Source organism: Ochotona princeps, chromosome 9 (assembly GCF_030435755.1).
Source record: "Ochotona princeps isolate mOchPri1 chromosome 9, mOchPri1.hap1, whole genome shotgun sequence".
NCBI classification, from domain to species: Eukaryota; Metazoa; Chordata; class Mammalia; order Lagomorpha; family Ochotonidae; genus Ochotona; species Ochotona princeps.
Genome location: NC_080840.1, coordinates 45,245,493 through 45,389,671, shown reverse-complemented (window position 1 = coordinate 45,389,671; position 144,179 = coordinate 45,245,493). Strand labels below are relative to the sequence as shown.

General features: G+C 41.7%; 1 protein-coding gene and 1 non-coding gene across 2 annotated transcripts; both read right to left on the bottom strand.

Moving 5' to 3' along the window:
* Positions 1-17,226: 17,226 nt before the first annotated feature.
* LOC118757519 (U6 spliceosomal RNA) lies at positions 17,227-17,333 on the bottom strand. Its single transcript, XR_004995231.2, has one exon. It is a non-coding gene; the product is annotated as a U6 spliceosomal RNA (small nuclear RNA).
* Positions 17,334-57,811: 40,478 nt separating this feature from the next.
* On the bottom strand, positions 57,812-129,203 carry FAM110B (family with sequence similarity 110 member B). Its single transcript, XM_004580578.2, has 2 exons — positions 129,131-129,203; positions 57,812-59,743 (listed from the first exon to the last, which is right to left on the bottom strand). Exon 2 carries the CDS (start codon positions 59,382-59,384, stop codon positions 58,242-58,244), a length of 1,143 nt encoding a protein of 380 aa, XP_004580635.1. The 5' UTR covers positions 59,385-59,743; positions 129,131-129,203; the 3' UTR covers positions 57,812-58,241.
* Between the last annotated feature and the right edge of the window lie 14,976 nt (positions 129,204-144,179).

Below are 144,179 nucleotides of genomic sequence, written 5' to 3'. Positions count from 1 at the left end.
TCTTTTGTTGTTTATTTCTGGGGTGTTTGTCATTAGGCAAGCCCCTCTTTTCACAAGGACACTTCTGCTATTATGAAAACTTCACTCACCTCCAGAGAGAGTAGTTATTATTAATTAGGGAAGGTCATGTTGAATATCAAATCAACCTCCTTAAAAGGAAGGAAGTTGGGGAATCTGTGGAGTTGGGGTAATTGGAACAGAACTGGACGAAAGAAAGTGAAAGACCCTCCCCACCCCCGACTTCGGGAGGTCAGGGTCCAACTGGTTGGAGGGCTTCAACTCTTTGGTAAGTACCTCCCACTTTCTGGAGGGCAGTGCTTTTTTTGACAGTTCACTAACTGAAATGGTGATCTCATCCAAAACACCCCACAAGTTGATATATGAAATTAACCATTACACCTAGTTTCTAACATCAAATGCAAAACAATTCAGGTAGCATAGAGGAAAGTGACTCTGCAGTCTGTTTCAGTGAATAGTTTCAATTCATTTCTTACTCAGCCCAAAGCATCCTTATTCTTCCTGATCTAAATTTTATGAACCTTCACATTTACCTTGCTGCCACATAGAATAAAGGGATTGACATTCTAAAGTTTGAGTATGCTAGCTTGCTCATAGCATCATAGTTGTCTGGTTTTAGAGTCAATCCTTGATAAAAGGCTCTCTTGGATTTCTCACCATTAACCAGTTGTCATCTTTTGACCAACAAATAACTGATTTATTTTTTTTCAGAGAATTTCAGTACATTTTGTGAGGATAGACATTCTTTGATCATTTGATGGCTCTTACATTACCAAGTTTATTTTTTTTATTAATTTATTTATTGATTGATTTCATTGCATTATGTGACACAACATTACCAAGTTTAATAATAAACAGTTTCAACCACTGTGAGCAGTGAGATTTCTCGCTGAAGAATGCCTCATCCTGAACACAGATCTTTTCCACTTTGAATCAGAACAACTGATCTTCAGTGATAGCAAAGCCATCAGTATGGTAGAGATCAATCAGACTCATGAAAAAAATGTGCTGCTGAGTAACCAACACATGGGTGACTAAAAGGAAACACAAAAGTCTTTTGGAAAAAATAATGCCGTCATATAATCCATGAGTCTGTGATGAATTTGACGAGATAAAAGAAATTATTTGTAATAAACCAAACTGAAATAAAAAAAAGTCAAAACACATGGGATACAGCCAAAAAAGCAAACAAACAAAAAACAGTATGGATTGGATTATTGAAGTTACATTTTCCATGTTGCTTTCCTTGTATAAGAGAGAACATATGGTATTTGTTCTTTTGTGATTGACTTATTTGACTGACTCCAATGAGACTGGCCTACATTTAGAATCTAACAACACCTGCTGGCGTGGATGTGAGGAGAAAGGCACCCTCTTTCACTGCTGGTGGGAGTGTAGGCTAGTACAACCATTGCAGAAATCAGTATGGATAGTGCTTGGAGAATTGCAAATAAACATGCCATATGACCCAGCTATCCTTCCCCTAGGAATATACCCAATAGAAGTGAAATCTACATATGAGAGGGAGATCTGTAATCCTACATTTGCAGCAGCACAATCTACAATAGCAAAGGCATGGAAACAATCCAGATGTGCATCCAAAGAAGAGTGGTTAAAGAAATTGTGTTATATCTACTCCATGGAATATTATTCAGCTATTAAGGAGATTGAAATTATTCTACTTACAACCAAGTGGTTCCAAGTAGAGACCATTATGCTCAGTGAAATGAGTCAATCACAAAAGAATAGACCTATATACTTTGAAAGCAGGAACTGAGTCTGACTGATCTCTGCCATACTGATGGCGCTGCTATCACTGAAGGTCATCTGCTTTCTTGAGTAGGGAGCTCCAGAAATCATAACTGGTGTTGATATAAATCCAAGGCCCATCTCCCCCACAAACTCGCCTCACCTCTCCAAGATCTACTGTTCATCTTCCAGCAGTCACGTCACTACAAGCAACTTTGGAAAGGCACCCTGAGAGCCTCCACAGCCCTTAACAGGGCCTCTCTCTCAGGTTTGAAAATTATCAAGTAAAAACTTCTAAACATTTCATTTTTGTATGTGAAGAGATCTATTTTGAAACAAGTAATGCTATTTTCTCCCTCTTGGACATTCTTAACTTTCAAATTTTTAAAATTCTGTGTTTGGCATTGTTAAGCCTAGTTGTTGTTTGATAGATGCTTGTATAATCAGTGAGAATTTAGAGTGAAGTATAAAATCATGGAAAATAATTCACGCTTATGAATCAGAAAAATAAAGTTTTTATTTAAAAAAAAAGAAGTAGTAAACCAGGAGTTAGAATGTGTGTGTGTGTGTGTAAATGTGTGTGTAAATGTGTGTGTCTTGTCATTCCCCTGACTCTGAAATAAATGTCCATTTTTATGCAAAAAACCCATAAAATTCATGCATAGCTTTATCATAATAGACATTTTCTTAAGATACAGAGAGAAAGAGCTTCCATTTGCTGGTTCACTCCCCAAGCGTCCACAACCAGAGCTGAGCCAATCCAAAGCCATAAGCCAGGATCTTCTTTCAGGTCTCCCACATGGGTGCAGCTTCCCAAGGCTTTGGGCTATCCTCGACTGCTTTCCCAGGCCACACGGAGGGAGTCAGGTGGGAAGTGGAACAGCTGGGACATGAATCAGTGCCCCTGTGGAATTTCAATGAGATATCACGCCAGGCCCCATAATATATACTTTCAATGTACTTGTTAAAGGACACTTGTATATACTGGCCTGGAAATCAGTTTTATTGTCACTGGGATGCAAATGATAATTATGATAAGACTTAAAAGAACATTCACATCCTTGATATCACAGCCCAAGAAGTGTAATTAACATTTGTTTCTGTGTGTGTGATGTGTGGGCGCATTGCTTCCTTTATTCATGGAAATAACTTGCTGATCATTTTTACTTTTCAACTTGTAAATATTCAAGTTGTCAATGTTCTATAAGTAAAAAAAAATCACAGGTTTAAGGTATCACTTATACAAAGGGTCCTTAAAAATTCACAGCAAATGTATTATAAAAAGGAACAAGCATGGATTTCAGAATTTCCTGAGAGAGAGACAGATCTTTCACCCACTGGTTCACTATCCAAATGGCCTCAGTTACTCAGGCTGGATAGTTTTGAAGCCAAAGCCTGGAATTTCCACCCTGGTCTTCCACATGGGTGGCAGAGACCTCAAATCTTGGAGTGTCATTTGTTGCTTTATCAGGTACATTAGCAGGAAGCTGAATTAAAAATAGTGCTGCCAGTGCTCGAAACAGCAGTCCAATAAAGATACCAAAATCATATGTAGTGTCTTAACTGGCAGGAAAATTTTTGGATTACCTTCATATTTTAAGACTTCAGAAAAGACCTGTGTTCTATCTATTCTATATTATTAGAGTGAAGTAGTATGTTTAAAACCCTACTAAGAGGAATTCAGCATAATACTGTGTCTTACCCAATGGTTAATGCATTGCTGAAAGCATATCATGACTGTCAAGTTGAACGTATAGGAGAAAATGAAAAATAAATAAAGCCTGCTAAAACATTTCTTTATTTGTACAGTGGATCAGTGTGGTTTCTATTGAAGTAGGTGTATGGGATAAAAGTTCAGAAATCACAGTGCCTGAAGTGTCACTGACTGAGAGCAACAGAAACAGCTGGCTTTCTGTGCACAGCATCAATTTCTATCTTTGCTTTTGACAGCTTTTTAAAGAAAGACCCTAATTTCAGACTTTTCTAATATTACTCCAAAAATCACTTTGATGTTATCCTCATGTATTGTGTGATAAGGAAGTATCTTAGGGAATAAATTACAAGCTGGTTGAAAAACCTACTTTGAAGAACTTAGAATCACATGAAGTTTCATAGTGCGATCATTCTTTATGCCTTAGCTAAGCTGTAGTTTAGAAGTTGGAAAATGTTGTTGTCTCTGCATTGCTTGCTACGAATTCAAGCTATCAGGCACACTGCTAATAGATAGCATTTCTCTCCATTTGTAATTCTGTTGAATATAAACCAGTCAGAACTCTGTCCAGATCAGTAATAGCTGTTGGAGCTGATTCAGTGAGAATTTGTGCTAGCTATACACGAGGTTAAAGAAGGCTTGGTATTCATTCTCAAGACATTACTAAGCTGGTGACGGAGAAAGTGTCATTATGAATATCTGCTACCAGACTCAGCGTGTACAGTGACAAGTGTAAATAAAGGAAATGTCTATTTAGAGGAAGGGACAAAAATTGATAAAAATTGAAATTATACAGGACGTAGGCTCTGAAGTTTCACATTTCAGAATCAATCCATTAGTGGCCATACTATTAACTTAATTGGTCACAATTAGCCTTGTTGGGCCCAGTGTGATGGCTTCGTGGCTAAACCTTGCCTTGCATGCCTTATGGGTGCCAGTTCGTGTTGCAGTTGCTCTACTTCCCTTCCAGCTCTCTGTTTGTGGCCTGGGACAGTATTTGAGGATGGCCCATATCCTTGGGACGCTGCACCCACATGGGAGACCCACTGTTCTGTTCCTGCTGTTCCACTTACAATCCAGCTCTCTGATAATGTGCCTGGGAAAAAGTGGAAGATAGCCACACATGCCATAGACCCAGATGAGACTTGGAGCCTGGCTTCCACGTGGCTCAACCATGATCACTGGGGCCATTTGGAGAGAACAAATGGGTGGGAGAGTTCTCCCTTTCTGACCCTTTCCCTCGCTCTCTGTGACTTTCAAATAATTAAATAAATCTTATGTAACTGTTTAAATTGCTCTTTAATGAAGCCAAATAGTTGATGTGTGAGTTGGATCTTACATTTGGATTCTCCAGAGGGGCAAAACAAATAGACAGAGATTGATAGGCAGAGATGATAGAGATAGGTAGGTAGGTAGATAGACTAATGAAGTGTGGTGCATTACAGGTAACTAGCTCATATCAATTATGGAAGCTGAGAAGTAAAAAGGTTTTCATACTTGTAAGTCTATGGTAGAACTCTGAGGTTGAGGTCAAAGCCCAGACACTTGGTGGAATTATCAGCTTTGACATGTCAGAGAATCAAGAGTTATAATTTAAAAGGACAAACAAAAAAGGGCGTCCCAGCTGAAAAGGAAACAGAACTCACCTTTCCTCTGCAACTTGTTCTATTTGGGCCCTCAAATAATTGTATGATTCTGAGCTACATGGGGTGATGGTCAGTCTTCTTTATTCAGTCTACTGGTTCAAATGTCAGTTTCTTCCAGAAACCTTCAAACAGACACACCCAGAAATAATACTTTACCAGCTATATGGGCATTCCTTAAGCCAGTCACTCAGCCACTGAATATGAACCATCATAGATCTCATTTTTATTAAATTTCCCAATGATTTTGATCACATAATTATCTCCTTTGTTTTCTGTTCCATTTCTTCATTCTTCTCTGTGAGATCATGACCATTAATGAATATTCTGTAATGATTCTCATAAAATGCTTTTCTCAGTCTTAATTCACTTTAACCACAATTTGAGTTCTCTATAGTCTGATAATTGTTCATTTAGAAATCTCCGTCTCTGGCTGGCACCATGGCTTAGCAGGTAAGTTGGTTCTGGCATCTCATATGGGCATTGGGCTGAGTCCTGGCTACTCCACTTCTGATCCAGCTCCCAGCTGAAGTGCCCAGGATAGGAGCAGAACATGGCCTAAGTTCTTGGGCACCTATATCCACATGGGAGACCCAGAAGTTCCTGACTCTTGACTTCAGACTGACGCATATCACACCATTTGAGTCATTTGAGGAGTGAACCAGACGATGGAAGAAGACTTCTTTATCTCTCGCTCTTGCTCTCTATAATTCTGCCTTTCAAATAAATAAGTAAATTTTCAAAAAGCCTTGTCTCTACCATTTTTTTTTTACACATCTTCAAAATGATTTCTTTCCTTGTGTTGCTCTCCAGCTTTATGCAGCTATCCAGACTGAAAATGTAATTATCAAGATCATTGTAGTCAGTACATCCAGACTGTATGTCATGGGGAATCCCTTTTTCCTCCTAAAATGCTTCCTTCCTTCACCATTCAGAACACGTAGTTCTTCTTTACTTCTTATCCCATGTCAGTCTTCATTGCTTGTCCCTCTTCTTTTCAGTTACTAATTGTAGAAGATTTCAGGGCTCAGGGCCTGGTCTGCACACCTCTTTGCACACTGTTATTTGATATAGGAAGTTGCTTGGTTCTGTAGATTTAAATGCCATATATACTCTGATATTTAGCAAATTTACATCCCCAGCCCACATTTTCCTGAATTCTGTGGCTACTTCCCTAACAGGCATTTCAAGCCTCACACAGCCACATGAAGCTCCTTCATGTGTTCTTGCTCTTACCATTCATCTCTTCCAAACAACCACTCCATGAGCAAAGCTTATCAATTCTTCCTTTGAAATACACCCAGGCTGGCTCTTTCTTAGCACCATGGCCTCTTTCTCTTGAGCTTTTCCTCCCCAACATCTCTGGTCTGGTCTGCTTTGCCTCTACTTTTACCCCTTGCCTCTCTTCCCTAACAGTTCTACCAATTCATATTTTAAATGCAAGCTAGTTTATGCCCTTTTCATGCGGTAACTATTCAGTAGGTTCCTACGCAGAGAACAGAATCAAAGGTTTTTCACATGATCGATGCCTATTATGTTCTGATTTTGATCTTTCTGACTTCACCTGAAAGTTAGCTGACCACTGCCTCCTCATCATTTTTACTGCTGTTTTTACATTAAATGTCTTCCCCATTACAATGTTGTATGTATTCTGGCTCCCATGGTTGGCAGTCTTGCAACACTACCAGTCCAATATCATGTCCTCAGAGAAATCTCGTTTACCTCATATCTCTCTTTATCCAAACCATCCTACATCAACTGCTTTGCCTCATTTTTCTCTGTTTTTCACTACTGCCTTGTCATTACTGTTTATTTTTATTCCCTAAATCCTCCTTTGACTAATTCATGCCTGTGCAGTGGGCTAGCACCTAACTTATATCAGAAACTTACAGTAACTATTATTTGAGTGAGTAAATAAAATTGTTATCAAATCTCATGTTACTTGTAATCATTACAAGAACATAAGTAAACTCTTGCAAACTTAGCCATCAACAAAAAAGAGATAGTTGTACTCTATGAAATGTTGCAATGTAGATTTCAATAGTGACTTGGATTATTCTAGTAAATCTCTATGCTTCACTTTCAGGTTGACTTTTCTGTGACGACTTTCTGATGTGGTAAAGATCTCTTGGTCCATTATGTTTGCAGATGCTAGCAGACTTGACCAAGGCTTATGTTGGCGAGTTGAAGATTTAAGTGAACTAGAGCAAATACTTAAGTGTTTAAGATGCTGTGTATATTGGCCACATCCCGCATCAGAGTGCCTGGGCTCAATTTCCAACTCTGCTTCTGACTCCACTTTTTATAGTATGCACTTTAGAAAGGAATAGGTGATGGTCCAAGTACTCAGATCACTGCTACTCATTTCAGAGATCAGAACTGAATCTCTAGCTCTGGGGTTTTGCCAAGCCAACCGCAAGCTGTTGTGAGCATTTGAGGGTTGAATCAGTGGATGAGAATATCTCTCATTCTCTTTCTCTCTTCTTTTCCTCTCTTCTCCTCCTCCTCTCTGATTTATAAATATTTTTAAAGCTAATAAATAAAAATGAAGAAAATGACTAAATTATCTGTCTGCACCGCATATAATAGTGGGAGGAGGGATAAGCTGGTCCTTTGGGGCATGTTTTGCCTCTGTAGAAGATATTTAATTTCATGAATTATCCCAGTTATGCACAGTCACCACATGCATCAACAATCTGTTAGGAAATATTGTATGTTTGCTCTGAGAAATTGTTAAAGGGGAAGAAAACCCTCATGGAAATACTAACTTCTATGAGTTCTTAACTCATGGAGGCAAATTTCCCTTCACTAAAGATCTCTCCAGGTCATACTTTGTCATGTGAAGCTCAGAAACTCTATGTATTCTTTATTTCTGTAGACAAAGTGCATGAAAAAAAGTAAAATCTTGTGATAAAATGATGTTTTAATATTCATTAAGTTACAGTAAAGAAAACTGACATTCAGTTGAGAAAATACTAACCATCTGAAAAAAACACGTGCTAATAATGCATGATTGAGAATTTACTCTCAAAATAGTTTAAGTACCCACATGTGCATTTGATTATCTCCAATTCCTGTACTCTGTGCTGCCTTTGCTTTTTTCCCCATGGAGACATTTTTCATGATCATAATTCTGATATACCAACAATCTCACATCTTCAGTACGTATAGTGTCACAGAGGAAGCTAGCATAAACCTAATAGGAAATGAACTACAGTTCTGATTTTATCCCAACAGGAAAGAAGATATGTTTATAATTTCCTGGTAGGAAATCAGGTCGATTTCTCTGCTTAGCTTGACAAGATGATGGTATATCTTTTCCCTTGCTATTAACTTAGCATCAAAATAATGATAACTCAAATAAACAGCAGCAGACTTTTAATGTCAATCAAAATAGATGCTAATCTCACTTCTCTCAGTTTCATTGAACTCAAGCTCATTACTGGAAGTGTTTATAAGTTTCTTTCTTCATTGTGAAAATCAAACAGAAATAAAATGCTAGGCTACACATTTTATCATATTATTTCATCTGAAGATTTATAACCTCACATTTTTCCCCCAAACTGTCTCTATCCAATCCAGCCCTCCAGTGGTAGCTGGAAGGTTATATATGGAATAAGTGGTGTACTGCTTCTATTTACCGTTAAACATGAGCATAAATCTATGCAAAAATGAAACCTAAAATCAAATTTCCAGGCTCAACCTCATTTAATTTGTGGAGGTAGCCTCAGAATAATTTCCCCCTGGGTTACATTCTGTTGCTTTCCAAGTTAAAAAAAATGAGCTGGATGATGAAATGATTCAGGACTATTTTTTCCTCAGCAACAAAAATGGACTTCAGAAGGGAAGACACCTGATTTACTAACAGCAGCTCTCTCTCTCAGTAAGGCCATTGCCAAGTGCTCCATATGTGCTGCACTAGAGATGCTCCTTCTGGGAGGGTCTCATCAAAACACTGTGAACTACAGTGACTCTTCCTGGAAGAGTTATGGCATGAAGAGGGAACTGCAGCTGGCACCCAAGGCCAGTCTAGGCTTTCCAGAGGACATCCCTGGATTCTTCATTGGAAAACTGTCTTCATCCTGGGTGGGTGGCATAAGATGGGACTAAAATCTAAGATTTAAAAATATTGTATTTGGCTTTTATTAAAAACACAAAGAAAGAATAAATTGACAAACCATACACTCTTAGATCTTACAGGGAATGAGAAAATACACAAGAGAAATGGTATCAATTCTATATTTTTAGGCAATGGTTCTATATCTGTACAAGTATCTACTGTCCATCTATGTATTCATTTATTCCCTATCATCTATCAACTCCAGGGAACACACACTTGTCAGATAAAATGATTTTAGAGTTTTATAGAACACAGTATCTGAAAAAAATTTATCTAACCATCAATTATACTTCTTGAGCAATAGCTGTGCAGCAACTTAGATAATAATGCTACTTAAAGCTTACTGAAACAATTTTATTGAAAACATGTTTGCAAAAGAGGATAATGAGTTAATTTTTCTATAGTTCAAATTATTCTGCTGCTTTCATTGTCTTCTTGTACAAGATCCTTCCAATATTTTCTTAATTTCCTGACCTGCCCAACAGTGAAACCTGAGGAGGTATGAGAGTAGATCTTAAGTTTAACCACGCTGCTGTGACTGCTACAGACAAGAGCTGTAGCTAATAATTAAGTTAAATAGAACAATAAGATATTTTCAAGTCTTCTTTGTAGGTATCCTGTCAATTACAAATAGTGGCTGTTTTTATTTAATTTCACTTTTAAAGTTTTAATTTTTTCAATTTTGAGTTACAGTCTAATGTGTGTGTATATATATATATATATATATAGTATACTGTTTCAGTTAGTGTAAACATGCCTAACTCCGTGGCATTATTTAATGTTTTTACACTAAATTGCATTCTTAAATTGTTTTGCATCTTGAATATCTCACGACTTACAAATTACCTTTTCTTTTGATCTTATGAATATTGACATAGAAAAATCTGTTAGGGTTGATTGATCAAAATGTACCTTTTGTGCTTGCATATCTCATGTATTTCTGCTATTGCAGATAGAAGAGAAAATTAAATTCTAAACCTTCTCAGGTGTTTCAAGATTACTCAGTGTGATAAAGTCCAAGTGAAATCTACACTAACCTGAAGAACTAATAAATCAAATATCATAAAATCATGACCCAAGTCAACTGCTAAGCAATTCGTTAGTTTCCATGTGAAGGAATACAGAAAGCCATGGTTTTACTCTCCTAGGCACAATGTTGCACAGGTTACTACCACTCAAACCTGATCCTCATTACTGGTTAGAAAATTTAGAAAACAAGTTTAGCTATGGGTTCATTACTGTGAGATGACAAAACTACTGGGGTTAGAAACAAGGTAATCTGGTCTTTTGGTTACAGTGGTTTGAGCTGACATTTGTGCATATCATATCTTATATCAGAATACTAATTCAAGTCCTTGCTATTCCACTTGCAATCCAGCTTCTACTTAGTGCACCTGGGAAAACTACAGAAGGCCCAAGTTCTTAGGTCCCTGTTGGCTATGTGGAAGACCCAGATGTTCCAGGATCCTAGCTTTGGCAGGATACTGGCATTGGGAGTCAATTAGCAGATGAAAGATATTTTTCTCTCTTACACTGTCTCATTTTTCTTTTTCAGAGAACCTTATTATTTTAAAAGGGAAACAAAGTAAAATGATTTTCCTAAGTAAGCTTTCTCTGTTAGCATGTTTTATCAGGAAAAAAATTAAGAAAATGGTAAGGTTGTAAACAAACTTAAAAAGTTGTAAAAAGCATTTGAGAATAACCCTCACTATGGGTGCAAAACAAGTAAATCTACTATGGCACAATTAATTTCTGAGGAAGCCAGACTCCAGAAAAATTGAAATTGCATTGCTTATGGTCCAGGACTAAAGAATAAAATTCATATTGCTAATATGGAACAATGTCCAAGCTGAGATTCTAGAATCTATGGTGCGAATTATGTTGACTAAAATAAAAATTTCCCAAAGAAATATTTGTTATAAAAAAATCGTTTTAGTTGGGCCAGCACTGATCCTCTGCTGCTAGCACCAACATCGCATATGGGGGAAGTTTCATTTCCTGGCTGCTCCACTTCTGATCCAGCTCCCTGGTTATGGCCTGGTAATACAGTGGAGGACAGCCTAAATCACTGGGACCCTGAACCCATGGGAGAAATCTGAAGGAAGCTTCTGGCTCCTGGCTTTGGATTGGCTCATCTCTGGGCATTATGGTAATTAAGGCAGTGAACCAGCAGATGGAAGACCTCTCTTTGTCTCTCCTCTCTCTGTAAAAAAACTGCCTTTCTTTTTTTTTTTTTTTTTTTTTTTTTTTTTTTTTTAAATATATATTTTATTACATTATTTATATATCTGAGGTGAAGGGGAATATTGAGGGAGAATCCCCACCCAGTCTCCCACCCGCCCAAGGTCCCAGATGTGGGGCATGCTGAGATACTTGCTCAAGTGGTCTTTATAGTCTTCCAGTTATGGATCGCTGCCAGTCATATCCCTCCCAGCTCGATTAGGTCATTGAAGAAGCCACTGATTGTCACAGTCCATCATGGAGTCTTCGTTTGCCCAGTATTTCGCTGCCCAACGTTTAGCTGAGGTGGTTGATTGACCTGTTCCATCCTCCGTCCTCTCCTAGCCAGGGCTCTGAGTCCAGCAGTTCGATTGGGGAGATCACCAAAGAGACTTAGAGGTATTCCCAGATCAGATTCCCGCATGTTCCAGCTAGCACCGGTTCCAGTACAGTCCATCGCCACAATCAGTTGGTGGTTGCAATCGCTGGGCTGGCTCCGTTCTCAGTCCCGGCTTGCACTGGAACCAAGGGTGTTGCAGTCCAGCCTGGTTCTGCCCAGCATGCACTCTACTCTTTCATCAACCAGTGGGGTCTGCAGCCCAGTCGGGTTGACCCACAATAACCCCCACCAGGCCCACCTCTCACCCTGGTCAATGGGCATTGAAGCTCCAGAACCGGCAGGAATAATCAGCCCAACCTGGCTTTTCCCTGTTCTAGTCCACGTGCGGCGCTCAGGTGTTGCAGCCCTGCCCAGTCTGGTCTGTCCCCATCCCATCCCACACTATCCAATGAGAGTAGCTGTCCAGTGAGGGGACCAGCCCCTCCATCCCCCCGCTGCTCTAGCCTCTCCCTTCCTGGTTCTCACGCGTGTTGGTTGGGTGCTGCATTCCAATCCAGTACAGGTAATCTCTCCCAGGAATTCCGTATCATGCACTAGTTTTAGTCGCGACCGAACTTGGCCCGACCCACACTCTCCTCCGGTGCCCGGGTTTGCCAGTGGATGACATGAACTGATTCAGCCTGGTCCGCCCCTGACCCATGCCAAATGTATGCCAATGGGAAACTTTCCATGGCCCATTCGGGGCTGTTTCCTATCATACTTCTTGCGCTTATTTTGCGCATACCAGGGGGTCCATGAGCCAGCCCTTCTCAGTTCACCTTCTGTCCTAGCAGGAACAGTGGCTTTTCATGGCTGGCTTTCACCCCACTCTGGTTCCTGTTGCTGGATGACTCAGCCCATCCATGGCTCGTCCATACCCATGTATAGCTCACACATGGCTCAGTAGGGGATTGAAACCTAGCCAAGTCAGTCCCACATCCACCCTGGTTCTCCAGGACACCAGATGGTGCTGGGGTCTGGCCCAGCCCGGTGCATCCAATCCCTGTCATACTAGCGTCATGGGAGACCACGACTGTTTCCTAGCTAGAACGCAGCCCCCATCCCAGCACTCGTGACCTTGGTGGGAACCTCAACCCAGTTAGGGTGTCCCCCCCCGCTGACCAAATGGCCCGCTCCATGGCGGCAGATCACGCACCCGACAGTGAATGTTCTGACTCAATTGTCTCAGGGCCTCTCCTGTCTTGGCCTCTACCAGAGACACCATGGCCCAGCATCCCCGATGAAAGTAGACCTGCAGGTGTAAGCGCAAACAGTTACCTGTCCCTATCACTGGCAGTCGCCAGGAGTTCATGTTTCACCTATACTAAAGTTGGCCTAATTCATGAGTGTCCCTGAGCAGCTATTACAAATAATAAAATCCCCAGAGCTCGCCGCTGGGCGGCCAGCAGGCAGAGCCTGGCACCAATTGGTGCACTGGCCGCCCTAAGAGGCAGGATGGAGCTGGATTAGTCCAGCTCCCAAATTGCCCTCATGGTTTGCGAACGTATGGGGGTCCGCTTACCGGAGGGATCGTTGCTCCATGGGCGTGGAGAAGACTAAAGGCTCGCCCACCGCCTTGCGGGGTGGTTTTGGCTCGAACCCTTAGCCGGATCCGCCTTAGCCGAGGCGCCACCCCACAGCCGCCACCCTGCGAAGTGGATCATTCCGTCCCCGGCCCCAAGCATGGGATCCGCCCTAACTCGTCCTGCCTCCATGGCGGCAGGACGGAGCTGGATTAGTCCAGCTCCCAAATTGCCCTCATGGTTTGCGAACGTATGGGGGTCCGCTTACCGGAGGGATCGTTGCTCCATGGGCGTGGAGAAGACTAAAGGCTCGCCCACCGCCTTGCGGGGTGGTTTTGGCTCGAACCCTTAGCCGGATCCGCCTTAGCCGAGGCGCCACCCCACAGCCGCCACCCTGCGAAGTGGATCATTCCGTCCCCGGCCCCAAGCATGGGATCCGCCCTAACTCGTCCTGCCTCCATGGCGGCAGGACGGAGCTGGATTAGTCCAGCTCCCAAATTGCCCTCATGGTTTGCGAACGTATGGGGGTCCGCTTACCGGAGGGATCGTTGCTCCATGGGCGTGGAGAAGACTAAAGGCTCGCCCACCGCCTTGCGGGGTGGTTTTGGCTCGAACCCTTAGCCGGATCCGCCTTAGCCGAGGCGCCACCCCACAGCCGCCACCCTGCGAAGTGGATCATTCCGTCCCCGGCCCCAAGCATGGGATCCGCCCTAACTCGTCCTGCCTCCATGGCGGCAGGACGGAGCTGGATTAGTCCAGCTCCCAAATTGCCCTCATGGTTTGCGAACGTATGGGGGTCCGCTTACCGGAGGGATCGTTGCTCCATGGGCGTGGAGAAGACTAAAGGCTCGCCCACCGCCTTGCGGGGTGGTTTTGGCTCGAACCCTTAGCCGGATCCGCCTTAGCCGAGGCGCCACCCCACAGCCGCCACCCTGCGAAGTGGATCATTCCGTCCCCGGCCCCAAGCATGGGATCCGCCCTAACTCGTCCTGCCTCCATGGCGGCAGGACGGAGCTGGATTAGTCCAGCTCCCAAATTGCCCTCATGGTTTGCGAACGTATGGGGGTCCGCTTACCGGAGGGATCGTTGCTCCATGGGCGTGGAGAAGACTAAAGGCTCGCCCACCGCCTTGCGGGGTGGTTTTGGCTCGAACCCTTAGCCGGATCCGCCTTAGCCGAGGCGCCACCCCACAGCCGCCACCCTGCGAAGTGGATCATTCCGTCCCCGGCCCCAAGCATGGGATCCGCCCTAACTCGTCCTGCCTCCATGGCGGCAGGACGGAGCTGGATTAGTCCAGCTCCCAAATTGCCCTCATGGTTTGCGAACGTATGGGGGTCCGCTTACCGGAGGGATCGTTGCTCCATGGGCGTGGAGAAGACTAAAGGCTCGCCCACCGCCTTGCGGGGTGGTTTTGGCTCGAACCCTTAGCCGGATCCGCCTTAGCCGAGGCGCCACCCCACAGCCGCCACCCTGCGAAGTGGATCATTCCGTCCCCGGCCCCAAGCATGGGATCCGCCCTAACTCGTCCTGCCTCCATGGCGGCAGGACGGAGCTGGATTAGTCCAGCTCCCAAATTGCCCTCATGGTTTGCGAACGTATGGGGGTCCGCTTACCGGAGGGATCGTTGCTCCATGGGCGTGGAGAAGACTAAAGGCTCGCCCACCGCCTTGCGGGGTGGTTTTGGCTCGAACCCTTAGCCGGATCCGCCTTAGCCGAGGCGCCACCCCACAGCCGCCACCCTGCGAAGTGGATCATTCCGTCCCCGGCCCCAAGCATGGGATCCGCCCTAACTCGTCCTGCCTCCATGGCGGCAGGACGGAGCTGGATTAGTCCAGCTCCCAAATTGCCCTCATGGTTTGCAAAAAAACTGCCTTTCAAATAAAAATAAATAAATCTTCTTTAAAAATGCTGTTATTGTCAATGGTCAAGAAGTGCCTCAACAGTTTTTTTGTTGGTTTGTTTGCAATGAATGCTAATGTGATACTGCCACTCTGGGGAGCTTATTCTTTAAAAAGTAGTCCTGGACTGTTGCTGATGATATGTTGGAGCTTCTAATTGATAGAGGTGACGCTCTGCTGGCTCTGCCTTCAAACCTGAGAGGGCCTCCCTAAGAGGCCATTGAACTTGACTGGACAGTGGGATGCTGGACTCTGTATGGTGTGAGCTTGTAATTAGGGAATCCCAAAGGAACCTGAGCTGTGGTTATGCATCATGGTGAAGGAATTCACCATGGGGGAAGGGTTTGGGATGAAGGGGGGAGAATCCCAGTACCTATGAAGTTGTGTCATGTAATACAATGTAATTAATGAATAATAATTAAAAAAAAAAGTAGTCCTGGGCCCAGCGTGGTGGCCTAGCAGCTAAAGTCCTCACTTTGAATGCACTGGGATCCCATGTGGGCACTGGTTCTAATCTCGGCAGCCTCGCTTCCCATCCAGCTCCTTGCCTGTGGCCTGGGAAAGCAGTAGAGAACAGCCCAAAGCCCTGGGACCCTGCACCTGTGTGGGAGACCCTGGAAGAGCTCCTGGCTCCTGGCTTCGGATCGGCACAGCTGTGGCCTTTGTGGTCACTTGGGGAGTGAATCATTGGAAGAAGATCTTCCTCTCTGCCTCTCCTCTTCTCTGTATATCTGCCTTTCCAATAATAAAAAAAAAGTAGTCCTAAGAAACACTTAACAGTCTGTCTATTGTGATCATTACAAAATACACAAGAGGAAGTGATATTTGCTACTGAGTCAAATAAATATATAATGGCTTGATGTGGGAGATTGTCCTGATTTGTTGCATTTATCTTTATCTTTGGTGGAAATAAATTCACCATGGTCAATTATGACATCATAGATGATGGAGTTCGGAAGAGATGCACAGATAGAAGAACTGCTATTCTGTACACTACATGGAAATGTAGTAAAGACGTTAGAAAGTCTTGGGTTATAAATATTTATACCATCTATATATCATAAAGTAATATATCATATAATAACATGTCATATAATTTTTAATAACACAGTGTTTACCAAGATCAAAACATTTGAAAATTTAATAATTGACTAATCGGCATTTTATTATGCACTTGATCTTAAGTCTTTATTTTAAGCCCCCCAAATGGAACGACATAAGTGGCCATCACATCAACATGTACACCAAAAAATGTAAGGTATAGGTAACCAAAATGTGGTGTTTCTTCACAATAAGATAGAGTGAACTATCGGCACATGCAATAGCCTATATGAGTTTCATTAAGCTGGGGTGAAAGAAGCTGAATGCAGAGAACTATAGATGTTTATATGGGCATGATTCTGTTTACATGCAATTCTAGAAAATGCAGACTAATTTAAAGGGATAGCTGGGCCGAGCGTGGGGGAGTAGCTTGTCAGTGTCCAAGTGCTTGGGAAACCACTGTGAGTCACCTGAGTGCTGTATGTATTTACTCGGGGTGTGGTCGGGCACAGGAGTCACAGAAGGGTATCATTTGTATGGAGACAGCTTTCTGTGCACAAGTTATGCTTCAGTAAAATTGACACACATAAGGGAGTAATTCCAGACTTACAAAACTTTATGAATTGCACCTTGTTACCAATTTGTCATCCTCAGAAACTCTCATTATACAGTAAAGATCACGTTGAATAGGGAATGGTGTGTTTACTTTGTGATTGGTTCCTTGTAATCCATCCTGTGGTGCTTGACTGTGATACGAACTTAGTCACTCCTCAGGTGTCATGTTTTGTATATACTTCATCTGACATGTACCTATCTGCAACTGTACAGATAGGTAGAATAGTGATACATACAAGCCTTACATAGGAACCGTGAAACCAGACACCATTTAGGAAAAAACTAAATGTGCAGTGCAGAAATCTGTTTAAAAATATGGAACACTTCATGAATTTGTGTGTCATCCTTGCGCAGGGGCCATGCTAATCTTCTCTGTATCGTTCCAATTTTAGTATATGTGCTGCCGAAGTGAGCACGGATTGGCATTTTTTTACAAGGGTGAAAAGTGAACTTAAAAAAAATCTTTTACCTATTTACTTTCCATTTCTATCAATTTGTTTTTATTTTATTTGAAAGGGCAAAAGACAGAGAGGGAGAGACAAAGACAGATCCCTCATCCAGTGTTTTACTGTATAGTTGCTCATGATAGCTAGATCTGAAACTGGCTAAAGCCAACAGTCTAGTCCTCAATGCATGTTTCTGACATGGATGCTGCTGATTCCCGGGATGTATATTAGCAGGAAATGGGAATTGGAAACAAAACAGGGATTCAAATACTGGCACACCATTATGAGACATGAGCTATCCAAATGGTGGTATAACTGCTGAAAATGTCTCCTCACTGCCATTATCTCACCCATCAAGTTCATCATATGGTTTTGTTAGACCAATGATAGAATAATTCCAATCTCATTGTGTTGCTGGTATGTAGGATGCATCTGGAATACTGTAGTGAAAGATAAATAGGCACATATCACAGTAATCCTGAACATTGTTTATGCTGAAGATCTATTTTTTAAAACAGATATTATTTTTTAAAAGTTTTATTTATTTTTATTTGAAAGGCTGTCTTACACAGATAAGCAGAGACACAGAGAGAAAGGTCTTCCATCCACTGGTTCATTCCCCAAATGTTTGCAACAGCTAGAGCTAAGCTGATACAATGCCAGGAACCAGGAGTTTCTTCTCGGTCTCCCACATGGGTGAAGGGACCCAAGGACCTAAGCCTCTACTGCTTTCCTAGGACATAAGCAGGGAGCTGGATTGAAAGAGAAGCAGCCAGGACACAAACTGATGCCCATTTGGAATGCCAGGCCTGCAAGTTCGGAGGATTAGCATACTGAGCCATTGTTGGGTCCCCCAAAATAAGGATTCTTTCATTGGCTCCCTTTCTGCCTAACAAAGGCCTTCCTTGGCTGCATTGAAGGATTTTGTGTTCTGGTGTTACCTTTTGTTCATTGGATCTGGCCACCTCAGCTCGCAGGCCATGAGCTACTGCTGTACCAAAATGTGCACTCTTTTTGGTTTGTGTTCCATGCTGTTTAACTATGTACTATTACTCCTAAAATTACCTTGATACACATTTGCCTCTTCCTTCCCTAGCTCCTCTTATCCTAATTTCCTAAATTAAGAGAGTAATTTGTGGCAGAATAAAATATTTTATAGACTTTACTGTTTATGCAGATCCTATGATTTGCTGAAGGGATCTTATCTGTTGCTTTACTTTAGGTAATCAGCTGCAAAAAGCAATATTTTTACAAATACTGCACCTCATCTTTCTAAACTAAAACTAAGTTAAAAATAGGATCCACAACAAGGTGATTTGTTATCCAAGAATATCCATTGTGCAGGGGTGTAATACAAACCATTCCACATAACAGATCACATGTAGTTTTAATGATTCAATCACTCCAAGCTTCATAATAGGTACTGTAAAAGGAAAAGTCAGGACCAATAAATAGATTTAAGTATTCAATGATACATCTAACTTCAGGAGACAGGAAAAAGTCAAGATGTCTTTTTTTGTCTTAATTTTGCTGAACCAGGAGCCTTGAGAATTAAAAATTAGGTCAAAACACAAATTATTTTTAGACTTATTTATTTTTATTTATTTGAAAAGCAAAAGGGGTGAGAGAGAGAAAGCTAGTTCGTTCTCAAAATGCCACATTCAGAGCTGAACTAGGTCTGAAACAACCCAGCTTCCACATAAGTGGCCATGACTCAAATACTTGAGCCATCATCTGCCACTTCCCAGGATGCACCTTAGCAGGAATCTGGATCAGAAGAGGAGCAGTGGCTCCATCAGGCACTGTGATGCAGGACGCAGGTGTCTTTAACACTGAGCCAAGCATTTCCCCTTATGAATCGCTTCTCTAAACCAATTGAGTACTAGAAAATCTAACATTACTTTGTGTAACTAAGTAATATCTTTTTAGAGTTACTTAAGGAAATTCAAATCAATTAGCAGGCTTTGGAAGACAATGATTTTGTTCCCCTGTGATTTCATTTACAAAAAAAGAAATTTTAATATTTCAGCAGTAGGAATAAAACTGAACTTTGAAGGGGTCAATTTTAGTTCAGGATTTGAAAGAGAAAATGTTTAAGTGAGTCTGGAGCTTAGTATAACACATGTGCTTCTTCTATCCACTTTTAGAATAACACCTTAGAGCAAATAAAACCAGCTGTGTAAATGAAAAATTAAAATTGGATGTTTAGAACAGTTCTTTATACTAAAGAATCAGTCACAAATTCATTGTATTCCTGCTGTGTCTGAATGTCAACAAATTGGTACCAACACCCCATGAGTATCTATCATCAGAAATGGCGCCCAATTCAGCTCTAAGGGGCTGACTGGGCTGTGAAATCCACCCTGTTCTCGCACTGCCTGTCTGGGATCTGCTGCTCTGTCTCTGCTCCTGGTCAAATCAAACGGACCAGCAGAACCACCCGAGCTCCCAGTGAAAGTCCCTTCCCACCTGGTTGCTGGTGGAGTTCCGGATGCTGGTGGAGTTCAGATCGCCATTAGTTGAATGCTGCTGGAGTATCAGTCACTGCAACACCACACCGTTGTGTCCGCTACTTTCCTGTGTCGGTCAGTCTCCAGGTACCCCTCTGCTGTTGTTCTGTCCCTTCCTATTTCCTGATTTATGTCCTCTCTGCTTCATCCTGATTAAATGTTTTTCCATCCACATATACATGTCCTTACCCTATTCTGCCATCTTGATTCTCCTTGTCTACAAATTCTAACTAAATAATCTGAAAACATCAACCAAAAATACAGATAATTTAAGATTAGCACTTCAATGATGTCATTTCCTATGAAACATAAAATGTTTGAGATCAGTCTATAATCCTACTGTTGAATAAGACTATGCATAATATAAAATAAATGATGTGTCTTGATCATCTACATCATCTTTGTTTCTCACATGGATGCCATCAGAGTCATAATCATCTCTTTTACAGCAGCAGTCTATTCTAGTTCACACAATTATATTAAACCAATATCCCTCAAGCCCCATGTATGAGATAAAAGATGTTGCATTCTCAGAGGCTTTCTCTGGATTCTCTCATCCTTTTCTGGCAGCAACGTATGCAGTTAGCATTTCCACAGAAACAAGGGATCACCCCTGAGCCAGCTCTGTCTTATGATTGATCCTAGCAGCCCATGGTGTCCACTGGCCACATTGTCACCTGGCAGTCTCATTATCCAAGTGTCAAGTGTTCCATCTATCCCAGAACTTTGTGACACAGGGAAACTTTGATTCTTCATGCAAAAGGCAGTTCTCTGTTGTAGGGTATTGAGGATGAGTACTTCAGCTTTTGAGTTCAGGACTGCCACACAACAGATTCTCCAGAACTGTTGGGTCTTCTGAACTATATGGCCCAAGTAACAGGGCAGACCTGGAGCAGATTTCTTCATCTCAAAATAGGCAGATTTTCAAGCCATCATTAGAGCAGTAGCCTCAAGTATATTATACTATTTTCACAGCCATCTGGAAGGAACACAACACTCAGTATCGTGACCTTTATCCTCAGAGTGGTGAGGATAAATGAAGATGACCAGGCTTGCCCAGACTATTGGATCTCTTAATACTCTACAATGAGTACAGAAACTCATCCTATGTTTGTAAAGTTTATTTCACAGTTGTTGTCACCTTGTGTCTTTCTAGGGCACCCTGAGTACTTTCTATTTTTTTATTTACTAGGCCCTCTCTCTGTGCAACATTATCAATCCAGTAGACCAGTTCAGTATCCTCAGAAAGTTGGAGCCACTAGAGGCTGAATTATCCACAACACTGTAAGGGCAAACATGACATCTTCTACTTAATTGTGCATTCATTCCTCATTATTTCAAAAACATTTTTCATGCTATTAAATATTCTTTGAAATACAGATTTTAGGAGTGGATGGTTAGCCTGGTGATTAAGATGCCAGATCTGAGATTGGAGTGCCTGGGTTTGAATTTTGTCTTCAGTTCTTGATTTTGGTTTCTGATCAGCATGCACTCAAAGCCAAAAATGATTGCGCAAGTAGTTGGGTTGCGACCACTGATGTAGGGAGACCTGGATTGTTTGCACTGCCACTGGCTCCAGCTTTGGCCCTGCCCCAGTCATTCAGAGTGCTTCAGACTTGAAATACAAAATGGGAGCTCATTGGCTGTGTCAGTCAGCCTCTTTGTGTCTCTACCTCTTAGGTCTATATATACTTGAACATTTTCATATGTTTATGGGATATACCTTTTTCTAGAGCTCCATGACAAGTTGCCAACAATCTCCAACCACATTATTTCCTGTTTTGTAGACATTAAAATCTTCTCATCTTGAAATTGGCAATATTCTCCAAACAATTTAAGACTCTAACTTCTTATCAGATTTTCATCAGAAATAAGATTTGCTCCTTTTAATTTAACCAGATATTTAAGAAACCCATTTAATAACTACTCTCTGAAGAGTTTAATTATACTAACACTGTAGGGTAAGTCCTTGCACTGTAGGATGATCCCTGCACTATTAGCCTTTCTTCTTATTCTCACACCACCAGCCCAGCAAGACCTGCTTGGCTAAATGTACATAGGTCTAATGCTTACCTCCATTCTTCTAAACTTTCTCCAAGTTTTCACTATATTTCTTTAATCATTACTGGAAACGGGATGAGGGAAGTGGTGTTGTTTTCTTGTAACTGTACCATTGGAATGCATTAATATAATGTGTTAATAATAATGAAATGAAATTTGGATGATGCTATGTGTAACAGCATGGATGAATCTGACATAGTGTTGAGTAAAGGAAGCTGGTCATGTCAGTGTTGTACATGTATTTTTGCGACTAGCTTCCCCCATGCATTATGGATCTCTCTGGTCTTGAACTTCATGTCAGAAGTAAATACGGGTTGCCTCTGTATAGTAGGATTTTGACTGGAAGGAACTTAAAGAAGCCTTTCAGGAGGCTGGAGATATCCTGTTGCTTGATCTAGGGGAAGCTATCATGCAAGATACCCATAGATATTTTCAAGTGAGACTTCTGAACCTTACCATATATGTGACATATCTCAATAAAGTTTAAATAAAACAGAAGAGTGTGTTCTTACACAGCCTTCTATGAGAGGACTACCAAAGAATTAGTAGATTGTTTATATAACTCGGATGTTTCTGAGTGATGATGACATTTCTAATACTGTATAATCTCTTTTGTATAACTTTCATTTTAGGATTACTACACCCTAGTTGAATTTCCAGAAAAATGTGATTTCTAGTTAGAGTCTTCAGAAGTCATGGGCATAAGTTGTCAAGCCAGTATTTTCATAGATTTTTAAATACCAAAAAGCCAATTACATTATAATAAATGTACACTTGTTTTTTTAAGATTAAAAAAATTTTACTGGAAATGGATACTTACAGAGAAAAAGAGATATAGTGGGAAAGAATTTGCATCTGCTGGTTTACTCCACAAATGGCTGCAGTGGCAGGAGCTTAGCTGATTGGAAGCCAAGAGCTTCTTCTGGGTTTCCCACATGGGCTCAAGTTCCCAAGGAATTGGGTCATTCTCCACGCTTTTGCAGGCCATAAGTAGGAAGCTGGATGGGAAGTGGAGCAGCTAGACCATGAACTGGAGACCATATGGGATGGCAACAGTGGCAAGTGAAGTGAAGAGCAAGCCCGTTGTTTTATGCAGCAGCCCATAAATTTCCACCTCTGATATTTCTTTAGCAACAGTAATTCCAAATATGGTATGTCAGAGAACTGTACATTGGTGATGACAGACACTAATACAATTAGCGATATCTATAAGTTTATTAGATAACTTTTGAAATCAGCTCCGATTGGGGAATACAAAAGTAAGACTGAGAAAATCCTCATTTGTCTGAAATTATAAGCATTTGATTTTTGATATTCAAGAGTTCTCTATTTATAAGTATCTTTTTCATCTACTAAATGATATTCTGGGACTGGCATAATGGCCTAACCATCTAATCTTCCACCTATAAGTACTGGCATTCCATATGGGCTCCAGTTCATGTCCCAGTTGCTTCATTTCTGGTCCAGCTTTCTGTTTATGACTGGGAAAACAGTAAAGGATAGCCCAAATCCTTGGGACCCTGCACCCACATGGGATACCTGGAAGTAGCTCCTGGCTCCTGACTTTGGATTGGCTCAGCTCTTGCCATGCCTGCCATTTGGGGAGTGAATCATCGGACAGAAGATCTTTCTCTCTGTCTCTCCTTCTCTCCGTAAATCTGTTTTACAATTAAAATAAATAATTCTTTAAAAATGGATGATACTCTTTTGTGTATATTTTCATTTCTTTGAGAATAAAATGCTGTGTATTAATGTTTTTATTAGAAAAGTAATTCTAGCCAATGTTAATCAGTTGACATGCTGCAAAACCTTGTAAAATGTGAAATATAAAAGCTACTTTAAAGGAACAATTTAGGAAATGATTTTTTTCACTTGAGGGTAATGTTTACACATGATAGAGATACAGGGAAAATGCCTATTGGTACATGAAAAGCTACAAGAAGCATATACTGAAGCAACACCAAGAGAACACATAGCTTAAAGGCAAAGGTTTTATCTCCCATGAAATGCTAGCTGAAAGCAAAGTACTGAGTAATGGGGGAAGTAACAAGTACAGACAATTGCATTTTATCGATTATATATATGCTTTTAAACTATTTTCATTTTCTGTTCCGTCTGTGTGTCTCTCTGTGGATGTTTATATTTATCTATATGATATTCATCAACATATTCATGGAAAATGGAACTAACAAGCATTTATCTTAGTGAAAAGAATTAAAATCCATGTGTATGAGTGTTTCTCAAAAGGTGCATGTGGGACTCAGTGCAGTAGTTCAATAGGCTAACCCTCCACCTTCAAGCACTAGGCTTCCATGTGGGTGCCAGTTAGTGTCCTGGATGCTCCACTTCCCATCTAGCTCCCTGTTTATGGACTGGGAAAGCAGCATTGGAAACCTCAAAGCCTTGGAACACTGTACTCACATGGGAGATCCAGAAGAAGCTCCTGGTTTCCAATTGGCTAAGCGTCTGCCATTACAGCCATTTGGGGAGTTAACCAGCATATGGGAGGTCTGTCTCCTTCTCTCAGTCAGTCTGCTTTCCAGTAAAAATAAATGAATCTTTTAAGAAAAAAAAGGTTCATGTGTGTTAAGAACAAGTTATGCATGGGTTTTTAAATAATTCTGTACCAAAATAAATTTACCATTTAATTCAATTTCCCATGATCAGTTTTAAAATGTTCATTTATTTTTATTTGAAAGGCAGATTTTACAGAGAGAGAGAATAAAACATAGAGGTCTTCCATCTGCTGATTCACTCCCTAAGTGGCCAAAATAGCCAGAGGTGAGCCAATCCGAAGTCAGGAACCAGGAGCCAGGAGCTTCTTCTGGGTCTCTCATGTGGGTGCAGGTCCCAAAGACTTAAGTCATTTTATGTTGCCATCCTAAGCCATAAGCAGAGAGCTGGATTAGAATAGAAGCAGCAGGGACACCAATCAACACCCATGTAGAGTGCCAGCACCACAGGGTGGATGAGTAGCAATCTGTGCCACCTTGCCAGCTCCCATAAACATTTTTAAGTACTCTTCTTTTCTTGAAGTAGTTAATTGTACTGTCTCTTTCATAGGTTATTGAATAAAGTGAAAGGATTATTGCAGAACAAATGAAACAATAGACATAACCTTGAGTTTATGGTTCATGATAGCTGCGGTACCAACTGAGAACACAGGTTGATCACTTTGGGGGAAGTGATAATCACATTTTCTATTAAGATGGTGTTATTATTATTATTTAAATGTTATTTTTTGTGATACAATTCCATAGGCTCTGGGATTCCCTTACCCAATTGTCATAATTGTTATTACATTATTATTACATGGTTTCTACATGCCTGTCTTTAAAAGATCAGCTACAGTGGAAATGAGTCTTTACTGCCATGTCCTGTGTGTGTGTATGTGTTTGTGAGAGAGAGAGAGAGAGAGAGAGAGAGAGAGAGAAAGAAGTACACACACACACAGAGGAAAAAAATATATATATAGAAAATTCCTTATCTTATTGGCTTCAGCTAGGCTTCAACCACAGAAGTGGAAAATGTGAGATGCTTGCAGCTAAAGTTGTGCACATAACAAAAGCCTGTCTGTCATGGATGGAATTGAAAGTTAGTGATGCAAGAACAAAATTCTGTTCTGCTGATGGGTTGTGTGAGAGGCAATTGCTGTATCCACAGTTTTTCATTCTGTGCTATCGTTTCTGGGAGCTATTTGTGGCAGAGGAGTTCCAATTCTGATTCCTCCACTCTCTGGGTGAACCTGAGCTACTCAATACTCTTGGTACAAATTTATTTTCTGTGAATTCAACACTTCCAACAAAAACATTCACTAATAAACTACAGAAAGATGATGACAAGCAATAGGTGAAATTGGGAATTTCCTAAAGATTCAAAACAGCCTAATTATTAAGAGTAGAGAAAGCGAATTTGCACAGTGAAATGACTAAAATACTCAGACTAAAGTTTTGGCAGTGGTGATTTCTGGTTTCTGGGATTATAAGTAGAAATTTAGAAATTCTCTTCTTTCTTCTGTCTCTTCTCTCCCTTCTCATTTTATTTCATCTTTTCAAAACTCCTTTTCTGACATTCTTTTAGCACAAATTAAAGAAGTAACACGTTTTAATGGTTGATGAAATATGAAACAGGATGAGAATTTAAGTATTTGGAAAAATAAGAGAAATAAATGGGAAGCGAGAGATAAGGTTCAAAACAGGCTTACTAACTCGAAGTAACACACAAGGTCAGCTACAATTAGGACTATATTACAGATCTGCATTCACTAAACAATTGAAAAGCTGTGTCAGGCAACTTACAGGTACTAATGACAAATAAAGTGAATAAGGCGTCTCTATTGCAGCCTAAACAAAAAAACAAGTAAAACAACAAATAATTTTAGAAAGCGTTAAATGCCATGAACATTTCAAAATTATTTGGTGTACAGACATGAAGGACAGGAAACATGCTTAGCAGGGTTAACGTTGCAGCTGATAGCTGGCTGATAAGGAGCCAGACTCAGGAGGAGCTGATGAATCAAATTTCCGGCATAACGAACCATGTAAGGCCAAAAGCAGACCTGAGCTTGGTACAGGCAAGGAAAAGAGGCAAACGATGAGAAGACACGCATGATGTGAGATGTAGAAGGGAACATAGTGTGCAATGGCTTTAAAAATTAAAAGCATAGACTGTGGCCCCACGGGACAGTTTTATTTATAAAAACAACATCGTCAAACACAAAATGAAATAAAAAAATGTTAGTCTTCTAAATTGCATCCGAGACACCAGAGAAACCTTTTAAAACACAAGTTGCTGGGCCCCCACCTGCCGAGTTCCTAAACCATAACACCAGAATTGACATGTCTAGCAATTTTCCAGCTGTGGCTGCTGCTGCTGTTGGTCCAGAAACCACATTTTGAGAACTACTGCTCTAGTATGATACTTTTGGTGATTGACAATAATGTGTTAAGTATGCATGGCAGCTATCGAAATGAAGAGAAGTAAGATCTCAGATATATTTTGTAGGTAAAGCTAAGTGATTTGAAGTGGGGAGAATAAAAAGGAAAGTGAATAACTCCAAAATCTGACTTGAATATCTGTGAGGAATGGCAACGCTTGTTACCAAGATAAAGAAGATTGGGGTATTGGATGTAGAGATTGGGGAATTAAATTAAGAATTTGGTGGTGTTTTAATTTATTTCATTTTTTTGTTTGTTTAAAGTTATGCATTCAGTAATAACGAGGGAAAGGCAGGTTTACGAGTGCCATTCAGTGAGATGTTGGAGCTGAATATACAAAGCTCTGGGTAAGTCATCAGCATCTAGAGGGAACTGAATAAGGTGGGAGAAGAATAAAAGCAGGGCAGAATCATGTTTCCAAAGGATTTTTGAAATACTCTGCCATGTTTTAAGTTTTGGTAAAACAGTGTAAAGCAACTTGAGAATGAGTAACTAGAAAAGCAAGAGGGAAACCAGGAGAGGGTCAGGCAATGTCAATAGCAAGCAGCTGGTTATCCTAGTTGCTGTTGTGAATGGAGGAAGATAAGGGCTGAGAAGGCTGAGGGTCATTGTCATCCTCACCAAGACAGCTGTTTTGTTGACCAGAAAGTGCTGTAAGCTTGACTGTAGTGGACTGAGATATGAAAGAGAGAGAGAATAGGATCAGAGATTGTGGGTCATTCATTACAGAAGTTTGGCTCTGGTTGGACAGAGGCAAAGGAGTCAGAGTAGTTGGAAGAGGGTATGGGCCACTCAGAGGTAGAGGGCTTGAATGTTGGATGGATATTTCATATGAGGGATTCCACACCTATCATGGCCATGCACAGGGAACACCAGGGATCCATCACAGGAAGAATCAGTTCGAGAGACAGTGAAAGCAAAAGTTGCCTGAACGTGGAGCTGAGATGCTCCCTTCCTTGTTGCAGAGACTGGTAGCATGTGGTGAGGCACACCTGTCTTACTTCCATTGACAAATACGCTGTTTCTCCTTCTGTATCTGAATACTCCATGAATATAGTTGTTTTTCACTGATGGATAACAGTTTGTCATCAGTCTCTGTGTTTAACAAATTGGGAAGCCACCAGAAGAAATGGACTGGTTAAGAGGTAGAGGAAAGGAAAGGATAGAATACTACAGATAAAAGGAGATGGCCAAAAAATTTTCACATTTCCAATAATTTTAAGAACAATAGACAGAGTTGATTTACTGCACACCAAAATATGCTTAATGTCATAGAGGAATACATGTTCCTTTTATAATGTGTTTATCATGAATAACCAAAATAGAAAGGGTTAGCCAATTTTTTCTTTTTTAAATTTCTTCCATCCCAAGGTGTAAATTATTTTCAAAAGACCCTACCATGCCTCATTTCTGAACTCATCCATAATTTGTGATTTTATTGGTTAACCTGAGTACAGAAATTAAGCATCCAGTCAAAGCTGCAAGAATTATACACTCAAATTTAAATCATCCCAATACTCAATTTGGTTTTCAAGATAAACCAAATGGCCTGTGATTCAAGTGTTTCTAATAAGTTCCATGTTTTTACACTATTAGCCATCTGCTTATGCAGCAGACAAATTGAATATATGTATGTTAAATATTCATGAAAATCAAACAAAAATTATTCTCTAGGGGAAGAAAAAACATATATCTAGACATGCTGCCATATACAAACTTGTAACATTTTGTTGTTAGATGTGTGTTTGTTAAAGGCAAATCAAATGCTTTGTCCTTTGTTTTAGTGAAACCTACATATGCTGATGATTTTGATTGATTTGTTCAAAATACTATCTTTTTTTTTTTTTTTGCAGGAAGCCATGAGGAGCAAAGGTGGCACTTAGAGTTAAATATAATTTTTATTCATGAGTTCTCTTAGTCTTTCTTATTCTCTTCTTTTAGATCTTGTGTGTGACAGGTTCGGGGGTTCAATCTCAATAAGCATGCAGAAGTTTAGATATTTATTTAAAGCTCTTGCATCTGCAAAATTGCAGCCCAGCTCTTTTGAGAGCTGCTTTTCTTGGAAGCTCGCCAGCACCTCTGGCTTGCTTTTGTATTGGCAGTTCTAGGCAAATTGTCTCTCTTATGGCATTTTCTCACTTCTGCTTTGAGGCCTGGCAGCAAACGAGACAAGCAAGTATTGAGTAAACATTCACATTTTGGTAAAGAAAAAGACTGCATTTTCTGCAGTGAGATCAATGGTTTGCACAGACAAAAAAATGGCTATGGCTATTTCCAATTAGAAACATTGAACTGTTAGAAAATTTGAGTTCCACCAATGTTTTTAAGTTGTTAGTTTTAATACTCATAAACAACCCTAGTCCTTTGCTTTAAGAATGTTTCCTTGCTTGGATATATCACATTGCATTATTCTGATTTGGGGGGCATTCTCCATCCAGTTGATCTTCATTGTCTGGTAGAGTGTATTCATGGAAAACTTGTGTAAATTATTAACATCAGAACAGTTCCTCTGGGAGCTTCACTTTTCCTCTTTCTACTGAGTCAAATTTTTGTGTCTGTTCCTGGGGAACTAGATTCATTATTTAATTAATATTTATTGAACATTTTTTTAGTCTGTAAAACAAACCATCACTTGCCTTCAGTGACACAAACAATAGTTATTCATTCATGTACTGATTAGATGGATATTTTCTGACCCAAGCAGGCTTTGATAATCTTGGTCTTCAGCTATGAAATGGATCCAGGTCGGCTTCATTTGTGTTTCTTCTTCCTTAAACCACTGGATCATGTCATGGGTTTGGAGGGTGCACAAGAAAAGCAAGTAGATATATGCAGTGTTCCTCCTGCCAGAGAAGGTGCATTGCCTCTGCTGCCGTCATACTACTAGCCAAGCAACTCACGTAGCCTCTTTTGCCATCAACATCATGGCACACAATCTGCTTCCTTAGCATTTTGTTGCATAGAAAAGAGTATTTGTTGAGTTGTCATCAGCTCTACACAAGCACCTACAATGTAGCAACCGTTTGTATGCTAAATGAAGAAGCATGTAAATAAACCAAATAAACATGCACCAAGGCATTGCGGGTAAGGATTAAGTGTTTGGTCTGTGGTCAGGCAATCAATCAATTCTGTTTTTCACTTATCCAATCTATAATTATGCAACAGTTTTTCATGTCTATAGATTAAATGTGACAATAAAGTACTCATCCTCCAAGGCTTTCATGGGGATTAAACAGATAGCACATCTAAAGTCTTAACTCAGAATCTCATACAAAATGAACAGAAGTACAAACCATCTTCATCACCAGGAATCCTAAACAGGATTGTGGTGAATTCTCTTCTAGGACCTATACATTGGGATGCTTGCACTGGCCAAGCATCTATCTTCCCAACTGAATTTGAGATCTACACCGACAACCATCAGCCTCCCTCCAGAGCTGCAGACACACTGTTCTCACTCGAAGCCTGTTGAGAAAAAAACAATAACACTCAAATCCATTTTCCCTCTTGCTATCTACAGTGCTGCCATTACAACTAGCTGTGGTGAAGGATCTTTTATTTTTTTCCAGTTATTGTTGGTTTATTTCTAGTGTGCTAAAGTCCAGTACTTCTTTACTATCTCTTTTCTGTTCAGTGAAAAAAGTCTGTTGATACCACTCTTAAGTGACACAGTCATGTCACATAGCTGCCAAAATTACTAACCACTTACTGGTTATTTATGAACATATGTCTTTGTGAGCTAGCAGTAATCAGTTTGTAGATCAACACCTGTGCATTGACCCACCTTGACTAACACTGCTGCACATTTTGTGTTTCTTCATTATACCATCAGTGAGAAATCCTTATCAAATAAAGTACAGAGATAAGTGGCATGATCTTTTGAGTCTCCAGATACTCAGAGCCAAAGGAAGTCATACTTTATCATGTCAATGGCTTTTTCTCAGGACATGTGTCTCTCTCTCTCTCTAGTCAAAGTTTACTGTAGGAACAAAACATCCTGTAGGAACATTGTGTTGGGGCCAATGTGATGCCTCAGTTGTCTAATCCTCCCCCTTCAAGCACTGGTATCCCAAATGGGCACTGGTTTGTGTCTCTGCTTCTCCATTTCATTTCCAGCTCCATGTTTATGGCCTGTCTTAGCAGCAGAATGAGGCCCCAAATCCTTGGGACCCTATAGATGCATGGGAGCCCTGGAAGAGCCTCATGGCTCCTGGCTTCAGATGGGCTCATCTCTGGCCATTGCAGCCCTTTGGGGAGTGAACCAGTGGGTGGAATATCTTTCTCTATGCCTCTTGTTCTTTCTGTAAATGTGCCTTTGCAATAGAAACAAATAAATCTTTTCAAAAAGGAAATAAAGAAAGAAAATAGAAGCTGCTATTGGTATAAGGGTATGAGACTCTCAAATTTTCCCAACTCAAAGAAGTATCCAGCACACTGTTGTGGAAGTCCCCAAGAATACTTCAAATCCTAACATGGCTCCAGCATGGGATTACCAAGCACCAGAAAAAGTTTGTGTCCTTTGTTTGAGGTGTTGATGAGGCTTCCAGTAATATTCATAATGTGTACTGTGAACTCAGACAAGAACTATTACCTGCGTATCAAATATCTATAGGTGTCAAGTAGCTCACTGTGGGACCTAAATGCAGTTCTTCTTAATTAGCCCAGGCACATGCTGTGATGTAGGTCCTACAAGGAATGGGAACCACAGGCTTGGGACAGAGATCCATGATCCAAAAGAGTTGGGAATGTGCTGCAATCCTTCAGTTCACCTTATCTGAACAGCCATTCAGTTGCTTATGTTTGTGATGCCATGACCTGGGCTCTCCTTCTCATCCAACAACCTATCTCCTTTGATAGAGAACATCGCAAGTATTCCAATGTTCTTTGGCAGCATCCTGTAAAGGAACAACTTAAATAACTGTTAAAGCATGTATCTAAAGAATTCTTTACACAGAATTCTAAATGGCTCTAAGTCAGAGTTCAAATTCCTTAACCTTATCTACCTTTCCATGACGTTGCATTCCATTGATATACACACACAGAAGCAATGGGACTGAATGACTGGGGGTTCTTTGTATAAGCTTCATAATTTCTTATGTTTGCCTGAAGAGTCCCTGCCTTCATCACTACAGGCACAAAAGCTGTTCAATCCCCAAATCATATATAGTATATGAAATCCTGTTGACATCTCGGAGCATAATACCTTACACAGAGATCTTGGTCATTAAATGTCCACTGAATGAAGACATTTAAACAAAAGCTCTCTTCTCTTAAAGAACAGACAGTGCCCAATTGTTATTTATTTCAGCCAATGAGGACCTAGGTTTAAGGCTGTAGATAAATTCTTACAATAAGTATTTTAAACAAGGTATGGTTTTGGAAATTATGGCTCCAATAAATCATTAAATGAATGGCTACATGATAGATTTTGACCTAATATAAGAGTGGAGGATGGGGCACTTGATGTTTTACTTCAGTTTCTAATACACTTGCGAAGATTTTCCTAGTGGAATGAATGTAAACTTACATTTCATTGTTCATGTGCCAAATTAAAGATATTGTCATTTCACAAAAAAAAAAAAAATTCAAAAGCAAATTTCCAGATCATTCTGTAAACAGATAGTTGCCAGTTGTGGTAGTTCTGAAATGGAAGTCTAGGCAGAATACCTCTTTTCTAGAATCACAGAAGCAGCATAATGCTTGGGGAGCTGTATTACAACTTTCTCCAATCACAGGCAATGCACTAGAGGTTTGAAGGTTCCTCCCTCCAGTCTGAATGTGAGAAGGGAACCAAGACAGGGTTGGAACTTGAGTCTGTAATCTTTGTCCCCGTATGCTCACTGCTAGACTTCCCCATATCTGTAGAGGTTATTCCACATTTGCATTTCTTATGTATTTAAGGGAGACACATTACAGCACTCAGGGAAAACGTGGCTTGCAGCTGAAAGTCTTGGCTGAAGTTTCCGCTTTAATCATTTTCAATATTAACTGGTGACTGAGTCCCTTAATCTTACTAAACCTGCTTCTGCACTTACAATATGGAATATGGGCTTAACCTCATATGCATCACAGGGCTCCTATCATGGGAAAAGCCTCTCTGCCCCTTCCTTTCTAATTCCGTTACTGACTTGCTAATTACTGACCTAAGCTAGTGATACTATCCTTTCTCTTGCTTAATTCCAGGAGTCCCATGCTGTGGGTTTGTTCTAACACAATGGGTCTAACACAATGGTATCTGCTTTATGAACTATGTGGTTGATCTTTATTCTTTTTAAAATTAACTAGTAATTTTTGAGGGGAAGGGATATTGTAAAAATTTCTATTGCTCATCAAAGATGTATTCACAAATTTTAGCATCCATTAATAATGCTTGCCTGAAACAATAATAGGTGGAATATCCCTTGTCAAAAATACTTCAGACCAGAGATGTTTCAAATTTCATTCTTTTTATTTTGTAATATTTTCCTCTATTTAATTAGATATTTTGGGAAAGGGCCTAAAGCTAGACACAAAATTTACATGCATTTCATAAAAATTGCCTGAATGTCATTTACTACAGTATTTTTTTTGATGGCCTGTGGCCCATTGCATGAGAACAGGAGTACAATTTTCCACTTGTTGGAATCATGTTGTAACTCAGCCAGTTTCAGATTTTGTAATATTTTGGATATACAGTTTTTGAGTTAGGAATCTTAAACCAGTACTGCGTTTATGATAAAACAGCAAAATTCTAACTCTGTCATTCCTTGACATTCTTGAGTTGCCTCAACTGAATTCCAATTATAGAGCAATTAATAAAGCAAAGGTTTTGTCTTAAGCAACTTATATAGTTTTACACACACACACTTATTTGAATCACAGAGATACCTAGAGAGAACATGCAAGCTCCCATTCTCTGACTCATTCTCCAAATGCAAAAATTGAGATTAGGCGAAGGGCAAAGCCAGGAGCCAGAAAGTTCATCCAGGCCCTCCATGTGAGTGCCAAGAGCCCAATTACTTGAGCCATCATTACTTCCTCTCACAGTTTGCATTAGCAGGAAGCTGGAGTTGGGAGTTAGATAGAGGCAGTAATTAAATCCGTGCACTACTATGTGGGAGATAAGTATCTTAAATAGTAGGCTAAACACATACTTCCTATAAGGTTTCTTATTTATTCAGTGAATATTTCTTATTAACTCTGAGCCATGTCTTAGGGAGTATCCAGCACAGGGCAAAATGGATAGGAAAACCTAGTCTCCTTCTTCATGGAGCTCAAGTATAAAGTCAAAGATAAGCTACACAGCAGCAAATCAAAAAAGTGTGCAACCACCCAAAGTACTATGGGACCATATGCCTGTGGTGTCAGGGAAGGTGCTTAATGGCCATAAACAGTGATTAATCAGAGACTTGCAGATGCAGCAGGCGTTTCGTAGTGAGAGGGATTGGAAAGGAAAAGCACATTCTAAGCAAAGGGACTCCTAGAGGTAGAAGTCGGGTACTGCAGCCCGTAGGGAGGCTATCAGCACTGTCCCCTTTTTCGGAGTATACTTGCCTAATAGGGCTGCTTTCCAAAACCCCTCCTGCCGTACACCCATCTTCCTTGGCCCCAAAGCAGCCCTGTATGCCCCTGTGAATGAATTCTTTTCACAGTGGAAGGAATGTCATGGGTCAGCTTGGTCTTTACGGAGGAAAGATTGCTTGATATTCAGACTCTCATCCGGAGGTAAGCTGTGTAATAGAAATGTGCTTACATCTTGAAAGAAAAGAAAGACCTGTTAGACCTACAGGTTAAGACCTCAGCATGAATTTTACTGTAGGAACTCAGGCTTGAAGCTTACACACTGGATTGAGGATGTGCAACTCAAAACCCACAAGAGGTTTCCTAGTTGTGATTATATCTGAGGAAATCTCCCTCAGCAGTTTTCATTATTTTAGTATGTAGACATAGGATATATTTTGGAGACTTTTATTACTATGGTATAAAAAGTACCACAGTAATATTATATTATTATGGTATAAATATGGTATATACATTAGTATGGCATAGCTTGTCAGTCATTACAGTAAGATGGGCATCTTCATAAATTCATGAAAATGCATATTGTGAAGTATATATTAATATGTATTTCAAAATTTCTACACCAAAATTAGTTTATTTTTAAATTTCATTGTCCATGAATTGTTTTCAAGCATGCTCATATAGTGTAGGTTTACATGAAATATTACTTTTAGTTGTAATATATAACAGTATTTTTTAATTTTAGTGTGGCATAAAAACGTGACTTCCACATTCAATTTTTCATCACAAATAAAGGGTAAGTGGGGGCTGCCTTTGTAACAACAGAATAAGCCACCGACTTCAGAATGCCAGTTTGAGTCCTGGCTGCTGTTCTCCACTTTAGATCCAGCTTCTTCCTAATGTGCCTGGGAAAACAACAAAAGATGGCCTAATTACCTGGGCCCCTGCCACTCACATCGGAGACCCGGATGGAGTTCAAGACTTCCACCTTTGTTCACTCATAGAGTTGGCTGTTGTGGCTAACCAAGGAGTGAACCAGAGGACGAAATAACTGTGTGCATCTCTCCCTCTTCCAGTCATTTGGCCTTTCCAATAAATAAATAAGTAAATAATTATTCTTGAGGGATATAAAACTATCATGCTTTTTGATTGTGGCTTTATGTTAAAAAAATGTCTTAAAAGCTAGAGCTTATGCTTACATGTAAAGACCAAAAATCATAAAAATTAAAGAATATCTAATTATTCTTCATTGTTAGTGATAGGGCTGCTGGGCTTCTGATAAAAGCAGATAATCCTTTCAAATTGTTCCTCGTAGCTCCTTTAACACCTTATTCTAGTGGGGTCAAGGGCAAAATTAAACAGAATTGTATTAGATATGTGCTTCCAGTGCTTGCTTTGACAATAAATGGATGAGAATGCAAGAGGGATGTAACTCAATACTAACAGTACTTTACATATTCCCAAACCAGGCAAACTGGGTATTTTTGAGATGACTGCAGTTGTATGACATTACTACAGGACATGTGCTTTTCAGAAAGCTTGCCAAAATTCATACATCTCAATGAGGCATACCCTCTGAGTAGTTATTGAATGAGATGAGACACTCATTCCCACAGAGGTGTGATTTCTTAAAATACTTTGGAGCTGAGTTTTCAGAAGGGTTCCAAAAATATATTGGGAAACCTCTATAATTATGTCTTATTATAAAAGAAAAATGACATTTGGCAATTCATCTTCTCATTCTTCTGTTTGATACGATTCTTTAAAAATATTTGTTCATTTTTATTGGAAAGGCAAATATACAGAGAGGAAGATATTCTGTGCACTGGTTCACTCCCCAAGTTGCCACAACTGTCAGAGCTAAGCTGATCAGAAGTCAAGATCCAAGAGCTCTTCTGGGTCTTCCACATGGGTGCAAGTTCTCCAGGCTTTGGGCCATACTCTACTGCTTTCCCAGGCTCCTGCAAAGAGCTGTATGGGAAGTGGAGCAGCCAGGACACAAACCGGCACCCATATGGGATCCTGGCTCACACAAGGCAATTTAGCCAGTAGGCTATCACACAGGACCCTGTGTGATATAATGTTAAAATTTGAGGACACTCCATCCAGAGTAGCATGGATTCCGCTAGAGGTCCATGAGTCCTCCAAATTCAGGCTCACATAATCTGGGGTCCATGCAAGGACCAAGGAAAGTTACCACAAAGCTGAGCTTTGATGGTGAAAAGAAGAATTAAGGTAGAAAATTGCATCTAATATTCATTGGTAAGAATGTAAGACTAACAAACCTGTGAGCCAAGACCAAATACAAGTCTGAATCAAAGCTATCTGCTATTCAGAACAATACTGAGCTTCCTAAAACTGTGTCATAAGTGGGCCCACAGAATGGCAGGGATCTGACATTCAGAGATTTCCCTAACTTTGGGCCACCTGCTGTTTACTGTACCTTTTGATTGCATCCCTTTTTCTTCTGTTTGAATTCACCTGGTGTAGTTTTATTCATCATGGTCCTAGGGCTGTACCACATATATGTATTGAATAGCCTTGGTGAGTAGTAGACCTTTGGTGTGAGCACCCTGTATGATGTCCACACAGTGACAATTTGCCTAATGATGCATTTCTCAGGACATATCTCAATTGTTAAGTAATGTATAACTGCCATTCAGTCACTCATTAATTTTTTCCTTATAATTGCTTATTGTTAGGGAGGCAATGTTCGCTCTTAGAATTATAACAGAAAAAAGGACATAGCCCTGTGTGTAATGTGACTTCATAGTGCAATGGAAAGACACACAAAAATGAGCATTATTTGTGAATTATGGAGAAATCGTACTATTTTATTTTTATCATATCAGTTTTTCTTTAACTACTACATATTGCTGACATGACATAAATGAAGAGGTTAATGTTTCAAAGTGCCCACAGTCTGCCTTGAACAGTTCACCTCTTAATGGAAGGAGAGCTGTGACTTGGAAAGGCTGAGTGGTCTTTTGGCTCCAGCCCGGAGCTTTAAACACCGATCCATCATCTCAATGATGCTGCTGGTCCATTCCCTCTGGCCTGCAGTAGCACTCTAATGAAGTCTTCCTTTGAGTAGAGTTTCCAAGGAGAACAGGAATTTAAGAAACTGCTTCATGCCCTGTGCAATTACTCACTGTCTTTGAACTAACAAACCGCCTGAAAGCCACCACAGGACTTGGGACAGAACAACTCCTTTAGTTAAAGTGACAGAAAACACAACTGAAACTAATGAAAAAATGAGCAAGTTTTTTTTTTTTTTTTTTTCACTAGCCCAGCTGAAAGTTGGACATATAAGATTGAGCTGTCAGCCCCTATTCACCCTTGGCTTTTGTGGAATGGTGGCCCCGGCAACTCTTACTGATCGTTCCCATAGAACTTCTCCCTTTTTCTCTCTGGGAGACATTGGGTAGGGTATAGGGCCCAAAGGTGAGACCCTAAGTCACAGGCACACCCTCAGTTTGTAGGAGAAACAGCTCGTAGGTGAGATGAAGTGGGTAGGTGGGGGAGCTGGAGGAGAAGAGCTGACCGGGCGATCTCAGCACCTCATGAAAAGTAGGAGCATGACTTCCAGGCATGGCAAGTGCTGGGCACTGCACAGGCAAATCCAACAGTGTCCAGAAACTTGGCTTCTGAGAATAGAAAGGCATTTCTGAAATTTACATGATTGAAAATTAGTGGTTACCAAGGCAGAGTTGCTGAAGAAAGACCACCTGCACATGAACCTCTCAAATTTAGCTCACTTTTTAATTTTAATTTTATAATTTCTGATTTAAAATTTATTGAAAGGCAGAGCAACAGAGAGAAAGAGGGAGAAACAGACAGAGAGAGCTAGTAACTAGGCCAAGAACAGGAAACTCTCCCCAGGAATGTCACATAGGTGGCAAGAAGCCACTGTTTGAGCAATCACTCCCATTCCCCAGGGTGCGTATGAGGTGGACGCCAGAATCAGTAGAGTTGCTGAGACTTGAACTCAGGCATTCTAGCATGAGATGTGGACATTCTCATTGGTGTTTTAATGGCTATGTCAAAGTCCACCCCATACATTTCTATCTATGCAGAGCTCTGCAGTGTAAGGAACCAGGTTTGTATCCTCTGCAGGCTGTTGTGTCCATTCTGCAGAGTTTCCACTGAAGTTGTCAGAATCAGAGCCATCAGACCTAGTGAGTGACATTTTTGCTTAAAAAATATTCAAGAAAGAGGCAAAATGGCAGCATAGGGTACACGACATGTTTGGTTTGATGGAGCATCTTTAGATAGGATGAATACAAGAAGCAGACTACAGGGGAAAAATAGGGCTCAGGCAGTAGGCGGGGGTACCTGGAGATTCCCTGGACACAGGAAAGCGGCAGTGACAGCAGAGCAGTGTTGCCTTGAACAGAAAAACCCACCAGCAGCTGGCAGGCAGTGAATCTAGATTCCGGCGATCCAAACTCCAGCACCAGCCAGAAATCCAGCAGGGCCTCAACTCGGATCTCGTGGCAGCAAGGTGGCAGCTTGGGTACTCACGGGGAGCTCAGGAGGAGAATGCAGTCTGAGACCTGCCAATCTTGCTGAATAGTTTGAACCAGCCACAAATGGAGAAAAAGTAGCAGACTCCAGGTCCATCTTGTGTGGAGAAGCAGAGTACAGAGTTGAAGCAATGTCCCAGAAGGGATTTGTTTCTGGCTGATCCCACAAAACTGATCTCTCAGAGAGTGTAGCTCCAGCTTTGCTAACTGCAGGGTCTGTGTGGTCCCCAGAGCTGAAAGTCATCAGCTCCAAATCTCCAGCAGCACTCTGCCAGGCGCCATCTCGTGTAGCAGGGCAGCAAGTGTGGATTTCAAGTGATGGCCCAGAGTGGGCTTGTTTCTAGCTAATTGCACTGAGCTGAACCCACAGAGAAAGCAACGTCAGCCTTGCATCGTGCAGGATCTGTATATCCCTGGAGTTGATGGCCAACAGCCCCAGATATCTGTCGGTACCCCTACAGGCGCCATCTTACACAGATAGGCAAGGGCTCAGAACATTGCTAAACTACAGTAGGAGCAGTAGTAAACTGGACATGTGCTGAATCAATAGCACTCAGATGCCAGTATCACGGGACCAGGCACTGTTAGACTGAAGGGAGGACAGCTGAGCTGCGCAAGAGCTAAGCTGGGAACAAAATCACTTTCATGTTAGAGCACTGCAGAAGTTCCACAGAAAAAACAGTCCAGTTTCAACTCCACCCAAAATAACTCCAAGAGGCATGCATATGTATTGGCCAGCAGGTGTCGACAAGATCAGTGCTACCCACAAAACAGTTATTCAGGACAACTAGCATTTTCCTAATCCAGGGCACTGATTGAACATAAAAATGAACTTATAAACCTGCAAGTAATACATCTTAGAAATCTGCACTAAGGAGAAGAATCCACCAACCAGAATGTCAATGACAAAAGGTAAAAGAAGAGACAGAGGCACTATAACTGTTACTGAAGACTCCAGCAAAGGAGCAAGAGACTCGACCACTCTCAGAGTTAACTGAGGAAGACAGGGAAAAATGGGGGACACAGAATTCAGAAAACTCATTATAAAGCTTCTTATTAACAACAAGAAGCACGTAAAGCAGGTATTCAAGGAATTTAACTAGGATGTTACACAGGAAATGTCAGCAAAGATCAAATGAAAGCTACATATCAGAAAGATATATCAGAAATTAACACAGTGGAGCAAATTAAAAAGTACAGTAGAGTCTCAAAAATACAACGAATGGAGCAGAAGAAAGAATTTCAGAATTGGAAGATATTTCCTGTCACCATGAAGAAACAAACAAAAAACTGGAAGCAGAGCTGGATCAAGCTAAAAAAGTATCCAAGAATTAAAAGATATAATTAAAAGGACAAACATCTGAGTTATGGGAGCTCCAGAAGGCTAAGAAAGCGAAGGTGGTGTATTCAATGAAATAATATATGAAAACTTCCCTAATCTGGAGAAAGAATTGAAAAACAATACAAAGGAGGGCCACAGAACTCCTAACAGAGTTGATGAAAAGTGAACTTTACCATGACACATGACAATCAAGCTCTGTTCAGTTGAACAAAAAGAAAAAAATCCTTAAATGTGCACATGAAAAAATTTGGTGACATATAGAGGAACCCCAATCTAACTAACAGTGGACCTCTCACAGGAAACACTACAGGCCAGAAGAGAATGTAGTTACATATTCAAAATTCTAAAGGAGAAAATTTTCAGCCCAGAATAACATATCCTGCAAAGCTCTTCTTTGTCTTTGAAAAATACACAATAAAATTCTTCCACAATAAAGAAAAAGGCTTCAAGAATGTGCCTCTTCTAAACCTGCCCTACAAATGATACTCAAAAATGTTCTCATGAAAGAAAAATGGAATATCAACTAGCAAAATCAAAAGCAAAGGTGGAGAACATCCCACTAAAAGGCAGACGACATGATTCTTTATATAGTAGAACCAAAAGACTCAGTCAAGAGACTACTGGAACTCATAAGAGACTTCGGCAGAGTAAAAACTAAAAAGCTAAAAAGCTTCTGCATAGCAAAGGAAGTCATTAACAAAGTGAAGAACAGGGCCTGGTGTGGTGGTCAAGTGGCTAAAGTTCTTGCCTTGCATGAGCCAGAATCCCATATGGGTGCCGGTTCTAATCCCAGCATCCCCATCTTATCCAACTCCCTGCTTATGGCCTGGGAAAGCAGTTGAGGACAGCCCAAAGCCTTGGGACCCTGCACCCACGTGGGAGACCTGGAAAAGCTCCCGGCTCCTGGCTTCGGATCGGCACAGGTGTGGCCATTGCTGTCACTTGGGGAGTGAATCAACGGATGGAAGATCTTCCTCTCTGTCTCTCCTCCTCTCTGTATATCTGACTTTGCAATAAAAATAATAGAATAAATCTTTTAAAAGAAAAGTGAAGAAGCAACCAAGAGAATGGGAGAAAATTTCTGCACACTACACAAGTGATAGTGAACTAATATCCAGGATTTACCAAGAGCTTCAGAAACCCAAGGACAGAAAAAAAAAACCTGTAAAAAAATTGGGCAATGGAAATGAACAGACTTTTTTTTTGTAAAGAACAGATTCAAATGGCTAACAGAGATGAAAAGATGCTCAGGCTCTCTAGCCATCACAGAGATACAAATGAAAACCATGTTGAGGTACCACCTAACTCCAGTGAGACTGGCCTACATTCAGAATTCAGCTAACAACACCTGCTGGCATGGATGTGGAGAGAAAGTTACCCTCCTTCACTGCTGGTAGGAGTGTAGGCTGGTACAACCACTGTGGAAATCAGTATGGAGAGTGCTTGGAGAATTGCAAATAAATCTGCCATATGACCTAGCTATCCTGCTGCTAGGAATATATACAAAAGAAATGAAATCTGCATATGAGAAAGGGATCTGTAATCCTATATTTACAGCATCACAATCTACAATAGCAAAGACATGGAAACAATTCAGATGTGCGTCCAAACAAGTGTGGTTAAAGAAAATGTGGTATATCTATTCCATGGAATATTACTTAGCTATTAAGAAGAATGAAATTGTACCATTTGCAACTAGATGGTCCCAACTAGAGACCGTTATGCTCAGTGAAATGAGTCAATCCCAAAAGAACAAATACCATATGTTCTAATATAAGCAAAACACCATGCAAAGTATAACTTCAATAACCCATTCCATACTGCTTTTTTTTGGCTGCATCCGATGTATTTTGATGTTTTTTATTTTAGTTTCATTTCTTCCAAATATTTTCTTTTCTCTTGTCGAATTCATCACTGGCTCATGGATTACATGGCATTCATTTTACCCAAGAAACTTTTGTGTTTTTGTCATCCATGCGTTGGGTATTCAGTGGTGCATTTTTTCATGGTGCTGTAATTTTGTTGTTGTTGTTATTCTAATTCATACCAGTTGTTGACCTTATTTCATGGCTTCTCATTTATGCGAATGTATAGTGATGGAGTAATAGAGACTTCCATATCCAGATGTGGAGATACAATGTAGTGTGCATTCCTGCTTTCAAATCAAATGGACTACCATTGAAACTGTTGGAAATGTGTACACAATGGAATGCTGGACTTTCTGACATTGTACCAGCAATGTTGGGGCACACTTAAATACAGACTGATGGAATCATGACTCATTATGAAAAGCTATGCTATTGTAGCAACGTGGGGTAAATCTGTCAGGGGTGAGTGTTTGGGTGGGGGGAATTCCAGTCTCTGCAAAATTGACCATAAAATTCAAAATAAAAATTAAAGTATTCAAGAATTCATCTTGAAAGAAAAGCATACATATTAGAGGTTAACATACTCTGAGTACTTTTCAGAGGAAGCACAGAAACAGTAGTCAAAGTCCACTTGTCACTTGAGCTGGTGAGAGTCCTGAACGTGTCCTTAGCTTGCCCCTTTCCCCATTTCCACTTCTGAATTTCTTAAGCAGATGTCTGTTCATTCCAGTTACCCTCTAGCACTTAGAACCAAAACCGTCTCCTTTGTTCTTTGCAGATCACCTGGGCATGCCCATGCATTGTTAAATATATGCAGAATACACTCTCCTCTACCAGACCCACAAATACTTTTCACTTAGAAGAAATGCTACCTCATGCAGAAGTCACAGTTGGTGGATTTGAACAAGCTATGCATACATGGTGCTCTTTAGAGAGACAGGTTCATTGTTCTTGCTGGTCTGTGGCTGACGGATGTGCAGGGCAAATTCTGATGAAGGTGCTGCAGCTGCCATGGACCAGTGAGGAGGCACTGTCTGTATCTAACCCTGTCTGTTATCTACAGGAACATCAATTTTATCTATAAAGTCTCAGCATGGAAATGACCTCAACATGCCGAAAATGCCAGCTCAAGTTCCCATCTGTTCACACTTTCAAATCCCCGAAGTACAGAGTACGGCTTCTGTTATGAAAGTGTCATTAAATAAAACAACAGGAAGCCATGTTTTGGACTGAACTCCTACATAATGCCCGAGAGACCAAACCATAACTGAACTCTTGAACATAGGCTCAGTGCAATCAACCTGAACTTAAAAATCAGGCCGCTTTTCCCAAAATAAGATCCCAACCAATCAGATGGATCCCAGCTGACCTGAGCTGGCCTGAGAAGGAAGTCAGTAACCCTTATTGCCAATCCTATAAGGAACTTAAGGATCACTCCAGTTTCACTCTGTTTTTGCTTTCTTCAGTCTTTCTGCCTGTGAAATGACCCATACAGCTCAGCTCCTTGGGTCACATTTTAAAATCTCAAGGTGGAGACTCCAACATTCATAAAACATGAATCAAAGCCAATTTGATCTTCAAATTGTTAAGACTTTGTTTTCGGGGGTGGCTGTTTGGTGCATCAGTTAAGATGCTGCTTCATGTTGTCTCCCACATCAGAATGCCTGGGTCTGAGTCTCTGCTCTGCTCCTAGTCTGGTTTTCTGATGATGCACACTCTAGGAAATAGCAGGTGAGAGCTCAAGGAGTTGGATTTGTAGGTCAGGAAATGTGACATAGTAGATGAAGTAGTCACTATGACACCAGCATCCCACATGAGTGCTAGTTCATGTCCTGGCTACTGTATTTCTGATCCAATTCCCTGATAATGGCCCAGGCAAAACAGTAAGAAATGGCCCAAGTGTTTGGGCCCCTGAAAGTCATTTGGAAGACCTAGAAGAAGTTTCTGGGTCCTGGATTGAACCTGATCCAGTCCTGGTTGTTGCAACCACCTGGAGGGTACACATTCATTTGGAAGATATCTTTGTCACTCCCGCTTTTTGTGTAACTGTGACCTTCAAACACACACAAAAAATCCCCCGTTTTTTAATGAGTTGGATCCCTACAACCTATGTGGGAGACATGGATTTTGTTTTTAGCCCCTGATATTGGTTTGGCTCACTCCTGGATCTTGTGGGTGTATTTAGAGAGTAAGACAGCAGATGGTGCCTCTCTCTCTCTCTCTCTCTCTCTCTCTCTCTCTCTCTCTCTTACCATCTACCTCTCCCTTGTTTTCATACAAATATGTTAAACTTTTAAAATATTGGAAATGCAATACACACACATACACCCAGATACATGCATTTGCATGGAAAACCTTAAAATTCTTCAAATTTTAGCAAGCCATCTTGGGCCTAAACTGGAAAATACATACATAAATGACTTCAAAATAATACTGTTTTCATTCAAGTTCCAGTCTTGTCCTGTTTTCCAGTAAATTGCATGTTATAGATTGAATGTGTTGCCTTAAAATTCATACACTGAAGTTCTTAACTTCCATATGGACTGAATTTGTTTGAAGGGCTTTTGGAAGGCAGTTTGGGTTAGATGAAATCCTTACAGTGGTGCCTGTATACAAATAGGGAGAGATAAAAGAGACATGTGAAGACATTGGCAAGAAGGGGTGAACCTGCGAGCCAAGAAAAGTGCTCACTAGAACCTGAGCTTTGATCTTGGACTTCCCAGCCTCCAGAAGTGTGTGAAATAAGTGCCTGCTGCTGAAGCCATCCTGTCTGTAACATTTTGTTATGACAGCCTGGACTAAAATACTGCTTTGTTTTACTTCAAGTTCAGTTTTTAAAACCATTCTTCACAACAAAGTCTTGAATTACTATGATTAGATCTGAATACTGATCTGCTAAGTACAGTAGGTGGCCTAGTTTCTAGTCCACAGAAAGTTGTAATAATTAATGGCAACAGGGTTCACATTTGGTATGGTGGTTAATTTGCTGCTTTTAGAGGCCCACATCCAAAATCAGAATGTCAGGTTCAAGTCCTGGCCCCATTTTTAATTTAGTTGTTGGCTAATATGGATGCTGAGGGACAGTAGATGTGATGTTCCAACTAGTTAGGTCCCTGCTAACAACAAGGGAAATCTGGATTACTGACCTTTAGCCTGGCCACATCCTGGTTCTTGCAGGCATTTAGAAAGTGAACCAGCAAATGGAAGATGTCTCTCTCTCTCTCTCTCTCTGTGTGTGTATATATATATATATATATATATATTTTTACCCCCCTCTGGGCATTTCAGATGAATGAATGAACAAATGAGTTTTAAATAAGTAAACAAACAATGGGATTGTGCAAAAAAACTCTTTATTTCCAAGAGGTTTACTTCAGTTAGTCAAGTTCAAGATAGTATCTAGTATACCTGGAAGAGCACATGGAAAACTTAAATTAAATGAAAATTAATTTTGGTAAAAACATTTTTGAAATCCATGCACAGCACTTTTATAATCTGTTTTTTGGGACACTTCATATGAGTACTTAAGGAAATTTCTTTCCTTGACTTCCCACCCTATACTCCTCCCCTGCTAAATGCCTTTATGTTCTCATTTCTGTAAAATGAAGAACAATGGAAACCACTGTAGCTGCACATGGCGTTTGACCGTCAGCATTCACAGTGAAAGGGAGAAAGTAGAGTTCAGAACATGGACTGCCCATCCAGCCTTTAATCAAATAACTGTCCATCTGCTTTTATTCCACTTGAACAAACATGATTTTTAGAGTGACAATTAATGTACATTAATTTAAAAAACTCAGAAAGTGCTACAAAGTATATCTGTGTTAAACTGAATGCCAGGGTGGGGTATACAGAAAGAGAAACTGTGTGAATATTTAAATGGTTGGATTTTCCTCTTGCTTTCTCAGTGGGGCAATTAAGCAGAATGATGTGAGGTCTAAACAACACTTTTTTGATAGCAATTAAAAATCAGTGGGCAACAGTCCATCAGGCTGTGAGTGATTAATTGCAGAATGTTCTGCATGATGAGTAATTGTCATACCCTTGCACTGAAGGGCAGGTTGCAAGGAGGGAGCTCTGTGTTGGATGTGGAGGAAGCTAGACAAAGAGCAAGCTTCCATAGGATCTGACTGGGCAGCTGGGACACAGAGATCTAGGTGACTGTGTCATCAGACAGTGAAAGCTATACAATACCTCATCCTTAACTTCATTTCAAGAAGGAATTTAGGAGTGAGTTGGAAAATAGCAAACAGTAAGTAGCAAGTGTTTTATTGAGAATACAAAGGCATACACTCCACATACAGAAAGAAGTCTACCCAGGTAATAGTAGTCCTGTCTGAACTTTAACTTTATGTGGTGCCAGTGTCATGGCACACGGGGTAAGTTAGGTAAGCTGTGGAAGATGGCCCATGTACTTGAATCCTCACCACCCACATGTGAGACCCAAATGGAGTTCCTGGTTCTTGGCTTCAGCTTGGCCCAGCCTCTGCTATTGCAACCCTTTGGGAAGTCACATAATAGAATGAAGTGTTTCTCTCTCTCTCTCTCTCCGTGTCTGTCTCTTTCTCTGCTTTTCATCTGATTCTTTCAAACAAACAAATACATAAATCTCTGGGGAAATTATCTGGATTGTTTAGCGAAAGGTGAAGTGCATCCTAAGAAAGGGGAGAAATATTCATGGTTTGTCAAGCAAGTAGGTCAGGATTTCCTGGAATCCAAATGCTGCTCTTTTTTACTTGTGTAGACCCAAGAGTTCTGCCATGGAATTTGGTATTTGTGACATTCAGCATGTAAGCTTACTAGAGCGAGCATTTCATGAGCTGTTGATGTGCTCCGAATCAGACTTGCTCCCTGAATTGATATGAACCTGGTCCAGACAGGGGGTTTGTTTATCTTCAGAGAAAGGGAGAGCAAACTCTGTACCCTGTAGATTTGGGGGCCATAAACATTTTTCCCCCGATGTGTAAACATTTCCTTTCATCCAAGTCTCAGCAAAATAACCTCAGGTTCTATCTTCCCTTGCCTAATAACCGGTCTGATTTCTTCTGATATTCTCAAAACTCAGACACACCTGGCTGGCAGCAGTAATTCTTTAATGAAAGAGAGACATATTTGTGTGGCTAATCATTTTCTAAAGCTCAGGGTCCCTCTATGATGATGACAGATTCTGCTGGCAATTGAAATGTCTCTCATGAGAGATAAGGTGCAGCAATGAAGACCCTGACAGCAAGGAGGTAATAGGCCTCCCTGCCAGTTCACATTTAACTCTCTCGTGAGAACTGACCCATAGAAGTGTGGAAGAAATATTGGCATCTCTACTTCAAAGATAACAAAACTGAGGCTCGGGGAATAGGAATGAATTGCTGAACGCGTATAGCTGGAAGAGTAGGACCTGCAAATGACATCCTCAACCCCTCTGTTGCCTTTGGTGCTGGTTAGGGGCAGACAGCTGTGTGAGCTGGGTCTCTAGCAGGACTGCCAGGATGGGGTTCTCAGCTCGTAGAAGTTACTGGGAGGGTTTGGTCAAACCTAGTCGCTGTTCCTGGTTTTTCCAGCTCTGGGCAATATTTTCAAAGTTTGCTGTATCCACTGTTTTATTGGTCTCCATCATCTTTTATTCAAAACTGAACTTTGAGCTTAGAGAGAGTACCAGCTATTGGGAAAATCACTCAAGACAAGAAGCTTGTTCTCCATTGTTCCCCTTTGCTTTCTTTTCCCTCAACTTAAAAGTGTGAAAAAGCAACCCTATCACCAGTAAATAGGGTTAAGAAAAAATTAGTATCAGATCACCTACTACCTACTGATTTGACCAGCATTCCAAATCACCCAAGTAGATAAAAGAGAAAAAATACAATTTTAATTTTAGAAATAACCATAGTGTAATTCAACCATTTGTATATTTACGTGCAAAGAATTTAAGAAATCCAACATGTGGCTGCACACAAACACGTAATCATTTAACAGCAGAAAGTACAAAAATCCATCTCAACTATTAAACTGGATTTCCAAGGCATCAGGTGATAACTGAAATGCAGACAACATTTGGAAATCTGATATGCTGTTTAGATCTCATTTCACAGATTTTCTTTAAAGAATTCTCAGCAGATGTAAGCAACTTTATAAACTCAGGGGTCTTTGGGTGAGGGGGCAAGTTTGATATCACATATGTTTAAACACTGACATGATCCAAGAAATTCAAAACATGGGTAAAACGCATCAGGCTTTTGTCCAGAGCAAGTGGAGTAATTTTCCTGCAGCCACAGGCATTAGCTCCACATTCCTAAGCCATGTGCAGCTGTCAACTCACTGGGAGAAAATAGGAGAAGCCTTTAGTAGAATAACCACATGCCCCTGAAGTACCTAAATGAATGCTTCAATGTTTTTCACCAAAATAAAATACTCTGTAGTTTAAATCCTTAAAATCGCCTAGCACTCTATAGAGCGATTGAAACATTTGGAGAGTCTGCCAGGCTGCACTTATGCTGCACACAAATAACTCACTCAACTGCTGTTCACCATCTATTATGGAAAAGAGGAAACAACCAGAAAATATTATGTAGGCTTGGCTGTCCTCGAAAGCTTCAGCATTACTTACGCTGAGGAAAGGAGAACTTGCTAACGCAGGCATTTTAGGAAGTGGTGTAATGTGTGCCTCCTCTTCCATTTAGCCTTTCCCAGTGAAACTTCCATATGTTACTGATTATTAATCACCACACTTGCACTCAGGTGAGGGAGCAATTACATTCACTCATGGCTTGCTCCTACCATCCACCTATCATAGTCGGCAGGTTTCCCAGAGAACAGGATGGTAAATATGTGATTGAAAGGTCAGAGTGCACACACCGAAAGGCTAAGAGGCAACATGTTTCTGAACCAGATTTGCCCTGAAGATGATCGTCAGGGAGAGCTTTAATGGCTGCTCCCAGTGGCACCACCTTGAAGAAAGGGTGGATTCTCATGTAAAGGGTAAGTTTTAGCATTTTGTAAGGAAAAGTGTTATATTATTCACAGTACCATGGGGCAAATATGAGGGCATCAGGATCAAAGCCATGTCTGCAAGTCTTGAGTTATTGACTGTTCTACCTTTCAGAGGCCCTGATGTGGCCTACAGTAAACACTGAATGGAATTTCCTCTTTCCCCTTCCTTCTCATGAAGTTAACTGAAAAACAAGTGGGAAACACTTGCTTATAGAAACTCTTTGTACAGAGTCCTCATTCTAGACTCCCCTTCCCTTAAGCATGCTTTTGCTTCTCTCCAATAGGAGAGAAACAAATATCAGATCCAATTGCCATTTGTAGAATGATGGTGTCAGTGATGGGAAGATAAGGCCAGAGGAGCTAACTGAAGTTTTACAACTTGTGGGGTGGGAAAGGTGTGTAGGATGAGGAGTTTGGTTTGGATTCACTTGTTTGTATCAGATACATAATATTCAGCAACCGTGTGTTAGGTACCAAAGTATGCAATAGTGATAAAAGGTGGGCAAGATGGACAACAGAAACATAAATAAGGTAATTTCAGAACGTAAAATTCCAGGATAAAAATAAGCAGGATAGGCACATTAACATAAGGAATTAACTAACATAATGTGGTAGAAGGGGACTTCAGAGACAACTGAATCAGAATTTAAGACTGTAAATGGGACAATGCGAAGGCTGTCAAGATCCTGAAAGTTGGAGAGTTGGGTGAGAAGAACTTTTGTGCTCTATGAATACAGACTGTGAAGTGCCAGGAGCAAGATGAGAGCAGAGAGAAAGGAGACTGAGAGCAAGGGACATGGTAGAAAAGGGACATTTCCAAGATCTTACAGGCAGTGGCGTGACATCTTTTATTGTGTCATAACTGTAGTGGAAAGCACTGGAAGGTGTTTGGCAGCAGAATGACAATGTGATTTCAGCACTGTTGAGAGAAGCTCAAGGCACTTACTCAGAATCTACAATAATGTTCAGATAAAATATAATGGCTGCCAGGACAGGTGGGGACATTGGAAATGGACAGGTTCCAATCTGCCAACTTTACTACAGCTTGGAGGTGCTCTTGAATCTGTATGTAAATGTTTTCTGGAAATAAGAATTCAAAAGGCTAAAGCTCTTTATTGGTTCTAAAATTTATCAAATGGTTTTCAATTACTGGTAACCATAGCATCCCCATCTCTTTTCCGGTTAGTAATACTGAAAAGTTGACTAGTGAAATGTAAAAGCATATCCTGACATGTTGTTATGTTCATGAGATTCATTTAGGGGTCATTTTTGGACAGACACAGCCTGATCCCCAACCCTACAGTTCTGACTCAGGAGGTGTATTGTGGAACAAGAGAGTTTGCTTTCTGTTGAGACACTCAGGAAATCAAACATGTTTTGGGGGTGCACCCTGAGGAGGCAGATGTTGATGCTGGCTGTTTGACCATGCCTCCTGATGGAACAATAGGTTAGTCTGCAATGTCTGCCCATTTGGAAGTTTGGAAGCACTTTAACTGTAGTCACAGTAGTCAGGATGGCTATGACATGCTTCAACAAAACGTGAACATCACAGTCTCAGTGGCGAATGAGGACATTTATCTCCTGGGGTTTAACTATTCATTCTGAGTTGAGAGTGAAACCCTGTACTCTACATCATTTTCATTTAGAATTACAGTGGAAGCTCTGCTCTCTGGACCTTTACTGGTTGTATCTGGACGAAGAGAATATGGATAATCATGGACTGCCTCATCTATGTCTCAACTGTACATATCACTACCAGTCATGTCTCACTGGTCACATGCAAGGCTGTCCAGGGTTGATGCAATTTTCCATGAGCCTAGGGAGAGAAAGGAACATTTTTCAGAGCCAGTGCTAATTTCTGCCCCAAGAATGGAGGCACAGGAATCAGATTTAAAAAAATGATTCCTGAACTCTTGAAAATCTCTGGGTATCTATGGATACTGAAGCTACTAGAATAATATTTAAATAGTGGCAATGATCTCTACCTATGCCAAGAACTTCCTTAGAAAACTTGCTTCACCTCTGTTATTTTGCACGTCCTAGGGTTAATTTAAAAGTAATGCACCAGGGCCCAGTGAGATAGCGTAGTGGTTAAGGTTCTTGCCTTGCACACATGGGATTCCATATGGGCTTGGGTTTTAATCCCAGCAGCCCTGCTTCCCATTCAGCTCCCTGCTTGTGGCCTGGGAAAGCAGTTGCGGCTGACCCAAAGCCTTGGGACCCTGCACCTGCGTGGGAGACCTGGAAGAAGCTCCTGGCTCCTGGCTTCAGATTGGCTCAACTCCAGCCGTTGTGGCCGCTTGGGGAGTGAATCATTGGGTGGAAGATCTTCCTCTCTGTCTCTCTTCCTCTCTGTATATCTGACTTTGCAATAACAATAAATAAATCTTTAAAAAAAAGTAATGCACCATAGCAGAGAAACTACAGGTCAAATCGTATTTAAATAGCTGATACATAGATTAGGAAACAAGGAACATTGCTTAGAAATACTAACACAATTTGAGCCTTAATGGGGTTTGAGCCATCATAACCAGAAAACATCACCGATGAAAAGTACCCCTAACCTGGGCCCGGCGGCATGGCCTAGCGGCTAAAGTCCTCGCCTTGAACGCCCCGGGATCCCATATGGGCGCTGGTTCTAGTCCTGGCAGCTCCACTTCCCATCTACCTCCCTGCTTGTGGCCTGGGAAGGCAGTCGAGGACGGCCCAAAGCCTAGGGACCCTGCACCCGCGTGGGAGACCCGGAAGAGGTTCCTGGTTCCCGGCTTCGGATAGGCGTGTACCGGCCGTTGCAGCTCTCTTGGGGAGAGAATCATGGGACGGAAGATCTTTCTCTGTCTCCTCCTCTCTGTATATCTGGCTGTAATAAAATAAATAAATCTTAAAAAAAAAAAAGTACCCCTAACCTGTGCTAAGCAACACAGTGCATCTCAGAGTATTAACTGTTCTCCCAACTGTGAGGCTGACTGGGAGCTATAGCTTGCTTATTGCTAGCCTGGGGAAAGATACAAGTTCAGCATTTAAAATATGACCTCTTCTGAATGTGTATTGCTTTCACATTACTGTAAAGTTGAAAAAATCATTGCCAATTCCATAGAATTTGGGGGTCATTTGTAATCAAGCCACTTCTACTTCACATGATGGAATTGCGAGCCTGCTGCTCCCTGATCCTGGCTCCACTGTGAATCTGTTCCAGCTCCACCTGCTCTAAAGGCCTGGAAAAGTGCCACCTCCTTATTTCTCTGGATTTGTTTATTCCTGTGAGCAGTATGATGGAAATTGCTCATTAATGACCCCTCTCCAGAAAGTTCTGGGATCTTTAGTGTTGATATGATCAAGTATGATGAATAGTTTTGAGTCACTCACAAGGTAAAAAGTTCCCAGATTCCTATTGCAATAATGCTTTAGCTCTGGAGGATGTTTCACAATATAGCACAATTTACTGCAAAGGAGCAAAAGTGACTCCCACCCCACTAGCTGTTAAAAATTTATTCTCACATGCATAGAATGAATCAGGATATCTTTTATTAACATGGGCTTGTTTCATTTTCTTCACTCATTAGACGTGTACCTAGCTCAATGTCAAACGTCTCCTAAGATATATTCTCATTTACTGCTAAAGTTCTTGTGAGAATAAAGTGAGGTGATGTGACAAAAGCCTGGCACTGTATAAAATACACACTGAATAGTTTTATGAATGTAGAATGAGGGAAATTTGGAACTAGTAAAACTGCATCATTTTTATCGTTGTAGCTTTGTATAATGGTGTGTACCTGGCTGGATTCGGTTCTGTTGGCTTCTGTGAACCTCAAAGATGTTGAGGTTTTCATTCCAAGAATCCAGATATTGGCTTTATTTCCTTTTCCAACTGAAACTCTCTGGGATAGTAGTGTGTAAAATGTCATTCAGTTATCAAACATCTGCCTTCCAACTTGCCCACAACAGTAGGATATCAGTCCTCTCTGAGTTTTCATATTCTTTACGTGTCATCCTAATGTGCTGAGAAAAATTATTCATGATCAGAGATGAAGCAAATGTAAATATCAGTGCCCATTCCACTTTATAGGTGAAAAAATGGGGACAAAATTCTAAAGCAGATGTTGAAGAAAGACATTGCAAAAGGTACAGGCCAGCTCCCTCTTGCTTTCCTCTCCTGGGATGGTTGCTAAAGCAGGTGTGTGAGACCTCAACACAGGATACACCCTCATGAGGGTGACATGTGCAGTAGTGCATAGTCAGCCTTGCAGCATGGAGTTCTTCACAGTGCAGCTTGTCCTTGGATGGCATCGAGGCAATCCACAGAAGTCTCATTAATTTTACAGTGTGTTATGATACAAGTCAAATTTGACATTTTCAAAGAAGTAGTGAGATGAGTCCTCTTTTCTGACTAACAACCTATTCAGCTCAAGTGCAGCCCCCTTGCCCTAGTCACTCCTTCCCCCATTATATCCATTTTTTGGTTAGAACACAGCATACACAGCCTCCAGGTTGGGAGGGACACAGTGCTGCTGACTCACTCATTGGGGTGTGTTTCTTGCTTGTGGAATTGTGGCCAGACCTTTTCTTCACTGTTTGCCCCAGGATGTGACTTTAAGGTACAGGACACTGAAATTGGGCAGAAAGCAATTTAAACAGTCTTGCCTCTTTGAACTCAGTGTGCTCTGTATTATCCATTCTCAATCAGCTGAATCTCTTTCTTTTTAATTTATGAGTAACCATTTAGGAAAGAGTGAAATGGCTCAAGCTTTGGCAATTTGAGATAAGTTTATATACACTCATGGCAGATACCATGACCAAGATGAATCTAAGCATCCTTCCGCTTTTAAACACAACTGCCTCCTTTTGTCTTGAACAATGCTACAGAAGGACACAGTTGTGGCTGCACGGTTGAGTTCAAGTCCCATTAAACCCTTACTGTTTCTGGGATTCAGATATTTAATGTCCATACAAAGAAGATTCAGCATTAATGGGGATTGGAACTACCACTTTATTTTTGTAATGTGAATAATTTTGCTCAGGATTTAAACATCGTAAGTTCAAAAACAAAAAATCAGTGGACATCTATTAATCATCTATTATATACTCTGGCCTGCTGGGTTACACATTACCAAATTTTAGGGTCATGTTTCATATCAGTCTCCCTGGGGATTTACAAGTTTATTAGGTCAGATATTTCTCCTGGCAAGAAATAAAACATTTTGAGGAAAGAAAAATGACACAAAGATACCATTTAGGGTGGCAAATGCTGCATCATGACCATGACAAAAATTGCAAGCTGATGGGATAAGGCAGCACAGAAACTCAGAGTTTCAACTGATAGGACAGTTAACCTAAATCTTAAAGAGCAAGCCTCTGCCAGGTCTTAAAGGGACACTGTGATCCTGGTGGATGAGTGAGCTACTGAATCTCTTGACAACAGTTGTTTTAATATGTGTAAAAGTTCTGTGTGAAATCCCTTTCTCTAGGATATGACCCCACACTCAACTTGTCAATGTGGACTGCACGCTGTGATCCACTTTAGTGGCTTGAATAGGGCACAGGTGTGTTCCTTAGGATGTTGGGTAATAAAGGATATGATGCTTTCTCCTTGTTCTTTTCTCTGGTAACGCCCTCCAAGAGATGCTATACTGTGAAGACCCTGAAACAACCAGAGGTAGCAGCCCATGTTTTCAGAAATGGTGGCCTCTCCTTGACTCTGTGTGAGCTGCCTAAAAATGAGTCCCAGAGCTCCAGTCAAGCCCCAGCTGCCATCTTGTGGCAGTGTCATGACCCACTGTGAGCAAGAAACACTCATCTAAGTCACTTCAGTATTCCCGACACTCAGAAATTGAAGTGAACAATCCTTAGTGTTTCTGAGTGTTGGAGTAATTTGTCAAGCAATGTATCATCAATGCTGCAGGGCAAGTTCCCAAGAGAAATGTGCCTTTGGATGGAACCCACAAGCCTCTCATGAACGGTTAAGGTCAGACTGGAGGATGTTCAACACTGATCTATTACGCTTGGATTTATCCTATGAGCAGCCTATCCAAACCAAACCATGTGACTGACTGCAGGTAGTTACATGGAAAGAATTGATGATATTATCTTTTGCATGACATGGAATGTGAAATAGATGATTTGGGAGGGAGATGTGGGAATTTCATTTGGAAAGTTCTTTAATTGATCATTTTGGTAAGAAACAGATGATATAGTTATAGCAGATGAGGATATGGCAAGACTGTCCTAGGATTAGGTGGCTTCCAGAAGAAAATGGTTTATAAGACCATTTGGTACAATTGTATTTAAGTCTACATTGTATAGGGACAAATGTGAGCTATATAATAACACTTTATACTAATAAATTGTTTACACACACAGACACAAATGCATGCAGAAACACACATTCATGAACTATGCAAAAAGAACGTCACACAAAGGACATTCCTCAATGTTACTATTTCACTCAGGATTTAATATTAAGCAGTTGAAAAGATCTCCTATAAAAACTCTAAATTCAAGAACATAAGGAAAATAATGAGCTCTCACTTTCCAAAGAAGTCCAAAGCCTCACATTTGTCCACCATACAAATGAGGCCATGGAAGATCAGACTGAATTACAGTGAGATGCTTTACCATTTCGTCTAAATTACAGAACACAGTATTGAACCACTTGTGAATTTAAACACACTCTGTGACTAAAATAGCACAAAGTGCTATGGTATTAAATTAGCTAGGAAGTTTTCGCCTCTCCCCAGAGTGGCTTTCTGAGAAACTACATCTACCCTCAGTATTTCAATAGTCCCAGGAAACAGTGAGTATTCACATTAGTGTCTCATAATCTCACATTTCTACACAAATGGTGAAGGGAGAAAAATTTTAAAGGCACACTTATTTTTATTCTATTATCTCGAATGCAGTGTATCATCACCAGTCACTGCTGCATTCCTGGCAATTTCTTCCAGACAGTAGGGTTTGAAGCACATTAATGAGAAAACCAGGAGGAATTAAAAAACAACAGGAAGTGTCATGAAATTAAATTTGCTGTTCAGAAGAAAAAGTGAATTTGTGGAGAATCATATCATTCATTTCTAAAATCTACTTTTTAAGCAGTGCTTCCTTTCATGCGCATATCATGTAAAACCTTGTAGAAGTAATATTCATCTTCAAATGACTTGTTTCAATAACTATTCATTAAATAATCCATGTATGAATTATGGAAGATAGGCATGATATCCCTTTTCAGGGGGGTGGGCATCTGTATGGTGCTTGAGGAACAGCCTGTGTTGTTGATGGTGGCAGCCCAGCACCTACCTTAATGCCTGAGACAGATGCCCTTAGCAGATGACACGTTGACGTAGGAATTGGTGAGTGAGTGAATGTGTAGGTTACTGCCTGTACAAATAAATCAAGGCCATATATTACAAATGTATGCTAATGGAAAGGACTCATACATATTTACAACTGAGGAGTTTTTTGGAAGATGTACAAAGTCCCGACGTTTAACAGAAGACAAAAATAACAGAAGTGTGAATGAAGTGAAGAGGCGGCAGTGTATTTTGGGAATGCTGAAGTCACTATTTGAATCAAAGCACAGTGCCATAGCTACAGTTGAGAACATCGCTGCTCAGAATAATTGATATGGTGAAAACGAGTCAACAAAATAATGTTCCTCCCAGAGTGTCAATAATTCACTTCTGGTTCACAGTCCAAAGTTAAACTTCCAAGGACAGAATAAAAAGGAAAAGACAAAGAGAAACCACCACCATTAGTGCCTGCACCAGAGCTATTTATTAGCATAACTTTTTTTTCCTTAAAGATTTCATAACAACTGAAGTATGTACAAAGTCTTACAGAATTTACACCATAAAAAGTTTCCTATTAGCAGATGAAGTCTAAGGTAGCACTGCTGAGAATTTCAGAGCTTGGCGACAAGAGCACTGAAGTGGACCCCTGCTCAGTTCCCTCTCTGCTACCAAACGACTCAGTCAGCTGGTTGACAGCCAACTAACCCACCTGGAGGACAGGTGACCGGGAAAAAAGGGGACAAGCTGATAGGCATCACTACAGATCACAGGGTGGAAAAGTTACAGAGTGTCGTGTTTCTATACTTTCCTACAGGTGTAACAAAAATCCACAGCCCCAGAGAGTAACATAGACTAGACAGAAGTACACTGCTCGGATAAGGTTCAGATGGGAGGCTCGAGGCTCATACGGCCGCTATTTCTGTTTCTGTTCACGTCTTCGGACAGCTCAAATCCAAATCAGACCCACTCCTCTCCCCCACAGAAAATAACAAGGGGAAAAAGTTCAGAGAAATAGTGTGAAGGTAGTAGTTTTTGACGAAAGGAAAGAATTAAAAAAAAGAGGCATTCAGCATCTGTTTTAGGGTGGCCACACCTGTAAAACCTTAATTAGAACTTTCTGAACTGCCTTAAATGAAAACATCAACATCAATCCCCCACTCACCCAACTTGGCTACATTCCACTCCTTATCATTGAATCTGATTGTCTTTCTTCGGGGTCAGTATTACACAGAAACACCACCATGTTCACACTAAACCAGACACAAAACAGCACCGTTGCCTCTCTAAGTGGCACGGGCAATTCCACATGTAAACCATTAACAGCAGGGACGCCACTTGATTCCACAGAAAACCCAGCCTGGCTCTCCATTCGCTCAGTCATTTTCCAGTTTGGTAGCAGATCCCACTGATTGCCCTGCCCCCGCCCCCGCCCCCACCCCCTTGGTTACGGTTTCCCATCGCAGGCAAAGCGGATTCTTTTTTATTGCAAAAGATTCTGCTGTCAACTTCAAAGCCAGTTGAGAAAACGTTTAATTAAGACACAAGAGCGTGGGATAGAAAAACACAAGAACCACAGAAATATTGAAGGGATCGTCTACTGTTTCCGTGTAAACAGTTCTGCTGAAGAGCAAAGCCCTAATCAGATTCTGGCCTGGAACCTTTGGGATGAGGTTGCGTTCAGCCAGGCTCTGAGGCAATGGTGATGAGGAAGCCAGGCCAGTCCCCATGTTGACAGGCATGCAACTTGGAAACATTGCACAACAAGCAACACAAAGAGCCGAGAAGCTCACAACACTTCAAGGTAGACCTCACGACCTTCACGACTGCATATGCACAGACAGACTCCTCCCCTCCCTCCTCTCCACGCTGTCTCTTACACGTGCGAGACCTTCTGCGACTCGCGCGCCTGCTTGATGCTATACAACCACTTGATGATTCTCGCATTCCTTTCAATGGCGGAGATGCCATAGGGCACCCGATCATTGGCACTGTCGTCATTTCTAAGGTCACTGTTACTGTCCTGAGACTGTTCACAGTCTGAGCTGATCATGCTTGCGCTGCGGAAGTTGAGGGAGATGATGTCAGAATTAGCCCTTGCAAAGTTCTCCATGCCTAGGTTCTCCAGCTCTTCTGGGTCCAGTCCGCAGTAGTTGAAGAATCTCTCCACGTCGGCGTCCACTCGGAAATACCTGTCACTCAAGTCTGACTTAGAGCGCTGCAGCGAGGGTCTGCGGCTCACTCCACAGGCGGGTTCCACCGGGTCAGCGGCTTCTGGGGACTTCACGGCGCCGGCGGCGGAGCTCGACGTGACTGTGGCGGTGGCAGCGACCTTAGGTTTGGGAGGCAGGGGAGGGGCAGAGCTGCTGCAGGGGATGGCTTTGAGGGGCTTCACACTGGACACTTTACGGATGTCCGAGGAGCTGTGGGACACGTGCAAGAAGGACTCGGCCGACTGCTCCAGCAGCCTCCTGCTCACGTGCGAGCTGCTCTCCTGCGGGCTGCCGCGCCCAGGCGTCGGGTAGACCTTGAGGGACTCGGCGAAGGAGTGACGGTGCAGGTCACTGGTGTCCGGCCGGTGTGGTGGCCAGTTCCGGGAGCTGTGTTTGTGGCCTGAGCCCGAGCTGGAGCCCTCGGAGCTGTTGATGATGTTTTTCAGGATCTCGAGCTTGAGGTTCTCGCGCTGCACACCACTCTCTGTCTTGGCGTGGTTGCCGAACACCTTGAGCGTGGGGCTGCCGAGCGCGCGCTTGGAGACAGGACACACCGGTGGCTTGGCCAGCACGGCGGGCTTCACGGGCTCCTGCTTGGCGTTGATGACCTCCTGGCTTTTGACATACTTGGCCTTGTCCGCCTCCAGCCGCTCCACAGCGCTCAGCCGCTTGGGGTTGGGCTCCGCCTGCCTGCGGAAGTAGTCGGGCCCTTTGTTGAGGATCCGTAGGGGCACCGCCGAGGTGAAGGTGCCCGCGGGGCTGACCGGCTTCACCATGCTACCTGTGGGCAGCGTCTCCGTGGGCATGGCGGGCGCTCGCTCCCCGGCCGCCGTGGTGGACTTGCTTCTGGGCGCCCCCCGCCGGCCTGAACAGACACATGTACCCGAAGCACAAAGGGCGGCAGGCGCGTCCTGGACTCGAGCTTTAGCAGCGGCGGCCGCAACGGCAGCAGCAGCAACAGCAGCAGCGGCGGCAGCTAAGGCGCATCTCACAGCTCAGTTACCACCGCGGGCGCTGGCCAGCACTTTGCTCCCCTTCCAGGCGGCCCCTGCGTCCTAAAGGCCACAAGTCATAAGTTCCTTTAATCTGCTTCACTGCCTCCTTTCTTCTCCCCAAAGGCGGTGGGAGTCTCCTTCCAGGTCTTTGTGCTCCACGGCAGGCAGAGCTGTAACACAAAACAACCAACCGCGGGTTAGGAGGGGCGGGTGACATCACGGCTCTAGCAACAGAGGAACCCCGTGGCGCCCCCTTTCCAGCCTCTGCCCGTCCGAGGGTCCCGGCCTCTGACTGCATCCGGGAGTCACCTCCCGGTTAACCGCGCAAGGTGAGCATGCGCCCCTGGTCCGTGGCTGCCAGAGGCCAGGCTTTGAGAAGCCCAGATCTGTGAAACCTCCCGCGCAGACGCTGCTAGCTGCTGCCCTGGTCAAAAGAGTGGCTTTACTTGGGGGCAAATCCCAGGAAATGTGGTTCTGGCAGCTCCTTACAAGCGATCAGGCTACTATGAATTCATTCTCTGCTTTAGGGTGCACACATCAGTGAATGAAAATGCAGCGCTCTTGCAATTTAGCAACACTGACTGCTAGAAATCGGATCTGTGTCACTGCCACTTGAAAGATCGCTTCCTTAATCTTCGAAAACTGTGAGAAAAAAAAATTGGCTAGACACGGGATTAGCAGGGAGGACAATAGTTTTCTGGGAAACTCCATCTGTTGTCTCACTTTTGCCTAAAACTTTTCTTTGGAAAACCAAGAATGTATGTGATCATCAAAATAAACCCAAGGTTTTATTTTAATGTTAAAAGCCCTAGAAACACTTCAAATTGAGCCATCTAAGTAGATAATTTGTATATAAATGTTCATAATATCTCACATCTAAGGAGTTTCTTAGTGATAAGTATATTCCCAAAACCCCCATAGTTATTCAGAGCATAATCTTGAAATGTCAGTCATATCCAAATATGTTATTCTATGTTATAGAAGATTCGTGCAACAGTTAAACATTTATGGGCTGTAGATATGACTTTTTAAATCACCTGACTCTCAAAATAAAAACAGTGTAACTAACCACTCTTCAGTATTCCCAATGCAGTTCTAAGTACAAGGAGTCTTCCTACCTCATATACAATATAATGTAACATTTACTCTGGAGGAGCGCCTCTCAGTCATTGCCTGGTGCTGCCAGCTGGGAACACTGGTAAAAACCACTGGTATGTGCATTGGCCGGTGCAGGTAATGGGCCGAACCTAACCCTGCACTACTTGGCACACACAACAGTCAAGTCTGAGGTCACCCAAGGCAAGGTTTCTTGGGGGACTCTCAACAAGATCTCTGGACTCAAATCTCAGCTGCAGGGGAAAAATCACAAAATTTGTGGTCTGACCTCGGAGAGCATGCAACTGGGCCTCCTTAGTTGCTGGCTCCTGTGCAATGGAGAGCATGCCTAAATGCACACAGGGGACGCTGAAGGCCAGCTCATCTAGGTAAGCAGAGGATGTTGAGTGTTTTGTCAGAGGATAGAAAGCAGAATAGTTTGAACAAGTCTCCTGGCTAAGCTTTGCAGCAGGTGTCTGGGTCTAAGAATGTACACTGAGACGGACTTGGTCAGCCAACAAACCTTGGAAAGATTTTCTCAACCTCAGTGCAAAGAAGCTGACCACATATTTGAACCATCAAAACTGCTCAAGTAATACCCTCAGAACATTTTTTCCCACACTGGAGTCTCTAGGGTGTCATCAAATGACTGTCCCCCATCCCTGGGTGCTGATTTAGTTCAATAAGTGGTTCCCATCCCACCCACCCCCCCCCCAACAGACCAAGAGAATAAAAAGAAAAGAGATGAAACATTTGTCTCACCCACCTTGCTCCATACATCAACTCTTACCACTCTGATCAAAGGCCCACATGGGCATGAATCCTCTCAACTATGTAAACAGTATGAGAAGTAAAACTAAAATATTTAAAATGACCTTATCAGCTTCCTTGCTTAGTATTAGGACTACTTAAAGAGTAATCTATCATTAAGATGTCAGACAACCAGTAATGAAATAAATGGCATTGTGTATAAAATCAGCTTCCAGGCAAGAAAACGAGGAGGAGGGTTCAGGGAGTTGGTGTTTCTCTTAATATTCTCTTCACATCAACAACTCATCCACAAAAGGAACTTATCGTAAGGTTCAGCTAGAGAAAATTCTGGTGGTCTGTAAAAGGATCTCTTCTAATAAAAAAATATTTTCCTTGGCAAGATGTGCAAGTCCCCATTGCAATCCCTAAATAATGATTTTCTTTAATTGTGCAGTTCTATTTTGCTACCTCCATTTAGTTGGAGAAAACCCACTTCCTCCCATGAAGATCAAATACCATTACTATTTCGCACATATTCTGCATGAAATGCCAGAACAGAGCTTAGTTCCTCTGCAGGACTCTTGACTGTCTTCCCCACCCCAGGCTCCACCTTCCTGGCAAGGTGACTTGGGTGGGCCTCTCCTGGGCAGCAAGGGGATTCATCATCCCACTCTTCTACTAACGGACCTGAGAGCCAAAGAAGGCAGAACCGTGGGTGCGGGGCAACCCAGAGAATCATACCCAGCTCACTTGGCAGACGGCTGTTTGCAGAATACACCATGCTTTCCCTGAGCCGGATAGAATGTGGGGGCTCAGGGAAGGAGAAGCCAAAGTGAACGCCTCAAAAGCAAGGACTATCTATGATCTCTTGCCTGTTTTCTCATTTGCCTTGTAAGCCAGAATTCCTCTTCCCCAAGGTATCTCATGGAAACCAGACCCTCCATTCTTCAAAGCAAGCCATAAAACCTAAAAATATCACTGCAGTATTCCCTAGCCTTGCTGTGGAAGAACCACTCATAAAGAACTTTCACTACCTTGCTTGACTGTAGGTCACAGACCTCCACTCTAGACCTTGGACTGTATCCAGAAGGAGGAATACTGTGTAGAAGGGCTGAAACTAGACCGGCCTTTCTGGCTTTCTTCACTCAGTCTACTAGCATTATCTCCCACTCTTTGTGACCAATCACATTCTGCCTGGTTGTCCATGCTACAAGCAACCTAAGTGTTAAAACACAGAATTCATTGTGGATATTTGGGTCTTGAGTCAGAAGGCTCCCATGTCACATAAAATGGTGATGAAATGATGATAACCTTTCTCATCCCATTTTCCACTCCTATGGTAACATCCGCAGTGAGTATGTCTGCATCTCCTCCCTCCACAGAGGCTATGGTGCGGTGCTGCAGGGACAGAGTGAAGGACAAGACTGAGAGCAACGGCCATCAGCTTTGTGCCCACGGTCCAAAGCAGACTTGCAGTGAACAGGAAGATGGCCAAGTGAACAGACAGAAAAACAGCTCAGTAAGTGGCAGGAGACAGAGGTTGTATCCCTTCTCTTGCAGCATCAGTTGGATGAACAGATTCCTAAGATCCTTCCTCACTGCAAAATAATGTCTTTCCCAGCAGCTAAGAATAACGGAGTTCTTTCCGCTCCAAAATGGAACACTGAAATAAATACCAGTGAGTGACTGAACTTTACCTTGTATCCTGCATTTAGAGTTCACAGGAAAATGTTCTGAATGATGAGTTAGTTATTAACTAGCATCCATAGACATTCAAGCTCATGTTGGCTGTGAAATTTCTCTCACCCTCTTTTCTTATAGCTCCACCATGTTAGCACACGGAGGCCAGCCCACCACCTCGGACCCTATGGCTGTGAAGGTGGACTGTGGTATCCCTGGCAGCACAAAACTAACTCCAGTGAGAACAGCTAACTGGAAGACTCAAAAATAAAAGAAGAAAACTGGTTGTTATTTTATTGTAAGAAGGTACATTCAAAGCTCCTTACCTCTTTTATCCAGTAAGTCAAACCTACTTTAAAAACAACCAAGGCAGAGGTGGGTGTTTGGCACGTCTCTGAAGACACCAGTTGGTATGCCTACATTCCATATTACAGTACTGGATGTCAAGTCTCAATTCCGCCCCTTAAACCAGCTTCCTACTAATGCACAAAACTCTGGAGATGGTAAGTGATGGCTCACATTACTGGGTCACTGCTACCTATGCGGGAGCCCCAGAAGGCATTCTAATTCATGGTTTCAGCCTGGCCCTGCTCTGGCACTCCCCCTCTCCCTGCTTCTTTGCCCCTTATCTAAATATATGTGTGTATATGTATTTACAAACCATTTTTTTTACTACATTCTACTCCTTTTAATTCCCATTTGAGTATTTTTATAAAATGGTAAAAAGGATTAGGGAAAGAAAGCTTGGCAGAGCTGAGTTGCACAATGACTCCTTGCATCAGGCTTAATAGTGAGATGGTCTGGGGGGAGAATACAGAGTAGAAGAATGGGCTGAAGGGGTCCCACCAGCTGTAGGGGTGAGGTGGTCAGTGGGGGAGAGGAACAGAAGACACTGGAGTGTGCAGGAGAAATTTCTTTAAGGTTCCCAAATGCCTACAAGAGCCAGGGCTGGTGCAGGCCAAATCCAAGGGCCAGGAAATCAATACGGGCATCCCGCAAGGATAACAGGGAGGCAAATACACGAGGCACCAGTTGCTGCGTTCTCATTGGCACTGTTAGTAAGAAACTGGACTTGGAAACGAAGTGGGACTTAATCACAAGCATGCAAACATGGGATGCAGGTACTCCAAGCAGGGTCTCAACTGCTGTATCAAAAAACACCATCGCTGGCTTTTGAACTTGAGTGTGACAGTACATGGTTTCCTTAATACTGACTCAAGAACTCTGGGAGAATCCCCAGATTCTGCGATTCTCACCAGATGCCATGTGATGCCTTTGAGTAGCAAGGAGAAAAGCAGGAAACCTGCCTCTTTGCTAACAGGTGCCCTAGTAGGAGCCTAAGTGCTTCTAGCAGAGTGGAAACCCATCCAGTGTCTTGTCATTCTTTTTAAAAAGATTTACTTTATCTTCATTTGAAAAGCCGTTAACAGAGGGTGGGCGAGGGGTGGAGGTGGATGGGAGAAGAGAGAGAGAGAGGGAGATCATCCACTGGCTCATTCATCACATGACTGCACTACGGCTGAGTCAGGCTGAAGCCAAGGACTTCTTCTGTGTCTTCCAAGTGGGTGAATGGGCCCAAACAGTTGGACCACTTTTCACTGCTTTCCTGGTGCATTAGCAGGGAGCAGGATAGGAAGTGGAACATCAGGAATTGACCAGCATCCACACGGGATGCTGGTATTATAAGTAGCAAGGTAACCTGCTGCATTTGTCCCAGTCTCTTGTCTCTCTCTAACCCGCTAGTTCATTTCCCAAACGGCCACAACCAGCCTGAGCGGACCCATTCTGAAGCCAGAACTTGAAGATTCTTTAAGGTATCCCATGTGTGTTCAAGGTTCCAAGCTTCCACTGCTGTTGGTCCAGCTTCCACTGCTTTCCCAGATAATATGTAGGGAGCTGAATCAGAAGTGGAGCAATTGGAATATACATCCATATGAGATGTTGGTGCTTTCAGATGGAGGAGCAGCCTGTGGAGCCACTGTACTGGCCCCAGCCCTTCTTGTCTTTTAAGTGTCCAAGTCTGGAGGTATTTAAGGCATGGATGTAACAATGTCAGAGAATAATCAAGTTTTCAAAACCAAACTGTCCTGAATCTTCCTCATTTCCAATCTGCCAGTGCTCGCAAGGGCAATCAACTAAAGATGTTGAGGTTTATCTGATGCTTAATGCAGAGGTATTGCTGCATGCTGGGTCCAAGAACGCTGGCAGAATCAGGAGGAGGTTAGGGGCAGAAAAGGAGCTTTAAGGCACACAGCTTCTGTGAACAAATGTTAGCGCCCAAATTCCTGCGATCCTGGGAATCGGTGCCACAAGCCTGTGAGGTCAGGCAGATCATTGGTTGGGAGAGAAAGGGGGCTCCCAGCTAAGGGCTGCCATGGGAACATGGCTCCCTGTGGGTACAAATGCAAACCAAGACCTCTGCATAAACTACTGGTGCCAACTCTCATATTCCACAGCACCCTGGGCCAAATGTGGTCTGCTGTTCTCTTAGGTCTCCTCTAAACAGTTCTGAGAAATCAAATGAAGAAGATAGCTAATTCCTCACCAGTCTGTACATTTTAAGCAGTTAAGAAAACACTGGATTTAGAGAAAGGAGTAAAAGAATGAGACACAATCCCGTATTCATCCACAGAAGTTTCTAAGGGCTTGAAGACTCACCATTTCTCCTGTGTGTTATGACAGAAGAGCGCTTACACTGTTTTAAACATCAAGCCTGACTAATTCATTCTAAGCCATCTAACATCTCAGTGTTTTCATTTTCTTATCTATAAACATGAACATGTTGGAACTGGTCATCTGGAAAATGCCTTCAGCTCAAATACTCTTGAGGTAAATAGAAAAAAGCAGAAATTTCCTTCTGAGTTTAGGAAGCATTCTCAAGAACAGATTCCTCTACTTAGAAATCAGATGCTGAGGGCCCGGTGGCGTGGCCTAGCGGCTAAAGTCCTCGCCTTGAAAACCCCAGGATGCCATATGGATGCCGGTTCTAATCCCGGCAGCTCCATTTCCCATCCAGCTCCCTGCTTGTGGCCTGGGAAAGCAGTTGAGGACGGCCCAATGCATTGGGACCCTGCACCTGCGTGGGAGACATGGAAGAGGTTCCAGGTTACCAGCTTTGGATCGGCGTGCATCGGCCCGTTGCGGCTCACTTGGGGAGTGAATCATCGGATGGAAGATCTTCCTCTCTGTCTCTCCTCCTCTGTGTATATCTGGCTGTAATAAAAAAATGAATAAATCTTTAAAAAAAAAGAAATCAGATGCTGAAACTTTTATAATGCATGTAAACTTGTCCTACGAAACACTGTTTTTTGATTTGCTGGTCACAGTATCCGTGGTGACTGACTTTAAGCACACAACTATTTGAGTAGGGTTTACTCTCCTGTTCATGTTTCCCTCCCTGCCTTTTAAAAAAGATGTATTTATTTATTTGAGAAGTGGAGTCAGTCTCTCTCTCTCTCTCTCTCACACACACACACCTACACACACATATAGGGCAGGGGAAGAGGAATCAATCTCCCACCCATTGCTTCACTACCCAGTGGTTATAATGCCCTGCCAGACTAGGCCAGGAGCCTGGAACTCCATTCAGATCTTGCAAGAGGGTGGCAGAATCCCACGTACTTGGCCCATCACTTATTGCCTTCCCAGGGACATCAGCAGGAAGCTAGATGGAAAGAGAGAGTTAGGCCTCAAATCAGCACTCCAAAATGATCCCAGCGGAGGCTTAGTAACCCCTAATGTGCTACAATACCAGCCTCAGAGTCACACCCTTGTCTTAGAAGTAGACGGAACTTCATATTATCATGTTTCCTTCAATTCTTTGCACATGTTAAGCAAAAGCACTCAAATAGAGCAGTATTTACGAAGTATGGATTGGCTTTATTTGGTTCATACCTCCTATTGACTGAGCAACACGTGCAAGATGCCAGGAGGTAGAAAATCATGAAGCGATTACAAAAAAAGATCTGAAACACATTGGGTGAATAATAACTGATTAATTCAAAAAACAAGTGCATTGGGATAGTGGAAAAGACTTAAAGACAAAGGAAGCATAGAATGAAGACAGGTATAGATCTGAGAGCATAGGTGACAAAGGCAACACAACTGTATTTAAGAGACATTCTGGAAATAGCATCAGGTGTCCAGTGCAGTGCGCAGGAAACAGTGGTGAGAACCTGCTGGGAGTGGGGGAGTAGGGGCAGAGTGGCACTGAATTTTATGCAGACAGTAATGGGAGACTGGATAGTTAAGCATCAGCCTCTTGGGCAGCCTTGTATTTGGAAGAAATGTTCACTTCAGCAGTGTGAAGACAAATGAAGAGAGAAGGTGTGGTTCCTGAGAGACCAGTCAGAGCAGACCACCGAGAGGAGATGGAAGCTTGGGCTTCAGTATTGCCCCAAGTGGCCATTCTTGTTGGTTTGAAACTTGGCTGTGCCCAGTAGTGGCTAAGCAGCCTGGGCTGGGTTATTAGACTTTCCTGTGCCTCAGGCCTCGCATCTAGAAAATGGGGATGCTAACAGTATGCATCTCATTGAGAAGGATAAAGAAGAGACCAGATTCTATTCCTGACATTCTTTTCAGGGAGAAAAGAGAGGACTGACATATTTAAGAGATGTTTACTAGTGACACCAGGTAAAACTTTGAAGTGGACAGAGTGTGGAAGTTGTGGAGTTGCATGTAGGGAGCCATTCCAGGACTCTGGTATGACTAGAGAAAGTGGTCTGTCCAAAAGGCATAATCTCCTATATTCTTTACCCTCTTGGGAACCACAGGCTCCTGCCCGACAGAATCACACAATTCCTTACTCCCAAAGCACAGGTGCCCATTCACAGCTCTGCTGTTCCCAGTGTCTGAGATGTTTTCAACCAAGAGGGTTTGACAAAACTTATCATTGCTGTAATGCACATTACAGGACAGGGATATCTCACAACAAATGGAAAACTCTACGCCCGACTTCATGTGACAGTTCACAGAATGCAGGTGCACTAGAGCTCTTGCAAGAATCAGAACAATTACGTTTCAGAGCAAAATCTACTCGCAAAGCCTGCTTAGTGCCTTCACTCAAGCAAGTATAGCTATTCCATGGGGCAATTACTTCTTTTTAAAAATTTTAATTATTTTTATGGGAAATGCAAATGTACATAGAGAGACACAGAGAGAAAGATATTATGTCCACAGATTCCCTCTTCAAGTGGCTGCAATGGACAGAGCTGAGCTGATCCAAAACCAGGAGCCAAGAGCTTCTTGGTTTCCCACAAGGTATAGGGTCCCAAGGATTTGGGCTATCCTCTAATGCTTTCCCAGACCACAAGGAGAGAGCTGGATAGGAAGTGGAGAAGCCAGGATATGAACCGGTGCTCATTTGGGATCCTGGCACATGCAAGGTGAGGATTTAGCCACTGGGCCATGGCTCCAGGCACCATTTATATATTTAAATACGTAAAGTATGTCATGTTTTTTGACATCTTCTCTTAGCAAATAACCACTTTTATTAATCCCTTTTGCAGTGTGAAAGTAACTTGGAAAGAATGCAAAAAAGTAAGAGAGGATGATGGAAGTGAAACACAGGGCAGTAAAGAGCATGCATCAGAAAAGACCGAATTCACCTGTTACAAACTGGGTAGAAGCGAAGAAGCTAGAAGGCCGAGCACCTGGAAACATGAAGTAGAAACCTGCGCCCTTTCAGGACTCGCATTTTTTCACTTACTGCATGAGGTGCTTCCTTCCTATCTCAGCGGTAAAACCCGCACCATCCATAATTCTGATGGCCAAATCTTCTCCCCCAACCTCTACGTTTCCACCACAGTCTGCCTTTCAGCCACACTATTGCATATGCTCTGAATCCACAACTTTGGTTCCTAATCATTCAACTTGGGAGCTCAGCATTCCAGTCATTTTTCAAGTTTATTCTTTCAGTTGGTTAAGCATGTCTTCCAATGTTATTTAATAATGAAAAAAACCTCAGTGTCCTAGATTTACACTATTGTGTCTTAATTAGGCATTTAATTTTCCACAAGATGAGCAAACCATTTCCCTTTTTTTTTTTTTTTTTTAGCAACCTCTTAAGCCATGTTGCTTTCAACACAAGCACTTTATATGACCAGAGGATGAAAAGCAGATGTTGGAATGAGATGCCTGAAGGGGGGTTCAAGGTTTATTTTATAGCATTTTTATGGCTATGGATGAAGAAGTGGCTATTCAGATGGCTCTCATATGGTGTGCGGAGGCACGTGTGCTCTAGCACCAAGCTCACATAGGCTTTCTGAGCAATGAGGGAAGATATGTTGATATCATTGAGTATGTGCAAGTTTAGTATCTCTAATTTGAAAATCCAAAATGATCCAAAGTCAGAAACTTTGGGACATCTCACAACAAATGGAAAATTCCACACCTGATTTCATTGCACAGATCACAGTCAGAATGCAAGTTCAGTAAAACTCCTGCATAAAATATTCTCAAGCTATGTGTATGAAGCTTCTGTGAACCATAAATGGGTTTCATGCTAAGACCTGGGTCCCCTCCCCAAGCTATCTCATTATGTATGTATGCAAATAGGTAAAAATTTGGAGAAATCGGAAATACTTCTGATCCCCTGCATTTAAGAAAAGGAGTCTCTCCATTGGCAGTGTCATCACAATATCCTCCAGGGGGCGCTCCAAACCGAGTGAGTCTAAGAGGCAAAGAAACAGCAAGGTTGCTGGGACAGCAAGCAACTTCCCCTAAGAAGAATAACATCAGGGAAGGCAGCTCTGCCCTCAGTGCTGGATGGACAACATTAGGGTCATTCAGGAAGTCTGGCACAGTTGCCTGGAGCTCAGTAGGCTTCAAACTGGCTTGTCAGTGGAGTCTGCGAGGTCGGAGAGTACAGTCTGTCATTCACTCTTTAACCAGGCCTGGGTTAGACAGCTGAATTTCTATGAGCATTTCCAAGGGGAGGTTTTCTGGAAGAGAGGTGGGTCTGACAGCACAGACAAAGGAGATACTCCAAAGAAAGCCAACATGTGGATGTCTACCTTAAGCTCTGTAGGAGAGGGCTGTGACGAGCATCAGCCTGGGCTAAGTTCTAACTGCCTCCAAGGAATCCGCGAACCTCCAAAGAAAACCAGCTCTGAAAAGTACCATGTCCATAAGGACTCGCAGAACCCAGCAGCAACTGGCAAGGTAGAACCGTGTTACATGCCCCTTAACACTCTTCCTGTACCCTGCAAATCACACTCCCACACCTCGTTATGAGTGGGAGAGGAGCTGGAACAAGGAAAGAGGGAATAAACAATTTCAGTCCCCTCCTCCTCTAAGGTTTCCAAGCCAATGCAGGTCTGAGCTTGGAGAGAGAGAGAGAGAGAGAGAGAGAGAGAGAGAGAGAGGCTAAGCGAAACTAGATGAGAGGCTGGAGCTTGGATGGTGACCCTGGGCAGGATTCTTGCATTCCTGAAACTGATCTGAAGATGTTAAATTATTGAACATGAACTGAAAAGGTGATAGGTCCTGTCTGCGATTACATCCAGGGATAGCAAAGAAAATTCAATGAGGGAGAACTCTCAGGCCAAGGGGAAAAGAATGCCTTTGCCTTCCTATCTATCCCCTAACTCATCCAGCCAAACTATTTCGAAGGGTAGATCCAGCTTCCTCAGGTGTGTTGCTTGCCTGCCTGCCACCTTGGCATGTGCATCCTGGCTTTGGAGAATTTCCTTGTGAGCACAACTTCTCAAGCTGCCCTCTCAATTCAAAGTCAGACCCAGGGACCAACTGCACTGTGTTAATGATGATGCCTGAGTCAGATGTTGTGATCCTGTGGGTTATGCTGCCACTTACAAGTTTACAATTGATGATGAGTCCTGTCTACTCCACTTCAGACCCAGCTTCCTGCTCATGTACCTAACAAAGGAGCCACATGACAGTGCACGTACTCGACCCCTGGCTCCTGGTTTCCTGTTGCCAGCATTTGAGAAACAGCAGATGGAAGACTGAGTACTCTCTCTTTTTTAGTCTCTCTGTGTCTCTCTCTCCCTCTCTCTCTCCCCCTTTCTCTGTCACTGTCACTCTGTCTTTCATAAGTAAAAAAGCAATCAAACAAATAAAAAAAACTCTTTAAAAATAATCATCGTGATTCTTATAGCACCAAGGACTGGTGTGAGAATTCCGTGAGTAACACATTGCAAACTGCTCCCAGTGGAAATGAGGGCTGAGTCTGTTCAGTCAATGTAGGCTATTATTAAATGTTGCCCTTGGTATCTGCAACTTAGCCCTCATAATCACCATCATCAGATTTCAAGCTTTACGGTAGCTGAATGATCTTTTGTCTTAAAATGATCCCATTACATTCAAACGATAGAGCTTGTGCTATTCCTGTCAGAGCACACTGACTGCGCAGTTTCTGGATGAAGGGTCATTCGCATGACCCCATTTTTATTTGAGTTACAAAAAAAGATATGTAGTTTTGAATTTCAAAGCAAACAGTTATGTGAGTGAAACACGCTAGAGTAAATAGTGAGGCCATTATTAAAAATGAAATCAAGCCTAAAGCTGGAAGGAGAAAAACAAGAGGTCACAACTCACGATGAATTCTTTACATTAATGTCACTCTTCAAGGTCACTCGGCAAACTCTTATAAAAGCTTCTTTTTCACTGGCAAGTAAATTCCTTATAAGCAATGTAACTGCTTTCTCTTAAAATATTTTCCTCTTATTTAGCACAATTAAAATCAAACAGACTCAGAAGAAAACAATCATGTTTCTGATTCAACATTCTTCCTTGGCTCAAGTTAAAAACCTGTAGTCTCAGTAGTGTCTCCCATCGGCTACAGAGGTAGAGGAAGCCTGCCTTTTACCTAGCATTGTAGAAATTGATGCTGTGTGATTCTAGCGCCAAAAGATTGCTCAGTGTTTAGGAATATAATGATGTCCTTGATGTAAACTATTGGGGGTAATTAAAAAGCAGGGCCATTAACCTTCCTAATGAAAACCCAACAGGACTGCCTGGATTTAGCCAAACAAACTGAGAGTGATCTCACATTCTGCCAGTTTTGGTCTCTCCCATAAAGAGTTTTATGCAGCTGTATGTTTCTGTGACAATCTGAGGCCATGACCAAACTCTGAATGCATGTGGAATTCAGGGGACCATGCATATGGTTTGAGAAATAGTCTGGATGTTCTCCAAAAGCCCATGTATTAGAAAGCTCTGTTAGTGCCTAATGACTTGATGTCAGTGCTCAATGGACTAATAGTCCAGACTTGATCTCATTATGGCACCTAGGAGAGGGCACTGTGGGAGATCTTCAGGTTGATTCACTGGGGTTTACCTTCCAAAGGACAGGGCTGTTATAATCATATTCTCTTTATTTCCTGGCTCACCACCTGATCCTCCCTCCTCACGTGTTCCTTAATTCATGGCTGCTGTGAGACATCAGACCAATAGAGTGGGCCTAATCGTGTCCTGTGAACTTTCAGCATTGAGCCTAAATGAATCTTCTCTGTTACGTTTGCTGCTCTACGACATTTCAGCTGAAAGAACCAAAGGCTGACTGACATAATCACCATCCCTGTCTAGAGACACTCCACTCAAACTGCTGCTTCCATTAGACTGAGTCAGAGTGAGCTGGTCATGCACACATGTTGGGCATAATTGCAAGTAGCAGTATTAACTATTTAATCAGCTTTATAATTGGATACTCTAGGGGCATGCCATGAGGCACCTAAGGACTGGGCTGAGCTGCCATTCAGAAGGGGTAGTCTGGTCCTCCTGCCATAAAAGAAAGGCAAGCGCTGTGGGGAGCCACACAGAGCCCAAACCAGGCCCCAGAGCTGCATGCACATGGAAACGCGCATCCAGTTTCTTAACCAATATTGGCTTTAATATTTACCCTTTGCATATTACTGTTTTTTTCTTCAACTGTGAAAACTTCTGTCCTAAGGCAACAGAAGTGCATGTGATATGAAGATGATGGCAGTATAGACAGAAAATGTCTTTCTGAAAAAAACTGAGTATCTCCTGAATAGCCTTGAGGCAACGGACAACATTTAATCTAAAAAAAAAATATTAAAACATGTATTATAATACAATTCGGAAACACTTTAGCTCAGGGGGAGAAAAAGGAATGAATGTTTTTGGGAAGTTCGTCAAGTCTGCTGTGAGTCTATTATATAAATGACTGCATCAATGAAGTTAAGAGGAATAGGCATTTGATGTATTAAGATGATGCTTTCAACACCCACAGCCATTATCCATGGCTGGGGTCAAGTTTATGTTCTAATTTCAGTTTCCTGATAATGTGAACCCTAAGAAGCAGTAGGTACTAGTTAAAGATCATGGTTCCCTTTCACCCATCGGTGATTTGGAATTAATCTCTGGCTGGTGGCTTTAACCTGATCTTGGTTATTGCTTGGCATCTGGGAAGTGAACTAGCAGATGACAGATGTTTGTCTCTATTTTGCTTGCTCTTTCTCTGCCTTTCAAATATATAAAAATGAGTACAAATAAATTGCATTTTAAAAACTGCCCCTTAATAACAGTTATTTCATACTAAGCCGATAATGGTGTCCTCAGATTTGTATGAGTGTTCTTCACAAGTTTTAAGATTCAATCCTGCTAATACAGACACCTCCTGATTTCTTGAAAATATCCTTGAAAATGCGCTGACTCTACTTAACCCATGGCATGTCCCAGCTGAGCCACATGGTGTCCTACAGGGAATGGGTTGCAACTGGGGGATGGACAAGGAACCCTGTTCATTACAGCTGCCCAGCATCTCCAAGGAGGGCTGGATTCACAGCACCAGCTTTGGAAAATGTTAAATAAATAAATAAAAAAAATTCGAACTGCACTTCTGGTAAAAGTGTGTCATTTTCACATTATGAATTTTAAGTTGGAGCATCCTATGTCGGCAATGGTGTGTCTGTAAAACAGTTTTTATTAGTCCCACTTCACAGATGAGGAAATTGATATCAGAAGACACCATGAAAGTTGTCCAATATCTTAGCTACCACTAGCTGGCAGCTTGGAAGGGTGAGAGCTCTTGTTCCGCCTCAGGAGTCACATTGTGGTAACTCTTCGAAAGAGAGGCATGAGAAGCTGCATGTGCTTCTAATGATTTATATTTAAATAATACAGATCAGGTACCCACACAATTATATCTGAGTTCCTAAAATTAGTTCTCTTGGCTATTCACTGCTTACCACTCAGCCTCCTCTAGAAAAGGAAAGAAGAAAGATTCTTTTCGGTATTTGGTTATACCACATAACAATGCTTCTCATTAATAGGTTTTAAATGCACAAGTAAAAAAGGTGACAAGTTTAGAAACCACAGTTCATTAATTTTGAATTTCTTTATACTGCTGACAACAGACATATCTGAGTCTGATGAACTTAAAAATGAAAATAGTGGAAGATATTTTTGAAAGACTGAAAAGCAATATAAGATTATGGCTTCATTTTATCATATTGCACATGGAATTTGACAATGAAAAAGCACATACTCTGAACTGTTATTTTTATAAAAGTCACAGGTTATGTATATTATAGACATTCACTAAAATGTTTACTGAGCTGAACTAAGATGCTAAACATTCAAAGGAAGTTGATAGGAAGTCTTCAAAAAGTTCTTTAAAATTAGAATCACAAAAAACTATGCACAGATTTCAAAACAATGTACCCAACAAATGTATCTTTCAACTCAATTTTTTCCACAGACTTCTTGAAATGTGCTCATATAGTAAAGTCTTATTAAATGGGCTAGATTAAAAGCTTGGGAGGTGAAGGTTTATAGTTCTGGAACGGTGCTCAAAGTACTTCGTTTTTGATTGCAATCACGGCACAACTGCACACAAATACAAACTGTTTTTCTGCAACTTAAGGAACACATTTGCAATCGGTTGAGCTTAGAACACAAATGAGGCAAAGACGAAACTGTAAAGAGAAATCAACAGCAGGTAAAATTTATAGCAAAATCAGTAGGTTTACTTAGAAAAAATACTACGTTTGATCTTCTCTGCCAAAGAACACATAGAATTATTCTCCATTCCTTGAAGAGCTCTCAGTACTGCAGCCGTAAGAACAACTAGTTCTTGGTCTCAAGTGTACTCTGAAAATATAAACAGCTTTCCCACATTTCTAAGGGCTCCAAATGAGCTGGGAGATAAATAATAATCTTCAAAATAAGACGTGTCAGATGACAGACACCGATTTCCCACAGCACAGATTTTACCCTTTTTATAGCACTTAACACGTCCCAGATGAAATCATTTTCAAGCCTAGAATTGTACAAGGTAAGGCCTCACCACCATTTGCATCTAAAATATTATTCTGGGATTCAAGTCACAAGAAGCTCAGGAATGACTAATAAATTCATTCCACCTTGCCCATGCCCCTAGGAGCTCTGCCCAAGAGCTGGACAGATAAAAAGCAAGAGGCGGCAAGGCAGCTTGCTGGACCTCAGGAGGGGGTGGAGTGACCAGTGACAGAAGACACCTAGCTCTGGGTCTGCAGCTGTGGGCTCCTCCATTCTGTTCACTTCCCTTTCCAGGTGTCTGATGCTTGAATTCACATCCCATCATCCCAAGGGTTTTTTAAGCTAAAAAAAGGCCGCCAAACTCAACAGTAAACCTTATGTGACCTGTATATTTGTGCCATCCTTCCTCCTATGATCCTGCTTCCCCATCACCTAGGGGAGCAATAACCCACACCTGAGGGCAGTTGCCTGGTCATGCCAGCCCCCTGTGTAGCAGCCAAGGCCAGGGGAGAGCACAGTGCAGAATCTCTCCTTGCAAGTGTCTTCTGACCAGGGCTCAATTCAGAATGTGTCCTTGACTCAGGACAAGGTTAGGAACACCTAAGCACTTCATTATCGATGCATTACCAAAATGGCTTTGCTTCCTTTCCCACCTCTTTAACCCTGCTGTCAAAAAGAGAAAGAAAAAAGTGAGAGCACTCAATCTAAAACCTTCATCAAAAGTCCTCTGATAAATACGTGTAAAAAAAAAAAAAAGGTAGACATTGCTGGGCGAACACATCGAGGTTTGCTTGAGTCCGCAAAGTGTGTCCTCAACATGGGAGGGACCATTTCACACCTTTCCTTCATGCTTTCCTGTTAAAACGCTATGACACACCTCTGCCTGTCCTGATTAACCTTCCAGGATCTCATTCCTGTTTTAAAAAGCAAACACTGACAGAGGGAGTTGCCTGTTCAAAATTTCGCTCTATCAGCCACTCATTTTGTTGTACAGTGGGAAATGAGGCTTTCTGCTCTGTTTTAATCAAAACAGAATAATTGGGCTAAAAGGTACCTGCTGCTGATTAGTGTTTCGTGACCTCTTAGGCTTTTGGATTCTGGGCACAATCATCTGATGTGTCAGATCAGTAGCAACTGTTTCATGGATGACTTTCAGCTATCAAAGCTAGGCTGGGTGGCTCGCAGAACTTGCATTTTCCAGTCCTACCTAACAAGGAGCACTGGATCCGATGAACATATAGGGAAACAAGTGTCTAGGAGGCTTTACCAGAGTTGCATCAAGTTGGGGAGCTGGAGGAACTTGCTGTTGCTTTCAGATCTGCCTGAATTCTCAGCCTGGGCCCTTGCTGCCCTGAGCAGTTATAGAAAGAAGCCCTGGTCTCAGCAGTGCAGACGGGTCAGATCTGGACATCAGCCCACAAGGAAGGGTGGAGAAAGCAGAGGCAGTCCCTGTCTAACCACCTCCAGGCATCCCACACGAAACCCCTCACCCACCGCGGTGGGAATGCAGGTACCAGGAGAAACTGTGGCTCCTAGTGCTGGTTATGCCACAGGATAAAGTGAGGAGGGGCAATGGGAAGCAGGAGGAGGTTCTGCAACCTTTCTAAGGAGAGGCATTCATAAAACACTAAAACGTTGTCCTGATGAATCCAATATGAGGCAATGACAATAAAAGCTCTTTGTTTGGTGAGATTCTCCAAGGGGCCCTCAAAATGTCACACAACACCCACCTTGCTGGAAAATAAGTATTCTAATGTATTTCTGAAGAAATGAGAATATATTCTCAGCAACAGAAAAATAACAGCCTGGTCATGACCTGATTAAAAAATTCAGTTATATTTCCAAAGCCCGAGCTTACCATGAGCGTGACCTGGACAACGGCACAGTTCTTGATCAGAGACTCACTCAGAACAACAGAGATGATTCCCCAGGAGTTCTGCCCTCAAAGGAACAACCTCCCAATGCAGAAGGCCAAAGTGCACATTCAGAGTTTACTGAACATCTACTGCGTGCCAGGCAGTGAAGCAAACGAATAAGAGATGGAACCATTCACAAGCAAGTATACTTAGTTCTGGAAAGGGAAGCAGAGCTGGGGTTTACTAAGGCAAGAGTTGACTTCAACAGGAAGATTCTAGTATAAAGAAGGCTGACAGAATTCCAGGAAAGAACAGAAGACACAAGGGAGACAGCGAGTGCAGGCAGCTTGTCCGACAGGAGGCAACTGGAGGTGGCATGCAGAGTCGGGAGAGGGTGTTTATTTCTTAACAGTGGAAATGTTAGCATTTGTATGTTTATGGGCAGGATGCAGCAGAGTGGAAAACACAGGTGATAGAAGGTAGACTTCACCAAATCATGGAGCACTGGGCCTGAAAACGTGAGCCCAAAACTTCAGCACAGGAGTTTCAAAATGAATGGCTTAGAGGTGTCAGAAGGCTCAATGCAAATGTCTGTTAACTGGTCTGTGACCTCAGGCTATGAAGGAAAGTCAGGGGAAGAGGGCCACTATTGGCTGAGGAATGCACTCTACTAACTTCACAGACCCCAAGGGTGGATGGAGGGCAAAGAGTGTGATGGAAAAGGATGAAAAGACAACAGAGACGCTGCTGAGGTCTGGTCTGAGACACTGATGAGTCAGCAGGAGAAATTACTGACCCCCAGAGAAGCAAGACTTCATAACTGGAAACTGAAACTCCGTACTTGCTGGAAACCTTCTTCTGCTAAAAGCCAGTAACTCAATCATCCACACACACTTGGAGAAAGCATTGCTTCTGTAAAGTTAAAGACCACCAATGAGGAGCCAGGCACCCTGCGGGCCAAGAGCTAATAGCTAAAAGCAAAACTTGAGCAAGGACTTCCCAGGTGTCTAGGCCTTGAATATTCTAGGATTGGAATGGGACAGACAGAGCATTGTCTTTGTGGGAAGCTCAGGCATTCACACACATTGCAGGGAACAAAGGCCACAATGAAGAGCAGAGGTAGTGAGAGTCTGTGGTGGATTTCAATGGAGAGCAAGGATTGGCATGGAAAGAAGAAGCAAGGGGTGGGGGAGCAAACTGCTAAGGTTCCACCAACTCCTTACCTGAGCCATGGGAGTGATAATAAGATGCACTGTACCACAGACAGCAAGAAATGTTAGTACTGTTCCTTATTTTATAGTAATTTCTTTGAGAAGGTCAAGTTTATTCCCATAAGGTCTATGTTTTTTCTTTATATTTTTGGAAACTTTTTTTGTTGCTTAGACTAGATTTACTACTCTCAATGCAAGAATAAAACAACGTGAAGACATTAGTTTAAAGTATAGTAAGTAATCAAGCATTAAAAGAATAATTGTAACACAATATATAAAATAAAGTGGCAAGAAGATGCCTGATGGATGGATAAAGTCTATGGAGAAATAAAAATATACATTAATGAATGGGAGGGATAAGGAAGTGGATGGATGAAAGTAAGGGGGCAGGGACAGGGAGCAGGCTGTCACAGCAGATGGAGGCTGGGAGGGGAGGCCCTTGATAAGCTGTTATTCCTCACTGTTCTGGCAGCCATGGACCTGTGCCAGGGTTGATCTCTTCCATTCTTCAGAGCTCCCAATGTCAGGTGCTTCCAGTGTTGCATGCTTTCATGTAGACAATGCATACAGTGAATTCAATGGTGACCAGGCTCTGAATCTATTCCATAGGAGTTTGAAAGTAAATTGCCAGGCAAGAGTCATTTACTGAACCATGGGATGATGCACAGGGATGAGAAAGGAGGGGCCAATGTCTGGATGGCTCTATAATAAACAATGCTAAAGGCTATATTTGCATGTAATGTGGCAGTTTATTTTTGAAATCATCCTCTTCCAAATTCATTCAAGATGTTGAGCCACGATTGAAATTCAGTAACCAAGTCATTCAATCCTCCATTCAGGCTCTGCGATACTGGGGGCAGAGGACACTGGCTTAGGAGTATAATGCTGCCAGAGACCACTGCATGTTCTGTTGGCATCTCCAAGGGACTAATCTGATTCACGTAACTTCCCTTCAACAAGCTTAGAGGCAAATGAATTCTTCCTCTTTCATTTAAGAACACTAAAGGCAGATGGAGACCTTTACACACGCACTCACTTTACTCAGGAAAACACTCTGGATTTGTCTTTGAGTCATTCCTAGTGCTCGAGGATGCCGCGCTTCCTATGCTTACATCGAGAAAAACATTTCTTTCTTTTTTTAATTTTTATTACAAAGTCAGATATACTGAGAGGAGGAGAGATAGAGAGGAAGTGGAGCTGCCGGGATTAGAACCAGCGGCCATATGGAATCAAGGCGAGGACCTTAGCCACTAGGCCACACTGCCAAGCCCGAGAAAAACATTTCAATAAATGGGGCCAATATAACTTTCAAGGGTCAATTACTGACTTTATCGAACCATAACTCCTTACCAAGATTAAATTTTATGCAAGGGAGTTTTAAAAAAAATTTTAAAAAGGCATATTTGAAAAGTAAACATCTCTCTCAAAAAATATTTAAGTACTTGATTTCTGGTCTCTGGATAGATATACCTCAGTAGGCAACTTTCTGTTTTTTGACATTTGTAAAATTATGACCAACAATCTTAAACAACTGTTTCCCTGGACACCTAGGAAAAGCAATGTGTCACTCCAAACTGCACTTGGAGGGCAAGATATAGAAATATCTATAGTCATCCTTCTGCAGCAGATGGGAAGGGTCCTTCTACTAAAATCTCTCTCAAAAAAAGTTTGTGTGTGTGTGTGTTTCCTGAAAAGCATCCATCAAATGTTCCCTTGTGCCTGGACTTCAACAGAATATTTGAGTTCAGTTTTCTATCCAGAATTTCTTGTAGATTGGGAATTTATAGTAGACTGAGTATCCCCAAAACAGTTCCACACAGGGCATGAGAGAATGAAGTGATGCAAGGATTATAATGATTTTTCCAAAGGCCACTTTCTCCATGAGAGCAGTTTGAGTACCCTTATGGAACCAAGGAAGACCCTCAAGAATCAGCAGTCCTGAACTCAGATATGGGACTTTTTGGGACTCCAATTTGAATCCTGTGTTCTGGCTCTGTGATCCTGGATGTGAACATTCTTTATATGAATGTCTACTTTCCCAACTGTTTAAAGGGGGTAAATAAGTTGTTTGTGAAACTTACATACAAGATGGAAAGGCTGGAAGGTACTTGGTCTATGGCTGGATATACAGAAGTCACACACACACACACACACACAAGAAATGCATCAAACCAGAATCTGAATGAGTAAAAAGTCAATCTTTCTGAGGTTTGAAGCTTTCATTAAACTTGTTTACCAACGGGAAGAGAATTGACCTCTTTGTTCCACTCTTCTAGTACAAAAACAAGGTAGTCACACCTCTGCATTTATGTAGATCTTTGCTTTTTAATCATCATTTTAGAATTTTTAACACATTAGTCCTAGGTGTGATTATTAAATTTATATTTAATTAATTTATTTTCTGATCAGCTATAAATGCTACTATATATTTTTAAGACTTATTTATTTTTTTATTGCAAAGTCAAATATAAAGAGAGGAGAAGAGACAGAGAGCAAGATCTTCCATCCGATGATTTACTCCCCAAGTGACTGCAATGGCTGAGCTGCACAGATCTGAAGCCAGGAGCCAGGAACTTCTTCCAGGTCTCCCACGCGGCTGTAGGATCCCAAGGCTTTGGGCTGTACTCTACTGTTTTCCCAGGCCACAGGCAGGGAGCTGGATGGGAAGTGAGGCTGCTGAGATTAGAACCGGTGCCCTTATGCGATCCTGGCGCATTCAAGGCCTTAGAGGACTTTAGCCACTAGGCCACCACATCAGGCCCACTACTATCTTTTTAAATGTCAATTTCTGTTGCTGGAACGTGGAAATATACAACTGACTTCTATTTGTTGATCCTATATCCTGCAACTTTTTTTGCTAAATTCATTCCTCAGTTTTATGGCTTTTTTTCCCCTCACTTCTGCAGATCCCTCGAGATTTCTTATGTATATATCATTACTGATAATATAGACAAGTATGAAGAAGTAGGTGTAAAAAAGAGGACCATATGAATACAAGGGAGAGGAGCAACAGTGAGTACCAAGCAAAACTTCTCATCTATTGCTTGCAAACACACACACAGGATCATTCAAAACTTTATGTGCAAAGACAAAGGAACTAATGCAACTCTAAAAAGGAAGACTCCAGAATTTTTCTTACTATGCAGGCACAGGAATCATGATTGTGTGGCATGATGAAAGGACAGACATATCGATCAAAGGAACACAGGAGAGGACCCCACATCCGTCCCATACAAGTACAGCCATCTTATTTTTGGTAAAGGCACAAAAGCAACTCAACCGAGGAAGAAAAGACTGTTCAATAAGTAGTGTTGAAACAACTCAATAGCCATGGGTCAAAACACTAACTAAGAAAAAAGAATCGTAGATTGAACTGTGAAACATAAAACATCAGAACTTTCAGATCACACTGAAGAAAATCTTCAAGTCTTGGCGTTCAAGGAGGCGTTACCAGACATGACATGAAAAGCACAATTCACAAGAAAAAAGAGCGAGAAATCTGCCTAATCAAAACTTACAAAAAACATGCTCTCCTTGAAAGATCCTGTTTTAGGGATGAAAAAGACAAGCAGAAAACTGGGAGAAAAATACATATCCGACAGAGAACCAATCAAGAAAAATGTAAAGAGCTCTCAATACTCAATATTTAAAGGGAGGCTAAATGAAAGGTGAATACTCATCTCCATACATGAAAACATCATCAACAGCACTAGCCATGAAGCTCTATCACCACTGAGCTTTTACTACTCACTTGTAAGAGCAGTTAAGAAAAAATAAAATAGGGATCCCATCAAATAGATAGATGTTGCATCACTGTACTCAGCAGTGGGTATGTAAAACATCAGAGCCATGTTGGAAAACATTAGGGTAGCTTCTTGCAAAAACTGAGGCAGGCATTGTGACACACAGCATTAGATTGTTATTTGGGATACTTGTATCATACCAGGGTGTTAGTGCCTCCACTTCTGAATCCAGCATCCTGCTAATGTGCCTGCAATGCAGCAGAAGACAGCACAAGTACTTGGTTGCTGCCACTCACATGGGAGACACAGATGGTGTTCCTAGCTCCTGACTCCTGGCTTCTGCAGGTATCAGAAGACTGAATCAGAGGACAATTTGTTTTCTCTCTTCTCTCTCTCTCTTTCTCTCTCTCAGTCACCCTGTCTTCCAAATAAATAAATACATCTTTTTTAAAAACCAAAAATCAAAACCCTAAAACTATACTTCCCACACAGTGGCATTCCTGTACACTACTCTTGAAAAATGAAAACCGTCCCCACCCTCCAAAACCCCTACACACATCTGTTCACAGTGCTTTATTTACAATATTCCGTAACTGAGATTGGTGCTGTGACACAGTGGATAAAGCCTGGCCTTACATGCCAGCATGCCATAAGGACAACAGTTTGTGCCCCCACTGCCGTACTTCCAATCCAGCTCTCTGTGAAAGGCCTGGGAAACAAACAGCACAGGATGTGCCTGGTGTCTGGATCCCCGATACTATGCATGTGGGAGACCAGATGAAGCACCTGGCTCCTGGCTTTGGCCTGGCTCAGTGGTGGCTGTTTGGAGCATCTGGGGAGTAGACAAGTGGAAGGAAGATTTCTCTCTCATTGTAATTCTGACTTTCAAATAAATAAACATTTTTTTAGGTATACTTCGTAACTAGAAACAACAAAAGTGTCTCCTAATAGACAAACAGTTCATTGACTGAGGCTTATGTATAACACAAAATGGTCTTCATTAATTCTGCACTTCAAATGACTATTTTAATAGGGATGTGTGTTGCAAAGTGCCTGGTAAAGTTTGAAAAACAACATACACTTTGAAAGCTTAAGATTCCTTTAAATGCAAAAATACCTTCTGGTATCCGTGATGTAAACAAGGCAGTTTCCTTCTCTGGCACCTCTTAAAATAAGCCAGGCTAGCTTAGGATGTACCTTCCTACCTTCCACTTCCCTTCACACCCATAGCTATTTAGGGCATGAGTAAACAGAAAAAGAAAAAAAAAAAGATTTAATGGAGCAGAGTGAAATGGAGTCCTAACCTCTACTTACAACCAGTTGACGTAATCTGTTTGGCTTTGACAACGTGCAAACCAAGAATGAAACCTCTTAGTAATGGTCACCACTTATCAAATAATTTATTTAATTGCGATCAGTGCTTTGCTGTCATGGATACTAGGGACTTCACAATGTCATGGTCCCCTAGGAACAGAAGATATTTGACTGCAGGGTGGCTGACTAATCCAACTAATCCAGTAGAGAAGTTCTACTAGGATCTGAAGCCTCTCATCAGCAGAGCAGAGGCCGATATTAGTTATTCAGCACAGAAAACAAGATATTCCTGGGAAGTCTGGCTTTCCCCCACCCGAACCGCCTTGAAAAACCAACTGGGACAGATGAAAAGGACATGAAGTGAAGCAGATTAGCTAAGATATAAACGAAAATATAAAATGAAGGAGACATTTTGCCTCCATGGATATGTTATCCTCCTCATTTGTAGAGTCAGAAGAACACATTCTCTATATAAATAGAACAAAATTGAATCCCTGTCACAGGCACTCTTAATTAACTTAGAAATCTGCTTCTATTTTGTCTTCCAGAGAAAGTCTGCATAACAAAAAAAAACTGTATCTCAGAATCTACAATCAGGATAGCTATGAACACAAGATTGGCACAGCTGACAAATATTTCTCAATTAATAATTCATAAAGCAGAAGTCATACAAGGCTACTCTCTGCAGTCCTCTTTAAAGATTCCAAGGTATGGCGATGGATGCCCCAAGGAAGACCATCCGAGAAAGGACACCACCAGAGTTTAGTACCACAGTCATGGTTAACAAATAATGTACAGTCGCTATTGCTGGATGATATCTATGCTACATTCATTGTTTTGACATGCTACTAGATTTAGCATTTTATGAACAACGTGTTATGTTTTTCAAGATATACTTATTTTGTATTAGTTATTTGTTTCAAACACAGAGAGAGAGAGAGAAAGAGAGATCTACTCCCCGATCACTCCTCAAATGGCTACAGTCAGGGCCAGGTCAAAGTCCGAAGCTAGGAATTCATCCTGGCCTTCCACATGGGATGGGCCACTATCTGTGTTTCCCAGGCACAGTGTCAGGGAGTTAGAAACAGAGAGCCCTTGGCTGGAATGAGCATTCCAACGTGGTAACTGGCATTGCAAGTTGCAACTTACTCACTGAATTACAATGCTGGTTCCCACACTATATAGCCTGCAGCATCATATATAGAAAACCAGTTCATGAACCTTATCACCATCTTTTGAATAACATGAAACATATGTAAGGATAATGATTTTTTAAAAAAAGCTAAATGTTACTTGTGGTTCAAAACAGTAACATGATTTCTTTAATCTATTCTCTTTCCCAAAACACTGTTAAGAAAATGGGCAGAAAGATCAAAAGAGGAACAAGCAGATGACCAAGTTGTAACACAGCTTGCAAAAAAGTAGATCTCTCTGAGGACCTGGGAGGATTCCAATGAAGAACCAGTGCATTTGTGTGGAACACCCCTTAACTCGCAACACTGCATATTGGAATACAAATAGTCCAGATTCTGAGATTAGAAAAAAGAGAAGCCCCAAATCCAGCAGCTGTGGGCTCCGGAGACCTCCATCAAACAAGGCAAAGAGGCCAGTTTCCCATGACACTTTGTGCTAGCTCCTAGGAATCCGCGTGTGCACAAACACCTAAAAAGCAGACAGCAGGGCACCTGCAGAGCAGTGGGGCCTCCAGCTGCCTGCTCCGTTGAACTCTGCAGCTGCAGGAACAGGACCCAGTTCCCTAACCAGGAAGGAATTTTCTTCCTCTGAAGAAACTGATTAGGCCCCGGAAGAGGTAGTTTTCAGGCAGCACCTGCTGAAGTGAGGGGTTCTAAGGTGTGGAAAGATAGAGCAGGGTTCCTTTTAGCTTAAGTATCAAGCAATGTCCACCTTCACCCACTGAGATCCTGGTTGGATTGTGAGGGGCTTCCTTTTAAATGTTAATAGACAGCCTAGCCTCTGACCTGAAAGCTAGAGATGCAAATCATCACAAAGACCTGGAGGAAAGTGAGATATTCAAAGGAGAACTTCAAAGGATCCTGGGCATCACCTAATGAAATGAGTGGACTTATGACAGCCCTAAACTAAAAAGCAAATGCTCTTTAAAAACAAGACATAAAAAGGCAAAAATTATCTCTGGAAATTAAATATATAATTGGAATAAGGAGATTCGACGGGAGGGATTGAAGAAAATCAAGCAACTGTCCTTGAAAATAAAGTGAAATGTAACAACTAACAACAAGGAGGGGAAAGATGATGAACATCGGATGAACATCAAAGAAATCACCCAGCATGTCCAATGATCAAGTAATAAACATCCTGGGTGAAAAAAGCAGGGAATGTTGGACGGGAGAAATTTAGGAAGTAAAACTTTAAAAAGTCAGGTGGAAGGATTCAGGCATTCAAGGTCATAATCTCAGCCTAAAGAACAAACAAACAAACAAAATCCACAATAAGACAGGACACTGTGCAATGTCAGAACATCAGGGCTAAAGAGAAAATCTTAAAAAAGCTTCTAAATTGGAAAAAAAAAAAGCAGCACATTCCAACACCACAATAGTGCTGTGAGACCAGCATTTGATGTCTTTAAAATGGAGGGGCATGTTGATTTTAGGGAAAATGATTAACCTGAGTTTTCTACAGCTCACACCATGCTTCTTCAAGCACGTGAATAGAATAAGGATGCTTGCAGATGTTCAGGGACTTAGAAACAGGCCTCCCAGGTACACTTTGCACGGAGGATGTACTTCAGGGAGATGGGAAGGATAAACCTAGGACAAAGACACGCAGATCAGGTGATGTCAGAATCTTATGCACCACAGCCAAAGGTGGTTCTAGTCCTGTGCTGTCGGGAAGACGGGGCACAGCAGCTGGTGAACAGCGCAGTGGGAGTTGGCTCAGGAGTGATGCTGGGAACAGAGCCGCAGAAGGCACATCCACATAGGAGCATATGCGAAACATCACTCAGGGGCTTAGGGCAGAAAGGCTGGAACTTTGGGGAAAAATGCCTCCGGGACTATTAGAAAACATAGACCAAAATGTAGCTGTTCCCTGTAAAACAGGGATGGTTTTCTACAAAAAGAGAGATATAATGATGCATTAACTACACAGAATGTGCAGCTATTTTTTCTGTTAAAATAAAATTGAACTTAAATAGCAAACCAATTACAAATGTTGCAAACTTTGCAGTCTGGAATATTCCCTAAGGTGATTCAAAGAGGAAAAAAAAAAACAGAAAAAAAGAGTTAAAACATGACTCCAGGTTTTACATTCAGTTTGATGCACATTTTTTAGATTCAGAAATTTATAAATGAAGCATTCTCTGATAAATGGTTGCAATCTGGGAAACTAATATCGATGAAAACTGAAATGCTTTTCCTTCCTTTGATGATTTCTACCAGATTGCTCAGACCCACATGAAAATACATCAAAGGCATTGTGATGCTGTTCTCTCAGTGAGGCATATGGATGATCTAAAGAATCAGCAAGCCTCTGGTTTTTGTCTTCTCAGCCCTTGCTCTGACAGTACTTCCTCAGACCTGGTGGCCATGCTCCATCTGGTTTCCTGTCACTCTCACACTATGATGGTTGTTTTTGCCACTAACTTAAGTCTCTGTTTACTGTCTGCCTTCTGCACCAGAATGTATACTGACTGCATCAGGACTCTAGCACACCTGTTATCTGCCGTAGTATTTCGACCATCTTTAAATGCAGAACAAGGACACCTCTCCTAGATCTGCATGTATACTGTAGTCTCACCAACTTCATACTGTGTATCCCGGAACATAGTGGCTCTCATGGGGGCATTCTGAGTCACTAACCTGCAAATCCCCATTTCACACTGGTGTGAAATGTGTGCCAGGGATGGCACAGTTCCAACAGACACTGATTCCAGCCACCCTTCCAGGGTTTTCAGTATCTATTGCCTGTTCTCCTGGGCTTCAATGACCTTGGGAACTTCCAAGGTGTGTACTTCAAACATATCCATTATTACTTAGCTCTTGAGTAACAGATCAAAACCCTAACAACACAGACTGTTGGTCCCACCCTTTGAGCTCTCAAGCACTATCCTTCTCTGCAGTGGAAGGGCAGCCACTTCTGGGATGCAATCCAACTCATCTCCCAACACTAAAATAGGTAAACTAGCAAAGTGCAGTTATTAAAATGTAGTAATACTGAATATAAAGCAAGCTCATCTTCCAACACTAAAATAAATGATAGACAAAGATATTCCCCTGAAGAAATGCTAGGGACATTTGCAAGATGCTGTGCCTGGCATTACTTCTGGCAGACAATGGGTATCAGTAAAGCTACTCTCAGATTCCTGATAGGAGACTTCCTTACTCACTGCTCAGGGGCACACTTCTAGAATGGTAGATTCTTGTTCACCATCACAGACAGATGTTAACTGAATTTGTAAGTCACACAGACGTCGGCTTAACCCTGGGCCCTGTTTTGTACTACATGAATGTCCAAGAAGGAGGCTAGTTCCTCAAATCTGTCTCAAATCTCTTTATAGCACAACTATGACAATCACAGCTGAGTACACCCGACTGCTAAAATCTTAAAATGAGATCATACTGAGTGGGCATTGGGACAACAGGGTGATCCACTACTTGGCACTTCCCTATCCCCTACAACAGTGCTTGAGTCCTGGGTACTCTTCTTCCGATCCAGCTCCCTACTAACATACCTGAGAAATAGCAGATGCTGGTTTAAATATCTGTGATCCACCACGCATTTGCAAAACCAGACCGAATTCTTGATTCACGGCTTTGATCTATCCCAGCCTTGGCTATCAAAGCCAACTAGGAGATGAGCCAGCACTTCTCTCTCTTTCTCTCTCTCTTTGTCTCTCTCTCTCTCTCTCTCTCCCTTCCTCCATCAGCCAGCCTTTCAAATACAATTTTAAACCAATTTTTAAAAAGAAATGAGATTATATTTGCTCAAAGCAAAAGATCCACTCAGGTAGAGCAAGGTGAGCTGTCACCTGTTTTAACACATGCCAATGAGGAAGCAAAGCAGCCCTGGGAGATGTATGTAATCAGTAAATGGGAATAACCACAGCCAACAGAGTGGTCTGGCAATTCTATATCAGCTACAAAAATACTACAAGTGTCCCAAGCAAAGGGCAAGAGCATGTTTAAATCAACTTTGAAAATTCTTACCGTTGAGAATCAAGTTATTTGGAGTGTTAGATCTTCTGTCACAATGAGAAACTTCTATACCATGATCCCTCCACCATGGTTTGCATGTTGGTCCTGCCTCAAAACTCAACACAATGTTACTAACAGGTGTAATCTTTAAAGGGCGTGCTTTAGGAGGCCATGACAGCAGAACCTTCATGAATGGGATTATCAGCTCTCTAAAGGAGGCTTTGAGAATGTTTGCCCCCTTGTTCCACATAAGGGCACAGCTAGGGGCACCAGCTATGAGCAGAGAGCTCTCAGTAGAAACTGAATCCTTTAGTGTCTTGGTCTCGGACTTTACAGTCTTCAGAAACACACGCAATGTATATCTGTGGCCTGTTAATGACTTGATTTTGTGACAGCAGCTGATACAGAAATGGATGTAGATATACCTCAAATACAAATAAAGAGGAAAACAAGTTAAAAGACAACACACGATGCACACACTGTCTGGCAATGCTGCCTGCTTCTGACTGGCTCCCGTTGGATTTCAGTGCAGCTATGTGGAAACAGCGGGAAGCAAAGGCATGGACTGGGGTGCTTATTTTCTGGCTTCCAAGAAATCCTATTATTCAAGCTGTTCAGAAAAACTGAGTAATATCAATTCTGAATGTTTAAACTAATATGTAAGAATAGTGTCCGTAAGGAATGTTGAAAATATAATTTAAAATGGAACTGTAAGGCTAGATGCACAAGTATGGCTGAGTGGTTTAAAATTTATCATTACGATTATTGCTATTTGTTTTAAGACGATGAAAAAAAAAAGTTTCTACCTCTACCTCAGATGCAAAAAACTAAAACCTGAAGCTGCAACCATAAAGGGGGGGTTTGAAAAAATCTTGTTTGCCTAGCACATTTAACCTTTAAATGGCCTAGTAGACACTCCAAACTGATGTGACAGTGTCCTGCTACTTTGCAACTGAAAATTTGAATGTGTTGACTTCCTTGCCCCCTGTGCAGCTAACCTGGAAGCATGAGGAGCCCGAGCTTAGCCAAGGCTTTCCATCCCTATGCTCTATGAAACACCCTCACAAGGCATTATACATATACCCTGCTCAAAAGCTGACCAGTTTTAGATAAAAAAGGACTTAAAATCTGAGTGCAAACTGTGGCTAGTTTCCATTGTTGTGGTAGGTGCATCTGCAGAGCTCTCTGGTTTTTGAACTTGACTGATGCTGGGTAACTCAATCTGCCTGGCCAAGCAATGGGGATCAGCAACTCCAGGACAGAATGCATACATGAAATGTATGGAAAATTAGTGGGAAGGCAGGAGACAACAGAAAAGGCACCTCCTAAATTAAATCTCTTGGGATTATGGGAAAAAAAAACCTTCAATGACATTGATGCACACAGAGTCTTTGTCATAGTCAAAGATTAGTCTAGACACTTCCTGACACTTTTGGGAAGCCAAGACATTCCATAACCCAGGGCAATTACATATAGACACTTTTGAATATAAAATTTTGAAATGCTATTCTCAATTTTTATATAAAATTTAGAAAGGCAGACAGGGGGCAGGAAGAGGATGCAGAGAAATAGAGCTTCCATCTGCTGTTTCACTCCCCAAATGCCCTCAATAGCCAGAGCCGGGTCAAGCCAAAACCAGGAGGCATGAACTCAACCTGGTATTCCACATGGCTGGGGAGGACCCAAGTACTTGAGTCATCTTCCCTGACCTTTCATGTGCATTTGTAAGAAGCTGGATCTGAAATGGAGCAGACAGAATTAAAACCAGTGCTCAGATATGAGATCCTGGCATCACAAGCAATGGCTTCACTTACTGCACTAAAACATAGGCCCGTCATAAATCATACATACATAAAAATACATTTAATCTTATCCATTTTCTGTAAGAGGTTAATAGAGAACCTAAGTTTCTACTTTTATTAAATTAAATGCAGATTGGGAGAGGAAATTCCAAAAATGCCTTCTGGTAAGAAAGATAGACTATGTTTATTAATACACATACTCACTGGGTACACTTCACATGTTAACATTATTACAGAAACAACACTCTGTGCCAGCACTGTTCTAAAGTGCTTTGCAAATATATTAACACATTAATTTCCACAATGATTCTATAAGGTAGGAGTTATGACTATCCTTCGTTGCACAAAGAAAAAAGATACAGTGCGACGAAAATGCTCAACATTTTTCCCAGGAAGACTCACTCTGGCTCAGCAAGAAAGAGGTGGCACCACGACACGGCCACATCAAGATGGCTCTACACACAATGCTTGCATGCACTGTGCTTCCCAGGATAACCATCAGGCGCAAGAAGAAATGGAAATGCTGACAGACCAGGCTTCCCAGACCTTGAGCAGTTGTTCTGTAATTCTCTACTTACATCTGAAGTCAGCAGCATCTTGGCTTTCCCCTTTCTAAATTTTCTTTTTTCTTGAATAGTAGCTCATAGAAATCCTCTTTGCTCCTGTCCCTCGGACCAGCTGCCACCATGAAAGCAGCACGTGGAATTCCACCAGCCTTCTCAGTAACGCGGCTGACCTTCTGTGTTATCAGACTTAGAACAACCACTTCACTCAGATTCCCTGATTGGATTACCTGCTGCTGATCCCACATCCCCTTCTCCATCACTTAGGAGAATGGACAACGTTACACAAAAACGCTGTAAAATAAACCAGCCATGAAAGAGCTCTTTGCTTTCAGCCAGCCCATGTGCTCCTGGGATATGCACTCTCTGACCTTCCCACTTGTTTTTCTCTAGGTCTTTAGGAAAAAAGTAGGCTTAGAATACTGCCAGACACTCCTGGGTGCTGTGTGAACTGCATTAAGGATAAGCTTTAAGTGGCTTTCAGTTAACAAACCATTCTCAGTACTCTACAATCTGTCCTGTCCTATATCCTCTGGAACAATGGTTTCTGCCTGTGAAATGTAAGCATTTTTGGACAAGAAAAAAATGATGAAACTTACTTGCCTTTTTCTTATCACCTCCTAAGAAGCTATGTAATTATTCATTTATAAACCTTGGTTTGCTTTCACACATATCCAAATTTTACTATCGGGGAAGGCCTTCAAAGCAGAGTAATTTATTTCAAAAATAGGAAAAGTACTAAGGAATATATCTGGTCTGAATTTTAGGGTGGCATATTTATATATTTACACATTTATATATGTATATATTTCATAGATCATATATTACACAGATCCTTCTAGTTTTAGATTCTGCTCTATTAGCCAAGGCAGGAAAGTCTTCACTGAAAAGAAGACATCTGAGCAAAGTTGTGGAGGAGGAAAAGGTGCAATCACAGAGGTACTGGAAAAATAGCAGTGAGGAGTCCTGTGTGTGGCTGGCATGAAGAGGGAAGCTGGAGAGCCAGCAAGAACAATTTTTAGCAAGAACAATTTTTTTTAAAGATTTATTTATTTTTATTGCAAAGTCAGAATACAGAAAAGAGGAGAGACAGAGAGGAAGATCTTCTGTCTCCAACAGGCAACAATGGCTGGAGCTGAGCCAATCTGAAGCCAGGAACCTGGAGTCTCTCCCAGGTCTCCCATGTGGGTGCAGGGCCCCAAGGCTTTGGACTGTCCTCGACTGCTTGCCCAGGCCACAAGCAGGGAGCTGGATGGGAAGCAGGGTTGCCATGATTAGATCCAGTGCCCATATGGAATTCCAGCACATTCAAGGTGAGGACTTTAGCACTAGGCTACCATGCCAGGCCCAAGAACAATGTTTTTTCCTCAACTCAGAGCTATACTTAGCATAACGCATTAGCCAACATCTGCATAGGTACATTGCCCAGCAAACAATTCATTATACAGTACTGATATCCAGGAGGGTAAAGTCAGAAATCGTTGAAAATCTCAAAAAGTTTTACATACTTTAACTTGTTCTTTGCATGTGTGTAGAATTCACTATGAAGGAAGTAAAGAAATGTTCTTACCTAATAGCACTTTTAGTTAGACAAAGACAAAATACATACAAGGAGAATTGCTTTTTGTAGTGCTAGAGAAATGGGTAAATGATCTATATAAATAGTTTTTCCAATGTTGGACAGAGTGTAGGCCCAAACTGGTAAGTAATGAAATTTTTTGGAAAATAGTTAAGTCAGAGATTTGAACAAAGAGCATTTGTCTAGAATTCAATTTGTAATGCAAGTACAATTAAAAACAAAGCATTAGGACCCATATTGGGAGGCTAGTGGTTGAAGTCCTCCCTTTGCATGCACTGGGATCCTATATGGGCACTGGTTTATATCCAGGCTGCTCCACTTCCCTTCTAACTCCTTGCTTGTGGCATGGGAAAGCAATACAGGACGGCCCAAAGCCTTGGGACCCTGTACCACGTGGGAGACCTGGAAGACGCTCCTGGTTCCTGGTTCCTGGCTTCGGATCACATCAGCTCTAATAGTTGCGGCCACTTGGGGAATGAATCAGAGGATGGAACATCTTTCTCTCTGTAAATCTGACTTTTACAATAAAAACAAACAACAACAACAACAGCAACAACAAAACAGCAATTAGTTTTCTGTCCAGAACAGGTAATCCTCAAAATACCTGTATTCTAGAGTTTGTTTTAATTAAGCTCTTCCTTAATTCTTCCTTTCATCAGAGCACAACCCTGGGGGCACTTGCTGGACTTACATATTTCCCCTTATGTGACTAGGTAAATGTCCTTCAACAGTTAATCAAGTTTCCCCATGTGTACAAACAGATGAAATACCACTCATTTGTTAGGATTAGGAAGTGAGGATTCAATACCTTGACAGGCAGGAAACGTGTGGAGTATCTCCTATGGATAAGGGAGACCCCTGTATGTCTACAGCCTTTCAAACTTTTTGATGTCTTTGACTTCATACTGGGAATCTTTGCATCACATAGCTCAAGAGAGAAGCAGTTCTAATAGCATTATATAAAATTTGCAGCTATTCAGGCCACTGTGGGCTTCCAAGTAACAATAGGAGCCGCAAGAGTTGTGAAATACTTGAGAGTGCTATTCATATGTTCAATTTTATACACAACTAGAGCTTCCAATGAAAATTTGGAGAATCTGTGCAAGTATGCAATTTGTTCTTATATCAGTACCAGAGCAAGTAATTATCCACTACAGTAACTTCTGAGAGACAGTAAGTACAGTCCTTAGTAGTAATTTTCCAGACACATTCGGTCCTTTCCTGAATTCAAAGGACAGATCACAGACTCTATCCGGAATTCTGATTGTTGTTTCACCTCACAGCAAGAAGCTAGGAAAATAGTGTCTCCCTGTACAAATATTAGCCTTGAGTTATTGGTGAGTCTTTTTCCTCTTCAGGGACAAGGCATGCTCATTAAAGACCCAGAGGTCAAGTTAGAGCAAACTTATTAAGCGTGCAGATGACATTAATGGCAGTGCAGTTGTCAGTTCCTTTAAAAGGCAGGATACAAAACTAAAAAGAGAAAGGGCTGTGAATGAGCAGGAGACTTCTAACAATGACGGAACACTGGGAAGTCACTTTGGCTCCTTTGACATTTGTCTTCCTTCTTTGCTTTATGAAGGTTTAGCTAAGACATGAATCTAAATCAATTACAGATAGGGGAAAAAAACCCAACAACTATGAACTGCCCTCAAAGATCTGTGGCCAGAAAATGCTTTTTCAAGAATGAGTATCTCCCAGAGATTTACTTCTTACGCTCTTGTCTAAATGCGGCTCCTTTCGAACTTTGCGTTGAAACCCAGTCACCAGTATAATCCTATCCAGAGAACAGAGAACGGCATTAGGATGATTTAGCTTTGTTGATCCACTCCTAGACACAGAGTTCTTGCCTTTATAAAAGGTTGAAGAAAACAGATTTTCCTTTCTCTCATGTGAGGACACAGCTTAAAGACTCCCATCTGTGAGGGATTCAACAAACACCAAATCTGCAAACCTCTGGATCCAAGATGGGCCAGCCTGACCAAGTTCCGAGAAACGTGTTTCCTGCAATTTCCAGTTTAGGTATTTTGTTACAGCAGCCTTAAGGGACTAAGACATTCACTTTACAGACAACTTCAAAAGATACTTTTAACATCATAAAGCCTGATAATACTTCCTCTGGAAATGCTGTTTGGAACATACTACTGGCAATCACACCCAGATTTAATGGAAGCCAGCAGTCATCTGTAACATGACAGGTCAGGCTAGGGCTGAACGCCAAGAGGGTGGTGCGACAAATCCACCAGGAGGTCCCAGAGGCTAGGCCGAGTGAACCCTCAGCAGTCTCCTGTCCTGTCGAACCAAAACCAGGCAAAGTGAGTAAGGTTGTTAAGGAACCCACCTGCAGATGCTCAAGTTGAGACACCAATGACTCAGACCCTGGGAGAGTCCTTTAGACATGGTGAAATTCATGATGCTTTAATCAAAATGTCTTAGACCTCATTTATAAACACTACTCAGGAAGCTGTTGGTGCAAAGATACTAAATTTAAATCCCTATGTTGTTTCAGTTTTAAGTTGTATTAAAAGTAACTCAAACAAAATGATATTTTTAGCCCTCGCCTTTTTCTGGAAAGGTATCTAATCCTAACTGAACATCCACTGCTGGCTGAATTTATTTCATTGGCCTCAGTAAAGCAGGGCATAGACAAGGTCCAACAAAAGGCCAGGCACAAGTTGTATACTAAATCAATGGCTGAATGAGCACAGAGCTAACTGTCAATTACTCTGTATTATGTGAGGTGTGAGAGTGTGGGGCTTGGACCTAGGAAAGCGTTTATGTCCTTTCCTACAGTTGCTTAACTCAGCACTGTTGGTGGAATCTTACAAGCAGTTTATATACTTAGGCTCTGCATACTGATACTTCATATCACTATGTTGATTACCACAAAATGCACAAACGCTATCTTCAGATATCAACTTTATAAGGTTTTCTGTTCTCCGCATGGAGCAAGGCCATCAACTACTGTCATTATCCTCATACTCAGATGTCCCCGACACCTGCATAATTATTCCTATTTCGCCATTGCTTGAAAATTCCAAATTCTATATTATACTAAAAAAACAGACTATTAAGTGTTTAAAAAAATAAAATTTACTTTAAATATAGGCTAACAATAAGATAATACACACAAATTTAGAAGAATATATTTTTGAGCTGTTATAGGGCGATACCTTTTTTGAGCAGGGACTCATTTTCTTAAAATTTTATTTAATTTTATTTTATTTCAAGGGTAGATACACACAGCTATAGGGATTTTGCATCTCCTGTGACCATACCAGTTAGGTTTGGGCTGGGCTGAAGCCAGGAGCCAAAAAAACCAATCTTAGTCTCCCATATGAGCAGCAGGAATTTAGCTACTTGATTCATTACCTGCTGCCCCCCAAGGTACATAGCGTACACATTAGCAGGAAGCTGAAATCCAGACCACAGCCAGGACTTGAATCCAGATACTCAACATGGGACATGGGTATCCCAAGGTCATGGTGACAACTGTACCAAAAGCCTGTATCTAGAGTTATTTTTAAGTTGATAGGCAGACAAGGGTTGAGGCTGGTAAAAAAAAAAAAAATCAGTGTATACATTTGGAAGGCTGCTTTGCATCGTAAAATGATACACACAGACGTTTACCTCTCTAGAAAACATAAGGAACAGCCACGGTGACTCAGTAGGTTAAACCTCTAATTAGGCTGCCCTCATTCCATATCAGAGTGCATGGGTTCAAGTCCCACCTCCCATTCAGGTCCAGTTTCCAGCTTAATGCACACACTGGGAGGCAGAAAGTGATGAACTGAGTACTGTGCTCCGTTTCATCCACAGGGGAAACATGGATGAAGTCCTGCTTCTTGCTTCAGCCTAGCCAAGTCTTGGGTATTGTGGGCTTTTTTTTGGAGAGTGCATCAGCAGATGGAAATTAATCTCTCTCGTTCACTTGCTCTGAATCTCTATCTGGTTTGCCTTTCAAATAATCATTTAAAAACTCAAAATAAAATATGTTAAAAATGCTAATTCACTTACATTAGTCAAAAGCCTAACATCTGTTTTAGCATAACATTTATGAATCACTAAAATGAGATCAACTATGCAATCATATCAGTGTTAGAGAATGAGAAATGAATTTCTAAAAAAAAAAAACCTGAAAATAAAAGTGGTTGTATCAGTCTAACTGCCCATCTCCTGTTTTTCTGAGACGTTTCTTAAATGGAAATAGAACACATGGCCAATAACACAAGATTGAGCTTTCCAATATTTTTCTCTTAATAAAATAATTCTTAGTTAATAAGATAACTCTTAGTTAAATTCTTAAAATTTAAATTGGAACACACAAACTTGCTTTTTTAGTTCTATTGCACAGAATAGTGAATATAGATAATAATGGAATATGGTACATTTTTACATTATGAAGAAGTAGGAGGGCTGAGACTGTGGCTCAAGTGGATTCGTCTGCTGCTTTTGATGCTTCCACTTCTGGGTGCTGATGCAAGTCCCAGTTTATCTGCTCTTTGTTTTTTTAAGATTTATTTTATTTTTATTGTAAATTTGGATATACACAGAGATGAGGAAAGATAAAGAGAGAAAGAGAGACAGAGGGGAAGATCTTCCATCCGATGATTCACTCCCCAAGTGACAACAGCTGGAGCTGTGCCAATCCGAAGCCAGAAGCCAGGAACCTCCTCCAGGTCTCCCATACAGTCCCAAGGCCTTGGGCCATCCTCAACTGCTTTCCCAGGCCACAAGCAGGGAGCTGGATGGGAAGTGGAGCTGCCAGGATTAGAACCGGCGCCCATATGGGATCCTAGCACATTCAAGGCGAGGACTTTATCCACTAGGCCACCACACGAGGCCCAGTTTATCTGCTTCTGATTCAGCTCCCTGCTCCTGTACCTGGGAAAGAATTGGAAGACTATCCAGCACTGTGGCCCCTTGCTACCTCCACGGGAGACCTGGATGGGGCTCTCGGCTCCTGGTTATGGTCTGGCCCAGCCAAGAGTATAGTAGCCAACTGAGGAATGAACCAGTAAATGGAAGATCTCTCTGTCACTATCTTTCAAAACAAATAACAATTTTTAAAATAAATACATAGAATTATCCAGAATTAATTTTGAATATTTCCACCAGAAAATAATGTTAAGTATTTGAGGTGAAGATATGTTAGCTCTTTGATATAATTATTTCACATGATACACATTAATGATACCATTCTTACGGATTTTATAAATTTATACAATTATAAACAGTCAATTTACAATAAAAAGAGGTTGTCATTCTAATCAGCCTTTGATTCTCTGAAGAAGAAATTTAACTTTTAATGTTATTATTCAGTGTCTTTGATTTTTATCTTCTACAGTTTAAAATGTATAATAGTGTCATAAGTAAATTCTCCTTTGCATAAACACAGATTTTTTCTCCTTCAAGACATTAAGTAGCACTTGCTGGTTTGGGGCACACTGGATTAATAAGCACATTCCCTGGGCCCAATTAAATCAGTATGAGAATATAGGGTTTCTCAAATAAATAAATCCAAACAGCCCACACAGGAAATAGGGATCCTGAATAGCAGGTTTAATTCCTGTTAACTCCAAACCACAGTTTACTTGGTGTGGACAGTGGCTTCAGGCTTTTGTGCAGTTCTACATCTCAATTGTCCAAGCAATTCTGTCCTCCTTGTGTTGTTCCATAATGATAGAAGGTTCAACCTAGTGAACACTGAGGATTTGATGTCCCAAATTTCCCATTTGACCCTGTCTGAGCCACTCCTGACAGCCTCCAAGTAAGTCAGCTGAGTAAATCAGGGTAAACTGTCTTCCCTCATTCCTGTAATAAATTAACTGCTCAGAAAGGCAGGTTAATGATGCCAAGGCAGCAGGGTGCAGTTCAGTGTGAGGGTCAGCAATCAAGGCCAACCCATGCCGCTGGCAATGCCACAGACTTCTATATCCCTGATATCACTGGCAATTCCTGCTGGTCCTCTGGATTCCCAGTCAGTGTCCCGGGCACCTTGCCACTGTCCACAACTCCTGACCTCATTTCTTTGTCTGTTGCTCTTCAACCAAGGCAGCAGAGTGCTCAACTTGTGTGGAGAACCAACTAGCAAAAATCTCTTCTGTCTACACTGCCATCATGCACAGTCACCAGGATCTGGAGAACAGCCGTGGCAGCTTCCATCCCGCAGAAAACAAAATATTCACTTTTGGTGCTATTATTTTTCCTTTTTTTGGTGATCACTAAATAAATTAAGCACTGAAGTCTTTACGGTTTCTACATGCAAAGTTCAACATGGCCAAATATATGCAGCAAAAAAATTATTCTTGTAAATATCACATTGCTGGTTTAGCTCTCATCCCCACTCTTCCTAAAATTGTCCTTGTTTATGGATGGCAGTAAAGTGAATTTGCCAACGACCTGTAAAGTCAACATTTCCACCTGCTCTCCTTACGAACATGGGCGTCTTCATATTGCACAGTCGTTCCTGGCAGGAATTACCACCCCAAACTGAGACAAAAATCTTCTGGAGTAAGGCCTTTTGAGTACTTTTTGGACAAAGCTGATAAATATAATAAAAACAGATCACATGAAAAACTACAGGCAAATTCAAAAGGGCTAATCCATAAAAGAAGAAAATCAACTGAATTTCCTTGGTACGTGTCTTATGAAACCACTTTTAAAAAACAATGGAAGAGGCTGCTTGGAAAGTCCAACTCCCCACTCTCAAATTCTGAGTTGTGTTTAAATCAGCTTCATTCCCTGAACATGATTAAAACAACCTTTAAAGGCACAAACACTCCCCAAACAAGGCTTATCATTACGGCATGTAACCAAGCATGCTGTTGGTAGGAGGCCCCTCTGAGCAGGGGATAATGACACCGTATCCACTGTGGGTATGCTGCGGGCACTGGGAGTAATCTGCAGAACTGTAATCAGGGTTCTTTTCTCTGACACAGACCATAGCACAGGATCTGATGCATTAAAAAATGATCCAGAGGCTCTTAGTATTATGCATTACACTAACTTCCTTCAAAACCATCCCATTTTGAGGTTTTTTAAATCATAGGGATATACTGTGATGTTGAATGCTGTACAACAATTTTAATTATTTTGGACTTTCCAAACTCAAAACATTCTACATGCAGACTACAAAATATACAACAAACTCCACATCTTGTTGACTTTAACTAGCAAACAAGGCTGCATTTCTCACCCGAGGGCCTGGACAGTCACTAGAAGTTGCTTTATATAAAGCAGCTATTTAACTCTGTGGCTGGTACACCAGAGTAGAGCCTTTACTAAAATGAAAAGAACAAAACTATTATTTCAAAAAGTATTTTGCTGAAAAGCACCACAGAAATACGAGTCTTTATTTAATTTCTGCACTTTCTGAAAATTAAACCTAACAAACATTAGAAGGTCAAGCATATTCGCCAAGCACAAGAACATCTATTACTCTGTAATTGCTCCATAAAAGGCTAGGGAATTACTTGAAAACACTGACAATATTAAACAGGGCTATGAACTGATTTTTAGTAATTCAAGGTCCAAATGACAACAGGATTTAACCATTTTTCACTACAGATTTTCCCTGCTCTTTGCAAGGTTACTACTATAATACATGTAATGATATAAGCTGAAACAGCAAAATGTTCTTGGTGATCAGAACAAAAAATGAGTATTGTTTGACTTAAGAAATTCTGCCAAAACTGTAAACCTCTCACCCATTGTTCATAGTTAGAACACAGGGAAATGAGTACTACAATCTAAAACACTGCAATTGATGAAATAAACACACTGAGAATTTCTTATTTCTTGGTAAAGAATTATCAAGAGGTGTATGGATGGCGCTTGTCTTCTCCATCCTGTCATGTAGCATGCGATTTAAGGTGAGCATCTTTTCCAGGCTTTGATTGACTGTCCTTTCCAAGTCTGGATTAGCTTCTAACACTGAATCCTTTAGTTTTTAAAGTCATGAATACTTAGCTACCTCTGAGAACTCCCATATTATGAAGGTTTTTGATGGTGTCATTTCCTCTGGGACATTGTCACCCTATTTGTCACAAACACATTTCTCATCTATCCTGATAAGTCTCTTCCACCATGTTCTTCTCTACTCACCCAGAGTCTGTCAACACAAGGATTAGAACAATGGCACTGACACACTCACTACTGTGCTATTGCTTCTGCATACATTTGGCTGGAACTTAACCTGTGACATCATCACTATCATTACTCTGCTAGTTCCCATCTTTGTTGGCCAATTCCTTTTTGTATTATCAGTTCATAAAAATTTCACAAGCACAATTACCATAAAGCAAGGTAGCAATACAATTGCAACCCATTCTGTTTGTGTGCGAACTAACAGATGCACTCAGACCCATCACTGACAGTGCTGGAAACAAATGATAAACTTGGACACTGACAATGCTGAGCTCTTGGCATTGCGTAGTGATGTATGAACCATAAGATCTGCATTTGTGCAACTATAGTTAATACACAACGTGACTACAATTTGAACTGTGGGGTTGGACAACTGGTTTCACTTAACTAAAACTGGTAATAAATTCATGTTGACTGGAACCATGTAAGGCAAAATGTTATGACTGGACAAAATTCAAATTCACTACACACGTGTTCCAACTCTATGGGACAAAACACCACATTTGGTATTTATTTACTCTGGGGTAACAACCAAATTCCCAAATTTCACATAAACTAAGTGGTAAAATATATCTGAATATAGGAAAAGATGAGTATACCTAACAAATAAATCAATTGCCTTTTTAAATAAAAATTGGCCACAAAAGCGACAGTACATACTACATGCTTTATATTCCATCTTCTCACTTAATCTGTACAACTGAAGTTTACAGAAGTTTAACCAGCTGGCTTGCCAAGATCACCCTATTTCTTGTTAATCTTATAGTTGGTGGAATGTAGGTGTATACAGCTCCAGAATCATTCTTCAAACTTACATAACCTGGAGGTCAAATTAATTTTAGGAAAGCAGCAAGAGTCTTTGATGCTACCCCCTTCTCTGAATGGGTAAAGCAATACTAAAGCACCTAGTTTGACTTGTTGAGTTCAGTTCTCGGGCTGCAGAGTTGATGGGCACCCATTGCAGAAAGCTCTTTTCTCTTAGAAAAGGCTCCAGGAAAGAAAGACTTTATTTTTTTTTTAATAACTGCACATACACAAACCTACCACCTAAGATGCAGCTGTTGCAATGTGACTCAAACTGGATACTTATTCGTTGGAGAGGAACTTTAGATTGTATCCACTAATAAAGTATTTTTTCATCCTTAAAAAGAATCACTGAGTTGTGGAATCTGAGAAATTTTCTGGAATATTATTTCAAGAGATGTAATTTACTCTAATTGATTGTATTTGCATATAAAATGCAACTTCAAATATTTAATGAATAATATAAAAGGCAATTAACTATGATATCTTGAAAACATCAACCAGGGACCAACACTCTGGCATAGCAGGTAAAGCTGCTGCCTGCAGCACCGGCATCCCATATGGGCACTGATCAGCATCCTGGCTGCTCCATTTCCAATCCAGATTCTTGCCAACTTCCTGGGAAAGCAGTGGAAGATGGCATAAGTACTGGCTCCATGTATCCGTGGAAGACCTGGAACACGCTCCTTGCTCCAGCCTGATCTACCTCTGCCCACTGCAGTCCTTTTGGGGCAGAACTAGTATATGAAGATTTCTTTCTGTTTTTCCCCCTCTCTCTCTGTAATTCTGCTTTTCCAATAAAAACATATAAAGCTTTAAAATGTAGGTAAAATTATCAGTTGGAAAACTGTGGGGATTAATTATTTTAATAGTATTCAAATATTGTCACATAATAAAATATTGCAAGAGAAGTTTTTATGTCGAATTTCATGCATTTAAAAATCCTATCATCACTGCTTTTTTTTTTTTAATCCTATACAACTATAAGCTCTAGTCTTCAGCCTTAGTTGCAAAGGGTCAGGCTAGCAAGTGGTTGGCAAGTAATAAAGAGACTCATGGCCATGTGTTGTAGAATGACAGGCTGGCTCATGAAAAACTAGCAGGTAGCTGATTTCACCATTGTGGAAACATCATAACAGGCACTCATACAAACCTCATAGGTACACGACAACCACTTTATGAGGTCTCGAGATGCAGTCAAGAGCCCGAGCGAACAAATATGAGACACAGGAGGCTGCTGCTCACAGAACACACCATACCATTTTATAGTCAACTATTCTTTTTACAAGTGGAAGGTGTGCACTTTAAAATAATGAAAAAGTAAATACAGAAGCCAGTAACGTTTATTTACGATGGAGCATTATCACTGGACTGGATCATAGGTACTGCATTTTTATATTAGGTTGCAATGCAGGAGGTTTGCTTATAGCAGTATCACTGCAAACAGGAGTAATGCATTTTGCTTTGACATTATGGTGGCTATAATACCACTGTGCAATTTTTCAGCTCCATTACAATCTTTCGGAATCACTGCCTAGATTTACATGAGGTTCATCATCGCATTATCATTACACTGGGTGGCACATGACATTTAATTGCTATCTGTGGTTTCAGCAGATGATTTTCCACTTTGTCCTGTGCTCTAACACGCTTTCAGTGCTCTGTAATCCTTTTCACTAAGTCTTCTTACAAGTTGCTACACATCAGCTTGTATAGTCTTTGCAGCAATTTTTGGAGTAGAATGATTGGATTACAGCAGCTGCTTCTACCATGATTCCATACTATGCAGCCAAGGAACATCTTACCAACCTAGTTATTAAGCTGAAAGACTAGCATTGTGTAAAAAAAAAAAGCACGAAATATGAATGCGCACAGCAGCCAAGGTTAAGCTGTTGGATGAGAGTTCACATAGGCCATTCTTAGCATTAGTTCAGTTATCAAACATGTGTTGATTAAGAGCAGCTCAAGGCAATGACAGGTGAGCCAAGAACAAGATAGCTACAGCTGCTACAAGAGTGTTCTGGCTGGGCAAGGCCATCAGACAAATATATTGCAGAGTAACTCAGGATGTGATATATTTAGGAAGAAAGCAGTAGGGGAGCATCAAGGAAACACAATAGACAAAGAGTATGTGTGAGGCTGGAGGGAACAGGAAGAACAGGGGCTTTCTACAAGTGGTGATGCTAGAACTGGACTTCAAAGGCCAGGAAGGTCACTTGAATCATTACTCTCATTCATATATATTCCATGGAATCCCAGGTTAGGAAATGGAGGGAGGGGTTCTAAATGAAAACTATTTTGACTTATTTTTATTCCTTTGTATCTCCTAGGAGAGGCTGATGTGGTAAAAATCATGGGAGCCTATTACCAAGATTGGCTTATATCCTGGGATAAAACACATGTGACTGCCTACAGATATACAGGGATACTTTAGAAAGCTGACGAAAGTGAAGTTAGAAAAAAATTCATTTGGTGCAAAAATTCTTTGAAATCCATGCATACAAAGGTCTCAGAAGTTCATGGAAAGTTGGTTTTGTAACACAGCACACTAAGTCACAACTTGGAAAGCCAGCATCCCATATCAACAGTGTTGATCTGAATTCCATGTGCACAATCCCTGTTAATGTGCATTGGAAGGCAGTACAACATAACCCAACCAGTTGAGTCCCTGCCATTCATGTAGGAGATCTGAATGGAGTTCCTGGCTCCTGGATTCAGCTGAATCCAGACATCCACTGCTGTGGCACTTTTTGGAATAAAACAAGACAAAAAGTCTCAGACTCTCTCTCTTTGAAAGAAGAAAGGGAGGAAAAGAGAAAAGAAAGGAAGGAAGGAAGGAAGGAAGGAAGGAAGGAAGGAAGAAGAGATGGGGTGAAAGATAGGAAGGAAGGGAGGGAGGTACGAAGGAAGAAAGGAAGAAAGAAAGAAAAGGGAGAAAGAGAGTGAGAGAAAGAGGGAAAAGGAGGGAGAGAGAAGGAAAGAAAGAAAAGAAAAAAGAAAGAGAACTATACATACGTTTCTGAATGTTTACAACAGAATAAAACTAATTTTAATTCCATTCCCGTGAATTTTTTAAGGACCCTTGCTCACTTGTACACATCACTTTCTATATGTTGCATCAACTCAGTCAACTGCATAACTCTCTATGTGCCTCCTTAACAAACTTAAACTAGTTTTGAGAATTCAGTCTTTCCTAAGTTTTTTGTTTGTTTGTTTGTTTGTTTGCCTTGAAAAGCTATTTCATGCAGCGGCTCTTTCTAGGATAAGTACTGCTCTACACATGGACACATAGATAAATATGACAGACTTTCCAAAGCGCATGTATGATTGTGTTCCCAGCTTTTAAATCTTCGTCATTTTGAAGTTACTACCCTGAGTCACTGACCAATGTCCGTCTTAGCTGACCGATGGCAGGGGCTCCTGCAGCATAAACTGTGCTAAATAGTGTGGGCTGGCCTAGTGGCTAAAGTCCTTGCCTTGCACACACTAGGATTCCATATGGGTACGAGTTTGTGTCCTGTCTGCCCTGCTTCCCATCCAACTCCCTGCTTCTGTCCTGGGGCAAAGCAGTTGAGGTCAGTCAAAAGCCTTGGGACCCTGCAAGCACGTGGGAAACCCAGTAGAAACTTCTGGTTCCTGGGCTCCTGGCTTCGGATAAGTTCAGCTCTGGCCACTGAGGTCACTTGGGGAGTGAATCAACAGACAGAAGATCTTTCTAACTCTGTATCTCCTCCTCTCTGTATATCTGACTTTTTAATAAAAATAAATAAATCTTTAAAAAAAGAATGTGGGCCGGGGTCAGGGTGGCATTGAGACATACAGAGGGAGTTCAGCTGCCACTTGAGACATCAGTGACCAAAAGTGCTGGTTCCAGTCTCAGCTGTTCTGTTTCCTTATGCAGCTCGCTGCCACCCATGGGGCAACCCTGATGGGAGTTCTGGGTACCTGGCTTCAGACCGGCCCCAGCTGTCTGACCGTCTTGGGGAGTCAACCATCTCCCTCACTTCCTCTGTCTCTTCTGTCGCCTTTCAAATAAATATATAAATGAATCTTTTAAAAGCAAAAGTGAGCAGGACAGAAAGTGAGGATTTCCAGGTTCCCACAGGGGAGCGATGGGGAACTCAGGCAAGTGTAAAGTGAGAATACATGCGAAATGAAAACAGAGACAGCACAGTGCACAGTGTACCCAGCACAGTGTACCCAGCACAGTGCACATAGCACAGAGGCTGATGATTGAGGCAGACCAGGAAGCTACCACAACTACAGCACAGGAACACGAGGTACACCATGAAGGCCTCAGAGAAATCAATTCATTTCTGCAAAAAATACAGTTAGCTTCATACCAACACCTGCTCAAATAATTTTCTTTCTATAATTAAGGAATCATTTTGGCTGGTCTATAGTGGCTTGTGACATTAAAAAATTACACTGTTCATGGTTACTGTTGTGGCATAGTGGGTTAAGCTTCCACCTGTGACACCAGCATCCCATGGGAGTACTAGTGCAAGGCCCAGATGCACCACTTCTAATACACCTCCCTGCTAATGTGCTTGGGAAAGCAACAGAGGATGACCAAGGGGCTTGGGCCCCTGAACCATGAACCCAGGAGCAAGCAGGAAGAAGCTCCTGGGTCTTGGCTTTAGTGTGGCCCACCTGGTCACTGCAGCCATGTGGGGTAAAGCGGTAGATGAAGGATCTCTTCCTATGCCTTTGTCACTATGCCTTTCATATAAACAAACATAGATCCTTTAAAAAGGCTTTTCATCAATTAATTTAGAATAATGTGAATGTCACACATGAAGAATACACTATTTTCCACCATGGACTCTGGTAATTCCTCCTGCTCTGTGTCATCTTTCCCAAATTCCGTCAGGAAGAGGTGCTCTTTCTACATGCAGGGCAGGATGACTCACTAGGAATTACAGGGGAGCAGCGACAAAGTGATTTGCAGCCTGGGTCTCTTAAGAACCTAGCTCGGCTGTCACATAAACACGTTCCTGGAAAGTGTTGCTAAAGAGTCAGTTCTGTAGAACCAAAGAAGATGGCAACAGGGCGAGAGATGTGATGGTCTGGAAAACAGAACTGGAAGAAGCATGCAGACCTGGCTTAGTGGTACAATAGCTTAAGCTACCGCTAGCAATGCTGGCATCCCCTATCAAAATGTGGGTCCAAGGGCCTGGTATAGTAGCCTAGTGTCTGAAGTCCTCACCTCGGATGCACCTGGATCCCATGTGTGTGCCGGTTCTAATCCCGGTAGCCTTGCTTCCCATCCATCTCCCTGTTTGTGGCCTAGGAAAGCAGTCAAGGATGGTCCAAGGCCTTGGGACCCTGCACCTGTGTGGGAGACCTGGAGGAGGTTCCTGAGCTTCTGGCTTTGGATCGGCTCAGCTCTGGTCATTGTGACTGCTTGGGGAGTGAATCAGTGGATGGAGGATCTTTCTCTCTGTCTCTCCTCCTCTCTGTATATACCTGACTTTACAATAAAACTAAATAAATCTTTTTTTTTTTAAAGTGTGGGTTCAAGTCCCAGCTACTTTGATCCGATTTCCTGCTAATGCTCCAAGGAAGGCAGCATGTCATGTCCCAAGTAGTTGAGCCCCTGTCACCTATGTGAGAATAGGAGTTTTGGCTCAACACTGGTTGCAGGAACAACAAAACAAAGCACATGCTGTCCAGGGGCTTTTGGGAGCTCCTAGCCTTCAGTGTCAAGGGGCTTGGGGGTGATGTGCAACAATCTAAGTATGCAGAGCCTGCTCAAGGCAGTCAAGCACTTGTCCATACCTTCTGGATACTAAGTACAAGAGGCATAGACAGTGGCAAGCCACCAAGCATCATCTATCATATGGAATCGTAAATGTCTTACTGACCGGTGACCACAATTTACTATGAATGCATTGCACTCCAGTTACCACTGAGAAATTGATTCCTGAAACATGGAAAATATCAGACTGTGGAGATGATTAGTTTATGTCTAGACTAGACGTCGATGTATCTCTAACTTATACATACTGTGGTTTATTCTGATTGAATATGCAATCTGATCATCATGTTTAAAATAGAGAGCAAAAAGCCACTTTGGAATTAAAATGAAATTACCTTTTGATGAAAAGGTTAAAAAGATGTTTGGGGGCCCGGCGGCGTGGCCTAGCGGCTAAAGTCCTCGCCTTAAAAGCCCCGGGGTCCCTTATGGGCGCCGGTTCTAATCCCGGCAGCTCCACTTCCCATCCAGCTCCCTGCTTGTGGCCTGGGAAAGCAGTCGAGGACGGCCCAATGCATTGGGACCCTGCACCCGCGTGGGAGACCTGGAGGAGGTTCCAGGTTCCTGGCTTCGGATCGGTGCGCACCGGCCCGTTGCAGCTCACTTGGGGAGTGAATCATCGGACGGAAGATCTTCCTCTCTGTCTCTTCTCCTCTGTGTATATCTGGCTGTAATAAAATGAATAAATCTTTAACAAAAAAAAAAAAAAAGATGTTTGGAAATTTCACTGATAACTGGAGCTAATGAGACTGTTGGCACAAGTAAGGAACAATGAATTTATTTCTTGAATGAGGTTAAGATAGTATGATCATAAATAAGCAGGCTCTCCAAGTACTTGAATTATCAAACAGCTTAGCAAGGTACCCAAGGCGTAAACACTCAGGCTGCATCCACGACAATTTTGCTTGGCTTGCATTTTAGGTTCAAACACAGATCTACTTTTAAAATTACTGAATAGATTTATAATATATAGTAACTTTTACTCTAACAGGAAGTATTTGGGGTAGAATTATGTCCCCAGAATTCATATGTGGAAGTCTCAAACTCCAGTACCTCAGAACACAAATAAATCTGGAAACGGATCCATTGCAGACATAATCCATTCAACAGAGACGATGCAGAAGGTTCTTGGTCCACTAGCTCTGGGGCCCCTTGAAAAGGGAATATTTGGAAACAGGCACAGATACAGGGAGGAGATCATGCAAAGGCAAAGGCTTACAAGGAGATAGGGGATGTTCCTACAACCCTAGGCCTATCAGAGACTGCCACAAACCACCTGGAATTGGGATGAGCCAACCTTGCTAACACCTTAATTTTGGACTTCCAGTTTCCCAACACACAAGACAAAACACTTCTTGCTGTTCCAACAGCCAGTGTGTGACATGTGGCTTCAACAGCCCCAGGAAAGTAACATAATGTGTGAAACATACTCAACTGAGAACCAATCCTGCATGCTCTACGCTCTCCGCAGGAGCTTGCTCAACTTCAGAAGGCATCTGACCACAAGCACACCAAGCAAGTCAAGAATGCCAAGCTTACATCATCATGAAGGTCCTTTTCCAAGTATCGGAGGAAGCAGGAGAAACACTCTGGGAAGAAGCACTGCAGTAATCGCAGTGTGCCAAGCGTCCTGCTGCTGCCTATTCCAAGGTTCCGGGCAGAGGGGTTTGTAACTCCCGACCTCCAAGAGAAGTGGTTTCCTAGAATTTAAACTACATGAGAAAAAGAATGGTCGAGAAAACATGATAGAGCATTGACAGAGTGCTCAAGAGGGAAAAGAAAGGGAAGACACTTTCACAGTGACTGAAGGAAAAATGGGATGTTTCTGAATGTTCATCAGCAAGCACGAAGTACAAAAGCAAATGAAGAGATCCACAGACTCAGAGATAAATTGTAAATGAAAAAAAAAAACCCATTTAACGCAGAGCTTTCATGAATCCGACTTCATATGCCTAATGTTACATAATAGAAAATGTATTAAAAATAGTAACAGAAAATATGTAAGTTAGGTGGGCCTTTCGGCACAGCAAGTTAAACTGCTGTTTGGGATGCCTTGAAGCCCAGATCAGGCTGTTCGTTAAGAGTTCCAGCTCCACCACTTACAATAAAGTGCTCTGTTACTGTGCCTGCATAGGCAACAAATGAGTCTCTAAGTGCTGGGGACTCTGCCACTCACACAGCAACCCCTGGCTACTGCCCAGGCTGCTGTAGGCATGTGGGGAGTGAACCACCAGACAGAGGGCCTCTCTGTTTCGCTGCTTTCTCTTTCTGTCACTCTGCCTTTCAAATAAAAATAAATATATATTTTCAAAATAGATATTCTGAAAGGAACAGCAATGTAATTAATATAACACATAAATAAAATTATGTAAGATATTTAATGTTACATAAAAATAAAATTACATATAAAATATTTATATTAAGACATGTTATACTTAAATGCATGTAAATAAAATAATGAAATACTCATATATATTTTAAATAATAATGTGTTTCTAAAACAATTAAGTGTCTGCAAATTAATGTGATCCACAGGAACAGTAATAGATCTCAAGGGTTGTAGGATCAGACCTGAAATATTTATTTTTTTTTCTGAATTATTTATTAAGCAAGAATCCAGCAATGATCCTGGAAAAACTTCCTTTGCTTAAAGTTTTGAAACTATATCTAAATACTGAAATCGGCTTGATTTTTAATATTTTAAACTTTATAATTATTATGTTTTAAATATGCACTTAAATATTTTAAGTGTATCAATTCTGATCTCTGTTTCTTTGGATATTTCTGCACATCCCTCAGAAGGTCCTAGCATCTCACTAGAAAATGAACTGGAATAGAAACATTGCACCAAAATCCCCTCTCAGCAGATAAAGTAAGTGATGAGCACCTGGACCCCACAGGGCATAATCCATACAGCATGTTTCCCTACGGACGCTGGGAGTTAAAATGATAAACAGTGAAATAGGATTAAATAACACTATAGGGGACAGCACTGTGATGCAGCCTCAGCAGGTCAAGCTACCACATGGGACAGCTGCTCCATTTCCAATCAAACTCCAGTCAATGCGCCTGGAAGATCAAGAGAAGATGGGTCAAGAACTTGGGACCCTTTCACCCACATGGGAGATCCAGATGGTACTAGAGGCTCCTGGCTTCTGGCTGGCATGGAACTGCCTGATGTGGCCATTTAAAGAGAGAACTAAACGATGGCAAATTTCTCTTGTTACATCTCTCCCTTTCTGTCACTCCATCTTTCAAATACATGTTTATATCAATGCCAGAATAAAATTTCATTCTTCCACATGAATCTAACAGCAAGTTCCAAACTGTGATGTGGAAGAAGTAAGACCCCAAGGCACCATTCAAGTGGGAGCCTACTAGCAGTTATGGTTTCATCATTATCAGTACAATTCAGAGTAAACCTTTCTAAATTAGAAGAATGCGTTTGCAATGTGATAGGAATGCTTTTCCTCCCATGATTGCAACTATTAAAAAGCCAGATATGAATCTTAGAATTACTTCTATTTCTTTAATACTAGTATAGAGTTAAGATTTCTGGAACTAGCCAGAGGGCTTAGAAACTAGTAAATTGTTGCCATGGTGACTGGTGTGCTCTGCCAAGGAGAGATCATTTCTCACATTTCCTGAATCCCAGAGACCACACAGAAGGAGAACAGAGATCCACGCTTCGGATGTTCAGGACCAGTATCAATAACGATTTCTGCTAAGATTTTTTTTTTTAATTTTTAGGGATGTGCTACATAAGGCATCAGTATGAATGATTAAAAGTTACCCAAGCTTTGTGTTTTCTGTTGCCAACAGTCAGGATACACATGTTCTGATGGAGAAACAGAGGTGATAAAGCAACTACAAATTTAACAGCAACTCATGCTAGAAAAAACAGCCAACCGTTTCTATATTCCTGGAGTGATGGGAGGCAGAATGCAAGATGAATGCAAGTCATCTGTGTTGCAGAAAGTGGCTGTCATCATGTAGAGGCTCTACGTTGGCACTAATGCCCCAGCAGAGGAGAGAATCCACCTGCACTCAGAGAAGAGAGGGGACAGCCCCTGGTTGGAGACAAGTGTCATCCAGGCTCCAGGATCTCAACCAAGGGGTCAAATTCCAGAATGAAGAGACTATTTGCTGGACACATTATACAAAATATGTTCATTCTGTTTCAAATGCTAACTCTGCCCAAAGTGTTAATTCTGCCCAAGGAGATGAGCAGGAAAATACCTTATTTACGTTGTGGAAAGGGTAACATCTGGCCCGCTACAGGAACTGTTTTGGTGAACCCCAGAGCTGACAATTGTAGCAGTGCCCTCGATAAGGAAAGCAGATCTACGGCTATGCCTGGGATGGTCCACCCACTTGAACAGAAGGTGGCCCGGCAGGGGTGTCTACTTCCTCATCTGCACCAAGGGGGTGGTGTGAGGATCAAGTGAGAGAAAACCCATATTCATGCTAAAAAAAAAAAAAAAAAGAATGAAATGTATCATAAGCGCTCAGTAAAGATTAACTCTTTCATTTACTATTGGCATTACTAATGCTGCTAACGTTAAACATTAGACAATGTTCTCTACTAGGTCCTGTAAGGGCGGGTGGGGACAAAGGGTAAATCGTGAAATAAAACAAGTGGGATGCTTAAGGGAATTCCCTAAAGGATGTCCTGATATTTTAGGCTTTGTTTGTGAGTTAAAAATTGTTAATTGGCGGGCTTCCACTGACACTAGGCTAATGTATGAGAAGAGCAGAAAACATATTACTGATTCTAAAGGATTCCATAGCAGAGAAAATAGTTTTTATAGTAAAAGCCATTTTTGCCCAGCTATAAGCAACTGCCTAGGTTGCTTTGTATACAGGCAAGTGTTTCACTGCTGAGAGAAAAGAGGCTAGTGGCTGGCATGCATGCTAGGTCTTGGTAATGCCCAATTTCTGTTAACAATACCAGTGTACCAGCATAACTGCCTCTCTCTCTATCTTTTTGTACACACACACTCTCTCTCTCTCTCTCATACACACACACACACACATATATATATTTGTGATATTTTTAAGATAAGTGGGGAAGGCAGGGAATGCCAGGCAAGATGTGTCATTATCCTCCTCAAAGAGGTGCTGCGGATTGCCTGATGCCTGGGGGAAGAGGCTCTGGGGATGTACTGGAGTCGGAGCAGCTGAGGGCACGTTTGACAGGGAAGGAATGACTTCTAAGGTCTTCTGTAGACTGGGTCACTGTATTCACAGTTAGGCAAGGCAGCCAAGAGTGTTCTAGAAAGAGGAAACCACAGGGCATGTCTGGATCAGGCTTCACCCACTGCCTGTTGGTGAATGCAAAGTTGAACCTAGATTCATGCCCAGCAGGACTAGGCCATAGTACCTGCCCATGAGTGGCAGAGCAAGGGATAGACTACTATCAGTCTGGGCAACAGCACCTACCAGAATGCAAGAGAACTGGATCTGGGTGCAGATTCTATAGGGGGTTTGTGGGCTCACCTCTGTGGGACTATAGCACTTGCTAATTTGAATGGAAAACTGAGGGAAGTGACTGGTGAGCCAGGCTGGACTCACCTGAGAGGAACCCACCTGATACTCCAAAAGCTGAGGCTGGGAGGAGATTGGGTGGGATCAGGCTATAGTACCCTCTAGAGGATGTAAAGGTCAGGCCTGAGGACAGACCATGCCAAGTGGGATTGTTTCAACAGCCAGTATGCATGGGATTTGGGGATCAGAGCAGGCCTATAAGGGGAACTTGAGGAACTCCCCTATTAGACTGCAGCTCCCACTAGGGAGCACAAGAGTCAGGGCTGGGGGCAGGTTAGGCCAGGTCAGGCCAGGCAAGGCCAGGCAAGGCAAAGCAAGGCAAGGCAAGGCTGCAGGACTTATCAGCATTTGTGTGGGCCAGGACTGGGAACAGGCCAGGACACAGCACCCACTGGAATACATCAGGGCAAGGACAAGGTGTGGGATGCACCCAGCTGGGCTTGGTTCAAGACCTGCTAGTCAGAGCTAAGACAGCTGGCAAGGCACACCAGACTGGGTTGAAGTACATGCCAGCACTCACAAAACCCAGGGCTGGGAAACAATCTGGCAGAACTTTAGGGACTCCCCTGCTGGGCTGTAACTCCCGCTGGTGAGGGTGAGAACTAGGGCTATGGGTGGACCAGACTGGGTAAGGCTGCAGCACCCAATTGCATGTACATGGGCTAGGTCTGTGGGCAGGCCAATCTGTGCTGGGCTCCAGCACCCACTGATGCTTGTGAGAGCCAAAGCGGCTGTTAGATAGGTTAGGCTAGGCTGCAATACCCATCAGGTTACATGAGCGTTGGGTCTGGGGGTGGGTCAGGCCAACGTAGGCTGTAGAATCCATTGGTGAGACCCAGAATGGATCAAGTAGGCTATTATATACCTGCTAGTAAGTGCCAGGACTGAGGATCAGCCATGTCAGTCTAGGCGGCGGTACTGTCAGCACATGCAAGATCTTGAGCTAACAGCAAGCCTGGTAGGGGAACAAGGGGAACTTCCATGCTAGGCCACAGCTCCTGCTGGTGAGTACAAAAGCCAGAGTTAGGAGCAGGAGAGACCAGGCTGAGCTATAGCACCCGCTGACATACATGTGAGCCCGGTCTGGGAGTTGGCCAAGCAGAGTTCGTCCACAGCACATATGGGGATGAATAAGACCAGGATGGGATGCAGGCAAAGCCAGGTTCACAAGAGGACTGTGGGTGGGACAGGCTGAAGTAGGTTGTTGTAGCCAGTGATGAGAGCTGGACTGAAGGAGAACTGGATTGAGCCAGACTGCAGCATTTGCTGCCTGGGCTGGGCAGGCCATCTCAGACAGGGCCACAAGACCCACTGGCACACAGAACACCCAGGGTGGGAGCAGGCCTAATAGAAGAATCTCTGGACTCTGCTGATGACTCATTCTTTCTATAGGTGAGTTTGAGTGTTGGGACTGGGTATGAACCAGGCTGCAAAAGGCAGTGGAACCCATTGGCATACTTGAGGGCCAGGTCTGGGGGCAGGGTAGGCTGAATTAAGTCATGTCACCTGGAGATGTACACAAAAGCAAGATCTGATGCTGGTTGGGCTAAACTAGGCTGAAGCAGAGGCTGGCACACAATATACTGGAGTTGCAGTTTAAGAAAAAAGGTGGGGATTTTTGGGGATCTTCTGACTAAACTGCAGTATCTGTCAGTATTGAGGATAGTCTATAGTGGGCTGACTGGGCTGGGCAGCAGTACCCTTTGGTTTGGGTGAGATATGGCACTAGGGCAGAACTGACCAGGCAACTTGATCTACCAGTATGTGTGCTAACTGGTTCAGGTAATAGACCGAACCTGACTGCACCTGCTGCTGCACACCAAGAGTCAAGTGTGAGGTCATCCCAGGCAAGGTTTCTTAGAGGACCCCCCAACTAGACTGCCGGAGTCAAATCCCAGCCACAGGGGAAAATCACAGAAAGTGTGGTCTGACATAGAGTGCATGTGTTGGGACTGGGCCTCCTCCGTTGCTGGTGCCTAGAAAGTGGACAGCATTTCCAGATGCATGTGGCGTGCATGATGACCAACTCATGTAGGCCAGCAGGGGTCGTCAACTGCTTCATCAGAAGATGGAAAGCAGAACAAGTTGTACAATTCCACTGATCAAGCTTTGCAGCATGTCTCTGGGTCTATGGCTGCACTAACGTGGACTTTGTAAACTAACAGACCTTGGAAAGATTTTCCCAACTCTGGAGCAATGAAACCAACTTTTCAGAGCTATCAAAACCACCCAGGTAGGGCCCGGCGGCATGGCCTAGCGGCTAAAGTCCTCGCCTTGAAAGCCCCGGGATCCCATATGGGTGCTGGTTCTAATCCGGCAGCTCCACTTCCCATCCAGCTCCCTGCTTGTGGCCTGGGAAAGCAGTTGAGGACGGCCCAATGCATTGGGACCCTGCACCCGCATGGGAGACCCGGAAGAGGTTCCAGGTTCCCGGCTTCGGATAGGCGCGCACCGCCCGTTGCGGCTCACTTGGGGAGTGAATCATCGGACGGAAGACCTTCCTCTCTGTCTCTCCTCCTCTGTGTATATCTGGCTCTAATAAAATGAACAAATCTTTAAAAAAAAAAAAAAACCACCCAGGTAATACCCCAGTAACACTCTTTTCCATGACTGGCTTCTAAGCAATCACCAAAAGATCATCCCCCATCTTAGGGTGCTGATCTAGTCTGACAGCAAAAAGTGGACTCCTCCCTATGGACACAGGAGAGAAAAAGAATAAAGGGAAAAAAAGAGAAACAACTGTTCCAATCACCTTCCTCTATACCTGACCCTTCCCACCATTATCAGAGGCCCGCATGGGTATGCATCCTTCTCAAGCATGTAAACAATATTGAAAAGAAACAAAAATTTTAAAAAATTTGGTGACACCTTATTCTACACAATGCTTTCTTCTAAAATAGTTAGGGAAGGACCATCCCACAGGATGTATAAACTGTGTAAAATCAATCCATCTGGCCTAGACAAAGAGTAAGTTGAAATTCAGTAACTCTACAGCAGAGTCATTTTGAAGTTGATAATTTTGTATAGCCTAGGAATATTGTAAATATCTAACTGGTTCTTGGCAGAAAACAGTTGCTTACCTCTATCATAAAAGATCTGATCAAACTATAAAACAGAGCTGCATGAACTTTTTTTGGAATAACTTTAATTCAGAAGTAAAACATGTTATCACATGCACATGTATACAGTACACTCTGAAGTACAGCTCTTTCTCAAATTCTATCATGGCACTATTTGGGAAGCTTACATTATCCTCCCAGAAAATTCCTTTGCAAATTGGGGCAACCATTTCGAACCTTACTAAAGTAAATCATGATTGCTAACAGGGAAAGAGGGACAAGGAAGGGAAAGGTAGTTGGATGGAAGGCAGTGTTTGTATTCAGATTCTCGTACAGAAGAGCAAAATCTATAAAACAAAGGCACTCATCAGTAAATTAAACCAGAGAAGTAATTAGTGTGGCTCAAAGACACCATGTTTGAAGCACTGCAAAGGAAGCAGGTCACAGTCAAACAACAGCACTGCACATCCAATGCAGACAAGGTTAATAGAGAGCTCTTACTTTCTCAGAACTATCAAAATTATAGCTAGCCGCTGATGACCTTCACGTGACAAACCAGTTTAAGAATTCATGTGGGTGATGCAAAACTGAAACCCCTGACCACGGAAAGGCTGTGAAGTAAAACCACTCATCTATGAAAGTTTTTATGTTAGCTGCTCCTGCCCTTTGTTGTATCACTAGATTGTTTTCTTAAAACCAAATCTTTATTGCAGAGTTTTAAAAACCACTGCAAACAGAATATTCACAGCACTCATCTCTTGTCAAAATCAGTCTTTTTATATATAAGAACAATAAAACTGTTATAATTAGAAAGATGTCAGATTTATAAGGGATGGCATTTACAAGGCAGCAAACTGATGTGCATGGGCTTCGCCTTGTGAACCCTCTGATCAAAAAGACAGATTTAAAAGCTGAGAAGTCTGACCTTGGTGGTTTTTTGGAACATGGTGATAACTACCCTCACCTCCTCTCATGGTGAGGATGCTACTGAACCAAGGGTGAAGGCATTAACTCTGAAGTGCTGCTCAGTCTCCTCAAACTTCCAACCAAAATCATAAACCTTGCTGATGTTTGGAAAGTTCAGGAAATAGAATTTGGTTCATTCAATTAAGTATACCTAATTAAAGTATCCCACGAAAACAAGCATATACAATCCCTCTCCTCAAATGTATTCCAAGAAATAAGATAATGTGCAATGTATCATAGAAAGAGGAATTCAGAACTCAGAAATTAACCATGAGAGATGGGGAATTCTGTCTGGAAATGTCATCTTACTGCCGGAACCCTAAATTTGATATATGACTAGAAACATCACCTGGAATTGGGAATTAATCATGTCAGCAAATAATGAAGACAGGCAGGGAGTGACTGAGGAGAAGCAAAGGTTCTTTATTTTGCACATGCTCCCGTTCTCTGCATGTAGGAAAATGAGTTAGCATAGAAACCAAATTGTGATTACTCTTCAAAATTAATTCTAAAACACCGATAATTTAGCATATTAGAACAAGTGTAAAAATAAGTATTTTTATGTCATACGCTACGACATATTTCATAATACATATTCATTTTGAATTCCATTTCATTTTTATTTTTTTAAGATTTATTTATTTTTATTTGAAAGGTGGGTTTACAGAGACAAAAAGATTTTCCATCTGCTGGTTTATTCTCCAAATGACTGCAATGACCAGAACTAAGCCAATCTGAAAACAGGAACCATCAGCTTCCTGGATCTCACATGCAGGTAAAGGGTCCCAAGACTTTGGGCTGTCCTCCACTTTTTCTCAGGCCATAAGTAGGGAACTAATTGGAAGTGGAGCAGCTGGGACACAAACTGGCATCCATATAAGATGCTGGCACCTAGAGTCAGAGGATTAGCCAATTGAGCTGTTGCATCTTCCCCTGAATTACATTTTAGCAACATATATCAGGCTCCTCACCTAAACCAGTGAAGGGCTAAAATCATGTATTTGCTTGAGTTTTACTCCTGGACAGTTTCTACGTCTCACCCAACAGATATTCTGTTGAGAAGCTTCAAGTTAATTTTGTAAGCCAAATCCCATTTTCCTGTTGACAATTCACTCCTCTCTTATTATCCTACTGACACTTTACTCCTGTTTGTGTTAACTGCACTGATTTTTAAACTGGCACTGGCCCCTAAAGACTACAGCTTAGAAAGCAATAACAACCTTGGTATTTGGTAGGATTCAAAGTATTTTTCAGCTACACAAGATTTGATCAAAGCAAAGATGAATTAGCACAACAGTGTGTAAAACACATGCCAAAACTTTCAGGCTGAAAGAGGGCTCTGCTGGGCCCGGCGTGGCCTAGTGGCTAAAGTCCTTGCCTTGAAAGCCCCGGGATCCCATATGGGCGCCGGTTCTAATCCCGGAAGCTCCACTTCCCATCCAGCTCCCTGCTTGTGGCCTGGGAAAGCAGTCGAGGATGGCCCAATGCAATGGGACCCTGCACCTGCGTGGGAGACCTGGAAGAGGTTCCAGGTTCCCGGCTTCGGATCGGCACGCACCGTCCGTTGCAGCTCACTTGGGGAGTGAATCATCGGACGGAAGATCTTCCTCTCTGTCTCTGCTCCTCTGTGTATATCTGGCTGTAATAAAAAATGAATAAATCTTAAAAAAAAAAAAAGAGGGCTCTGCATCTCAGTCTCCATCATCCTTGAAACTCCTAAGATTGCAGGAAACATAGCCTGGACATGGCTCATGTTGTTTAATTTGGTAACATATTGATGAGCCCAAGAGCCACTGGTTTCAGAGACAGGTCTAGTTTGGAGTTGTAATACAGTAGCAGGTGAAAGGGTTTATACCTTGGCTTTATCTGGTTTTGACCTTCACAACACATATGAATCATTTTTCTCTGATACGAATGTTGCCCCGTCCATCAAACTGAAATAACTGTCAGCAACTCACAAAGCTGTTGAAATAAAAGTGCTTTGTGATTGGGTAACTGCTGCTGTACTAGGAGCCTCCAACCAGACAGCTACTTTCTTACAGCGACCAAAGCCAAGTGACTAAAGTTGAGTGAACATGGCCCTACTGCCTGCTGGGTGACCTGCAATAGACTCCTGATAAGGATGGGGGTGACAGAGAGCAGCATTCTCCTTGGGGTCACTATACAATTCACATGTCTGAAGCAGGTCTCATGGTTCACATCTGTAGTAAGTTCTTTTGTTTAAAGAAACTTGTGGTAAACTTCACCTGCTGAAAGAATGACTTTTCTACCTAGGAAGGAAATGTTTACTTCGGAAACCTTTAAAGCCCCTGGAAACTGAAGCCAGCCCCATTCCATGCTGGATGGTTAAAAGGGACAGAATCTGCAATCTAACAACATGGGCTGGAATCTCATCCCAGAGCCACTTGCTGTATGTTCAAAATCTACAAGTGGAAGTGTTCTGGGTTTCAATTTGTGGACTATTTGCACAGACATAATGAGATAACTTGTGGAACAGAAATTATCTCAGAATCCGTCTGTTTCATATGCACTTCATATATTTAACCCACTTCACACTTTTTAAAAGTAATTATGTATGAAATAAAGCACCACGGTGTGAAGTTCTCTTGCAGTATAATCTAAACCCTCAACAAAAGGGTTGGGCTTTGGGATATTTGCAATTTCAGATTTTTAGAGTAAGGATGCCCCCTGCTAGGAAGAGAGAGATGACACACATTTATGAGTTATCCCCCAGGATTAGCCCCTGGGAAATGTCCAATAAATACTAAGCACAATACTGTCCCACAAGCTTCTAAGGGTGCGATGTAATGGAAATCGCTATGTTCTGGAGCTGTCAGTCCATTAACACTCCACTGTCTTTACTAGGAAACATACTAGAGGTGAAATGCATTCTTAGAGTATCACCATCGGCCACATTCAACTGAAGGGCCTGGAAACCACAGGTGGTGACAGTGGAAGTATTTTGCATAGCCCAACAGTACTGCACATGTTTAAAACAGAAGTACTTCTCTACAGAACATCCCAAGCAGCACATACTGGGTCCTACTTAGGTATGAAACCAAGTGCCTAACAAGAGTTAAGTTATTACCTTCAGACAGAACACTTCAGAGAGTACTTCAAAGCTATGTTGTTATATTCTTAAAAATAAGATACCAACTGGATGCAAATGACTAATAATTATAAAATGCTCTGAACCACAGTTGTTGTGTTTAGAATTGCTAAGATAGTGCAAACATGGATAATGTCAAGTATCATTACTAAGGTACAATGAGAAACCCTAAAATGGTACAGATTTGGCATAAAATGTTTTCAAGTGATCTCTTAATTTTCTGTTTCTTAATGGGAGAGTTCGAGTTACATATTCATGTAATTCTTCTTTATTGGAATTAGCATGCTTTAACATAATGCTTTAATGACCATTGGCTGTTAAAAATAATAAAGATGCTCTCCATGGCTTTAAATGAGGCCATTTGCTTTGGGCCAATACTATTTCAGACTACCTTTGAAGAGCTGAAGATTGTGTTGCAGAGCCACCACTGCACACAGGCAGGAGCAGGGCAGAGGGCTGCTTCATGTTCTGGCAACCAGAGTCCAGGACTGCAGTGCACAGCGAGTCACGGCTCAAAAGCAGAATGCAGCATGTTATATAACAGGCAAGCCTCCCTTGGAAGGTTCAAGGTAGAGAAACAGACATCTGGAGGAGGCAGGGAGTGAACAGCCTAAACTCCTTTCTAAATAAATGTGCCAGGTGTTTTGTAGGAGAATCCCACATACTCTCTCAAAATGAAGGTAAACTTGCTCATACCAAGTTGAACACATGCATGTTTCGGTTCTACAAGCCCACTGAGTCAGATTCTTCAATCTCTAAATGTATCAGCTTTCCAAGATTTCTGATTGACTAAATGGAAAGATATACCTCTTTTCCTCAGAAAGGATTACCCTGCCCCCCTTAAAACTACAATATGAAGGACAAATAAGACTAGGAGTGTAAATGGAAACAAAGCCCTGTTTTCCCATCCTGTTTTTGTTGTTTGCTGTTAGATTAATAGTAAGGATATAGAATCCAAGAGTGATGCAGAGCACACAGCAGAAAACCACGGCTCTGACCCCCAGGCCTCTCGTGCACCTTGTAAGACAAAGTGCCCATAAGGAGGATCCTGGAAAGGTATAGGAAGAAAGCTACTCTTTGTGCTATGCTTAAAACTAAATACAAGTAAGTGAGGATAATTATGATCATTCTCTTAGTAATGACACACACCTCTGCTGGTACCTGATAGTAACAACCTGAAGCATATCCAAGCGAATAGCTTAAAAATGAAGCTTTTACATTCACAATAGAGTGGAGTGGCTTATGTGGCTTTATGTTTTCCACTGGAAACTCACATTTAAAAACTTGCGGACTGGGACTGGCACTGGGGAATAGCCATTAAGTCACATTAGGTAACCTTCGGTTGCAGGATCAATCCTAGTTATCCCACTTTAAATCCAGCTCCCTGCTCATGTACAAGAGCTTGGGTCCTGCCATCCAAGTGGGAGATGCAAATGAAGTTCTTGCTTTCCACTTGATCAGTTCTGGCTGTCATGTACATTTGGAGAATGAACCAACAAGTAAAAGATTCTCTTCCCTCCCTCCCCCCACAACTCTTTGTAACTCTGACTGTTTAATAAATAAATAAATCTTAAAAGTCAAACAGTGGCTTAAGTCACTGTTGGAAGGAAAGAAACTAAACAATGTTGTAAAAATCACATAAAGGAGAAGTGCAATTAAAATGAGTCACTCTGACACTTATAGTCCAACTGCCACTGAAATGATGCTTCAAGCAGCATTGAGTCAGAAGCTCACTATCAATGTGTTTGGTGAACTCCGGATTCCCTCCACTGTACAGTATACTTCATTGAAGTGGTGGCCAGGGAAGTCCTGGTCACAGCACTCAAAGGAGCCTTGTCACTCAGGAAAGAGTCCCAGCATGCCTAACAAGTCAGAGAACAGACCCTGTGCATCTGCTAACATTAACCAAACATTAGAAGATAGTCTCATAGTATGAGTGCTCAGATGTCACAGAGCAGGGCCACCAAGGAACTTGCTACAGCATCCACTCACATGACCAGAGCTCCATCCTGTCTGAAACTGAATACTTTTCAGGACCTCCCGACATTCTTTTCACTTCCAAGAACAGCACTCAAAGTAGCCCTTCTGCCCAGAATGAGTTTTTAACTGCAAAGTTTATATTCCTTCAGAGGAATGCCTGAGGATGTTGACATCTCAGGGCAGGAAAATTTCTTAATCATTTAAATTCCAATGTGTACTAGGTACTGGAGATAAATGTAATTCTTATTTATTTGAGAGAGATGACAGGGTTCCTATCTACTGCTTCACTTCTAAATGCCTGCCAACAGCAGGAATTGGGCTGGTAGTAAGGCTTAGAGACAGAAATTCAATATGAGTCCTCCATGTGGGTGGCAGAAACCCAAATACCTGAGCCATCACTTCTGCATTAGCAGGAAAATGGAGTTAGGCGCCAAAGCTAGTCTCTAACCCAAGGACTCCAGGACAGGATGCAGGTGTGTTAAGTGCTAGTGCAGATGTCTGTCCCACAGATGGTTCTGATGGAATGAAGACTGGATTAATACACAGAACGAACTTCTGGCCAACGTGGGAGCAGTGCAGCCAGCCAATGTGTTATCTTCTTCACCAGTCCTGATGTGTGGTCTTTTGAGGTGGTACCTCCCACAAATTCCAGAATGTAGGCACATAGTGAACTTGGAGTCAACCACAAATAACTGAATCTGTGTGAATCCTTAGGGAGCAATCAATTTGAGCTAAAAAAGAAAATCATGTCTGACCTGAATTCTGTAAACAAAACTACATTTTAAATGTGGTTGAAGCAACCAGATTTAAGGAGCCTTTTCCACAAAGCTAATTATTCCTTGATTACTCCTTCTTCCCACTAAAGTTGAAGTTCAAGTTCTTCTAATTGCATGTCATGATGTTCAGCTGCAACAAGATCTAAGTAACTCTTCTTTTGCCTCTTTTGTTTCTGTTTTTATTTTTTCCATTTCTTCCACCAGTATATCTCTCTACCTTTCAATGTAGTCTCCCTGTCATAGATTGTATCGGAAGATGCTACCATCAAGGCTGGTGAGAGGCAGTGTTTAAAGGGGGAGTTTAAGGGACAGGCATATGGCATAGCAGTTACTATGCCACTTGGAAAGACCGCGTCCCACATCAGAATCCTGGGTTCAAGTTTTGGCTCTGGTTCTCATTCCAGCTTCCTGCTAACTGGGAATCAGCAATGATGACTCAAAGCCTTGGGTCCCTGCTGGCGATGTTAGACACCTGGATCCCAAGTTTACAGCCCTGGCTGCCAGAGGCATTTGAAATGGGAACCAAAGAGAAGAGATCTTGGTTTGTCTGTCTCTGCTTTTTCAAATAATAATTCCAAAAAGGCAGGTGAAGAACATTTCATGATCTTCATATACAAAAACTTTCAGTCCTATTACATTCCACAAATCATTTTTAATCCTATTACTTTGCAGTCTACCTCCCCTCAATGTGTGAAGAGAAGCAGAAGACATTCACTATCACAATGAACACATGTATCCTCTATGTACTGATGCACTAAGACACATACATGGCTGTTGCTGTTGGAATCATATGGCACTCTAACTACACAGAATGTAAATTCTGAATGAATGGAGTTTTAAGCCTGAGAAGTCTTCCCTTCCCTGGGAGAGGAAGTCTAAAGTAAGCGTCCAGATCAGGAAAATCCTGATTGTGTTTCCAGTAGCAGTGCTCAATGCTGAGTGTAGGTTTGTATTACCTTCTGAAACGGATGGTTATTTTCCTTCAGACTGTGTTTATACTTGTCGGTTAAGACGTCACTTTAGGGACAGGAAATATTCACACTGCCTTAAGGCACTGTTTTTGATAATCACATCGCATGTCTAAATGTCTGGCTTGAGTCCCAAATACTCTCCTTCTGATGAAGCTTCCTGCTAATGCATACCCTGGGAGAAAACAGATGATGGCTCAAATACTTGGGTCTGCATCATCCATGTGGGAGACCCAGATGGAATTCTGGACTTCTAGTTTTGGACTGGCTAAACCCTGGCTGTTGCTGAAACTGGGAGAGTGAATCAGTGGATAGAATATCTCTGTCTGTTTACCTACCAAATAAAATGAAAATAAGTAAGTTTAGAAAGTTTTGGAAGATGTCACATGGGATCAGAATTGTGGCACAGTAGCAGTTAACCTGCTACCCACAACACCAGCATCTCACATGCATGCTGGTTCCAGTCCGGATTTCTCCACTTCTGAACCAGCTCCCTGGTAGTGTGTTGGGAAAGCACCGAAACACAGCCCAAGTGTTTACATTTGTGCCATCCGCATGGCAGACTCAGTTGCAGTTCAAGGTTACTGGTTTTGGCGAGGCCCTTGCAGCCAGCTGGGGAATAAACAAACAGTTGGAAGCTCTCTCTCTCTCTCTCTCTGTCTTTCCCTTCCTGTCTGTAACAGCCTTTTAAATAAATAAGTCTTAGTAGAAAAAGAAATGGCACTTACTATACTATGGGGCATTTAAGAATGGAGATCAGCTTTCTATTCTGTGTTGCTGAATGACACTTTCATTTTCATGTAGGGCTCTTGGGGCCAAGGTGTCGCTTCATACCTCAGTCAGGAAGTTCATCAATCAGTCCATGGGGCAGCGGTGATGCTGTGAGACAGGCTAGCAGCCCCTCTACGCTTTGAGTTTCAGCCCCTCATCTCCCAGCCTGAACAGCACCAGATAAATAGCCCTTGCTTAATGATCTCCTCATACTTGTGAGCCCATGTTGTTTTAAGGGAAAACTTCAAGATAAATTCACAATCTGAGAAACGACACTCAGAGGTATTTCAAAAAGTTAGTGCAACACAGAATTAAAAGGTACGTTTAGTTAGGTGCAAAGAGCCTGAAATCTGGGCAAAAGACAGTGTTCACAAAGTTCACAACAAATCATTACTTATTCTGAAAATATAATGCATGGATTTCAAAATCTTCACAGCAAAACTGACTTCTCTTTTAATTCAATTCGCTTTAGCTTTGAGAGATACTCTCCTATAAATGCTTAAGTACAGCAAAGAACAATTTTAAGACTACTTAAAAAGTAACCATAATATTTAATAGATTGTAAAGATTTTTTCTATGAAGTTCTTGAATGAGCAGTGGGATAAATGAATGGGAAAAATACTCAAATTCTCATTTTTCAAAAAAAAAAAAGGTGACTATTGAAATAGGCCTTAAACAAACTACTGGACTTCAGAAGAGGGGAAATGTAAGGCATTTCCTGGCACAAAGCCCTTAAAGTTGGATGAGCCAGGTGTGAAGGGAATGAAAGCACAATGTATATAGAATGAGCACTGCTAATCACAAAATCCAAACTTTCTGAGAACAAACCTGATACTCCAGGTGCAAAATTCTATAATATAAAACTGTATTTCATATGCAGAATTATTTTTTAAAAGCATCGTATAGCATTATCTTTGCGGTAGGTATACAAGGAGAACATAAAACTTAAACCAAGTTTAGGTGTAGGTTTTTTCCCTTTCCCAAGATATCTATCATAAATATGGAAATACAAGAAATTTTGAGACATGAAACATTTCTAGTTTCAAGCATTTTGCATCAGGGATATTCAGCAGGCGCTGGGTTAGGTAAGTATTGTGAACCCAGAAGTGGCATGGCTGGAGAAGTTAAATTGGACCAATAGAAAATTGGGAGAAATAAGGTTTGGGAGCAGGAAAACAAAACAATGAGAATAGTGTTTGTAGAGGAGTTTTCTGCTCACTGGATTGACTGTTGTGAGAGCAGAGATCAAGTGAACGTGGCTGATACACAGCTAAATGGCTAACAGAGAACTCTGTAGATGAAGAGATGGCTGTGCCAATACACACAGGCTGGGAGAAGAGATTAGCAAAGTATCCTGACAGCCTCCTGGTGAGGAATCATCCCAAGGCAGATCATTCAACGCACTGTCATGGTGAAAGCTGCCTCTATCTGACTGAGGATGATGCTGGGCTGAATTTTAACACTGTACTAGGAGGGCATGCATTTGGTCTAGTGGTTAAAATACTGCTTAGGACACTAGTGTCATTCAACAGAGGACCTGGCCTCAAATCCTGGCTCCCTACTTGATTCCAGTGTCTTGTTAAGGCCCTGGAGGCAGCAGGAGACAGCTCACATAATTGGGTCCTTGCCAGCCATGTGAGAGACCTGGATTGAGTCCCTAGTTCCTGGCTTCGGCCCCAGCCATTGCAGACATTTGGGAAGTAACCTAGCCAATGAAAACTAATACACACATGTACATTCACCCTCTCTCAATTAAATAAATTTTAAGTGTCCTATAGAAAAATTAGACCTTTGAGACAAAAGACAGGGCAAGGAATGAATATTTTAAGACAGTGGTGGACCAACAGTCTGAGAAGCTCTGCGTTTAGTAAGCATGACCACCACCACCCAGAGACCACCATACAAGGAGAGTAGAGGGGCTACCTCTACCTGGCTTAAAACAGAAGGAGTGGAAATGGTAATAAATCCAGACTAGAACTATTTTCAGGTTTTCTGTTGTATCCATGAAGACTGATGCATCAACAAGGCAGAATATTTAACCAAGTTTTACGCGACACAATGGAAGAGAGAGTCCTGACAAACATGCACCACCACAGCTCTCTGGGTTCTCAGAACACATGACTTCTTTCTTCACTCACACCTAGGAGACAGAAGCAGACACAAGAGAGGCTGGGAAGCAAACAGGCAGGCTTGGGAGTTGCAGCTATTCCCCAGGCAGAACTGCAATCATGGGGCATGTCCTTCTCTCTAACCTGGGTGATATTCCAAGTCATTTTCTCTCACTCTGTGACTTTTCTACCTCTTCCTTCTCTAACTGAAGACTTCCCTGGTTTCTGTGGAATCATTCTAATATCTTACCAGTGACCCATGTTTCCTTGTAATATTTCCATCCTACCCTCTCCACTGCCTAACTTCCATTGATCATTTTCTCATTGCATTGCTGATCCTGTCATTGTGAAGGAATCAAATGCTGAGGATTCTCCAGGGATTTTGGACAGACTTGGACTTCTTACTACTTGTTTGCTGAACCACAGGGTGGCGTTGGACTCCAACCTCCCCCACCTGCAACTGGAGGATTCTAACACCCGTCTCTGTAGGGCCAGTGAGAATGGCAATTGAAACCTGCAGGTCTCTGGCAGAGTCACAGGGCAGCCCTTTCAGACGGGACAACCTCCACTTAGCCTTCCTTCTCCCTTTTATTCTTTACAAGAAAACCACTGACTACATGCACAGTGACCCAGCTCATTGCAGCATTAACAAGTAACAAAAACAACCACCACCAAGAAAGTAAAGTACCAATGGTATCACAGAATTTGTCTTCTTTTTGATGAAAATCTGTCATTTAGATATGTCAATGGACTTAATGGTAATTTAACATTTAAATCATAATAATTCTTGAACATGATAATAAACGTGCAAACAATCCTCAAACTCTTGAATGTCTGAATAACAGGTACTAAAGTCTCAAAATTCATTAAATTCTCTGATACTTTGTTAGAGTAGTCTCCTTTAGCAAAGGACTTCTCAACGTAGCCACCTTTGCAAAATCCTATTCAATTTTTATGAATAGAAAAATACCAAAACACTTAACTTACTGTTATAGAACAGTGGATCAAGCTACCATCTGCAAGGGCAGCAGATCTTAGGAGCATCGGCTTACGTCCTGGCTGCTTCCTTCAGATCCAGTTCCCTGCTAATGCACCTAGTAAGTATCAATAGATGGCCCAAATGCCTGGGCCCCGCCACCCACGTGGGCAAGCAGGATAATGTTTCCAGGCTCCTGATTATCAGCTTGCCCCAGGTTCAGCCCTTTGGGCCATCTTGGAAGTAAAACAGTGGCAAAATCTCTCCCTTTATCCTTGTCTCTATATCGCTCTCCATAACTCTTGCTTTTCAAATAAAGCATAAATAAACATAACCCATTTTTTTGTTTGTTTAACCTATTTTTAAAAGTTAGAACTCCTTATTTCTTTCCTCAATATCCTCTCTTTCCCTTTTTGTTTAAGAGTGTGGTTGGGCACGTCTGTTTTCCCACTTCTTCTGGAGATTGAGCTCAAGGTCAGCTGATGTGGCCTCAGAAGACTCACATCTGACCCCACCAGGGAACCTGAGCTCTGAGTCATTCCTCTGGCAAAGTGCTGATCTGGGAAAGTTAGAGCTGCCGCTGTGAAAGGAAGATGAGTCAGGGCAAGAACAAACCACTTGTGATGGAGGGCCAGAAACAGGAAACATTAGATGGGGAAAGAAAGGCGCTTGAGTAAAACTAACACTGTTTTGATCAGGACCATTTAACATTAAAAAAAAAAAAAAGGGCACCAGGGTTATTAGGCTCCCAGTTATATCAGGCAGAGACCAGAGCACTCAGAGCATAAAAGAGCAAAAATTCGCCCCAGAGAAGTTTTGAAAAGGGAACCTTTCAAGTAGAAACCGACTTTATCATTTGCTTAAGTTTGATTAAGATAACAAGAATCTGAACACAAAAGGAGCCTTCTAGCCTATTTTCTGCATTTGCAATCATTTGAATAAGGTCCAAGGATCAGTGTTTGCATATTCCTTTCAAAAGCACTGGCACATACATTTCTCAGGAAGTTTCAAGTGTTAGGATGATTAAATTCGAAAAAAACTGGCTACAAGAAAATTACAAGATCATTTTTGCTTCATGTCTTCATTTCCTTTTTTTAGCTGCCTTAAAACAAGATCCACATTACAAGAACAACCCAACCATTCCTTCAAAAAAGTCATCTTCAATGGTCATGTAGACATTTCTGTGTCCTCTCTGTGGACCCCAGCAATCATATTATACCCCAACTACAGAACAAAGCGCAGGGGAGTGTCAACACATTTTTTTTAAATTGTCATCAAATCAAAATACATAACAGAGGGACTTTTAAATACCTGTAAGATTTGCTGATAAACAAAACACAGCATACAACAAACAGTAACTTGTATAAGATTCTAGAAGGTGCATCCTGTAATCCCTTGGAACAGCAGCTGACCATCCCTGGCATGCTGGTCCTGGCAGCGATCTTGGACAGTCAGAGACTTCTTCTTTGTCAATGTTTTAATAATTTTTTTCCCCTTGGCAGGTAGCAAAAAGGTTCTTTGTCTTAATGCCTTAATGACGCAGGTTTTCAGAGAATCAATAGCTCTGCTGAGAATGGATCAAAGCAAAGTACTACACTCACCTGAAAAGGGAAAGAATATGTCAGGGATGATAAGCAGAGATCATGAGGAAGTCTTCTTTTCTTACAAGTCTCTCTGCAGCAGGGAGAGCTAAAAAAGGAACAAAATGAATTACCATTGTCTTCCATTTAACAAGAATTGGTATGCTATTACACCAAGTCACAGAGAACAGTAATTATTTTAAAATCAGGCCAATACATTAAAAAAAAAAAAAGACAGATGGCCAACACAACTGTAAATGCAAAATACTCATTTTCACCTAGTTCATGTAGAAGCAGTGTCTCGCTTACTTCAATGACTGTTTTTTAACAGACACTTAACCATAGCACTATATGGTAAAACGAATATAATGACAAGTTGTGGAAAGTCACATAAAAAGCATTTGACACAAATGCCATCTCATTTCCAGGACTGTGACAGAGTGCTGGCATTTCAAAGAGCCCTGGGCCCAGCTGGTCTGCAGGTGCAGGGCTGGTGCATAGCTCCCGGATGCAACAGGAGCACCTCTCACTGGCATTAAGGATCCCATGCTAGAAAACATTCATTCATTCATTCATTCAACCAGTACTGCCTGAGTACTTTCATGAATCATTAAAAGCTCTGGGGGTTAAGATAAAGATCTGTGACCTTATAGGAGTTTACATTCCAGAAGGGAGTGACTAAAACAAACAAACACAATAAATAGAAGTCAGAATGACTCACTGAGATGGCTTCATTTGAGCCAAGTCCTATAGATAGTGTGAGAAGAAGCCACCTGCTATTTGGGAAGCAAATTCCAAGAGTTGGAACAGCCCTGACCAGAACTCTTCTGTTGAGCAAGCAATGGGGGGGGCGTGGGGTGGGGAGTAGAGGTAGGGGGTGGGAGGGAAGGGAGGGGGTGGTCTGGCTAGGGGAGGGGTGAGAGGGAAGGAAGAAGGGTAGATGCCAGGTGGCAACAGATGAGCCAAACCACAGAAAACAGGTGGTGAGGAAAAACAGGTGGCAAAGACAGAAAGCCCTGGAATCCAGATCCTGAGTGAGTACTGAAAAGGTGAGTAGAACAAAAGCTGGTCAGGAGAGAAAAAATCAAGAGACCAAAGTACAGCAGAACAGAGAGGTTGCTTGAAGGTCTACAAGGTCAGGCTCTTTGAGGGAACGCTCCCAATCCAGTCAGCAGGGTGGCGTAAGGAGAGATTACCCCAGCCAGTGCAAATCTAAGTGTGGAAACCAGGCTAGGGTCCAGTCTTAGGCAGAGTAGGGTGACCTGAATTTATCCCTGCAGAAGTGGAGGTGCAATATCCCATCTTCATGTAGAGAATGAACTGCTGCCAAATGCCTGATACGTACCTAAAAAAGACTTTTCCTTCAAATTTGGCAAGATCTCAGACATCTCTAAATCCAATCAAATGTGTACAAATCCAGATGCAAGGTGAAATCCAAGTGCTAGAATCTAAACCCAGATTTGACAGGCCAGTCTTTCACAAGCATATACCAAACAGATGACTTTTAAAAGTCTATAAGCATCTAAGAACAGATAGTAATTCCTTGCAACGCAAATCAGTTCAAAGACAATCACAAAATTACAACAGTAATGAAAGTGTTCTGAGTTCCAAGAAACCTTTCCAAACTGCTAGGTGTATGTTTGAAAAGTTTCAGAGCCTACGTGATACAAGTCTGTTAAAAAAAACAGGTCCATGCAACAGTCTAGCGGGTGCTCTGAGAACAATCAGTAGAGAGAAGGAGAAAAAGAATACTTCATGCTGATTATATCATATACAAGAGGATATGATGGAATTTCAAAATGTGAAACACAGCTGAGGCCACATTGCTCCTACATCCCGTTAGCAGTGTCTCAAGCAAGTGCTCCAAGATATGTGGGCGAGGGCATTTTAGGAAAGCAGAAAAGGTACCAGCTGTGACACCCGCACCCCTTATTGGAGTGTCCTGGTTCCACTCCCAGCTCCACTCCTGATGCCTGCTTCCTACTGATGCATATGCAAGGAGAGGCGGGGGCAGTGGATCCAACAGCTAGATCCTTACAGCCCAGGCGGGAGACTAGAATGTAGCTCTCTACTGTTGGCCTGTTTACTGCTCCAGGTCTGGCTGTTGTAGGAATCTGCAGAGTGAATTAGTAAATAGGAGTTGTCTCTTTCTGTCAAATAAACAGAGTAAGTTCTAAAAAAAGAAGAAAAAAGGCAGGTGGGGCCAATGTTATACCGTATCCTATTACGCCTCTGCCCATAATCCCAGCATCCTCTATGGACACTAGTTCTACTCCCAGGTGCTCCACCTGCAACCCAACTTCCTGCTAATGCCCTGGCAAAGTAGCAGAAGTGCTTTGGCGCCTACACACACAAAAGGGCCCCACAAGAAGTCCCTGGATCCTGGCTTCAGTGAGGCCCCTCTCCAGCCATTGCAGCCATTTGGGGAGTAAACCAGTTGATACAAGATCTTTGTCCTTCACTCTCAGTCACTCTGCCTTTAAAATAAAAATACATTTATCTTTGAAAAAGAACAGCAGGCAACAGTGAGTGGGCTTGGAGACCATCTCTCTTCAGAAACCTCTTCTGGCACCCCATTTTCTCTGTTGCTGGAGAACAGGTGGTCCTTCCTTGGGATCACCAAGCTAAGTGCCCAGGTCTACTCCCTGAATCTTTATGTAAGCATAAGTTGATTTCACCCTTTTTTTGCACCAAAATAAACTTATCTTTTAATTCCATTTGGCACTGATCTTTAAAAAGTATCCTGCTGCTTCTCTTTCTCAGTAGGCACTTTTGTGCAAAGGACTAGTGACATTCTTTTTTTTTTTTTTAAGATTTATTTATTTTTATTGGAAAGGTAGAGTTACAAGAAAGAGGGCAGGGGGGATCTTTCATCCTATAGTTCACTCCCTAAAGGGACATAACATAACAGCTAATGCCAGAGCTGGACCAGTGCAAAACCAGGAGCCAAGAGCTTTTTCTGGGCCACCAATGTGGATCCTCCACTGTATTCTCAGGCCATTTTCAGGGAACTGGATTGGAAGTGGAGCCACCATAACCTGAACCAACACACATATGGAATGCTGGTGCCACAGGTGGAGGTTTAGTGTTATGCCATTGCACCAGCCTCATCTTTCTCTCCTTAAAGCTTGTTACAGAATAAAAATGTAAAAAAAAACCAAATGACTAGATTTAGATAATAAGTCAAATGCACATTTAATTATTTTCCATTTAGGTAATTTTAGCACAATCAACCCTGAAATATTTACCGATTAGTTACTAATGACAGATATGTCCAAGTTCATTTAAGATATCCAAACTGCCAGGCATAAAGTCACTCATAGTGTTGCCACACAGCCCTGACATCCAACACTGCAATAATGCCCATTGTTCCTTTATTATAGCACTTTTTCAGAACTTGTTCAGCTATGGTCCCTCTATTTTATGAGAAATGAATTTCAGTTTTTAACCCAATTACTATTTTTCCTGCTATGATTCTATAAGAGTACTTGAAAAAAAAAACAGAATTAAAAGATAAGTTTACTGTGGCAGAAAAAATGTATTAACGGAATCTTCAAAAATTCATGGAAAAGGGTATATTATAAAATTACCATGCATGTTTTTAAAATGTTTGTTGCACAAAAACAAACTTATCTTTTAGGTTCCATTTTCATGAACTTTTTAAAGTATAAAACCTAGAAAGTTATCAGTCACAACATAACTTTTTAAATTACCTTTTAAATTTTTACTTCACTTGTAAGTCAGAGAGACAGAGACAAAAGATAGGCAGACATCCCTGGGTGCACATGAAACAAGGAAGCTGGATTGGAAGTAGAGGAACTGGGACTCAAGCCAGACATTCCACAGTCTCTAAGTGCATCTCACCTTGCAGTCCCGAATGCCCATCTCATAGGGTAACTACATGTTTATGTTCGTGCTGACAGATCTGTCTTTGAATGATCAGTAATTTCCTTTTGGAGCAGATATTTGACCAAGCATTAAGATGCCAATGTTCCACAGTGAAGTGCTTATGTTGAACCCTAACTTCCAACCCATGATTCCAACTTTCAGTTAGTGTGGACCCTGGTAGGCAGCAGGCACCAGTGATGGCTCAGGTAGTGAGATTTCTGCCATTCATATGGGAGGCCTGGATTCAGTTTCCAGCTCCTGATTCTGCTGGCATTTAGGGTAATGAACCATCAGACAGAGTCTCTTTCTCTCTCTCTCTCTTTCTCTCCCATTCCCTCATCCCCTCCATCTCAAATAAGTGAAACTTTTTTTTAATAATCTAAAATAATGCCATTCTCTTAGTAGTGCAGAAATAGGAATTATAAAAAAGGAAAGGAGTTTTTTATTTAAGATGTAATACTTCAGAAAATAAAAGTGTGTATCTTGGTTACTATGCAAAAATATAGATAACATTTATGTAGTCCTTTTATAAAAATGCCTCTTTAGGATATGCTAAAAGGTCCTTTGGGATATCATATTAGCAGTGTATTATACAACACAGATACATATGGATACTTAAATAATTTTGAAACAGTTCCTTGTAAGCAATACAAAAAGTAGTCTTGAGAAAGGGCATCACTGAGAACTACTTCCCAGCTTTTCTATGTCACTCAGCCCAACACCCTGCTCATAAAACAAGAGCTGTGCAATATTGATGTGTACAGTGTTTTTAGAGCAGATGAAGGAAGGGCAGCAAGAATACAGTTTTAAAGCAATCTACTTCCTAGAAATTCTCTGACGAAAGCAATTTACAGAGCATTTGAGAAGCTAGAGAGACAGAATAAACAACAGCACTAAACCGCATGCATATATCCTTCCGTCTGATTCTGTAGATTACATGGACAGGTTTTCTCCGCTCCACATCCTCCACCACAGACAAGAAACAGAGTAAAACAGGGGAAGATCAGGGCTTTGCAAGGAGAACAAATCCGCTGACACTGACACTCTCTTGGTCACTGGTGTGCACTGGTCTGAGTTGGGAACAGGTGTGGTTTGTATTCCAGGAGTGAGATGCAAAGCAGAACAACTGTTCTCATTCCTGTTGCCAACTAAGGTGCCTGAGTCCTAAAAACTGAACTACCTGCTCCAAGTCAGAGTCCCTGGGTGAGGGACAGCCATCCCACCAACTGTTCTTACAAAAACTCTATTACAGTCCATAGCAGACTTCCCCAACCTCCTTGCTTTTAGCCCTGAAAACTGAGATTTGAGTGCACTTTGACAACCAAAGATGGGTCACCTCTTAGAATAAAAGTGGGAGAGAATGTGGGTGGTGGACTGAGGCATAATTAGCATCCCAAAAGTTCTCCTCGGCCAGAGAATACACAAAATCATTTAAAATGGACATAGTTCTAGACCAGAGTGGTTATTTTAGCACAATATTTAAATGAGCACGCTGGGCTTTAGGGAAACAGAAAAATAAGTCCTGCCGAGAGTCTGGAAGTAGCAGGGCCCTTGGTTGATAGCAGACGCATAGTGGCAGCCAGCCAGCCGTGTGACTGTGACTCAATACACAAGTTTTAGTGGAATCCACAGTCTGACACAGGAAAGGGCATCAATTTTTAAGTTTCAGGACTAAGTGGAGGCAGGAGTTCTTTGGAGTACAATATGGAGTTGTGCAGTGGACACACACTGAAAACCAAGTGTCCACACTGCATTCATTTGGGATTCCTCAGTCAGAGCCTTGCCCACTTAAATATTTCTCTTTCAGAATGTACCATCTGGATGACAGGGTCTACGATTATTTGTTTAGGAGGCCATTGATGGTAACAAAAAACACCGCCGGACAGTGTTCAAAGTAAGTGGTATGCACCCTACCTTCCTGCAATTTTCTGTTAACTCTAAAGGCAGAGTCCTTCTGAAACAAAGCCAGCAGTCAAAAATCCCTTCTAGGCACAGCTGATTACACACCTACAGGTATTTTTGGCAGGACAGAGTAGGCTAACATTGTTTACATGGAAGAGGCGTCGAGAAATTTACAAAAGGTGAGACAAAGAAAACCAGCCAAAATGAAGGCTGCACACATGTTTGAAGAAACAATAGCATACTACTTCTGCTACCACCCAGCGTCAGCATCAGGAGCATCACTGCCGGTCCTCACCAAACTGTGCTTCGCTAAATTCTTCTGGTGCACTATCATTCAGCAGTCTGGACTCAAGGCAAAGTCGATCAGGTCCTGAAACGCCACCACCAAGCCGCCTATGTTGATGCAACATCAGGCTTGCCGAAACACAGGGGAACCAATAAGAATCACTCCTCAAGCACATGCACTCTGGAATGCAGGTGAAAACAATGTCCCTTCTGGAGGAACAATGCTGTTTACCAGCACAGCATCTCAGGGAGGACTGGTTTTGGTATGGAATGAAGGAGTCCACATGGGATTCACAAAGCAAGATCAAATTAAACGGATGACACGATGAGCATGCTTCATTTCATGCATGGCTGTGCTTGCTGTGAGACATAAAGACTTAAAAATAATTACCATGAACAGAAACTCCTGCACCGATCTCCACTTGCAGCTGGCAGCCCTCACCCATCGATGCTCTACAACAAAGACAGCCGCCTGCTCTTCCGTGCCTTATTCCTTCTCTAAGGTTGGCAGCCCAGCACCTCGCTGCTGTGAGAACACAGGATGGTACCTCTGTATCTATGTCTCTAATGCAGCATAAAGATTACTGTGGAAACCTATCACACAGGCGAGCAGCAACACCAGCCACCAATGAGGAGCAGGCACATGCAGAATCTGGCACATGCTCGCTAAGGCTCAGGCTGTCACCAGCGTTTAGCAGCCTGCTAATCTAATTATAGCTAGTTTGCTACCGAGCAGCTACTGGAACAGAGCACAGGAGCAAATCCAATTTTAATAAATTAAAACCCACAGAAAAAAATCATCTTGATGTCCTTTCCTGTTGGGGATTAACGTGACACTTCATCAACTGTAAGTGATTTTTAAAGTGCATCCTTAATTTTGCTTCAATCTCGAGAAACAAAGAGTGGTTGAATCAATGGACAGTAATGCCAAGCTTACGCGTGCTCTTCAGATTCCAGCACTCAGCAATAAAGAATCAAATCAACACCGTGAAAACACTAGTGGTCATGGGAGAAGAGCGAGTCTCACTTTATTTATTCTGGTTAGAGATTTGCCACTCCCTTGTCATAAAAAGTGAGTTAATCATTCTTCAATAGAGTTTGAAATGCCATGCAAATATCCATGCATAGTGGCAGTGTGCTAATCAAGATGTCAAAAATCATAATCCTGGTGACAGTGATTAGCAAGAATTGAGAACTACAAGCGAGAGAAAGGGAACTCAGAAGTCATTGTTCAAGGGAAAAAATGAAAGGAGGTCTGCATTGTGGCACTGAAGATAAGCAATGCTGATACCTCAAATCAGGGTGCTGATTCCAGTTCCTGCTATTCTACTTTTGATTTGACTTCCTGCTAATGTACCTGGAAAGGCAGCAGAAAATGGCTCAAGGACTCAGCCCCTAAAACTGACACGCAGGACATGTGCGGAACTTTCGGCTTCTGGCTTCCACCAGGTCCAGCCTGGCAGGCCATTTGGGGAGGTAGCGAGCAGGCAGACTTTTTTTCTCCCCTCTTTTTTCCCTGCCTCTCTCTGCCTTCACAATAAAAAAAAATTAATATTTTAAAAATAAAAGAACTCTGTACACTCCACAATTTAATGGCACCACTCATTCTAAAAGCCAAGTACACAGTCTGATGTGTAAGAACAAAGCATGCACTCTAACAGCAAGATTGCTTGGACTGAAGTTCTAAATCTACCACTTGGCAACTGTGTGACCCTGGACATGTCACTGAATATCTCAGCATGTGAGAGAAAATAAGAGGTGTCTGTAGGAGCTGTTATTGTCAGTGAATTCTAAGCATTTAGCACAGAGCCTGGAGCAGATGGGCAGTTTCAAGTGAGTTCTCAATGAAACCATGGTTAAACAGTAGTGATCTTTTCACAACCCTATGCTGTGTATCTTCCTCTCCAGTAGCACCAAACTCAAACACTTTGTGCCTCACTGCACAGTGAGTCAGACATACCATTCAGACTTAAAGAATGGTAACAAGCTAACAGCAGACATGATCCATCACACAGAATCAGTATTGGTACTCACCATAGCAAGCAGTGATTACCAGTTCTACTTGATTCTATGAGATATTTCTTAATGTTTGCGGAAAAATGGAATAGAAATGCTTGAGTACAAAAAGCATTAAAATCCAGGCATACAAGGAATCTTCCTAAAGTGCCTATAATGAAAAGACTATGCATAGATTTAAAATGCTCATATCAAAATAAAATTGTTTTAGTTCCATTTTTAGCAAACTTTTTGCATTATCCTCTATATGAACTAATCTTAGAAGGAATTTTCATAAAAACATGAAGTTACATGTTATTAAGGATATGTAGCATAGATTAGATAATATATATTTTTAAAATGTATTCTATGGAACGTAAAATGGAGGCAAAGTCTGTGATGAGACATTAGCTCAAACTTAAAACAAGTTCATGTGGAAACAGGAGATAAGTCAACTATACAAACATAATTTTCTGGCAGCTTATTTATCTATTAGTTTCTTATTAAAATGATTTGCTTCTTCTCAATAGATTTTACAGAATTAACGGTCCTGGACAAACATCAATGTATTTTTTTATTCCTAGGAACTGGGTATTTTTACCAGTCAAATTCCAATCCAATGACAAAATGTGAACTTCTCATTTCTGTAGTTTGTTTCTCTTTGATTTTTACTTGAAAACCTTTGCAAAAAGCTGACAGGCTCACCAGACATTGTGACTTGCTCCAAGAAACCAAATATTCCCAGGGATTAGTCAGTAGCTTTGGGAAAGAACACTAAAGGGCATTCCATCCTTCAATCACCGTGCACCACAAACTACAGAGGCATAAACCAGTGCAAGGGCGAGCATAGCCCATAAGCTTCAAAAGAAAGCACAGAAACTCATGGACTGCAGATTAAACCCTGGGGGAGAAACGCTGACCTCCCGGATCAGCAGCGCGGAGACAGCCCTGTTGCAGCTGACCACTGTGTGTGCTGTGGGAGATCCCAGTCCAGTCAGCACCATCAGCAGCTAAAACTTGGAGAGTAACTGGTTTGGTCCTAGAAGCTGCCAGGACACAAAGTAGTAACACTTCCTAGCATTTATCTAGAAATCATCTAATAGCTTCTGCCCTCATCTTCATTTAACAGATTGTCCACTCAAAACAGGCACTAAAAAGCCATATGATTAATTTGCTGCATGCCTGCTTTTTATAAGACATTAAATAAGACACTGAAGGAGGTAAAGTACTGCTTTTTCTTAAATCTTACTCTTTTGAAGTGTTCAAATCCAGTGTTCAAACTAATGGTTCATTGGTTATTGAACCATTATGGGGGAATTTATATGTAAATAGATACACAGATATAAATATATAGATGTCTACATAAGGACTCTATGTTTGGTATACACTTGCAATGGGGGAATCTCAACTGAACTTAAGCTGTGGTTATGCAACAAGGTGGAGGAATCCACCATGGTGGGAGGGTTTGGGGAGGGGTGGGGAGAACCCAAGTACCTATGTAACTGTGTCACATAATACAATGTAATTAATGAAGTAAAAATAATAAATAGTCAAAAAAAAAACCTTTGGAAAAAAGCCCTTGTTTCTGAACTCATCTTTGATTCTGAAAAATGATCTATTCACTCAGTAAAAAGTTTGGGGCACATTCCATATGAGAAGACTTCTGCTTAAGCCTGAGAATTTTGCAAGGAATAAGATTGAGGTTTGGATTACTAAGGGAGCTTTCATTCTTGCAAAGGTTAAGTGATTAGCTAATGAAAGATAATGATGGGGAACTGCAGGGCAGTGTAGGAGTCTGGGAAGGCTCATGAATGGTGATGGAGATGGCCAGTGTGAGGCCTGGCTGCCTTTCTTCAGTTGGGATGTGGTTAGGGTCTGGCAAGGGTTGTGAAAGTCATGAAGAAGCCAAGAACACAAAAAAGAGAAGAACAAGGTGATGCCAAGCCCTACAAAAGCCTGATTGCTGATGGAATCCTTCTAGACCTCCTTCTTTCCAGTAATAGATTCTCATTATTTTCCATGTCGAAGCCATCAGCTACCCTGTGTTGCTGAGAGAATGAGAACCTGCACATTTCATACCTGCTCCATGGGGTGAGGAGCAGACATTACAAAAACTGGCAGCTTCTCTGTGTGGGTTTCCTCTATTCCAACAATGCCAACACACCAACCAGATCAAGTGCTTTGACATTGTAAAGGATATGTCACACACAGCGCGGTGCATGCTTTGAGAATCTCCACATAATGAGATTTTTCTTCTTTTTCTCAATCTAGATATCAGGAAACTGCCCTGGTTAGTTATTAGCATTGCTCAGGAGCTGCCGATTTCATCGGTTCCTAGTTTGCTTTTCTTTTCAGTTAACATTATGTTTGCTCCTACACAAATACTGCACTGAAACAATGGAAGCTCTTGAGGGCACCTCTGCACTGCTTGTCTAAAATCAAGGTATATAATCACACATGAGAGTATGCTGCTATATTTAAAAAAAGGCAAATATTCATAGTGAATGTCAAGTAATAAGTACACATGGTACAATGTTCCTAATTACGCTTTAGTATTCATAATTGTGAATGCGTGGCTTTTATTTTTATCCAAATAAATATCTAATTACAGAACATCATTTTCAATGAAATTTATCTAGGGTCATTTTGAAGCTTTTACAAGCATATCAATAGAGGATAGTAATGTAGCTGTCATGAAAAGGGTCATAGTGAAACAGAAGACATTATATGGTGAATGATATGGCTTGACAGAGAGATCAGTCACTTATCACCAACCACTAGGGACAGGCATTGTGGTACAACTGGCTATATTGTGGCTTGGGATACTCATGTCTCATATCTGAGCTCGTACCAGCGTAAGAACCTGCCGCTCCATTTCTGATCCAGCTTCCTGCTGTGTCTGAGAAGCAGTGAATATTGGCTTCCTGACATCTCGAAATCCTGCCATCCAGATGGCAAGATCCAGATTGAGTTTCCGGCTCCTGGTTTCAGCCTGGCCGAATGCAGGCAATCTGAGACATGAACTGGCAATTAAAACACCTTTCTCTTTCTCTTTATTTTTCTCTCTCAATGAAATAAATACACCTAAAAATATGTATTAGCAAAAACTTCTCCCCTACTTCATCATATTTTATCCCAACTTCATCGCTGTCTAGCTGGGAATTACGGGTAAATTATGTAACTTCTCTACATTTCAGTCTTCTTTTGTTCTTTTTTGAAAATGAGAGTTACAGAGACAAGGAGGAGGGCAGGGAGAGTTACAAAGAGAGAGAAAAACCTCCTAGCCACAGGTTCACTATGGTCACAACGATCCCAGTGAAGCCCAAAGCCAGGAGCTTCATCTGGATCTCCCACATGTGTGGCAAGGTCCCAGGGACTTGGGCCGTGTTCTGCTGCTGCTTCCAGCCTAGGGAGCAAGGAGCAGGACTGAAGGAGGAGCAGCCAGTTCATGAATCAGCACTCACGTTGGCTCTGCGTCATAACACCAGTTCCCATTTCAATTGTTCTCAAAACATTTCATAGTTTTGCTACACCCACCTCAGGGGAAATACAAAAGGGGCACATTTTAAATGAGTAGCCCCTCTAAAATCTTAGGCTGGACACTCCTGCTGCACCATGCCCTGTGGTCCTCTGGTCTAGCCAGTCTATATCATGCAGCTCAGCTTCAGGAGCCAACTACTACGTGACAGGCTCAGCAAATAGTACATTGATAGTGCTAACTACTCTCAGCTATCACCCAAACCATTGGATTGAGAACTGAAAGTTCAGCTAGAAACTCAGCCAATTTGCTGGCTGATTATTATTAGACATTAGGATAAGCCTGTGTTGGCACTGGGGCAGGTCCTCATTAGCAAATAAGTCTCCTATATTTCATTCCTTAGTTATTTGGATGATGCTCTTGCTTCATCTAAATACATTATCATATATTTGGGAAAATCTGTCCAGATTAAATCTCGGAGAGAAGCCAGTAGAAGGAAGTGATGCGGAAGATGGAAACTTATTTTTTTGGTTATAAAATTTGCAACATTTGCATGGTTCCAAATTGACTGGAACACTGGTTGTTTCCGAGGATTTACTGATTGTTCCTGTCACAGTGAGAATTTAAGATAAGGTAAATCAGAGTCATCTGTCTATTCTGACAATATTTTTACTTCCACAGTATTAAAAATCTAGTGAATTATAACTAAGTATCATTAATAGATAATGGCTCAATGGGTTTCATATAGTAGAAAGATATTTGCATATACATGTGTGCATTTTATAGATTATTTTATTGTACCTAGGGACCAATTTTTAAGTTCCACAATAGAAATTAATGTGTAAATGGGATTTAACAGAAATTTGCCTTCAAGCAAACTGAACTGTATCCCATCTTTACCTGTAACGCCAAGGTTTTTATTTTCTCTTATTGAAAATAATCACCCTGGTTTCTTTTTACAATGCTAAGTTTCTCCAGAAAATGAAAATTTTCAATATCTAGGTTTCCTCTATTTTTATTGCTACCATTTACATTCAATAATAAAGGTACAGATCCTTTTCTTTTCAGAAGGTAAACAGCTTTTTATTACATAATCCTGCTAAAGCAGGGACAATTATTATGGGACCTTTTTCATTTCAGGAGTGTTAGTCTTCTGGAGTATTTACCTAAATTCTGTGATTTTTCACAGAAAAAAGATAGTGTCCTTCAAGAATGAAGAAGGAATTTGAAAAGAAGTACTCTGAAAATATGAACATCAGAATAATTTCTAAATAAAGAAGAAAATCTGTGTCACTTCTTCAAAGTTCTTTCTTAGGTGAACAATTGAAGTTTTTGGGCATAATGGAAAGAAAAGCAAAAAAAGCTGGTGCTCCAAACATTCCTGGAACAGTGTGTAATCGCTGGTCCTGCGTGGAAGTTTTGCACACGTGGGTTCTTTCAATGTAGGACGCCTTTCTAAGCCCAGGCAATCAGCGGATTGAGAAACATGCAAAGAGGAAAGGTAAGTTTCCCCTGCTATATTATTTTTATTTGCTATTACCTTTGAAACCACATGAGATTTGAAGGACACTGAATTTACCTTAAGGAGACTTTGTTGGGTTTTTCCTTTCATTGATTTTCAAAGTCAGATTACAAGCCAATTTAAATTTCAAGGGATTCCATTAGATTCCCTGTGAATGATTGCTTATGATCTTTGTCAAGTCAGTGCTCCCAGTCAGGGAACAGCTTTTTAAATTTCAGTGCAGATGTACAGAATTTTCATCCCTCTCACCTAGACAGCAAATGATAAATATTGTTTGTTTGTTTTTATCAGAAAGTCTGAGCCAAGCCTACACAAGAGGTTTGAATATGAAGACTTACAAATGCATGTTCAGAACACTCCGCAACAGCACAAATGGTACCACATACCTATGAGGTTAGCGGAGAAGTAAGACAGCAGTTCAGGGAGGTGATGACAGAAATACCCCACTTGCTATCTTATGACACTTGGCACTGCCAGTAACAGCCCAAAGCCTTTACAGATCTCACCATCTTCCCCAATGAATATGTGTGCACTTTAATTTTATTTGTACTGTTTAAGATCAAAAGCAATTTGAGTGTGGGCTCTAAATCAACACCCAGCTTTACAAACATGGTACCTGGGAATTCATTACAGTGAAGACATCAGTTGGTATGTACAGGGGCAGAGAGGGGGGTTCTTGGTTCATTTCATTCTGCCTACATTGGGTGCAGCTCATGCATACCAAAATAGTGAATCATGGCTTGTCTCAGGGGCAAGAAAGCAGGAAATCACACAGGCAGACCCCTCCACATTTGGTTCACCTGATGAGAATTATTGCTCCAACCTTCATCCTTCAGACAACCTAGCTGGCAAAACATGACCCTGCACTGAAGAACAGGAAGGACAGAGAAGGAAGAGGCTTTTGAATAAACTGTCTTCTTTCCTAAAATGTTCCCAGTGTCAGCAACAGAACTTACACAGAACTCTGTCCATGCCTTTGTTACTTTGTAACATAATTTCTGTTCTCCAAAAATATACTGTGTGCTATTTACCACTTGGGAGGATATATTTTACAGGGGGGACAAACCCCTCCATTGGCAACCAAAAAAAAAAAAAACCAATGCCAAAGCACTGTTAAAGCATTGGTTATCCACAATTACGAAGTTAATTGGAATTCCAGTTATACAATTCAATTTTTCTTCTAGATTTATTAGTTTCAGGCCACTCTGCACACTGTGCTCACCCAAGCCTTTCTTTTCAGTTTTATTCTCTGACCTAAATCCCAGTGAAATGCAGTGTACTGCACCACATTTCTCATATTTGAACAAACTGAAGTCATCCAACTGCATAACACATTCCACCCGCAAAATTCAATGTCAGAATCATGTTTCAGCAATGTTTCACATTCTTTGGAAATGTGAGCCACTGAGAGGAATCTACAAGGTTAGGTTATCTGTGTTCACACTGATAAGACAGTTCTCACCCTGAGCAGCATGGCCAAGCTGTTCCGTGAAGATACTGAAACCCAACATTGTATCATTAGGAATAAGAACACCAAAGAAAGCAAAGAGAGGGGCAAGAAATAGACCCACATATGTAAAACTCACTTCTGATAAAGGTATTTGAATAACTAAATGCAAAATGAAAAATATTTTTCAGCAAATAGGACAACTAGACAACCATTTGTTAAAAAATAACACTGAACCCTTACGTTACACCACACACATACTTGTGGGAAAGATCACAGACATAGGCTAAAAAGTTAGCGTATCAGAAAAAACTAGATTATCTTTTTCACCTTTCAGTAAGGAGAAATTTTCAAGTATTACAGAAACCATTAATTGCAAAACAAAGAATGATACACATTAGCCTTTAAGAAAATCTGTTCACCAGATGACTTTTAAGGAAATAAAAAACAGAAAATATCAAAATGCAAAATATAAGTACATGAACACAATGTATCATAGCCACGAAATGACTATCACTCAAAAGGCAACAATCCAATATTGGTGAGGATAAAG

Excerpts from the sequence above, each read along its gene's own strand:
- FAM110B (XM_004580578.2), bottom strand. The coding sequence starts at position 59,384 with ATGCCCACGGAGACGCTGCCCACAGGTAGCATGGTGAAGCCGGTCAGC.